This window comes from Drosophila persimilis, unplaced genomic scaffold (genome assembly GCF_003286085.1).
Source record: "Drosophila persimilis strain 14011-0111.01,24,50 unplaced genomic scaffold, DperRS2 tig00000124-arrow-pilon, whole genome shotgun sequence".
Taxonomy (NCBI): Eukaryota; Metazoa; Arthropoda; class Insecta; order Diptera; family Drosophilidae; genus Drosophila; species Drosophila persimilis.
The window spans coordinates 12,385,993-12,507,157 of record NW_020825294.1 but is presented as its reverse complement, the minus strand read 5'-3'; the positions used below and the strand labels follow the sequence as shown (position 1 = coordinate 12,507,157).

At 46.0% G+C, this 121,165-nt stretch overlaps 18 protein-coding genes and 1 long non-coding RNA gene across 30 annotated transcripts; 11 read left to right on the top strand and 8 right to left on the bottom strand.

The window, feature by feature from the left end:
- Window positions 1-8,330: 8,330 nt before the first annotated feature.
- LOC6598057 (parkin coregulated gene protein homolog) lies at window positions 8,331-9,746 on the top strand. Its single transcript, XM_002023114.2, has 4 exons — window positions 8,331-8,556; window positions 8,732-8,802; window positions 8,872-9,251; window positions 9,329-9,746. The coding sequence occupies exons 1-4, from the start codon at window positions 8,470-8,472 to the stop codon at window positions 9,583-9,585; spliced, it is 795 nt and encodes a 264-aa protein (XP_002023150.1). The 5' UTR covers window positions 8,331-8,469; the 3' UTR covers window positions 9,586-9,746.
- Window positions 9,747-12,169: 2,423 nt separating this feature from the next.
- Window positions 12,170-12,730, top strand: LOC6598058 (C-type lectin domain family 4 member D). The gene is made up of 2 exons (XM_002023115.2): window positions 12,170-12,307; window positions 12,380-12,730. Exons 1-2 carry the CDS (start codon window positions 12,170-12,172, stop codon window positions 12,728-12,730), a joined length of 489 nt encoding a protein of 162 aa, XP_002023151.2.
- Window positions 12,731-19,516: 6,786 nt separating this feature from the next.
- Window positions 19,517-21,827, top strand: LOC6598061. The gene is made up of 4 exons (XM_002023118.2): window positions 19,517-19,719; window positions 20,699-20,983; window positions 21,090-21,227; window positions 21,299-21,827. The coding sequence occupies exons 1-4, from the start codon at window positions 19,638-19,640 to the stop codon at window positions 21,757-21,759; spliced, it is 966 nt and encodes a 321-aa protein (XP_002023154.2). The 5' UTR covers window positions 19,517-19,637; the 3' UTR covers window positions 21,760-21,827.
- Window positions 21,828-25,436: 3,609 nt separating this feature from the next.
- On the bottom strand, window positions 25,437-27,832 carry LOC6598062 (nucleoporin NUP145). Its single transcript, XM_002023119.2, has 5 exons — window positions 27,765-27,832; window positions 27,468-27,480; window positions 27,362-27,391; window positions 25,733-27,188; window positions 25,437-25,670 (listed from the first exon to the last, which is right to left on the bottom strand). Exons 1-5 carry the CDS (start codon window positions 27,811-27,813, stop codon window positions 25,518-25,520), a joined length of 1,701 nt encoding a protein of 566 aa, XP_002023155.1. The 5' UTR covers window positions 27,814-27,832; the 3' UTR covers window positions 25,437-25,517.
- A 1,794-nt stretch (window positions 27,833-29,626) lies between these two features.
- On the bottom strand, window positions 29,627-32,557 carry LOC6597953 (heterogeneous nuclear ribonucleoprotein A3). Of its 2 annotated transcripts, XM_002023120.2 has the most exons (6): window positions 32,444-32,556; window positions 30,903-31,015; window positions 30,546-30,822; window positions 30,374-30,448; window positions 30,057-30,264; window positions 29,627-29,973 (listed from the first exon to the last, which is right to left on the bottom strand). In XM_002023120.2, the coding sequence occupies exons 2-6, from the start codon at window positions 30,961-30,963 to the stop codon at window positions 29,800-29,802; spliced, it is 795 nt and encodes a 264-aa protein (XP_002023156.1). In that variant the 5' UTR covers window positions 30,964-31,015; window positions 32,444-32,556; the 3' UTR covers window positions 29,627-29,799. The 2 variants fall into 2 exon arrangements, with proteins under 2 accessions (XP_002023156.1, XP_026842932.1); XM_026987131.1 differs by lacking the exon at window positions 30,374-30,448 and having other exon boundaries at window positions 32,444-32,557.
- A 521-nt stretch (window positions 32,558-33,078) lies between these two features.
- On the bottom strand, window positions 33,079-41,447 carry LOC6597954 (peroxisomal acyl-coenzyme A oxidase 3). Of its 2 annotated transcripts, XM_026987130.1 has the most exons (6): window positions 41,167-41,447; window positions 35,647-35,814; window positions 34,647-35,570; window positions 34,455-34,580; window positions 34,016-34,361; window positions 33,079-33,960 (listed from the first exon to the last, which is right to left on the bottom strand). In XM_026987130.1, exons 2-6 carry the CDS (start codon window positions 35,779-35,781, stop codon window positions 33,398-33,400), a joined length of 2,094 nt encoding a protein of 697 aa, XP_026842931.1. In that variant the 5' UTR covers window positions 35,782-35,814; window positions 41,167-41,447; the 3' UTR covers window positions 33,079-33,397. The 2 variants fall into 2 exon arrangements, with proteins under 2 accessions (XP_026842931.1, XP_002023157.1); XM_002023121.2 differs by lacking the exon at window positions 41,167-41,447 and having other exon boundaries at window positions 35,647-35,880.
- Window positions 36,964-38,706, top strand: LOC6597955. The gene is made up of 3 exons (XM_002023122.2): window positions 36,964-37,803; window positions 37,868-38,063; window positions 38,115-38,706. Exons 1-3 carry the CDS (start codon window positions 37,020-37,022, stop codon window positions 38,602-38,604), a joined length of 1,470 nt encoding a protein of 489 aa, XP_002023158.1. The 5' UTR covers window positions 36,964-37,019; the 3' UTR covers window positions 38,605-38,706.
- Window positions 41,448-42,806: 1,359 nt separating the features above from the next.
- On the bottom strand, window positions 42,807-67,241 carry LOC6597956 (leupaxin). 6 transcript variants are annotated; one of them, XM_026987894.1, is made up of 9 exons: window positions 65,167-65,340; window positions 61,872-62,115; window positions 52,921-53,087; window positions 52,621-52,852; window positions 52,411-52,552; window positions 52,254-52,345; window positions 52,012-52,184; window positions 45,989-46,696; window positions 42,807-43,441 (listed from the first exon to the last, which is right to left on the bottom strand). In XM_026987894.1, the coding sequence occupies exons 2-9, from the start codon at window positions 61,954-61,956 to the stop codon at window positions 43,175-43,177; spliced, it is 1,866 nt and encodes a 621-aa protein (XP_026843695.1). In that variant the 5' UTR covers window positions 61,957-62,115; window positions 65,167-65,340; the 3' UTR covers window positions 42,807-43,174. The 6 variants fall into 6 exon arrangements, with proteins under 6 accessions (XP_026843695.1, XP_026843694.1, XP_026843697.1 ...); XM_026987893.1 differs by lacking the exons at window positions 61,872-62,115; window positions 65,167-65,340 and adding exons at window positions 53,927-54,159; window positions 56,216-56,281; XM_026987898.1 differs by lacking the exons at window positions 42,807-43,441; window positions 61,872-62,115; window positions 65,167-65,340 and adding exons at window positions 45,130-45,855; window positions 53,927-54,159; window positions 56,216-56,277.
- Window positions 60,339-61,104, top strand: LOC6597957 (C-type lectin 37Da). The gene is made up of 2 exons (XM_002023124.2): window positions 60,339-60,467; window positions 60,538-61,104. The coding sequence occupies exons 1-2, from the start codon at window positions 60,377-60,379 to the stop codon at window positions 61,005-61,007; spliced, it is 561 nt and encodes a 186-aa protein (XP_002023160.1). The 5' UTR covers window positions 60,339-60,376; the 3' UTR covers window positions 61,008-61,104.
- On the top strand, window positions 65,625-68,415 carry LOC6597958. Of its 2 annotated transcripts, none has more exons than XM_002023125.2 (2): window positions 65,625-65,754; window positions 67,628-68,415. In XM_002023125.2, exons 1-2 carry the CDS (start codon window positions 65,739-65,741, stop codon window positions 68,359-68,361), a joined length of 750 nt encoding a protein of 249 aa, XP_002023161.2. In that variant the 5' UTR covers window positions 65,625-65,738; the 3' UTR covers window positions 68,362-68,415. The 2 variants fall into 2 exon arrangements, with proteins under 2 accessions (XP_002023161.2, XP_026843700.1); XM_026987899.1 differs by having other exon boundaries at window positions 67,625-68,415.
- Window positions 68,416-69,222: 807 nt separating this feature from the next.
- LOC6597959 (tRNA-splicing ligase RtcB homolog) lies at window positions 69,223-70,910 on the top strand. Its single transcript, XM_002023126.2, has 2 exons — window positions 69,223-70,553; window positions 70,621-70,910. The coding sequence occupies exons 1-2, from the start codon at window positions 69,261-69,263 to the stop codon at window positions 70,846-70,848; spliced, it is 1,521 nt and encodes a 506-aa protein (XP_002023162.1). The 5' UTR covers window positions 69,223-69,260; the 3' UTR covers window positions 70,849-70,910.
- Window positions 70,911-73,473: 2,563 nt separating this feature from the next.
- LOC6597960 (ras-related protein Rab-9B) lies at window positions 73,474-76,874 on the top strand. Its single transcript, XM_002023127.2, has 3 exons — window positions 73,474-73,936; window positions 75,397-75,591; window positions 75,656-76,874. The coding sequence occupies exons 1-3, from the start codon at window positions 73,745-73,747 to the stop codon at window positions 76,046-76,048; spliced, it is 780 nt and encodes a 259-aa protein (XP_002023163.1). The 5' UTR covers window positions 73,474-73,744; the 3' UTR covers window positions 76,049-76,874.
- Window positions 76,871-83,460, bottom strand: LOC6597961 (alpha-tocopherol transfer protein-like). 3 transcript variants are annotated; one of them, XM_026988034.1, is made up of 6 exons: window positions 83,320-83,460; window positions 82,218-82,330; window positions 78,479-78,658; window positions 77,989-78,083; window positions 77,769-77,922; window positions 76,871-77,694 (listed from the first exon to the last, which is right to left on the bottom strand). In XM_026988034.1, exons 3-6 carry the CDS (start codon window positions 78,645-78,647, stop codon window positions 77,207-77,209), a joined length of 906 nt encoding a protein of 301 aa, XP_026843835.1. In that variant the 5' UTR covers window positions 78,648-78,658; window positions 82,218-82,330; window positions 83,320-83,460; the 3' UTR covers window positions 76,871-77,206. The 3 variants fall into 3 exon arrangements, with proteins under 3 accessions (XP_026843835.1, XP_026843834.1, XP_002023164.1); XM_026988033.1 differs by lacking the exons at window positions 82,218-82,330; window positions 83,320-83,460 and adding exons at window positions 78,861-78,976; window positions 79,768-79,841; XM_002023128.2 differs by lacking the exons at window positions 82,218-82,330; window positions 83,320-83,460 and adding an exon at window positions 81,353-81,494.
- Window positions 83,461-83,933: 473 nt separating this feature from the next.
- Window positions 83,934-85,920, bottom strand: LOC6597962 (heparin sulfate O-sulfotransferase). Its single transcript, XM_026988032.1, has 5 exons — window positions 85,702-85,920; window positions 85,299-85,635; window positions 85,108-85,246; window positions 84,822-85,042; window positions 83,934-84,756 (listed from the first exon to the last, which is right to left on the bottom strand). The coding sequence occupies exons 1-5, from the start codon at window positions 85,805-85,807 to the stop codon at window positions 84,513-84,515; spliced, it is 1,047 nt and encodes a 348-aa protein (XP_026843833.1). The 5' UTR covers window positions 85,808-85,920; the 3' UTR covers window positions 83,934-84,512.
- A 1,545-nt stretch (window positions 85,921-87,465) lies between these two features.
- LOC6597963 lies at window positions 87,466-88,189 on the bottom strand. The gene is made up of 3 exons (XR_003408674.1): window positions 88,124-88,189; window positions 87,820-88,064; window positions 87,466-87,759 (listed from the first exon to the last, which is right to left on the bottom strand). It is a non-coding gene; the product is annotated as an uncharacterized LOC6597963 (long non-coding RNA).
- A 2,501-nt stretch (window positions 88,190-90,690) lies between these two features.
- On the top strand, window positions 90,691-92,842 carry LOC6597965 (ran GTPase-activating protein). The gene is made up of 5 exons (XM_002023132.2): window positions 90,691-90,842; window positions 90,906-91,587; window positions 91,658-92,141; window positions 92,204-92,353; window positions 92,431-92,842. The coding sequence occupies exons 1-5, from the start codon at window positions 90,737-90,739 to the stop codon at window positions 92,758-92,760; spliced, it is 1,752 nt and encodes a 583-aa protein (XP_002023168.1). The 5' UTR covers window positions 90,691-90,736; the 3' UTR covers window positions 92,761-92,842.
- Window positions 92,843-93,278: 436 nt separating this feature from the next.
- On the bottom strand, window positions 93,279-99,238 carry LOC6597966 (DNA topoisomerase 2). Its single transcript, XM_002023133.2, has 5 exons — window positions 99,057-99,238; window positions 97,689-98,285; window positions 97,196-97,619; window positions 94,092-97,111; window positions 93,279-94,027 (listed from the first exon to the last, which is right to left on the bottom strand). Exons 2-5 carry the CDS (start codon window positions 98,241-98,243, stop codon window positions 93,671-93,673), a joined length of 4,356 nt encoding a protein of 1,451 aa, XP_002023169.1. The 5' UTR covers window positions 98,244-98,285; window positions 99,057-99,238; the 3' UTR covers window positions 93,279-93,670.
- Window positions 99,239-106,780: 7,542 nt separating this feature from the next.
- LOC6597968 (alpha-tocopherol transfer protein) lies at window positions 106,781-109,447 on the top strand. 2 transcript variants are annotated; one of them, XM_026987434.1, is made up of 6 exons: window positions 106,781-106,833; window positions 108,097-108,256; window positions 108,326-108,420; window positions 108,487-108,831; window positions 108,904-109,082; window positions 109,158-109,447. In XM_026987434.1, the coding sequence occupies exons 2-6, from the start codon at window positions 108,121-108,123 to the stop codon at window positions 109,273-109,275; spliced, it is 873 nt and encodes a 290-aa protein (XP_026843235.1). In that variant the 5' UTR covers window positions 106,781-106,833; window positions 108,097-108,120; the 3' UTR covers window positions 109,276-109,447. The 2 variants fall into 2 exon arrangements, with proteins under 2 accessions (XP_026843235.1, XP_026843234.1); XM_026987433.1 differs by lacking the exon at window positions 106,781-106,833 and adding an exon at window positions 107,653-107,732.
- A 7,239-nt stretch (window positions 109,448-116,686) lies between these two features.
- Window positions 116,687-118,915, top strand: LOC6597937 (transcription factor MafB). The gene has a single exon (XM_002023136.2). It carries the CDS (start codon window positions 117,201-117,203, stop codon window positions 118,698-118,700), a length of 1,500 nt encoding a protein of 499 aa, XP_002023172.2. The 5' UTR covers window positions 116,687-117,200; the 3' UTR covers window positions 118,701-118,915.
- The last annotated feature ends 2,250 nt before the right edge of the window (window positions 118,916-121,165 follow it).

Sequence of the window (121,165 nt, the reverse complement as noted above, 5' to 3'; positions counted from 1 at the left end):
CGTGACGTCGCGCGCTGCGTAGCCACTTCAAAATGATTTCTTGCTTTTGGCTACAAAAATTATCCGATCTGATCCAGATTCAGCAACCGGATAGATATGGTCATTCTCTATGATTCTGCGTTTTTAGTTTAGATTGATATTTCCTGCAGATTAGGACTATCGTTTAAATTGAAAGCGAGGGCTGATATGAGACGCCGTCATACCCGATGCTCAATCAGTTGAATACTAATAGTAGTAAATTTCCGCAAAAAGGGACTTCCCCATACATTCAAGAAAGTCCCCTTCAGCGCCTAATGGTCAAAGACTATAAGAGCTAGAGCAACGATGTTTTGAGCCAGACTTCTGTGATATGTCACTGCTATAAAAATATTTCAAAACTTTGCCCCGCCCACTTCCGCCCCCACAAAGGGCGAAAATCTGTGGCATCCACAATTTTAAAGATACGAGAAAACCAAAAACGCAGAATCGTAGAGAATGACCATATCTTATAGACTGCAGAATCTGATTGAATCGTATTATTATTATAGCCAGCATCAAGAAAACAATTTCATTTTTTCTCGCACTGTCTCTCTCTAACACACACGTAGCATAGGCGGCTTTGCTTAGAGTAAAACATTAGCGCCTAGATCTCAGAGATTATAAAAGCTAGAGCAACCAAATTTGGTATCCACACTCCTAATATATCGGACCGAGACGAGTTTGTTTCAAAATTTCGCCACACCCCCTTCCGCCCCCGTAAAGGATGAAAATCTGGGGATATTCATAAATCTCAGAGACTATTAAGGCTAGAGTAACCAAATTTGGTATCCGCACTTCTGTTAGATCTCACTATAAAACGTATATCTCAAAATTTCGCCCCACCCCCTTCCGCCCACACAAAGGACGAAAATCTGTTGCATCCACAATATTGCAGATTCGAGTATGATTCGCAGAATCATAGAGAATGACCATATCTATCCGGTTGCTGAATCTGGATCAGATCGGATCATTTTTGAAGCCAAAAGCAAGAAATCAATTTGCAGTGGCTACGTAGCGCCCGACGTCTCGCTCAGACTGATTTTCTATCTCTCTCGCACTCTTTGTCGTGTCGTTTAATATTAGCGGCGTCTGCCGGAGGAGAGCCATACTGACTTAGTATCGGGTATAACTGTAGAGTTGCGGTGTCCGCAGCAACTCACAACGTTCCCCCTCGTTTAGTTTTAAATGTTTGATTAAAATTGAAATGTAACATAGTTTATTTGTGTCGAAATCTGTGGTGCTTAGTGATCTGTGCGTGAACAGTGAGCAAGTGAGCAACTGAGCAATCTAAGTGAGCAATGAGCAACTGAGCAATCTAGGTGAACAAGTGAACATGTTCCCCAAAATGAGCTATGTTTACCCAACACTACACTTGACCCGTTTGAAATCTCGTTTTAAGCAAAGTACTCGTATGGTATGTGCTATAGAGCTCGTCGCTATAATATAAAGTTCAGTATAAAAAATCTCGTATATTGTTTACTGGTTATTGAGTAATAACAACTAATTACGATAACCAACTGTTGGATATCTTTGCTCCGAGTCCTACTGAACTACCTCATCATTGCAGATTTATCGACGATCAACTTAGAAGAGCTGTATATAGGTGGTTCTATTAAGTTTATATATTGGTTATAATGTAAATATGTACACATATTATATATACATATTTTGTTATCGCTACGCGTTGCAACTATCAGTAGATTGTGGATGTACTCGTCAATAACATTTACTTACAGCCAGAACAAAGAATGTTTTTATAAGACTATACTCAGCGAAATTCGCCCATATAATATTCTACATAAATGATTGGATCATTGTTGGGAAAGGGTATAGAAACATTGCAATATTAAAACTATTTATATTCGTTTCTTTTCAACCGTTTTCCATAAGAACCGCAAAGCTGAATGAAGATAAGTTTTTAGCAAGAAATAATCAAATTCCCTCTGCACTCAAGCTTGGATGGTGCCGTTGAAAAGTATACGATTGCTAAAGCAGAAGAAATAACAAAAATAATTTAATTGATAGCCGAGTCAACAGCTGAGACCATATAACCAAGTCCATAGTCCCTACATTCGAAGATCTCAAACGATGGATCTGTAAGGGTATGCAAGAAGTTGACACAGAATCTGGACTTTCCTTCTGTTGAGCTGCTGAGTTACTCAGCAGAGTATTTTTGCGATCTATATCTGTATATATTAAAAGTCGATGACTGATCGGTTTAATACGGTTTATACTGAGTGATGGCATATGTATGTATACTGCGATATAGAGTCGGAAGGGATAGCGAAAACTATGACGAGAGCACAACGAGTCTGTTTGATCATTAGCTCGATTCAAAACGGTGTCGGATTTAAGAGCTATTCCCAATAAACGTGAAAGAAGTGAAAGAGTGCTAGGTCCAGACTAAATTTCACTAAAATGTGGTATAGTGGGCAGTGCAAAAATTAAACAATAATAGGGATTTGCTTTACTGCTTCACCACTGGCTACAATCTATGGATCGTTGCTAATATCGAGGTGCGTAACCCAACACCTTCATTATTTATTCGATTAATAGCTGATACATAAGGACTGTTGTTTATTCCAAATATTACCGATGAAACTACATCCTCCAAGTGTCGAATAGTTTTGAGACGCACTGTACTCCACTATTCTTAGTGCTCCAACACCTGTTCGACCAGCACGCTCTTTCCTTTGGAGAAACTTTTGTCGGTTGGACAGAATTTGTGCTATAATCAAACAAGAACTTAATTCAATAATTCAATGTTTCTCACTCTTTGCCTCCGGGCCCCTCCCTCTCCTTGTGGCTATCTCCGCTCTCTATACTTCCTGATTTCTCTGTCGCACGCCTGCAGTGCTGGAAGTGTCTGCCGTTCTGGCTTGTAATACAAATAAATTTCGACTAAACGCTTTTAAACAGTCACAGACAATGCGTCGTCGTGTCGTCTGGGAGCTCCAGGAGGCCGGGACAGGCAAGGCCGTCCCGCCCCAAACCGGAAGTGACGACAACACGACCGGCAATGGAGCCCATTCCGCCCACGATGGCTGCGGCAATTAACTCAAATTGATAATGACAACGAAAAGCTGTAGGCAACCTCTCCAGGAGGGGGTGATGGTGGTGCTTGTGGGGGTGCTGGTCCTGGGAGAAATCGTTGACGTGATTTCATTTTGAGTCCATGCAAAATGGCGACACATTTCGACACGTCCTTTGACAACGCCCTTTGGCATAATTAAAACGAAATAATTTTCGACAAGTTTGGTTTGCCTTTTTTTTCGTTCTCTGTATCCTTCTCCTGGCGGTAGCCTGGCCCTGGCCCTGGGCCTGGCTTACTCATCGACTCGGGGCACGTAGATTGAGTCTGTCATGTGGAGAGCGAAACTTGCTCCTCCGGAAGCTCTCTGGTTCCGGCTCTGCTATTGCTATCAGCGTTCATGTTGGAATTTTTATTTAATTTGCTTTTGCTGTCGTGGGGCTTTAGCTTCTTTTTCTTCCGAGCTCCTGTTTTGTTGTCTTCACAGTTTACTGCATTGTTTGAAATTAATTTCACTTGTCGTACATTGAACCATCACAAGGGTCTTCTCGAACCCCGAGCCGTACTTCTCTTTTGTCAAACGATGTGTGCGTGCCGTTGTCAATGCTGCTTAGCACTGCATACATATGTATGTATGTCTGAAGAGACAAAAGGACAAAAGGACTAAAGGGAGGTGCTTTCGATCTGAGAGAGTTGGCAAGTCAAACGCTGTTGAGGAAGCACAAATTCTGGCTTGGAGCTCCAATCGCTTGGCAATCAACGCGCTAATCATTTTGGCAGCCGACAGTGCACTTCCCGAACTGGCTAACTGACGGACTGAGTGACATTCCGGGATGCCAACAACTCGTCGTCCGGTCCCAGGCTGGGGCTGGGGCTAGGGCCTGTGGCAGTTCTGCCTACTGCACTTTTCTCCATTTTTACACCCAGCCACCGGCGAAGGCAGTTTGGGCCAACTGACAGCAACAGCTAACTTATGTGGCCAGAGCTCGTTTCAGAGCTAGGGATGGCAAAGAAGACGCCGATATTCAGCAGGATACGATGGACAGGACTTCGGTGAACAGACCAGGACCACGAACACATACATATATGAAAATTGTATCCAGTCAAGAGAGTTTTCAAGAAAATGCACTGTTTCCAACGATCAATGTCGTTTCCACTCCATATCAGTTTTTTTTTTACAGATAATACACGAATTTTCATTCGTACTTCTTTACTTGAAGACACTTTAGAGAGCCGCTGATCGCCATGTCTCAGGAACAACCACAATCTTAATTGAGGATAGTTTTAACATGTTTATTGATGTAGACTTTGTGAGCGACATCGGTATCTGATGAATTTTAAAATGGATGTTTCATCACGGATCCCCATCATCCCTGGACAGAGCTCGTGCCGGGTTGCATCCATCTGCGCCTCTCGCGCATTAATCACTGACAATAATGAACTTCCTGGAACTGCTGTTGTCATTAGCGCAATGTTGCAGAATTTATCGTGTGACTTATGAGAGAAACGACGTGGAACCCGGCCTGGTCCAGGCCCGGCCATCGTTCGTTCTGGCACAGTCTAGAGTCTAGACTGACTGACCGCTCTCTCTGGTCGTAAGTATTTGCAGGCTGGGGCTGTTTTTGTGTTAGCTTTTCTTATTTTTTGTGATTTTTATCGCTTCGATTTACGACTCATGAAAATGTTAGAGGAGATACTTTTATATGTCGCCGCCATTCGCCATCCGCCATCCCCCATCAGCCATCCGCCATCCGCCATTCACATGGGATAGATATGCTGCTCCGCTCCTCAATAGTCGCCTCTCTTGCGGCCATTTAATGCTCGACTGCTCCTGCAAGCCAGCTGGCAGGGCTGTAGCTGTATGTCTCAATGTTGTTGATTTTATGGGGTTTTAGCGATGCAGAAATTATTCGTACGCTGCCGGCGGCGCACTTGTACCAAATAAACATAGTGAAAGCCATTATAAATGGTGAAAGAAGCTTGAACTTTGAATGGATGCCCGAGGAGTGACCCTTAGGTTGGATGGCGTATTGGCCTCTATCGTCCCAGCTCCACTATCACTGTATTCTCAGTACAATACATCTTTGACTTTGAGCTGTATATGATTATAATTACAATTGCAATTAGCAACAAATCTCTATCTAAAGTAGCATCTAAGTCATGTTAAAGCCCATGCATATGGGATCTATGAATGTGATAAGCTTAGAAAAACTAAATAATGGAAATATAACCAGCTATGCCAGTCCCCAAGCCCTTTAGCTGAGCCCCCCAGAGGGCTGATCACATCTGAATACAATTTGTTATTCCCTGCACACGAGTTAGTTAGTTAGCAGCAATTTCCCTACCAACATCCTGCATTTGACAGTTATTAGATTAACACCTATCTGCCATAGGGCGGCCTGGGAAAGGACTCTGCTCCTCTCTCTTCAGCGTGGGACTGACAACGGATACTCGATTACTCTCTCTCAGGCTGGGCCAGGCCTGGGCCTGGGCTTGGGCACAGGCGACGTTGCACGAAATTGGACAAACAATAAAGCGCTCAAAATGTATGCGAACATAAAATCTCGGCCCTACTCCTACCCCGGTCCGGGGTCCATCCATCCCATGAGTCGATGGCCGATGAGGAGGAGCAGGTCGAAACAAAAGGCAACTCTGTCGGCCATGTTCAATGATAAAGACCAAAATGGGAGCTCCTGCATGGGATGTCAATTTCAGACAAACAACCCAACGAAGGCGCATCTACATACATATATACATATACATGTATGTATGTATGCACATTGTATATATTGATAGATGACCAGGATATTGATATATACAATATATGTATATGTATATGTGTATGGCTTATATGGCATTCAAGATGGTGGGCCCTGTTCCCGACTGTCGACTGCCGACTGTCCATTTTGAGCAGCACATAAAAAGCTGTTGCCGGTCGGAGTGACTCTGGATGTGGGAGTGAATTTCAGTTGAAAGCTGTCAGTGGCTGTTTAGATTTACGTGCCGCACTGCAGCCATGTCAGATGAATGGACAACACCCACAGACCAGCTGCCCCCAGTCCTGATCCCAGGACCCATTCATACTCATACTCATACCCATACCCGTCCGAACCCCCATCCCACAATTGCACTTTGTAACAATGCAAAAACACACAGACCCGGCCACAGACACAGACACACACGCACACACACTCACACACACACACACACAATCGCCCTGATGGCAGACGCCCGTTGTCATCGCTCTGACTTTTTGTTAATGAAAGTGTCAGCTAGACAAACGCACTCAAACCATCCACTCACCTCACATCACATCACCCCACCTCACCTCACCTTACCTAACCCATGGAACCCTCCCCAGACCCATTATCCTGGCATGGCAAGCCTTTGTGTCGGCTTTCGGCCTATTTTGAGCTGGTGTTCTATAGGCCTTCCATTTCGGACCAATAAATTATGATCTGGCTGATTTGCGCTGTGGCCATTGTAAGCGCTCGGAGCCCCTGTGATATTGTTGTCTGGTTTGTTCAGGGAACATTTCATTTTCCCATTTTGCCCGAGCGCCTAATGGAGAAAATTGTATAATTATTTTCTACATGACATAATGCCAACTATTGGCCGATCTAAAGTTTGTCTTTAAAATTTTCCATGCTACAAGACACTGCCAATGCATCCTAAAAGTATGCACCCAATAGCACGTTTTTCTAGCATTGCATTGCGCCTGATTATGTTGGAAAGACAGGTGTTAAAAGAGCCAAACGACAGGAGTTTTGCCCATGCTGGCTATAATAATTTTAATAATGATCCTACTCGGAGAGAAGACGTGGCCCTATTGTATCGGCTATTGGTGCCGATCAAGAATATGTATGAGTATGCATACTTTATAGAGCTTCCCTCTGGCTGGTACTTAAATTTATACGAATGTTTTGCATTCGTGAAAATTCATGTTTATTCGTATTATATGAAGCTCTCTTTTCAGTTAAAAATTAAAAATTAAAATAAAAGGTATTATTGCCTTTCTATCTATTACTCTCACTAGATTTCTAACCGGCAATCAGTCCACTTTGTTTCATATTTGGCTGTTCAATAAATATTTTCTGGCTTGTGAGAGCATTTTCCAGGGTAATATTATCCGAAAAGCTTTTCAGCAATTAGCGAGGGAGTTGGCAGCTCTTGACTCTTCCAGTCCTTATGCTCCATAATGGTAAATGCTCCCAACTCAATTTACATGCCAGAAAGCTCAAGAAGCTACATAAAAATTGAAATGGAAATGTGGAAACGGGGAAATGGATAGGGAGGTAACAAGTCTTGACTTAGGCCAGGGCACATTATTAAAACGCGGATAAGTCGCGACGTGCAACGATGTGTTGAATGAAAGTGAAAAGCTGTGCGTGGGCAATTAGAGAGCGAAGGAGGGGGAAAAGCCGGAAAAGTCGAGGCTGAAAACTAAGTCGGATAAGGGCGGAGAGATGTAATTCGCATGCTGGATTTTAATTAATTCAGAGCACACGAAACAGAGCCGAGATGGAGGTACTGATAGCACCTCAACCCCAACCCCAGCCCCAACCCCACTCCGCCTTACCTGTTCCAAGTAGGTTAATGCTGTGATGGGTGATGCAGAGATGGAGAGATAGAGAGGCGGTGTCTGGGTCTGAGGGCTAGGGATACGATCCCCACCAGACGCCTTAATTGACGGGCGTTACAAAATATTTACCGGTACGCGTACACTTACCGCTGGCCCACCGCTGACAGGGAAATGGAAAAGATGATAAAGTGCGCAAATGTTTGCACTTTCCCTTTATGACTCTTTAGAGACGCGAACAGTTTTGGGTGTGATGTCGGTGTGTGTGTGGGGGAATCCCCATCCCAAGTGCCCGCACAGCCCCCAACGCATTATTCTGCCCAAATTGTTTGGTTTAGAGCAGGGAATGGGTATAGGTCTGGGGATGCGGATTCGGATGCGAGTGGTGATGGAGGTTTGGGTCGCACCCTCGGCGTGTCGACGTCTTGATAAGAAGGTGTCGCTACATAAATATTTTCATATTTATACGAATAATTTATTTACATTTTCTGGCATGTGTGTCTGCTGCTTGAGGGTGCCCTGAATTTCGGCCCTGTTTGGGGATGTGGATGTGTGCTTCGGGGCCCCAGAGCCGTATCGAGGCAATCCTCCACTCCACTGTCAACCCCAATTTCGATATTCGACTAGTTCGAGCCAGGCTCACTGGCATTCGTATCTAGTAGCCCATTCATATCACATCTTGGCTGTACATTTCCAATATCAAATCTAAAAAACCCAGTCCGAAAATAGTCTTCCAATAATTCAAAACTGAATTTCAGCTCCAAAAGTGTCCAGATTTTTATACTTTTCTACAAAAAAAATCAGATATTTCTATATTTTCTGCTGTTCAGAAGAAAGTGAAATGTGCTCGAATACTCAGGAACGTGCAACGCGTGCCCACGAGCCGGGGCGAGTGTGCCGAGAGTTTCTCTACTTGCGATCGAAGCGGGTGAGTATACTGCATTAGAATAGGTTTGAACCGCTAATCCCACACAAGAAGAGCTCAGAGAAGATGTTCGCACCGCAATATCCTTTTTAGGGAATTCTATTTCTATAAAGTGGGGCCGAACCGGTCTCTTACGTTCCCAGCATTCCCAGATTGATTTCATTTTCTCTTCGAACAGCCCAATCGCGTGGTTCCCGCCTTCACCTATCAGGCTCTGCAGAAGAACACTGTGGTAAAGCCTCCTCCAAAGTGAGTACGAATACACAGCTGAAAGGGAAGTGGGACTATAGAACTCGATCGTTCGACTGCACCCCTTAGGATCGACATTTTCAAGCGACGACCCGTGAAGGAGACAGTTTTTAAGATCTATTTCAGTCGCGGGGACATCCCGTGCGTCCTGGCCGGTCGCAGCAGCAAGCAGGACCCCACCAAAGATCGCTCTGTGCGCTGGACCTGCGTGCCAGAGGAGCTAGACTACTGCTACTATCTGCCGATCTTCGTAGACGGGCTGGCGGACATGAACAGCGACACGCGGCTGCTGGCCATCAACGGAGCCATCGACCTGATCATTCGGTCGCCCAAGAAGGTACTGCCCGTGCTGCCAAAACTGATTCTGCCGCTGAAACGGGCCTTCCAGACCCGCGACAAGCGCATCATCATCTCCGCCCTTCAGGTGGTCCAGCTTATGGTGCGACTGGGTAAGATCTGCTGGTAAACCAATTAAAAAAGATCTATAGCCCTTTTTGGTCCTTGGTCCTTGCTCCTTGCTCCCTAGGTCCCTGTGTTGGAGAGGCCTTGGTGCCGTTCTATCGCCAGCTGCTGGCCGTGTGCAACATTTACAAGAACATCAACGTGAATCTGGGCGAGGGCATCGACCCGGACCGCAGCAAGCGCATTGGCGATGTCATCGAGGACACCCTGAAGCTGCTCGAGTACTGCGGCGGTCCGAACGCCTTTATCAACATCAAGTACATGGTGCCGACCTACGAGAGCAGCGTCTTTCCCCGCTGCGAGATGCCGGCGCCATCGTAATCAATTCGACATCTCGATCTAATCAAGTTTTGGTTTCGATTTTAGTTTATTAAGTTTCGTTTTTCGGCAGGGAATTACTAAAACAAAATCCAACGAAATTGTTAATTTTGTGAATTTTAAAATCAGAGTACATTAAATCCATAGTTACATGCATTCAATAAGCTGAATCCATGAGCTGAGAGGGCTGGGACTAGTCCCAGACTTTCCCGGAAACCCTGTTCTGTACACTCATTTCCATAAGATCTGTGAGGTCTTTCGGGATACATAGATCTCGTCTGGGACGGGACTCCTTGCCTGACAGAGTATTCGTGTTCCGCTCCACTTACCCCGAACAAGTTTCCGCCCCTCCACCAGGAAAGCCGCCATCTGTTAGACAGTCAAGTGATAAATGCCTAATTAATTTTTAATTTTCAGAAAACAAAAGGCAGACGCTGCAATGGATTCCAGTAGGAGTGTGAGTACATGCTTATTTTTTGTAGCCAATTGAAGGAACGTGCCATAAATAAAAAGCTGATTACCATAAATCATAAAGTGAAAATTGTTCAATGCACTGCGGCACTTTTAATGGAATATCCATGTAAAGAGTGTTGACTGTCTGGCAGATACATTTGTCTAACGGGAGGGTGTTCTGGCCTCCGTCTGCCAGCGTTCGAGCCTGCCTGCGTGGCTGTGTCTGTGTCTGCCACCGTGTCTGCCTTCCGTTATCCTGTGCCCTGGTCCCCAGAACCTTATCTCTGGCCAAAATCAAGCAAAGAGCCACACACTTTTGACTTTTGAGTACTCTCCCACTCTCCACCATCTGAAAATCGAAGGATGGGCACACTCCAAATTTAATTTACCTAAATTGCTTGGGGTGGATGTGGTTTAGGCATGGCTATTGCTATTGCTGTTGCTCTCCCATCTCTCCCATCTCGCAGCTCCTGGCTATTGCCATTTGGAAATTGCTCATTGCGCTTTTCAGCGTAATTAAGGACGACCCTCCATAATTTTTGAAAAACAAATCTTGTTATCAACGCGCACCAACACGAAACAGTTGTCCGGAGTCCGTTCTCTGTTCTGCTCCTTGCGGATAGTGGGATGGATGGTCACTCTGGTCACACTGGGCTGCGACCTCTCCCTGGACCCCCCTCCAGACTGGTTGTTCGGCTGCTTGGTTGCTGGGTTGGTCGGTGGGTAGATTGTGGTGCGTAGATAAAAACCTGCCAAGTGTTGCAACTCAATTTGCCCCACACCCGGACGAAACCAGCCACCCCTCTGGGCTGCTGGCTTCGCGTCGTGTCGCGTCGCGTAGCGTCGTTCCAGCACACAAGTTCTTAATTCACTTTTTGGTAGCGTGTTTTTCCCCGCTGCCGATTCTATTTCGTTTTTTTAATCTCCTGTTGACGGTAAATCAAACAGTCCCCCTGGGTGCAGCGTCACTTGACGACCCTCCTGTTTGCTAAATTGCATTTGCTTGCTTCGAGTTTTCCATTTTATTGTTTGGCCGTGGATCGGCTTCAGCTTCAGCTTCAAAATGCTGGTAAAACGTTTTGACATTTTATACGCACTTCTCGAGGAGCGGTTTTTATTGCTTCGAGACCCCAGACACACTGACAGTAGTCGCCATAATGGCAGGGCACGACCGGGGATGGGAATGGGGATGGGGACGGGGATGGTCTGGGAAAGCGGTTCGCTGCAGGGCGCCCAAACTTTGATTTAGATGGTAAATCCTTTCAAAAGATTGCTTTCGAAATGGGTAAATAATAAGATTCGAGGCCCAGTTTTCAGAGTCCAAAATTGAATACTTTGGAGTTACAGAGCCAAAGTGGTTGAGATAGATAACAGGTAGCATCCGAATCAGGGTTCAAGCTGTATGTGAGTTATGTTGAACTCCACAATTCAAGAGACCTGAAGCTGCAGATGGACTGGATACAGGAATCCATTAAGTGACTCCGTCAAATAAGTTTGAGACCGTTCCAGATTTGGGTGAACTTATCCCTGTTAAGAAATCGAAGTAGACCCCTCTCTCTCGCACCATATCCAAATGTGATATCAAATTTTGCGCTGCTGCCATAATGTACTCTAGCCTTACTCTCCTGATGCTCGTCAATTCGCCCACACTTTAGTTACATCGATGCCCAGGAGGGCTTTTCCTTCGCACACACGCACACAGCTCGAACACATCCACATCCATAGAGAGCAGTCATATGCAGGACTCCCCCATTAGGTCGTGCCCATAGCCCATGACAGAGTCGGTGTACTCGTGGCAGTGTGTCCGTGCGCTGTGGCCAGTGGGTTGGAAATTGCTTTAATATACCGGAAATTGCAGGAGAGTTGCATAAATTGACACGAAACGCCCGCGGGCACAATTCGGGCCATCCAATGTAATGAGCATTTCAGACATCAGCGCAGAAAACGAAAGTATTGCCCACTCCACCTCGAGGTCTTATCGATTGGGGACTGCGGACTGGGAGCCGCCCCTAATTTCCATCAGTCGATGCCGCGACTCGAGTAAATATGCAGAACAAAGAAGGCAAAACGTTGGTATTCTATATAAATCAGAAAATTACCTGAGTAGAACATCACTCGATCCACACACTAAGAGATGAAACTATTTGCTTCGGCTTTGGGGCTTCCTCTCAGCCTGGCTGCTATGAGCTTGTCTCGCGTCGAGGGCTTCAACTGCACGCTGCCATTGACCAGAGTAGGGAAGAAGCATTACTTTGTGGAGAGCAAGGATAAGGTGAGTACCCGTTACATAGGCGTCTTTCGTGGAATCTCCCAACCCCTTCCTTCCCTTTCCTTAACTCTCCAGCTCACCTGGTACGATGCCAACGAGCGCTGCATTCGGTCGGGCCTCCAGCTGGCCACCGTTGACTCCGAGTACAAGTTCACTGAGCTGACCGACTTCTTGACGAGCATGGGCTATCGCGCCGACTGGATCTGGATTGGGGGCTTTGGCCGGCAGGGCAGCTGGCTGCAGTTTGGTCCTGCCCGGCCCCTGCCCTATGCCAAATGGTACATCAGCCAGCCGGACAACCTGAACAGCGAGAACTGCATGAACCTATATCGCATCGGGGAGCCCTGGTTCATGAACGATTACTCCTGCCGTGTCAAGCTCTCGTACATCTGTGAACTCGACTCGACAAGAGTGTATATCAACTGATTTGGTAATATACATATATATTCGAGCTAAAAGATTTACTTTGAATTTGATTGAGGGATGCGAGGGGTCCCTAGGTCCTGCAAGTTACCTATTATCTATAAAGGTATCCCGAAATGCAAATCGTTTTGAATTCTTTTAAAGTCGTTGCAAGATCACGTGTGTTTCGTACGATAGCGTTGGTGAAAGCACATGAATAGTGGGTATGATGCATAAATTCATGCATCAGATCTTTCAGAAATGGAGCGTACAACTAGTACGATATATTTTCTTGATGCATTGCTGATGGTCTTTATCGGTATCTGACATATCGAAGAGAATACACACTAAATCGTGAAGAAAGAAAAACGAAACCATGAATTTAGCTCAATGCTTCAGTTTTACGAAGAATTATTCCAATTTGTGGTTTTGGTGTGAGTCGCTAAGCTTCGAAGCTGATATCGATAGGTTCAGAACCGATTATATTTACAACGGCGCGATAGTAAGGAATGTGTCGTAAGCATTCACCAGCACTCAAAACATGACGCATGATACATTCTGCTGGAAAGGCATTGAGCTCATGGTCTCTTTCGGATGTACTAACCGACGAAATTACTACAAGCAATATTGGAGTACGTATGGGGCTGCTTTCAGCGATCAGAAGCATAATCCTTTGTTTTCCAAACCTAATGCTAAAAATAACACAGTTCTGATATAGGAAAAATAAACGAGAGTGATTTAAGTAATTTTAATTTCATTGCAAACAAATTTATTGGAAACTAAGGAAAATTAACGTTGTGGACATGTATGAACACTGTACACATGTATCTATGTACATTCTTGATATGTTACGATTTATCATTTCAAAGATAGTTCTACACTGCCAACTCGTTGTCCTCTGTCTTCTTAGGAATACCCTCGCATAGATATGAGTATTCTTTGAAGCAACTCAGGTCATTCATGAACCAATTACCACTGTTGGCCTTGATGCCCAGACAGTTTTCCGCACTGTACAAGTCATTGGGTTCGGCGGATGCCCACTTAAAGTACGTCTGGATCTTGGAGTTCGCCAGCGAGATCCAGGCTCCGGACTTGATGCCAAAGCCAGAGAACCACACAGCTTCGTCTGGACCGAAACCCAATTGATTGAGGTATTTCTATATGGCATTGAGCTCCTCTTCGCTGTCGATGGTGGCCAGAATTGGAGGCTATCATTGCAGTGATTGTACCATCTGGAGCACGGAGTATGGTAGTACCTTGCCGCGTTCTATTTTATAGGCGCTGTCTCCCAAAGAGACATAGTCTACCGAGCACTTGAGATCCTGAGCTGGGACGAACTTGAGAGCTAGCTGGAGGACGAGTAGCTGAAGAAAGCCCTTCATGGTGACTGAGTACTGATTATCGTCTGTCCATTTGAAGCAATGCAGGCGAATTTATATGCATGGTCTTATCAGCTAATGGGTGATTAGGAAATTCTCTCGGTTCGGGCTTAGTTTTCTTTCGTCGTTCCAGTTCCCCCATTCCGGGAGGGGGGTCGGGCCTAAGTACACTGACAGTACACTGACAGTACACTGTCTGTGATCGGTGTTGTTTGAGCAGACATAAAGAGGCCATTCCATCCATTTGCAATCCCTGTTTAGCCGGTCACGACCAGACATAAAGAGTGCAGGGCGCAGCTGGTCGCATTTTCACGAATCACGTGCGCGCTGCGTTCCGTGGAAGCTGCCCGGAAGCAAATCGAAATTATCACCAATTTGCAGTCATCGAAATCCAATTACGGGGCGGGGCGTGTTGGTGTGGGAGTGGGATTGGAATTGGAAGTGGGCTAGGGCGAGTGTAACCCCGGATTCCACGTCGGACAATGAGTGTAAGTGCCGACCTCCACTATCCATGCACTCCATATGCTGGCAACGAGATACACAAAAGTGCAGCGCGACAGCGGCGGGACCTGGACCTGGACCTGTCCCCCGGATCGGGAGCAATAATCGGATTAGGTTGGCGGCTGCTGCTGGGAAAATATACATAATTTGCGAGAATTGTCACACGACACGGTCCGGGACCCATGCAGCACTGGACGACTTATTTGCAATTTGCGAAATGGAATCGAAACGAGACTCCGGCCAGCGGCAGGGGCAGGGCAGGGCAGGTTCAACAGGACACTAAATCATGCGTGTCAAGTCGACGAGTTCTTGTCTCTATCAAACTCATCATAATCGCCCCTGCGTACGCATCATTATCGACTGCATTCTCGTCCCTATGGGGGTTGAGTCGACTACCCTTGTGTCGGGTTCCTCTGTTGTCGTTTAGTTCCGGCATGCGACAGATGCAACAGACGTGCAGACGGTCCGGGTCTGGGTCTGGGTCTGGGTCTGGGTCTGGGCTTGGGTCTGGGTCTGAATCCTGGGGTTTGGGGTCTGTGGCACGACCGCAAGCGGCTCTCAATAGAACATCCCGGCGGTGGAATCCTATCCGCTCCACCCCTGGTAGCTGTCACTGCTCATTGTCAGCTAAGTGCCGGGGTGTGGAAGGCGCAGGGGTGAAGGCGGATGGTCACCAAGCCGCAGCGGCAGGAGTGGAAGGGGCAGCCCTCGAAACGAGGTTGTCGGCTGCGGCAGAGAACATTTTCATTTTCAAGGACCTTAAACCAACTTTTTTGCACTCCAGCAACCTGCCAGCTCTTGGGGGAAGGTGACCATGGGAGAAACATTGCATGCACAGTGGGACATCGCATGGAGAAACTGGCACTAGAAATGGAAAGATTAGCAAAAGTACTGAATCTGTTCTGAAATTAATTTAAATAGACCCCATGCACTTCTACAGCAAAAGCACAAAACCAAAGCAATCAGGATGTCAGTATGACAGGCATTCTTAAATTATTTCGAGAGACTAGAATCCAAACAGACTCGAAAGGGCAGACCGTAATATTGCTCTCATTATCCACATCGAAGTTTTGAAGATGCCTGGTAGCCTCCTGCCGTTTCCGATCTCCACCAATACGAAAATCGTGATCTCATTGACCGCCGGCATGGGTGTGTTAGGGGTACTCTCGCACTTTATGCTTCGCCGCAGGAAGTACCCGTGCAAAGCTCCTCGTCCTGTAGACATCCACGAACTTGGCGTCATGGGAATGCATGCTCTGGGTACGGCAATCAGTTGCTGGGAGGATGCAGCAAATGTCCACTTCTCGTCAGGACGCCTTGCCCAGCGCCCGGAGTTTTACCTCGAGATTCAGAACCTTCTGGAGATGGCTTACTCGCTGCAGGAGCAGAGTAGGCTGCTCTTTTGCGACGAGGACAGCGCATCAGACATGGACGAATAGTTATGCAAATTCGAATTACTCGTACTCTTTAAACAGCCGTATATTTTGGAACATAATTATAACTTTTTTTCGTTTTGAAACTCGTACCAAATTACCTGTAGTTTTAATTCCATTCAATATCGATATGAAAAGTACCACTGTAAGTATATACAGGAGCCAAATAGGGTTTACATCTTGATTGTTCCTAGCTCAGCCATATGATTACTCACCCTATTTTAAGCCTTCAGTGGATCTTCAGAAACAATAGAGGCTATTAAATAGAGCAATTCGCACCTGATTGAATCCAGGACTTATTATTTTCAGACAGAATATAATATGTGTCTGTGCAGTGGTAATGGGGTCTCGGAGATACTCGTTCTGTGGATAAAACGGAGTTTCAGATAGTACGAGTATTTAAACAAGAGATTGAGGGGTTCTCCAGTACATTTTTGCATATTTGCATTTTTAGAGCAGTTCAAGTTGGCTTGTACCCACTGTGCCTGCCTCCCCCGTCACACGTTCCCGACCGCGACACAACAAAGGAGACGATAAGACGACAGACGCAGCCGACGCTCTTCGGCTTCCGCTGCGCTGCACGGATGATTTCCACTTGGGCAAGGGAGGGTGCCAGCCCGCTGGTTGGCAGCCGACAACAATAAAAGGAAATTCAATGAGTTTTGTGATAATTTCGCACTACACGAGAAGCGATAAACCCGAGCAGACGAATCCAAAGAGCAGGCAGACAGAGAGGGGGAGAGAAAAATCCGTAAACGAGCAAATAATAAAAAGTTTATATATAGAAATAATAATAATAATAACACGTATAGAGCGCGATATAGAAATACACGAGTGTGAATAGGCAATGAGGGAGGGGGCGGACTCGGATGCGGATGCGGAAGCGGATTCGGATTCGGATCGCGGTGAGGTGAGGTCGCCGGGATCGGCCGGGGAGGGTTGTTCCGCCGAGGTGTCGGATGGCCCTTGGTGGGTGATTCGGTTGGTGGGTTGTTGGGTTGCTGGGTTTCGAGTGGTTGCAAATCAAACGGCAACAATGCAATCAAAAAAAAAAAAATAGAAAAGAAAAACTCCATCCCATCGTGAGTGCAAATTTAGTTATTGTCTAGAGGTCCTTCTGGGCCTCTGGGAATACCTTGGCCATAATTTAATTCGCCGGCCCATTATTTCATTAGTTCTGCGATGCCCCTGGAAAATTGCGCAATTTATTCTGGGAGAGCGGGTATAGGGCATAGGGGATGGGGATGGGGATGGGGATGGGATAGGCATATTGTAGAAACTGTAAATGGCAGCTAGACGCATAAATTTGTAAATTTCGATTTTGATTTTGGCATTTTAATTGTTGGCAGTGCAAAGCTAACAAGGCCAACCAACACCGACCGGCGACTGTCTGGTTTAGGTCCTGGCACCATTGTCTTTTGCTGGCCGAACATGTTGTATCTTTGTATCTGCATCAGCATCTGCATCTGCATCTGCTGGATACTGCTACGAGTAGGTGTTGCTGTCGGTGCGGCTCTCAATAGCCATTCAGACTACTGTCTGCTATTAAAATAAATATATGTATATTTGAGTAATTATTATTTATGGGACTAACAAATTTAAATGGCAAGTAATTCCCCAAACCTTTGTTGCATTTGCTCAAACCATACTTTGTGCTATAAGGGGCGCACTGTCCCTCTCCTCCCCGCAATTCCCTCTGTCAAGTAACCAAGTTTTTCTGGTCTTGAAGTACCCATGGAATTATGCAAGCCACTCGCTGGAAACGCACTTGAACTTCTCTGGTATCTGGTATCTGGTCGCTGGTCTCTGGTCTCTGGTCCGCCGAGTGCAGCACAAATGCATAGAGACAATGAAAATTAAGTTGATGTAAGCAGAGGCAGAACTTTATGCAAAACACTGCCAACGAACACACAGAACAAGAAGCTGTCAGTCAGAGCCAGGTCGAGAGCAGATATCAAAGCACATTCAGAACCGATTCAGAGGGGGAGGCAGAGGCAGAGGCAGTGGCAGGACTACAGTCCAGCCAATCCGAGAGTCCACAAAAAGTATATTACAAAAGTTGACAACGAAATCCATCTGTTTAATGGGCTCGGCCACACAACGAGTGTGAGCACCCACTCGCTTCTATCCGCCGCCTCCCACGTCTCCACATACTATATGCTGTGCTGAGCGCCTGTCTAATCCCTAAGATTACAAAAGGTCTCCCATAGAGACCCCACTATTACGCTTGATAAATTCGAGATTAAAGTGCACTTGCAGCCGAACCGCACCGAACTGAACGGAAATGAGACCAGGAGCACCGCACCCACAGTAAGAGCCAGGCCCAAAGGGCATACAATTTATGGTCATACATTTGGCAGGATTTCTTTCGCTCCTTCTATGGGAGGAGTAGAGCCGGGAGGCCTTTTAATTATCACACGTAATGACAGCACCAAATGCAATTGCTAATTAATTGCTCTGGACCTGGACCACTCCTGTTCTTGGGAGGATGATCCCCTGAATGGGGGGATGAATTTATGGCCTATACATTTGCTTTGCCTGACATTATTATTCCAACATGTGCGGTTATGGGGGGTTGGACTGACTTGGCCTGGCAGATCTAGATACTTCTAATGCAATTTCCTTTCTTGAGAAAGTGGTTGATTCGGGGGCGTAGTGACAAATGGGAAAATGCTTCATTAGGCTTGAGGAAACTGTCGAATTACATTGGCGAGGGTAGGATAGTACAATGCAACCCAAGATGCGGATAGGAAAGAACAAAATTAAACCAGATAAACCTTCAGATACAACGCAATTTAGACTCGGACCCAACTTGAACTTGAGACGAGCCGAACTTCATATTCACTTTGGAGGCTGCCGCCGCATCTGTGGCTAATGATGATAATCGTTTTGCGCTGTCAAAATTGCCGCAGAATATAATGACGATACCCATAGATAAACGCACGTCCCATGATTAACGATGAGAGCATTATGAAAAACCCAAAGCACAGAAGCGAAATAAAACTAAGCTCAGAACAAAAAGGTTCACCCGATACACAATGGAATGAAATCTTTAAGATACAACGGAAACTACATCAAAACAATCACAAAAGATGCTAGCCAACCGATTAGAGACAATTACTGGACGGAGCGGCGGGGGCTACAGTCTCCTCCCGCCTTACACCCACACCTACACCTGCACCCCTGCACCCCTGCCGTAGCCTCAGCCTCCAGTGCAACAGCAACAACTCACTTAGAGACCTGCGACCAAGATCAAGTCAAGATCTTATCTGCAAAGCTCAAACAGCAGAAGCAGAGCCAGAAACAGCAAACAGCAAAAGTCCACTGAAATGGAAACACTTAGAATTGGAAGCAAAGGCAACTTTTTTCTACTCCCCAGCTTTGCCAGTTAATTTTAATGAATCTCTGTAGGTATTCGGACTCGGTTTTGTTTTGTTTTGTTTCGTCTCGTCTCGACTCGAGTCTGGTCGTTTTGCTTAGTTGTTTGTCGACGGCTTTCAAGTGTGCACACGGAACGCGCTCAAAGTTCAAGTGTCTATTACGAAACTCCTTAGAAAAACCCCTAATAAAAATACCCCGTGCGCCAGCACTTATTTCGGTTCTCTGCTCCAAGGCGAGATGCTGCCAATACCAAGATCTTTCACCGCCTTCCTCTTGCTGTTGTTCTGCAGCGTTCTGTTAACTCATCGCGGTGTCCAAGGTTGCTACGAGTAATTGGTAGTTAATAATCAATCAAACGACAGGTGGCAGGCAGATCCCTCTGAATCATCTGATCACTTTTAGGGCAACAGTTGCGTGTCTCTTTCAATTGGGGGTAATTCCAGTCGTGGGGGAACTACGACACTGCGAATCGAAAAGATTATTGCTAACAGATGAGTGATTAGACATCGATAAACATCGATCGTATAGGAAAAGAGTCACAAAATCTGGAGCCGAACCCAAAGAACCTCCAGGCTTCCAAAAGGACATTTTAATAGATGCATCCAAAACTATTGCGTCTAATGGGTTGCCTATACTTTGTGATGGCGATTTCTGTATTATTTTTAGACCAAACAGATACCTAGGTTTTTAAAATACCGTACAATTCATGTAAATTATACACGAAAGTATTATTTAGGGAGTCAGTAAGCTCCAAGTAAACGATACCATAAAAAAACTGCTCCTGTAATTTAACTGAGCGAAACTTTAAATTAAAACATAATTGACGTCCCTTCAGTCGTCAGTTTAGAAAGAGGCTGGGAAAGCCGTAAAATATGAAATTCAAGAGCCCAGGGGTTGGCCTCTGGATAGAGGTCTCTCCCCGTCGCTAATCCGATTTTGATTAGGACAAATCCAATAATTATAATTCCGCTTGCGTATACGAGGATTCGAGTGCAGTGGCAAATCGAGGCAGTCGACTCTGCTCTGCTCAGCCGGCCGGATTGGTTACGAGCGATGCATCCATAAATAAGTCAGCGTGTGCTAATTGCACCACTTACGAGTATATGCCACGGACGACCGGGCGGTGGCTGTGGCGGTGGCGGACACGCTCCAATTCACCTGATTAAAGTAGAAGCTGAGGATTGCCAGGGACGGGAGATGGTTGCAAGTGTTTGCATAACTTTAATTAAATTTCTGCTAAATCTAATTTCTATGCTAAACCGAAAACAAACAACGACGACGACGTGGCGTGCAACCAGGTCAGGCGAATAAAGTGTCATCCAAGTTGGATTTCGATGAGAGCGATGGCATCTCCAACAGCAACAACAACCAGACGGGGATGCAACCCGGAATGCAGGGACAGAGTGGAAACGGGAGTGGCAGCTATGACCAGGGCACTGGTCGTGGCTTTGCAGAAGGAGACAGGGGAAATGCCAATGAAAGAGGAGGCGGCGGCGGCGGCGGCGGAAACAGCAGCAATCGCCCCAAGATACACGGCGTGCGGGTAACCGTCGATACGGGCGATGGACAGCAGCAAACGAAAGGTAATTAGATTGGCCCACACCCACACCCACACCCGCACCAAAGCATAAGCTTGAAATGCAAAAAAGAACATGGTAAAAGTAAAAATTGCAATCCCAAAAAATCTAGAGTCCAAAGAGAGCGTGGAAATTACGGACCTCGGCAAGCACAAGAAGCGGGTGGGCATCCACACGGACATCACGTTCGAGATAACCTCCGAAGGGGAGGGCAACGAAACCAGTTCGGCCCAGAGCCATGGGGAGAAAGGTGAGTGAGAAAGTGAGAGTCCTCAGTCACTTTCGCCCTCGTCTAACCCATTTCGCACCTTCGACTTTCAGAGGACGCCAGTGTGCCCATCTACAAGGGCCGCGGGGGCAGCGACTCAAAGCACAAGACCCCAAAGCCCCATGATCCAAAGTCGCAGTGGAACCCGAACTACTCCAGCGAGCACCGCGGCTATGAGGGAGGAAGTCGAGGCGGGTACTACCCGCAGTACTATCCTCAGCATGAATATACCAGTCGAGGATCTGACTCAGGGAGTATTCATCGCACAGGAGAGACCTGGACGCACTACGTTCCTGTTTGGACCACAGAACGCGCCCCCCAGGAGCAGAGCCAGATCTACCGCAGGCCCAGCTGGAAGCCCTGCTACTGCATGTCCTCCACCGATTACCGGCGACGGCGGGACAGCAAGGCCAGTCGGGAACTAGGAATAGGAATAGGAAATGGAGCCAAGAGAGTGATCAACAGTGGGGTGGTCCAGGTGGTCGATGGCAAGCTGGAAAGGCCCTTCTCTTGATAAAGCATTCTGTCACTTTATTCTCTTTTCACCTTTTCCCAGAATAAAAACGCACACTTTTATGTTTATTTCTTTGGCGAGTTATATGAGTAATATGCTCTTTGCGTTTCTGGTATCGAAACTATTAGGTATTTCACTTTTCTGCATCTATATTACGAGCTAGGATCGACGCTTCAAGCCAAGCAACCGAAAATTTGGCATAAATTATCGAAAAATTAGGTTAGAGACTTGAATTTGGGTACAGTTGATTGCATCGATCAATAGAATAGACTCAATGCATTTTTGTGAGTTCAGCTTTCGACGAAATTTTTGTTGTGTTTGTTGGAGCAGTACAGTTGGCAAAAGTGGACCGAGAGTGAAAAAATTGCACAACTATGATTTATTTTAACTCTGCTTTACCCTATGCCGAAAAAGGAGCTTTTAGGCGATCATTAGAATAGACTCAGAGGCTGCGGTTTCAGTTACTGATAAGCTGTACACGGTAAAAGTGGCATTTAAATACCTCTTGCACTTTTCGATTATTTTAATATAGAATGGGTTGTTCATCTGATGAAAAACACTTTATCTTTGATGGACCAGATTGGTTTAATTCTTACTTTCATGGTTTAAGAAAGTTAGGACATCATTTGACCCGTCGTCATAGTCGTGAGGGGGGTATAATGGTTTGTGATGCCATCTCTTATTATAGAACATTTGAAATCCAGTTGGTTTCGAGTAAGATAAAAGCCATTCACTACTCCAAATGTCATTTCCCTACTTTTCCAACATCTTTGAGACATTACATTGGGCTGTTCAGCAGGACAATGCCCCAATCCATACTGCTAGAGTAGTAAAGAAGTGGATTGAAGACCAAAATGTTGCATTAATGGAGTGGCACCCTTACTCTCCTGATCTAAATATAATAGAGAACGATGGCCTTGAAGATGTTGAATCATTGAAACATGCCATCAAAAACGCCAGGAGCGAAATATCCCTGAACTATTTTAAGTCCCTCTATAATTTAATGCCAAAACGAATTTCGAAGTCATTTCTAATTAAGGTGGCTACACCTATTATTAAACAGACTTTAAATATCATAAAAATACACTTTAACATTAAGATTCTGAAAAACTTTTTCATTTACATATATTAATTTTAAGAACTTGAGTCTATTCCATTGATCGATAAAAATGTTAACTTTTTTTAGGTTCAAAAACAAATCAAAATATTAAAAGAAACCTTTTTTATTAGTGCATGAAATCTTGAATATTACAAAAATATTTTTTTTCCAAATTCATTCGTATCTTGATTTCTAAAGGAGTTTTTTCTATAGAATATATATTGAGTCTATTCTCTTGATCGGCAGTGTATATAAGAACTGAGATAAATATCAGACCTATCCGACCGCGCCCACCCCTATCGCCCATATAACGCGCTATAAAGTATTATTGATATTATAATGTGATGAGTATTTATATAATTCTTCTATTAATGGTTATTTAAGACAATAGCCATTCGAAATGCATGTCCTTAAATGTTTGATATTTCAACGGCAACAAACCTTTTTTGTATAAACATTCTACATACCACGGCCTTTCCGATCCATTCACTTGTTCTTTAAATTTAGAACAATTACAAGCTTATAAACTCCAGCTAACGCTTTTTTAACACCAACTCATAGCAGTACGAAAATCTGACTTTGAAGGGCTGCAAGCATTTCAGGGCTTACGTAAAATCAAAAATATAAAGGCAGTTTTCCTAGCCAGGGTATGCATTATGATAACGAATCATTCAAAGGAGGGTTTTTTGTTCATGCCATTTCTTGAATATGGGCCGTCTGGCCCAATGTACAATGCCTCGAATCCATCAAGGGGTCGTATTCCAACAGACTTCAAGTCCTGTGTAGACTGCACTAGAGAGATTTTATGAGACACAACTATAAATATTATATCCTTCGCGGATGATATTGGATCCACTGGGATGTAACAACCGACAATCGTCCATTTTTTGCTATAAATTGAAAATTGCCAATCATTTGCATAATTTGTAAGGTGAACGAAGTCGTTCCTTACCTCTTAGGCGCGAGAAATGCGATCATTGGAATACATATGTACATATGTGCTACTCTGTGCAATCATCTCTCCTCTGAGTTTTTACTAACTCTGATACAAAATCGATTTGAATTGGTTTCTTTTAACAAATTTTAATAACGGTATTTTCTGTTTTTTGCTGTCTCAAAAACCAGCAAGAAGGAGATCACCCATGATCAGCCGAGTGTCACCTGCTGGCTCTGCGATTGCGTAGTGCTAGCAAAATGCACTGTGTTTTCGAGCCTCGTGGGTGATGATTCCTGACCCCACAACGCAAAGGTGGAGGAGTTTAACTTTTCTTACGCTATTCTCATTACGCTCAACAGTTTTGCAGCTTCGTTAACAGTAAGCGTAAACGTCCGCACACCCATCCTTGCTATAATTTCTTAATTCGTCGGCAATTAATGATCAGGCAATCGCCGATCTTTTTTCCCAATTTTTCAAAACCACCTATTCTCAGGGATCCTACTCCGGTCAGCCGTACCCATACGGTTTACCGAGTTGCACTGGCATCATCAGCGCCTTGTAAAAATTACCGCTCTCTGCTTCATAATCTTCGACTAGCTAAGCGGTGTTTTCAGCAGGTCCAGACGGAGTTCCTGGCTATGTATGTTACTTAGGTACTGTGCTGAAGCCCTTGGGTAAACTATTCATTCTATCCATTGATTCTTTATGCTTGCCTCGATCTGGAAGGAATAGTTTACATTTCCTCTTCATAGAACAGGTAGAACTTGACGCACAGAATTAGTGGTATATCTAAGTTATCCGCTATTCATTAAATGTTTGAGAAAATTGTAACTCCGCACATCAACAAAACCTAGTGGTAACCAGAAAGATAGGCCGATATTAGCATGGTATTCTGATAGAGGTCAAGGTGGTTACATAATTCCGGATCATTTATCGGAGGCGTCGTTAATAAAATATGCATTTGGAATGTTAGAGGAGAAATATTCTATGTTGCAACATTCCTTAGTCCAGCATAACGACAACATTCTGCCTGGCTATACCAAATATGAGATGCTAAGCAGGAGTCAACCTTCAAGACCTGGTAGTCTTCCAGAAAACCTGACGTCGATCAGCCACTGGGGCTACGATGGACCTTCTGCGCAAAGTGCATTTAAGAAAACCATAGCCCATGCTTGGTGGGATTTATGTGCACAATTTGGTCCAGGGTGAAGTAGACCTGACTTGTTGAGCCGCATTAACTTCACGATTCCTGCTAAATCCTCTAGCAACTATATATACCGTTGACCCTTCCGTTTTGTAGATCGAATTATTTCCTGCATGAATTGTTTAGGGTCTTATGCTCGGAATATAATAACCTCTACCGTATAATATCTACATATAAATCCCTTCCACTTCTTAAATCACTAATATTAGCATACCTTGCTCGTAGTTCGAATTAGTAGTTCTATTTTGAATTCATGCTTAGCTATTTTAGCAAGTTTCTAGATTTCCTCAAATAATAACCTAACAGCTATCTTTCCTGCATGTTACCTCACGCCATGCGGCAGCGCCCCTCGGTCAGTTGGGCGGAAGGTGGGCTGCTTTTTTCGTGGGATCCGCGTGCCAGACGGGCCACTTTAAGTTTATGTCAGCTGAAGTATGTTAGTTTAAATGTGAGACATTTAATCATTTCGTTATACATTGTCTGATTCACAAAATCATTATTGCCTTAGAGTAAACTGCTTAGGAGTGGACACTGTAGGTGCTGACCTTGCCGTTGTCATCCACAGAGGCGGTGGCCGCGTTGTAGCCAAACTGCTTTCCATTGATGTTGTAGTTCTCGCTCTCGCCAGTGGCCAGGTCCTTGTAGTTCTTCACGTGGCCGGTCGAGTCGAACTGTGGAGACAGAAACGCGTTGATTATAAATGTGCTCAAATCTTCTGTCGAGCACTACTCACCTCAGACTGGGAGGACCATTTGGACTGCTTCTCCCATTGCTTGGTCTGGTAGCCACCGGAACCGGCACCACTAGCCCCAAAGTTACCGGCACCCGACTCCTGCTGCTGCTGTTGGCCGCTGGCAAGACCGCCGGAGACACCGAAGTTGCTCTGACCGCCAAGAAGGGAGCCCTGGCTGCCGCCCAACAGAGAACCACTCAGTAGGGAGCCACTCAGGAGAGAACCGCTGGTTCCGGCATTCAAGGAGCTAGCGGCGTTCAAGGAGCTGGCAGAGTTCAAGGAGCTGGCAGAGTTCAGAGAGCTGGCAGAGTTGAAGCCAAAGCCCGAGTTCGAATTGAATGCGGTGTTGGAGCCGAAACCAGCGTTCGAGCCGTAACCGCTGCCCGTCTGCGTCTGCGCGACTTGGTTGCCACTCGTCAGGCCGCTGTTGAAGCCGCCGGCCGTGGATAGTCCGGAACCAGTGCTCACCGAGCTGGATGCTGCCTGCTGTCTAGCGGTCTGGTGTACCTGGTTGAGTAGCTGCTGCAGCTGCGAGTTGCTGGCTTGCTGGACGTTGAGTCCTGCCGAATGGCCGAAGGAGCTGCCAAGGTTTGAACTGAAGGCTGCGTTGGAGCCAAAGTTGGAGCCATAGTTGGAGCCATAGGATAGGCGGCTGGAGGGCTGCTGCTGCACAAGAACCTGGGGAGCCGATGCGGTGGTGGTGACCTTGCGCTGGTAGTAGTGCTGGGTGCTGGCTGGGGCCTGGACGATCTGCACTGGGGCCTGCTGCTCGACAATGCGCTCCACATGCTGGACATATTTCTCGGTGCCGCCGGAGGGGGCGGTGTAGAAAACCTGCCTGGGGGCCGAGACAATCTTCTCCTGGCGAATGTACTCGACGTTAGCGCCGCTCCTTACGGGGGCTGCCTGGACCGTATGGACAGTCTGTTGGGCTCCATTGACAAGCTGGGACTCGGAGTTCAAAGTGTTCGCGCCGCCAAAGTTGACCTCAGCGCCGGCATTCGAGTTGTCGGCAAACTCCACATTGCTGCCCACGTTGTGGGCGGACGAGGCTCCAAAGTTGGACGAGTGGCTGGTCTTGAAGGCGGCGTTGCTAGCGAACGAAGACCCAAACTGGGCCGTGTTCTGGGAGCCGAAGGAAGCAGCATTCTGGGCGCCGAAGGAAGCAGCGTTCTGAGAACCAAACCCGGCGGAATTGCTACCTGCAAAGTTGACACCAGATTCGTGACCAAAGTTAGAGCCAGCACCAAAAGTCTCGCTGGCACTTCCCTGGCCGGAGGCGCCTTCAGCGGCCTCTACGGCGCCCACGGAATCGTAGGAGCTCTCCAGGTTACCCAGACTGCCGCCTGCTAAAGAGGCATCTCCACCGACGCCTGCCCCTAGTCCGGCCGAACCACTGGATGCATAGGCATTCTTGCGGGCGGTCGCGATGGCTTGGTTGTGGGCAGTGTAGTGGCTAAAGAGTTTGAGCAAAGGATATATTAGATAAATCAAATTGGGGTGCAATACATCTCCTGCCGAATGATTTCTATTTTGGAGTACCATGTTGCTTGCCAATGGGAAAATTGCCATTTTTTTCAAAAGGAAACAAAAGCGTATTTTTCATCAACATTGCCACACGGCACTTACCGACTATGGAAGTCGTCTCGTTTGAGTCGTCTACCCACACGTCATCGTTGTGGAATAAAAGAGAGATCGTAAGTCGAAGCTCAGCAGTAATTATCGCCCAACTTACCCTCCCTGGAAATCTGTAAAGATCGAGACAAAATACCGCATTAGTTGTTTTAGAAAACAAGACGTAAAAGCCTCTTATCGCCACGTGTTTCGAACACTCAAATTACACAGGTCTGAAGGGTGTAGTGTAAATCCTCGTAGTTCATTGAGGGAAAATACGCTATGACAACACTTGGGATCCAGCAGAGATCCAGGGGCAAAGACGAAAAGCGTGCCCAAGGAAGAAAATGCACAACCACAGGATCAGAATGTCACTTTTCCCAACACTCTCATGCCTTCAATATTCAAAGATGTCTACCTGCAGCAGCCACGCCCAGGCAAAGCGCCAGTATAAGCAGCTTATTCATATTTGTAGAATTTGATTTTAGTACGGAAAACGTTCGATGCTCGCGCTTGAAAGTGTACTAATGAATCGAGCGAGTGGAATCGCGCTTTAAAGCCCAGACGGCGAAGACACGGCGCGATCACTGATAAGCTCCATATACCAACTCAGACTTGAACCGATTGATTCTTGACCTAGAGAGGATGCCACTCTGGGCCGCGGCACTGATAATGTGTACTATATTCCTCAAAACGGAGCTCGCAATTGGTGCAGAAAGCTGAATGATGAAAGTTAATTGCGACATCACCTCCCTATATAGATGCTTTACTTTACATTTGTGCCGGTTGGTTTCGCAGAACCTTGGTCAGCCTCCTACATAGTATATAGTTGCCATGTATGATTGTGGAAATGAGCAGATCATTGATTGTCTGTATGCTTGCAAGAGTATACATATGTGGAAGATGATTGCAATTAGCTTGAGCTTGAACTTAGAAAATTGAGAGTAAGGTGAAGAAACATATAAACAACCTTGAGCCCAGTTTGAGGAAGTACTAATTTCGTTCTCAGCGATTTAGATTGCGGCTGTAGTTATTGTTTTGTAAACAAACTTGGATACAGTTTTATAGCTTCCGGTAGGGGTTCGATGAGATAGCGATCAATTCAATCAGATTGGAAGATGCCGCCGCTACCCTGGAAAAAAACTATGGAATAGCTCAAATTTTTCGGCGATGCTCCCGCTCCCATAAGTTAAATATATTCTTGATCAGCACAAAGAGCCGGGCCGATATAGGCTATTTGTTGTGCTTCTACGGAAACTACTCTCACAGTTAAATAGGCAAAAAGGTGTTTCTACACTTGTCTGTTGGATATGTGCTCACACATAATCATGAATACCATTTCGACTAAGCATTATCGCTAGGATCGTATAGATAGCGCAATAAATAGATATATAGTGGAGGTGGACCTCAATAAATATGCAACGGACATTGGAATGCATCCGAAACCCATTGCACACCTCAGTAAACAATTTCAACCATCAAAAATGTATAAAAACAGCACAGTTAAACAAAGAAAAATCAGTCATCATCGAATACTTATTCTCATTCGTCCTGTAATACAGACCTCGTCAAAAGGTGGTGAGAGCTCCCGTAGGCCGCAAGGAAGCCCCCGTGGACTAATGGACATCTTAGTGATGAATACACAATGCACAAATTTGTTTCTTGCTGTTTAGCCATGGCTGCTTTATATGGTTTAATAAGCCCCCTTGGTATTAGATCATTTCCTGTCACCCCTGATAAGGCCCACCAATCCAAAGAAACGGACACAAAAAATCAAGTGAGAGTTTTAGTTGGTCTTTCCGACTGAATGATACCTGTTCATCACACTTGCGTATACTCTTCTGAATTTCATGGCAAAGTAAATTATTAGCTCCAACATAAAAGACTTGTCTACGGATGTACAGATCCCGGTGGACTTCCAAGCGCAAGGAGCGGGTCCAAATTCTCTTGCTAGTCGCATAAAGCGAAGCAATCACCATACGAGCATACCCTTGGGCTAAACGAGAACCACTTTGAATATAATCAGAAGAACGAAACAATCTAGTTTATATATATAAACAAATACGACAACTCGAATAGGTGTAAAGCATAGTACACAAGACTCTTTCCAGCCGCTGAGTCAAAATCAAGGTCATCTCAAAATTTGCATTTGTATGAATTTTGAATTTGTATGTGAATGTGTTACGTATGAGTGTGCCATGCCTATAGAAAGAGAGGGAGCAACTTTCTAATAAAAGAAAGCTCCATATTGGAAACCCCACAGATAAGAAAGTCCGCGAATATAATCGTATTTATAATAAAATACACATAATATATATTTTCTGTCATACAAATAAAACGGCCATTGGTTAGCTTTTGTTAGACTGGATTCGAGGCTAGCCAAGGCCCAGCTGCCGTCTGCCAGCTTCCAATAGGAGTCGGGAAGACTCTCGACTCTCGACTCTCGAATCCCTCTAAGAGTGCGTTGAGTACGAGGTGACTTTGCCATTGTCGTTGACAGTGGTCTGGGCGCCACGACGGCTGGTCCCATCGCCATTGCTGTGGCTGTAGGAGGAGACGGAGACACCTTTGTAGCCGCCACCTGAGGACGAGCCGCCTCCGAACCGATTCACAATGTTGGGCGAGGCCTTTAGAGGAAGGGAGGAAGGTATATTCATTAGTAAATGGTTAAAGGAAAACTGCTGCTCTGGAAGGTCCGCTGTCCACTCACCGGATTAGCGGGGCTGATGTAGGCCGTTTGGCGGTGCCCGTTGGGTCCAATGGAGCCCGAGGCAGCGGCGTAGCTGGGGGCATAGCGATGCGAGTTGTAGGAGCCGCTGGAGGATCCCGATCCCGATCCCGATCCTCCCCTGTATCGGTTCTGACGCACTAGATTGTCGTGGTAGGCCTGCTGTGCGGCAATCTGCTGCTGGATGCGACTGGTAAAAACAATATGGAAACCTATATTAGTATTCTGCTTAAGTGTCAGTGGAGATCTGGAGCTCTGGTTAGGTGGTAGATTGGTTAGGATTAGCTAGAAGTAATTACGTGTCGTCGTCGTCGACTAGAGAGGCATCCGCAGATGCGAAAGCATTGCCAGCCGTGGCCAGACCCGTTATAGCTCTACAAGAATAGATGAACAAGCGGTTAAGTTGACCCTCATCCCTCACTACAGACTACCAAAAATAACATCATCCCCCAAGACGGGATCAGTGCTCACTGTTGGTTCGCGTAGTTCTGGGCCAGGATGTGGTTGGTCAGCTGCTGGTGGAACAGGTACGGGTCGATGATGCCAAAGTTCGGCGAGTTGCCGTCGTAGTCATCGTAGTCGTAGTAGCCCCCACTGCCACCGCCGGTTCCCACATAGCTGCTGTGGCCCACGCCTCCGCCGCCGCTGTTGTAGGTGCCCGTATAGCCACCGGCTCCTCCTCCGCTGCTGGCAAAGCCCCCGGCATACCCGCCGGCGTATCCACGACGTCTCCGGGGCTGCTGGCCAGCTGTGGGGATTGCAGAAGGAGGACAAGAAGAGTTAGTTGCCCGCCCTGCTAGGACTGCTGGGACTGTACTTCTGACTTACCCGCCGACGATTCCCCGTTGAGGGCACTCATCACCACACAAATCAACAGATACTTCCACATTCTATTGAACTCGCATTGGCATTGGCGCACGGAAATTCGGTTTGGGTCTGATCTGAAGGGAAAAAAGAGAAAAAGAGAGACGAGTCGTGAAAAACTGGTTCGACAATTAGTGTAAACGAACCGGTTTACACTCTTAGATGCATATTTTTAAGATGGATTCTGCGTGTGTAAAACGCAAATGCGACATTGATCTAAGCGGAAGCTTATGTAAGCAGAAAAACACATCTGAAAAAGGCTGGGACGGGCTCATTGTTTCCCGACACTCTCTCACCCATCATTATCATTAGCAGCCCTCAAGGCGGACGCTATAGATCTGCTTGCACAAGTGTAATGGAAAGGGAAGGGGTCTACAGGGGCTTAAGGGGCTTAAGGGGGATTCTTGAAAGGGCATTGGCTTCCCAGTGCATTCCCGGTCCATCCATCCGGAGACAAGCCCAGCCCCGATGCCTATTCGTAACCAATAATTAACTATTTGCAGCAGCCAAATCGCATTTAATTGCCCTTACACGATTTTCCAATAATGAAATTGCAAAAATCACCGACACTCTGTGCCTGGGAAGGGGGGAAGAGACAGAGAATGGAGAGACAGTCCCACCAAATTGAAAACGGAAATCCCCAAAATGTAAATTAATGGATCTCCATATGACTATGTATATTATTGACTCAATTTGTTTGTCCGGCCGCAGAGAGAGGACCGAACCGGTTCTCAATAATTTGTTCAGCGTTTATAAATTGATACCGAATGTATTTCTTGTTGATTGTTTTGGGGGCCTTAGGCGGAATTTATATTCCAATTTGTTTATGTTCTTATTGGTGTTTTTTACAGAAGATCTTCCTACAAGTTGTCTTGAGAACGGGGATTTCTATCCGTATCTCTTTTTTGGTACTCCAAGTGCTCTGTTCTAATTGAATGGCTTTTGGAGTAGGCAACAACCGGTCGCGCAAGATGATTTATAATTTGGTTTTTCTAATTTCGGACATTAAGTGCTGCATATGAATTGTAATTAACAACTTTTTGCACAACTTGAGCTGTTTTGCCGGGAGCACAGTCGGAACAAAGGAACGGCACTGAGTCGCGTCGCACTTTAGAAGAACACGTTCTGCTACTTTGGCCTTTACAATGCCATGACATTGATGCTCAGTGAACTGTTTGATTGGGACACTCGCAGAGCATCATGTCAATCGCTCTGCTGATAAAGCACCGATCGCCCGCCCCACCCATGCACCCAGGCACCCAGGCACCGGAACACTCTACGAGTACCAACCACACCACATACATACTGAATCGACACTGGCCAACTACAAAACAAAAACTGCGCCACAAATTGGCAAAACCAACAACATTACGAGTGTACTATAGAGATCGCTGGAAGAGACGAGTCGGCTCGACTGTCCGATTCGGGGAGCGTTACTTCTGTACAGTTCTATTCTCAGCCCCGAAACGCTGCGAGCACCGACACTCCGATTCGCCTCCACTCACTTAATGATGTGCTTATGATTCGGTTCTTGACCAGTTTTCTGTCGGGTTCAGTTTGGATTTCGGTGGCGGATTCTCTCGACCGCTCTCTCGCGCTTCTTCACTGTGCCGCAACCGTGGAACGTCTGAGCCGGATCGGGGACCAGGTCCTCTTATAACCAGGCCGACACCTGTGGCTGCGCTGGCGGTGATGACGACGGCGATGACACTGTCGTTCGGCGACTGCCTAGAAAAACACTCGGTTTCTCGTTCGCTTGGAAGCATCAATGCGAGAGGGGAACTTCACTCCGATTCCACGGCTGACTAATTATAATACAAAAAAAAAAAAAACGTTTCGTCTGTTTTGCTTGTCTTTGATCCAAAGGGTTACATTTGGCAAAAAGCTTATAGCAATTTATGGTCAGTAGCTAGCAATACTTTAAAGAAAACATTTTAGAATTTTGTATCTATTTGGTGGCTTACTATCCTTCCGTATACAGACTTGTACCGTGGTGTATCCTAGCTAAAATTTAAATTTATTTATATTTTATGTTGCTTTTGCATTGTTTACCAATTTAAACATTGTCAGACCGCTCCGACCAAAATCCTCCAAATGGAACGATGGCCACATCTTTGATTCAAAAAAGGGGAGTAACGAGTGTACTTTTCAGTTTACATATATGTATTTGATGCATCATCGATTAATACAAACAGTGGATGATAAATAATATTTTTTGAAGGTGGTTCAACAGAGGCAGATCTTTCCCCATTGCCCTCACGGGATATCATTTAATGTTTATTTAACTTGCTGAATCTTACGATTCGATTAGTAACAGATTTGATCTTAAAATACTCGAATGTACGGCGTAGTGTATGTGGATTATACATGATTTCCAAAGAGCCAATAACAATAACTACTACAACCACCAGGCACTTGGTTTCGGTCTTGACCTCGACCTCGACCTCGATCGATTTTCTTCAGAGCTTGGACTTCTCCTGGGGCTGGGGCTGGGGTATGATGACATCGCGCCACCAAGATGAGCGCTGGAAGGCACCCTCGTTGGTCATAAATTCGTTTTGCAGATTCTCATACAGCAGGCCGTCGGCTCGGGCAATCACCGAGTTGAGGGCAAAGTCGGGGGGGGCAATGGCGTCGGCTACGCTCACGGCCACGTCCTTCAGCTGTAAACAGCTATCCAGCAGGAGCCTGCGCACAGCCGCGGAAAAGTCCTTTCCTTCGGCAAATCCGCCCACATAGAAGGTGGTCATGTGCTTCTCCAGCAGCCACATGGCGTACACGTCGAAGAGCAGGCGCAACACCTTGCAATACGCAGGCTCCACCTGCAGCCGACGCACGTGCTCCACATACCGGGTCAGGGCAAAGTACTCGGCGTAGGCGAGAGAAAGCTCGCGAGCTCCTGCCACCTGGGAGTTGTTCCGGGCGTCGAACTTGGTCCCTCCAGCCGCCAGCTCCCCCTCGATGTGGGCCGTGGTGTGGGCCATCAGGTGGCACAGCAGCCACTCATAGCACCTGAGCGAGACTGCAAGGAAACAAAGAATTAGTCAGCACACCCGACTAGGCGATCTTCCACTCACACTCCCAGCTGGAAAGCGGACTCTGAGCCACCAGTTGAGCGTATCTGAGACTCATGAGATGCTCCCGTCGCTCCAGGAACCTTACGCTGCCAATTGGCGTCTCCAGATCCTTGGCCGCCCACTGACGGAGCAGCCAGTTCGACGCCTGCTGGCCCAGCACGTTGTTGTCGCCCTCGTAGGTGCACAGGGGATCGTGATCGGTCCGCATCTGACCAAGCTTGGCAGCCGCCAAATAGCCGTGGCCACCGCAGGCTTCACGCGCCTCCTGAATGGCATCCCGTGCTGCCCAAGTTATGCGCGGCTTGGAGGCCGAGATCAGGGCATGAATCTCCGCAGCGTTCTGGGTCTGCAAGGAAAGCAGAGTTAAATTCGTTATTACAGCGGGCTGACTATCGTACATAGGGGATGAGGATGAGGGATAAGGGATTAAGTTACTCACCAGTATATCAAAGCCATTGGAATCCGCCTGGGAGCGGGCTATGATCTCCAGATATGTGATGGTCAGCTCTTCGACGGCAATCTTCTGCACACAGGCGGCAGCCAGGTAGGGGAATATACGGTATTGCTAAGGTCATAGAGAGGATAAACAGATGAGACACGCCTCCCAGGACACATGTAGGGCTCCACTCACGTGCAACTGGTACTCCAGGATGGCCATTTCTGCGCCCTGACGCTCCGGGCCGAACTGCTTGCGGACCGCAGCATAGCGGACGGCGATGACAGCGGCACTGCACAGGGTGTTGGCCGATTCCTGCATAATGCCGATGCGACCGGCGGAGAAGCTCTCAAGGGCGGCTCCAAGGGCCTTGCCTGGCTCTGCGAAGACGCTCTCGTAGACGCCCTCGGGAGTGACGTCGCCGGTGCGGTTGAGAAGGTTGTCGCGTGGAATGCGGTAGTTACTGAAGACCATAAAGCCGTTGTCGATGCCGTTTAGGCCGCACTTCTCGCCGATGTCGCCTACCAGGACGCCTGGATAGGAGAGAAGTGTCTTAGGATCGCGCACGGGGATGAGGAAGCCGTGCAGTCCGTGGTTCTGGCCATCGGCCGTATACAGGTTGGCGAAGGTCATGGCTACCGTAGCCGTCTTTCCTAGGTTTCCCACCCAACACTTGGCCGCCTCAAAGTCAGGCGTGTTGATCACAAACTCCTGTGTGCTCGGATCGTAGGTGGCCGTGGTACGGATGCTCTTCGTGTTGCTGCCGTGCGAGAGCTCTGTGATAGCCAGGCAGGTGATCACCTCGCGGTTCCAGGCCGCCTCGATGTACTTGGTGTGCTTCTCCGTTCCCATCGCCCGAATCGCGTTGTTGAACAGTCCCACGCCCAGAGCGATCTTCACGGAGAGACTGGGAGAGTAGCTGGCTAGTGCCTCGTTTATGTACATGAGGTACTTGGTCTTTGCGGAGAAGCTCAGGCTCTCGATCTCCCTGGGCACCAGGTCCAGCTGCTTCATGCGGTTCACCTGCATGGCGCACAGCCGCTTCTGCTCGTCCATGGGGAGCGTGCGCGAGGAATGTGCGAAGAGGGGGTCGCTCTCCAAGCGACGCCATACCTTGTACTGTATTTCAGGGGATAATGCAGGGGAATGTGCTTAGTCAGGGGTTCGCTCTGAGCGGAATCAGCGCCGCACTCACCTTGATGCGCAGTCCCTGCTCCTTCTCGAAGATCAGACGCAATCGTTTCCAGTCAAAGTTGGCCCGCTTGCGGTAGACCGATAGAGGTCCGCCCGGTGGCAGATCGGGAATAAAGCTGGTGTCCTCGTTGGCCATTCTGTGGTTTGGTTGCTGTGGTTGCTTTGTTTGCTGGAAGAAAGCGAAATCTGTCTGAGTTGAGTCGAGTTGAACTTTGGACAGCTGCCCGTTCACTGAGCAAGTGCGCCCTCACCGGCTCTACGAGCACGAGTGGCTTTAATAATTGCCCAACGCCGCTAGACATCTGTCTGTCTATCTTTCTAACTATCGACGACCCGCCCGCAAGTGGAAGCACTCCAGTCGAGCATTATCTGCAAGCGTGCAGTGGGCCGAAGCCATAGTAAGCCCCAACCTCAAGAGCAGTGTCTTTCCGTTGCAACAATTGCAAGTGCTTTCCGTTGCAACAATTGGAACGGCAATAGTCTAGGCTTTACTGGGGCTTTCCAGCAAATATGACCCTTGCGGACATTAGCCCTTTTCCGACTCCCATTCAGTCACTTTTCCTATGATATTTGGCTTTTAAGGAGAATCTTTCGGTAAAAAAGATTAGGAAATCTGCAATGTGAGCAGTAATACACCACATTGAAAGGGAACACTCAATAAATTACGGATATATATTGTTATTTATCTGTGTCACACAGTGCTGCCAGAATCTTCTAAGCTAAAATTGCTAGATTTGGGAAGAAAACTTCCTACAAAATGTTGTGAAAATTGCCAAAAAATTGCTAAACCATTAAAATTTTCATTTTCAACAAATATACATATGTATAATGGATTGTGAAACTAAAAATAATAATATTTACTCTGCATATTTGAAATGAACGTTGGGCGCGCGAACTCTTTTGAAAATTTGTTGCTATCTGTTTCATGGCGGCCAGCTTGCGTCAGGTAACATATCGATATTCTATTCGATACTACTACATCCGATTGGTAGCATATTTTTGGGCGTACGCGTAAAAGTCCAGTAGACGGTGAGCGCGAAATTCAAAGGTGTCGATGGTGCTGCCAGCACTTGGTTGTTGTTACGGCTCTATGGATTTAACTGGAACGCGGATAGGATATAATGCATATAACAACGAGTAAACAAAAGTTCAGGTTAAAAATGGAAAGAACCAGTTTTTTACATTTTTCCAAGAAAATCGATGCCCATAAAAGTGAGTTTTATGTAAGGGTTCGACTTTGCATAGTTTTATTGTATTTAGATAGGTATATAGTAGTAGTCTGTTTACCTGCTATAAAGCAATCAAGGAACAGAGCAGAGCTACAACAGAAATACCTAGTCAAACAATTTGCAGGTGCATTACTCCACCATCATCATGGCGCAACGACATAAGGAAATGATGCTCCTTTCGCGGCAAATAAAATCTAAATTCCCGCATCGCGCCTTCCGCGAAATCACCTTCGACCGGGAGGTCATCCGCGAGAGCATCAATCCACTGACATACGAAGCGGCTCGCCGCGTGAAGGGTCCGATCTACGAGGCTCTCGAGGATGAGCTGCGCTGCGCAGGTTGCCGTATGCTGCCGGAGTTCTTGCGCTGCCTGGCCACGAAGGAGCAGAGCCTCTTCGACAGCCTTAACATCCGGGAGCGAATCACCGACGACCGCCCGCTGCTCTACGCATTGATTGAAAATCTGAAGCAGGCCGAGCTGGCAGTGCTCCAGCGCAAGCTGAAGGGCCTCAAGGAGTGCTTCTCACTGTTCTACCAGACGATGGTGTTGCTGGAGCCCTACCGCCAGAAGTACAGCTACGCCCTGACCGCGGTGCTGGAGCACATTGTGGGGCTGTGCCACAACATCGACGGCCAGGAGCGGGACGCCGCCGAAATGATCGCCCGCATTTACCACACCTATGCCATGTACCTGGTCCGCCTGGGCCAGCGCACCTCAGCGATCAGCTACTTCCAGATCGCCATGAATCTTGTGCGGGGCCACGTGTGGACCGCCCAGGTGGACATGCGCGCCGGCAGTCAGACGCTCCACGAGCTGGTGGCACAGGACCTGGCGCGCCAGCTCCTCATCCACGGCAAGCAGATTGTTCGCCAGCAGCCGCAGGAGGCCATAGCCATAGCCCGCAAGGCCACAGTCCTCATTGCGGAAAGTAAGTTGTTCTGCGACCCTGGTCCGTGACTATCCCCACCCCCATCCCATCCCAACCCGTTTAGTTGGCAGGGAAAAGAACCTGGACATCTTCTGCGACACCTTCCTGGAGCGGGCCTTCTTTCTGATGGAGAGCGGCAACTACAACGCCGCCCAGCAGTGCCTGGAGCAGATCAGACCCCAGATCATAGCCTGCACAGACTACAAGTTCGTCAAGCTGAACATCAAGTACTACCTCTTCCACGGACAGTGCGCCGAGATGTGAGTAAATCACTCCAAAGTGGGCTGTGACGATTTCTCGCCTCTATTCAGATTCGAGAACCCGGACAAGGCCATATCCAGCTACAAGAAAGCTCTCCGTCTATCCCGCCTGTACTCACACAAGGACACTGAGGCTGAGATCCTGCTCTACCTGGGCAAAATATTCGCCAAGGACACGCAGAAGACGAGCATTGCCAAAAAGTGCTACGAGCAGGCCAGGCGCATCTACGTCGACTTCAACGACGTCCACAGCCTGAAGATGGCAAACTACCTTCTGGCCAAGCTGATGGCCGACGAGATCACTCCCCTGTACATGGCCATGCTCAAGTCCTCCACCTCGCAGTACTGCGCCTTCTTCAACCTGCGCCAATGGAAGAACCGCTGCCGTCCTTTCTGGAAGAAGCTCGGGGGCGAGATCATCAAGCAGGAGACCGACGACATCTACTGCCTGCTCGACGAGGAAAAGGAGGATCCCGCCAGCGACAGCTCCTACACCGGCCTGGACCGCAAGGTCTTCAAGGTGGAAGAGGGCGATGTGTGAGCTCCCCTACTCTCTTCGACTTCTCTGACATGACATGAAAATTCTATTTGTTATTGGTTTTTCCTAAGCGTAATGATTAAAGGCTTCGGCAATCATTCGCGGGGCTGCTGTTTTTCACGGCCTGAGCAGACGGCTAGCCATGGAATGTTCTAGGGGCTTCCCACTGAAGTGCCTTCAATTGGGGTCGTAAATGTTGAATGTATCGAAGCTAATCAAGGCGATGATTGAATATTCCCCACATCCGCATATCATATTTTTATTAACTGAAAAACAACGGCTTTGAAGTGCTTTTATGTACTGATAATGCACGGCTGCATGCTTTGATAATGCCACAATTTTAACTAATCGATCTGGATCAGGATATTTATATAGATGTGCATTCACTCCGTCAGTGGGCTGCAAACTTCTGGCCAAAACTGTATAACTCTGTGCAAAGTCTAAAAACATTGAGGGTCAAGGCCAGATAGGGGGGGAAATCGATGGAGAGACCGAAACTGCTCAGCGAAATTGATAAGATGGGCCTCTGTATGGGATTGGTGGATAGCTGGTCCCGAAGCAATCTCAGCTGTAAGAATCGTCAAGTGAGTTTGTAAGGTATTCCAGAAGCGGATTCCAAGAAACGGGCTAAATAGTATGATAAGGCGCGTGAGATAAGTGAGTGCAAAGAAGTGTGCAAAAATAGTACTATGATCACAGTTTGCCGAGCCAATCTTATAATTTTTCCTTTAACTTACTCTTACGGGCTCAATCTTTGTACTTTGACAATATGGCAATAAAAATATGTCTGTTGTACACACAAACTTACACACAAAGAATTGGGCGAGAATAGCTTGGCGACAGATCAGGCAGGGTATGACGCTCCTAAAAATATGAAAAATCTAGTTTGGGGGACCGACTCACCAGCTGGGTGGAACAAAAGCCAACCGATTGATCGACAATTAGCCGTAATTATGCCAATTATGATATGCAACACTAACAGATATGATATGGCCCAATGAATGGGGACGGGCACTCGCTCGGAGCTAAGCCATGGCCGTGATAACAGCACATTGTCTAGGTTCGGGCCCCGAGCGAGAAGACTGTCAAGTAACCATCCATAAGTCGTTAAGGTTTATGGGTTTCTGGGAATGTTTACTGGTTCATTTAAATTTCTCGACGCGGTTCGTAATCTCAGATATGCACTCGGGGACCGGCAACGCGCAGTCTTGAGTACATTGGAAAGACGCTCGAATCACTCGAGTCGCTCGATTGTTTGCCTTTACCCGATGCGATGGGGAGTCATGGCGGAAATATTTTCCAGCAAACTCGGATTGGTTTTTGAATTAATTGAAATAGAAAACCCAAGATAGGGGCGGGAATTGGTACAAACGAGAAGCAAGCAAATAAATATGTAAACAACAACGAAAGCTCTGGAGCTGAGCGAGCACTTTGTAGAGTCTGAAATGGTTACTTCTCCACCAAGGGCGATTCGATCGTTGCTTGCAAACATCTGCAGAAAGAACCGAAAATAACTGATAAGCTCCGGAAAGCGTTGCTCTCGGCAGCCCCCAGACCCCAACTACCAGCTAAACTGCTGCCTTACGTGACACTCTGGGAGGAGGGGCCCCGGCCACGGGCCACGGGAAACTCTGACATGCGCGACTCTAAAGCGCCGGCCAGGTGGAGATTGCATGTAAAATAATGAACAAAATAGTGTACACCAGACCTCGGACCCCTTCCGCTGGCCCACTTGAGGAGCGAAGCTGTTGCGTGCCGTTGGAAATTGTCACAAATCGTTGGACCCTCCCCTCCCCTCCTGGGGAGGGGTGGAGGGGGTGGCCATTAGCCTTGAACATGAAAATAAGTGAAAAACTTATTTTTACTCGTTCGCCCCGTTAATTGAGAGGCGGGACCCGACTCCGAGTGCGAGTCCGAGTCCGAGTCCGAACCCGAACTCGAACCCGAAACGAACGCTGAAGGCCCGTTAAACGAATTATAATGCAATTTGGCGTCCAACTGGCGACAATAACTACTGCACTGCTAATTTCACTTTTATTTACACACCACACCGCTGACAAATTAGCACACAATCACCACCCTCTCACACAGATTCAGATACAGATACAGATATGGGGAGAGGAGCAGGGCCATCTATTGGGAGCACAATACACCCAATTGCCAATTGCCGTCGCTGCTCCCCATTGTCCAGCAATGATTCAGGGCTTGGCCAGACCAGACCAGGTCAGGTGTAGTGATATCATGAGGACAACGATGACTACTACATGTTTGGTTAAGGACTCGGATTATCAAGGGCTCCTATTCCTACTGCTATTACATCACTGCGAAAACAACAAGTAGGTAGCAAACGAAACGCCTTGGCGAGCAGTAAGAGCAACAGAGAGAGAGTGTGGGAGAGGGAGAGAGGCTGAGGAAAATATTCCCAATAATCGCACAGATGTGTCTGTGAGTATCTGTGTTTATTCTTTTAGGCCTGAGGAGTACAGGTCACACCAACACCAACACACACACACACACACACACACACACACACACACAAGCACAAACACTACCACTACCACCAACCTGTAGCGCTTCTTCTTCTTCCGGAGTCACTTGATGCTGGCTGCCCGCTCTTTTCCGATGGAGCTGTCTCTGCCGGCACCGGCTGAGCTCACGACACACTGGGCTGGCTGGCTGACGGCTAATTAAACAAACGATGCGACGTCGAGTACGCACGTTCGTACGAGCTCACAGAACACGCCCACGCGGAATTAAAAAAGGCACAAAAATAACTAAAATACAACTAGAAGGCGGCACACGACCGACGGACGACGAGCGATGGGCGAAGAGTGACGCTGGAAACTGGCAACCGACCCGGACGATGGATTCTTTCCGAATGACTGCTGATTCATAACAAACGGACGTGCTGGGAACCCTACAGCGCTACAGCGTTTTATAGGGGCGCACCTCACGCACACATGCTCGTGGGGAACCACGCTTCATTCTGCCCCAATGTCAAGTGGCTGGTGCGAGAGCGAGAGCGAGGCGGCAAACAAACCGGCCGGCGTCGAGCAGCGTCAGTGTGTGTGAGTTAACGTGCAAAGATACAGATACAAAGATACACAAAACCACAGAGCTGAACCGACGTGCTGAGCATGCAGGGGATTCATGAAACTGATTATGGTTAAATTTAGATTTGTTTCGTGGGTCAGGTGCTCCACGCACAGGGTTGCACCCGGCTCTATTTAAGTATAATCTAAATAGACCCAAAGAGTGATTTCATGCAGAAAAGTTAATGGTTTGGCGTGTCGGACGTGTGCGCTTCAAATATACTATATTATTATTTGTTGTCGCAGAACACAGAACAGTCCCTTTCATTGGGATGCAGTATCCACACATATGTACACACAAAAAAACTCATAGAGCAGTAAAGCCCTTAAATGGTGGATTAGTTTATGGACTTCTCTTGCAGAACAAAGTTCGTTTGGCCTAATCTCCATGCCATTTATAAGAATGATGTCGGTTCGCTTATGGGAAATTTGTTCAGGGGATTCGCATTAGCAAAACACCGCTGTTACAGAAATCCGGCATTAACTTTTCGGGTGTACTCGTAGTTTGATGCCCGTTTGGCCGGATACAACCAACAACCTGAAAACTGCTTTGTTCGGATATGTTCATTGCATTCGGTTACTTTTATTCTTCTACTAGTGCATAAATTAAATTTAACAGCAAGTTCTGAGAGTTGAGTCTGTGGTTTGTTGGTGGGGTGATGGGGCGTAGCTGTGCCTCCTTAATCCTCCGACACTTTCCTTTCCCCTCTCTGCTCTCCGTAGCTCCCGCATTATAGTGACGGCGATATGTAATTGCATATGTGTGGAAAATCATTAGATTATTTAACTTATATGATATATGGAAGAGACGGAAGAAAGTCTGCGGGTACTATACAACGGACTCTAAAAAGATTTTCCGATAGGTAGAGATTATGTCGCATGGACCGTCCAGGGACTTTCTAAGGTAAGATCCAGGACTAGCCGCTTGACTTAGCTTTTTAAACACTTCTGGAATTGAGTATTCCTCTCTTTCCCGAGCAGTCGATCGGCATATCGCGAAGGCAATCGAGATCGAGATCGAGAAAGCTCCATGATGATGTCCTGTTTCAGGAAAAGAAACCACTATGATCCCAACTAGAGATGTGGAAGTGAGCAAATAAAATAGACCGAGACTTTCTTAGTTTTCTCATTTGTTTATTATCATTCTGTGGTCATTCTGTATGTTTGTTGAAAGAGTAGAAATATCTAAGTGACCGACATAATTGATTGGGATTAGTGTCCGCGCTAATTGATCACGATTGCAGGGCGATTCCATCGTTTCGTCCCTCCATCTCGGTCTGCGTTAATTAAATTACTAATTTGACTCGGTTATACAAAGCACTTCTAGATGCACTGCAAGTTTGTGTGTGGGTAGTGCGTGGGTTGGGTTGGGTTTGGGTTGGGTGTGGGTCGGGGTCGGGGTCGTAAATCGTATAAAAACAGTATTATGTGTGTATATCCATAGCTATTGTATAGTTTGGCAGCTGCGGTCCGACCGACTATCAACCGAATATCTTATCGAAACAGACATGGCAGTAGGGCTTGTCCTTCTGCTCCTTGAACGTGCCCTTGTTCAGCTGCTTGAGGCAGAAGGCGCAGACGAAGTGCTCCGGGTGGAACTTCTTGAACATGGCCGTGATGCAGCGTCCGGTGATGGGCTTCGAGCAGCCGGCGCAGAGCGATCCCCTCTTGGCGTGGTAGTGCGTCTCGCAGTAGGGCAGGCCCTCGTGGTCGAAGAACGATCCGCCCTGGAAGGGTTGCCGACAGTCCTGCAAGAGAATGCAAGCAAATTTCAGTAAGTCTTCCGCTTCGGACAAATTGAAATGGTTACTGCGTCATAAAAACGAAACTACAATCTAATGGCACTTGATGAGATGAGAGGATGAGCACATGAGGATTATGATGGGGTTGGGCGAGAAGGAGAGCCTTTTTGGATGATCTATTGTGGGCCAAGTGGCGGTGCAGCCGCCGTGCGAGGCTAATTACGACCATAAATTAGTTGGCATAATGCATGACCGACCACCACCAGCAAACCGATCGAGCTGTACATATAATATTTTCGGCACTTTTTACGCCTGGCATGAAAAACCTAATTACAATTTATTCAGACAAGAAATGTGCCAAAGTAAAATATTCTCGAATGGACAGCACTCGTACCCAGCCTGGCTCCTGCCCTGCCCCTGGCCCTGGCACCACTGTCCCCAGTGGATGGCTAATTGGCAACACAAAAGTGAACAGAACGAGAAAACAAGACAGCATGAACTTTAAATATGATAAATATACAAATCTCATACACACATAGTATGGGATCTCTGAGTCCGGCATTTGTTTAATTTTCTTTGGCTTTTGGAAAAACATTTCAGCAACAGCAACAACAACAGGAGTCTTAAGACAATAACATTTTGCGCACGCTTTTGGCCAACTTCCAAAGAAAAAGAAATGGGAAGAGTGAGAACAAAAGAACCTGTTCTTTTGTCGGCCGAGTCCGATTCAGCCGGATGGATGGGAGGGCATTGGAGAGCGCTTCGGTAGCTATTTTCGGGTTCCACTGCCCTCTCCCTCTCTCTCTCTCTCTCTCTACAATCAATCAAATTTCCATAAACAACAGGTGCAACAGTTTCCTTTGAGGCATCTCATAAAAGTGCTCTGTGGATTATTCGAAAGTGGGCCACAGAGCGAAACAAACAATCAATACCGAATACACCGAATATACAGCAGAAATATACCAAAGTGTGGGAGAGTCAATGGGGGATTTCTACAATATGATATCTGTGATATCCTAACGATTGCACTTCTGAATGGCTATTTTTGGAAAATATTTTGAGAATCTTTTGCACTCCAGCGGCCAAGAATGGACGAATCCGTCCGATTTTAGTCTGGCCAATCAATTCGATCAACACCCCGAGATCCCCATTATATCGGGGCCATAAGCAGTGCGAATCCCATCGCCTACACTTATAGTAGACAGGGATGGGGTCTCGGATGGGATGGGATCCGGCCGAGGGCCGAGCACCAGAGGCTAGAGCGTATGATTCTCGGAACGATACTCGTACGTAAGCAGCGAAAATAGTTTCCACAAGTAATTTATTCCCCCGGGCTTCCGCTGGGAGGTCGAGATCGCTGACCAGAAGATCCAAATCTACGAATATATAGTACATATACGGCATACAATATTGTAATTTGTTTAACAAGAGCAGCAGAGCAACAGAGCAACAACTGAGGCGACAAGCGACAGACGACAGACGACTGGCAGACACACATGTCAAGGTCAGCACACGCTGACCCTGACCTTGGCACGAAGTCCGTCCGCCTGTCGTCTGTCGTCTGTGGGGGAGGAGGAAGGTGGGCGTCGAAGCCTCCGCCTTGAAAAACAGAAAAGGCTTTTCCACTTTTCCCTGCTCTCCCCTTTTAACCACTCTTTGGTGTTGTTTCTGTGCCTTTTTTATGTTTTAATATGTAATTATTTAAATTTTATTTACAAAAACAAATTACAATATTGTTGCTCATCTTCATAAACGATTAAATTTAAAAAGTACCTAAAGACTTAAGCCTACCAAAGTTTCATAGAAAAGTTCAACAAGTCAAGAGGGGGACAGGGTCAGGGGCAATCAGAGACCATCATGGAGGGTGGCTACTGTATCCATGTGTATACGTTCCTCCAGCGGCACCTGCTGTGGCAGCGGGCCAGCTTGGAGATGGATACAGATACAGATAAGGGCAGGTAAGGGCTTGCTCGGTCGCAGTTGGTTCTTGCATGCTGGATGTTGCCAATACTGCGGTGCTGTGGTGCTGTGGTGCTGCGGTGCTGTGGTTCTGGTTGTGGTTGCAGTTGCTCCTAGACCCGCAACCCGAAAATAGCCAGAGACGGACGGCGGGCAGCTGCTGCCCCAGCGGGGATGGTGGTGATAGTAAAAAGCGAGCGGCCACAAAAAGTGGCACGCAGCTCGCGCATACTCGTACAAAAATGTGTCTGACTGTATCGTATCTGTATCTGGCTCTGGGTCTATTTTTGTTGGCTGCTGAACTTCATCAACAGTATCTTGCTTCTTGCTTCTTGTTGATGTGTGTGTGCGTGTGTGTATCTGGCTCCCTATTCCTCCTCATCCACGCCCACGCACTGTGGACACACGGGCTTGCCCTCCATGGCATAGAAGGACTTGCCGCGCACAGCCTTCTTGCAGTCCTGGATAATGGATAATGGATGCATGACGGATGACGGATGATCGTGCGAATGCGGAATAATTACATTAATATGTTCTCGTAAATATGTGGACATCTTGATATAGACATCAAGGGTTTATGACTGCAGCACTTACCCGGCAGACAAAGCAGTCCGGATGCCACTGCGAGTTCAGGGCGGAGATGTAGTTCTCCATGATGGCCCGGTTGCAGCCGTTGCACTTGGGGGCAAACATCTCGAAGTAGTCGTTGCGGCAGTAGGGCTTGCCGTCGCGCTCGTGGAAGCCCTCCTCGCCGAACTGCTGGCCACACTGGGCGCAGAAGAAGTGCTCCGTGTGCCAGGTCTTGTCCAGGGCGGTGACGCACTTGTCCAGGATGGCGCCGTTGCAGTAGGCGCAGCGCGGGCTGAACAGGTTGTGGTAGTCCGTCTCGCAGTAGGGGAAGCCGTCGCGCTCGAAGAAGTTGCGGGTGCCCAGCTCCTGGCTGCAGTGGTTGCACGTGAAGTGCTCCGGGTGCCAGGTCTTGCCCAGGGCGGTGATCACCTGGCCGACGATCGGCTTCTCGCACGCGTTGCAGCAGCCCTTCTGCACTGTGTTGACTCCTTGGCGACTCATGTTGGCCTGTAGGTTCCCTAGCATAGAATCGAGCTGGTCCTCGCGACTGTCCTCGACGATGGTCGTCTCCTCGATGGTCTGCGTGAGATGTGCCTGCTGGCTGCCCTTGTTCGGTCTGGCGTAGTCCGTTACCGTCTGGTGCTGCACCGTCGAAGAGTGCTGCTGCTGGCTCGAGTTCGGGTAGTGTCCGCTAGCGCCGTTCGTTCCGTTGCTTCCTCCGTTGACGCTGACCTGTGGGGGGCGGGAAGGGTGGACAAATTAGTACTATCTTCCCCTGAACGACTGAAATGACTGAAACGACATGGATGGACAGACGGTATCCTGGACCCATCCGTCGCCGTGCTGCGCTCTTACTCGTGCGTCGATGTGCCTGCCTCGACTGAATCAAATCTTGTGCGAGCGCTAACACAAAAACTTTTGCTTTTAGCCGCAGCCACAAAAAATATCAAAAATAATTCTTCTCTTCCTCTTTCCATAGATTCTCCTGCCTGATTTCTTTACATGAGTATGTGTATCTGTATCTGTATCTGTATCTGTGTATTCGTGTAACTCTGTCTGTGTTTGTGTGTGGATCTCGTTGCGCACGACGCTCTCCTCATATGAAAAGCATTTTTCTTGCACGTTGACGTAGTTTTCATTCTGTTCATTGCCAAAAATACGAACACTTTGTGGTGGGGGCGGGGACGGGGTTGGTCTTGGGTGGGTGGCGGGGAGGTGCCTTCTTCCATCTGTATATCTGTGTTTCTGTCTGTACATGTTTGTGTGTGTGTGTGTGTGTGTATAAGTGGATCTTGTCTGTCGTTGTGCGAGTTTCCATTTCAATGTTCATTTTTCTTTCATAAACTTTGCATTTTCATTTAGTGTGCTGTTGGTGTCGCCTCTTTTTAACAACATAAGTAGACGCCTAATTGAGCGTATGCTGCTTCCGACAGGTGCGGAACAGGCCCCGAAGGGCAGTTGGGCGCTCGCGAAGGGATTAGGTTTGATCAATTTCACAAATGCCCCTCTCCTCACTGCTGTTGATTCCACTGGGATGTTGCATCCGCGCTTAAACGGGGCAGGCGATTGTCCGTTTAATCAACTGATTTTCTATTGGCAAACAAAAAATCCCTCGCTCCTTCTACTACGTATAGTTGCATTTTCGTATATTCGTTGGAACAATTTGGAAACTATTTCTCTTTTTCTAACTCAACATCGGTGCATTTCGGGATTTCACCTTTTAAAATCTGAAATCGCTCGTGGCGAATTGTCCCCTTTCGCTTATGGGAAATTTGTCCAGCGAATAGATTGCAGTTTCCCTAGTGGAACGGAATAGAATACAGGTAATTGGAGAAGAGCTCATCAACGATAATATCCACAATGGCATCCACCGTGTAGGCAGATGTCTTGTTGTCTCATTTTTGGGGCCCAACCCGCAAACGGGCTCGCCCCGCTCCTGTACCGTCGCCAAAGCAATTGCCATTGGGTTGGGCGATAGCGATGGCGATGGCGATGGCGTTGGCGGGTTGTTCGTTTTTCAATATTTCGTTGTGCTATTTTAAAGCCCAAATCGTATACAAAATAGACAAAAGTAGAAGCCGAAATCGTCGCTTGGCGCGGACAATAAAAATGAACGCCGACCGGCTGGCCAACAGGATTTCCCCATAAAAAGCGCATGGGCGTGTGCCAGAGCCAAACACGATGGAAGCGGTAAACAATCGCTAGCGAGTGGTGGGTAGAGGGTGGATGGTGGATGGTGGAAGGGCGGAAGGATGGCAGGAAGGAGCCGAAGAGGAAATCTCGATCAATGCGAAAGCAGAGAGCAGAGCAGATGGGGAAATGCAAATTCGGGCACTCTGGCAGTGCTGATGATGATTACGATGATGGCAATGAAAAGCCAACTAAAATATAGAAAAATCTATACATATATTTTCGTATACAAACACACACACGCACACGAACACACAGGTACGTGTGCATGTGTATGTAGATCGCATAATTATATGGATATTTGGTTATAGAAAAAGAGAGACCTATTCAAAAATAGCCATGCAAATGATTTGCAATGAAAAACTAAAGCAAAGCGGCGCTGTGGAAAATCTCTGTGTTGACAGCGGCCAGGAAGGAGCAGGGTGGTGGCAGGGGTGGTGGCAGGGGGGGTGGCAGGGGGGACAGGCGGAGGCAGGAGGAAGTGCGGCCGACTAACTGTCCGTTTGTGTCTGACCAAAGTTGTGTGTGGGCGACCCCTCACCCCTCCACCCAGCACTCCGCCGGGGAACCAAACGGACCACGAGAATATCCAATGCGGAAAATGTACACGGGCCGTGTGCAATATTGTTTATATCCGAATATATTTTTATGTTTTTCTTGTTCTTTTTTGCGCTTTCCACACACACACCCACACACACACGCACACATAGAGAGAGAGAGATGGAGGGAGAGCCTATTTCGTTTTCATATTTATCATATCAACAAAAGTCACGGACACGCCTTGCCTTGCCTTGTCCTTCCCGCACCCACCAGTCCCGTGGGGCCGTGTGGCAGAAAATTGAAAATGATATTAAATAATTAACAGACACGACCTCCTCTACATATACACATGTACATATATATGTATATATATGTATATATATGTATATATATATATACATATATGTACATACATGTCTTCTCTCGTCAATGACATTGAATTGCAATTTACTCGGATCCACAGATCACAGATCCCCCTGCCCCCCATTCCACATCAGACACATTCACTCGCCCCAATCGGTGTCTGCTTGATTGCAGCCAAGATTCTGCTAATTCTGTTGCTGCGCGGCATCGCATCGATTGCCAAAAGAATGAGGAATATATACATTTCACTTGCTAATTAATTATTAATGAATGCGATTCGAATAACTAAGCGACAGAGCGATAATACCTTCTGCATACCTCTCGCTAAGTGCTTGGAAGGAACACACGAGTGCGAAGGCCGTCGGAAGAGGGATTTACCCTTCCCAGAAGGGCTCTCGCCATCCAGAATACTGAGAACTGTCTTCAAGCGTTAATAAGAGTGCGGACTATAAGAGTGGATACTCTTCAGAATCCTTTAAATGGGATACCCTGGAAGAGAGCCAGGGCCTCTCAGGTTCGGAGACGCCTGACATTTGTCGAAAACGAGTGCCAATCCTATCCTGAAGCTCCTTCCATTCGACGTTAACTGGTTCAGTCTCGAGAGCTATCACTTCTAAGAGCAGCTTGGAATCGAAGAATTTAGAGGTTTGCTTGTTCCAATCCTATTTAGCACTTCAAAGGTCGACCGGTTTGAAAGGAACAAAATAACAAACATAATCGATCGAAAATATGTACACATTTATACTTTTCAGCATCGAAGATACTTATGTACTTCCTTCTGTGGGATGCAAACATCTGCTCCAGATCATTATACCCTCTGAAAGGGGATCGCTATCTAGTTCTATTAAAAGACAGCCACCACTTTGAGTGTCAAATAAACCACAAGCCATTTGACATTTTAAATATTATCAAAACCAACATAAAATAAAACATTTTTCATAAATCAAATGGTCCTCTGCGGCGGATCAAAATCTTTCAAATATGTGCGTTTGATATGGCAATTTGGCTATAAAGATACAGATGCAGGAAGAATCGATCTGCTATGGAGTTGGGAATTAAAATCTCTGGACTTCGACGTGCCAGGGCTACGAGTATGTTAAGGGCATACAAATCTCCAACCCCATAAAGTACATACATTTATATATACATATATAAAATACGTACTATATCCACGCTAAGGACGCCTCCCTCCAGCCCTGACCCAAAAACTGCACCATTTCAAGAGGAAGAGGAAAGGAGCAAGCGGGCAGCAGTAAAAAAAAATATATTTTTAAAAATGTCCGAATAAAATTCGGAAGACATCTGTTAAGATACATCATCTTCAAGATGTTGTGTACACGTTGTGTTCTACAAACGAACGTCGAAGTACAAAAAGAAAATATTCTAATCCGCGTGAAGGCTGTGTATCTTTTGGATACACATATTTGAAGATGTGCAACGCAGAAATAATAAAGCGAATGGTTTGTTTACTCGAATTGATTGATGGCTTAATTAAAATTGCAGATACACTGTATAAACAAGCAAGAACGATGGGATCTATGGGGTACCCCTACACAGATTCCCATTGGAGCGGGCACAAGCTATTCAAACTAAACCCCTGTCGATACATGGCCACCTGTGGCCCTTACTGTCCAATCAGGACGTGGATTTACTGTGGATGGATGGTGAGGATATTTCTCAGCTTCTGGGAATCAAGAATATAGTGAACAAGCCTGCCATCATAGTAATCGGACCTCATTAGCTAGATCAATTTATGTATTCCATAAAAAGATCATATCCACCTTCTGTGGATGTCAAAGTCAAGAACCATCTGCCCATGGCACGAGGACGATGTGGACGAGGTGGCATCCGACTAAGGGCGCTTGACTGCGATGGGGTGGGGTGGAATTGGATTGGGTCGGGGAACCGGCCCGCGGTGTCCATTGGGTTCGCTTGGTTGGCCTGCGTCACACGAGTTGCGATGATAAATCTGTTCGTTTTATGGTTTTTATTACCGCCAACAGAGCATTGGGCGTGTTGTTGTGGGCTAAAAATATCTAATATCCACCTATTTGAGGGCGAGAGAAAGAGTCGATTGAAGAGGAGCAGAGACTCCGCCTCCCTCTCCCTCTCCGGCCATATGCAATTTGTTTTGACGCTGTTCAAAGTGAGCGGAACACCCCTCCGACAGGTGAGAAAAGTGAAAACATTTGTTCGGATTGCAACAAACTAACAGCAAATTTCATTAGACAATTTTTGGGCTTCAGGGAGAATGGAAGGAATATTTCTTTGGGATACTAATTCGTTTATTTAAATGCACTCCAATAAACTACCTCTAGATCGGTATCTCTAGATGCCACAATGAACTTTGGATACTGAGAGTAAAGGATGATTGATAAGAGTGATCCTATCTACTGGATACTCAAAAAACGCTGCGATCGGATCGGATTGCATAGCCAAAACTCTCTCCCAGTGTGACTTAGCAGTAAAGTGTGCGCTTTGTGGTCTCTCCCTCCACCTACCGGTGGACATCGGGCGTGGGTTTGCTCCGACTGGTTTATACGTATTTTGTGATCGGTAAGCTTCGTTAAATTTAATGAAGGGCATTGCCCAGTGGAATCTATGTTCTAGAATTCTTAAATGGGAGACTACTATTCCATTTCAACTAGACTGGTATCTGAGATCAAGTTAATCGCATTCCACGCTTCTTCCTGGCCATCTTGCGTCTATCCGATGCCACATTCCTCCGAGTAACTTTTTGTTTGTTCTTATCTTAATCTTATCTCCTCGTGCTATGCTAATATAGAACCATTGTCTCAATGGTATTCCTCATTATCTTTTACTGTGGAGTGCGTGTGCGTGCTTTTCTTTCTTGCATTTAGGTTCTTTTCTGATCAAACATAATTCCGCACTAAAGTTCTACTCCTGCAACAATCACGCGTCCTCTGGCTGGTCTCTAGTCGCCGGTCACTCACCTTAAAGTCGGATAGCGATGCCATCAGGTCGTCCAGTTCCTTGGTGGCCTGCGATGTGTATTCCTGGTGCTGCTGCTGCTGCTGGTGCTGGTGCTGGTGCTGAGGTCGCGGTGCGACACTGTTCTGTGTGTACGAATCTTTCTGCTGCACAATCTGCTCCTCCAGCGAGCCAACTGCAAACATGAGAGAACACACATTAGCAGGGTTAAGACTGAACGGCTGTGGGATTACAAGGTAAATACCTGGACCGTCGGGTCCTGTCAGCTTCTCCGTCTTTGTTTCGCGCACTGTGATGGTGACATGGCGTCCGGGCGTTGGGGACTTGTGTCCAGATCTGCGTGCGAATAGAGAACAATTGACTTAGTGGCCGTTCGTTCTGCTCTGGTCTGATCTGCTTACCCATTGGGCACGGCGTAGATGTGGGCGTTGTCCAGCTCGTTGAGCAGGCTGTCCATGGTGGGGCGCTCCTCGACTGTGGCATAGCTGTTGAACGTGTTGTACTTAGAGACTGGCGTGCTGTAGTTGGCTGGCACATCGATTTCTGCGAGGAATAGAAGGATACGAGTCATATATTGCCTTCGATGGAGTCTAAGTTGTGTCGGGCCTCACCCTTCAGTCCCTTGTCCGCTCCTCCGTTGTTGTAGCGGGCATTCTGCAGATCCTGCAGCAGCGAGTCCAGCTCCGACAACCCCGAGTTGTTCTGCCCCACCGCCGAGGCTGCGGGCTTGCGTGGCAGGGAGCCCACGCCCTGGCTCGGGTAGCCGTTGCTCGGAATGGAGGAGGAGCCATTGAAGTCGCCTACCGTTGGGGAGCGCGTCTCTGCGCTATAGTGCTCCTGGTACTGAAGGGAGATCGGTTAGAGACGTGGCTTTAGGCGAAGGTAGCGCGGGTCTCCTCCGCTGTACTCACCACCTGCGGTTGGGCCTTGCCCCTGAGGCTGCCATAGCCTGGTGTATTGTCGACGAACTGCTGCTGCTGCTGCTGCTGATGCTGCTTCGGTTGCACGGTTCCATACTGGGGCTGAGGCTGTTGGGGTTGACCCGGAACACTGTTCTGCAGGTCGGCTAGAAGGGCATCTGCAAAGAGGGAAATCACTTCGTAAGTAGTTGGTCTTGGCAATAGAAAGAAAGATCTTAGGGGCTACCAAGATTGTCGTAATCGCCATAGTTGGCCATGGCCCATATGAAACTGTGAATTCACTCTTTCCGGGAACTCTGGTAGCTTCTGCTTAACTCCCCAATTCCAAGCACCTGGCACTGCGCCTCTGACGCATAGCTCTTTGATAACTGAACGGAGAATCCATTCACTCGACTGTTGTTGCTGCCTGGCAGTATCTTCGGACAAAAGTTGCTTATCGGCAACGTTCCGTTTGTTTGTTTTCTCTCTTCTTTCCAACTAGCGCTAAGAACTTGGGACCTTTCCACAGCTCTCGCCTGTGGTGTGTGTCTTGGCTAATGGCGAGGGCGGGAACTGAAAGCTTGCCCCATAAGTGCGGCAGATGACCAGAGATGGTCGCAGATAGGATCACTCGAGCATCACTGTGCCGCGTCTTATAGGAGCGACGAGGGCGATTAGAGCTGCTGGGAGAAAGGACGTGCCAACCGTGCCAATCAATGGATTGCATTTTGGTTTGTCAAGAATCCTAGGCAAACTGCAGTTGCAATAAAGCTTCAATTTGATAGGAACTAACTTGTTTTGTAATACAGTATTTGTTGGAGTCTTAAGCTACAGCTAATCATTCGTGCTTGCTGCAGACGTAGGCCTGTTTGTCGAACTTGACCCCACGGCCACTGAGCGGGTTGGCCCCCGCAAAAGGGCATGAATGGCTTTATCATTAGCCCCACATTAACACCCACAGCATCGAATCGAACAAACAGTCACGTCACGAGCGACGAGCGACGAGCGACGAACTTACCCAAACGTCTCTCAAACGCGCCCACTTTGAAGCAGTCGTTGAGGGGCGTACTGTGGAACGACGATGATATCAGTTTGGCAGGCATCGCGGGCGGGCCAGGAGGTACACAGAAACACAGTTAACAGCTAACGAATATGGCCAGAAGCGAAGATGTTGAAATATTCCTCTTATTCGATTCGCACTTTGTTGCCTTTGCCGTATGCTAAATTCCGCTTCGGACTTCCACTGGACCACTATAAACGGTATGCGTTTAGTCGCAGCACAACAGCAACAGAAACAGCAACAAAATCAGACACAGACACAGAAACAGAAACGGCAGCAACAACCGAAAGTTCAGTTGCCATCCGAGCAAATTTGATCACTGAAAACTCAATCAACTCGAAGAGTTGGTCCAGAGCTGGACCAAGCCAAACAAAGTCAAGCCGAAAAGACACCCACACTGCAGCCACACCGAAAACTGGCCAACGACGGAGACAGCAAGAGAGGGACACGGGACACGGGACACGGGACACCGACGGCTGTCTACACACAATATTTGTTTGATTCAGTTTTCGTGGGTCGAACTTGTCGAGCGGGCTAAAAGTCGCACCAAGTCTAGAAATATCGCGAAATCTACGCGATGCCGTAATACTACGAGCTTGTGTGTTGGTTGATGCGTATGGGTACTGGCACTGGTGTGGCTGTGAATATGTGGATTCCTTATGGACGCTATACACATATTTGATCAAATTAATGTTGTTTGCATTCTTTTCGCTTATAATTTGTCTGAGAAGGGGCAAATGGCCGAGGAAATGGCGGCAAATGGCTATGAAACATGAACATGTTGTTTTCGGATGGGGTTGGGGCTCCATCATACTTGTAGAACAGGATAGGGTATACCCTTTCAACGCAATGCAGAGCAAAAAAACATCGATGACTCTATGAAAGCTCTACAGAAATATCTCCGTTGGCTGTATGTTTATAGTCGCTCTCACGAACTCTCAGGGGTAGCCGTCACCTTGAAGCAGCTGTCATCTCATCGCACTCCCACACATCCAATCCGTTACTATCCACCAGCAGGGGGAAAGAGGGGAAAGCGGGGAAACATGACAGCAGGCGCTTAGGGCATCAAATAAATCTTGGATAAATCTAACAAAATTCTTAAGGTTCAAAAGTTGATGGTCCGACTCTAGAGGGAGCACACAGCATCACACCTGTAGGCCAAACAGAGAGCGAGAGCGAACGGATGGGATCCCAAGAGTAAACATATTTCCCACTCGCTCAATTGAATGAAACGATTTTGAGTTATATAAAGGAAAATAAGGTGTGACGCGATTTATATTATTTTTTGGCAGCCACATCTATAACGGATATAATAAAAGCATCCGAAGTGGGGGAGCAGGGGGCCTCTGGGAGGGAGGGCGCGAGGGGGAATATTGGGAAGCGAGATCGAGCAATTTATTTCGCAATATGCTTATAAATAGTATCAAATGGAAGATCGAACATGTGGTTGACGGGGAAATCATTCATTCCGCCATATGTGGGTATGGTCTGTACGTCGGGAGGTCGGGCGGTCGGGCGGTCGGGCGGTCGGGTCCCAGATGGCTTTCGATTTTCTGGGATGTGTCTGGGTCTGGGAAGGGGGTCTAAAAATAGGACAGGGCAGGGTTATCAGAACGTCACGCAACAGTGGGTCACCGTCGAATATGAAGACGGGGACACACACGTACATACATGTACACAACATTTATGTACATTTGTATGAATATTGTATGCGGTGGAGACGGGCCAATGTAACTGAATTTAAAAGACACTCGGAATATTATTTATATGGAATGCAATGGAACGATTGCAATTAAAATCAATTGAAAGCGATGGCTGGGCAGAGTTTCACTCAATCAAGGCGTCGGAGAGGAGAGGAGGGGAGAGGCAGAGCACATGACATACAGCAGCTGTTGAGATGGCAATGACAGCTTGCTTGCACAATGCTGCAGTAAGAGAGAGGGCACCACTACATGCACAATATGCTGTGCACTGAGGGAGAGAGAGGAAGAGAGCGAGAGAGACGTGGATGCAGGGAGAGAGCGTGGGTGAGCAGGTGAAGCAATGTTGTTGTTCTGCCTCTTCTCGCTTCCACACACTTTACACACGCCCCGACCCCGACCACGACTCTTCTCTGTATTTCTGCATTGGTGTGTTTTATGCGGCTCCTTTTTTTGGCACTTTCGTTTTCATTTGCTTTCTGTTTCGATTTCGGTTTCGGTTTGTTGCCGTTGTTGTTGTTGTTTTAATTGCTGATCGATTGCGTACGGTTTAATTAAACTCCCACACTCTCAGACACACGCACACTCATGCACTCGCGGGACTCATTCGCGGACTCTCGAGTCAAAGCAAAGTCGCTCGGCAAAATCTTGAAAGCAACTGAACAAACTGTAAAAACGACGACCGACAACAAACGGCGCCGATGCTGAATAACTCAAAGCATAGCCAACTCAAACGGAAAACTCACTCGCCTCGCGTGGCTATGTTGTCGAGTGTCTCGACCCGCGGGATATCTCGCACTCAGTGGAGTACCCATTGTGGGTACTCTATGTATGCACTTTCTGCAAGCACAGTGTTCGGTGGCCAACCACCTTTTGAATAGTTATCCAGGCTCTAGGAGAGCGGGAGTGCCAGCCTCGCCAGGGAGCCTAATTCTGACTGCATTAATTACACGATAGCGATGACAGCACTATTTATGAGTCCACAAGCTCGAGTCCCCCTATAGTGGCTGTAGCTCCACAGCTCTCTGGGAAACTCTTCATTCTGGGTATTACACTGATAGGTATCAACACCATATACCCTTGATCTCTACGAGTCCCGGGTATGAGCAGTTTACAGTTTCCACAGCAATGGACAACATAAGACACAGAGATCTCTCTCACTCTCTTTCTCTGTGTCTCATTTTCACTCTGATCTTTTGGTGTTTTGAGTGATTTTTTTTTCGGTAGATGAATCACTTGACTTTGAAACGAAAACTAAAATTAGTAAAACAACAAAAGCAGAACACAGAAAACAGAAAATGAGCAAATAGCAACAAATTGAAATTGCTTTTATTCCTTCTGTTTTGTTTTGATCGCGATTTGGCTCAATTGATCTTGTGGATCAAAGGTTAACAGCGTACATAGATTCCACAGCTCGGATTCCACAATGGGCGCGAGATTATCAAAAAGAAGAGCCCGAAGGCCCTCCTACCCGTGTCAACCATGAGAACTGGTTCTGCATTACCGATAAGCTCTTGACGTGTTTTTTTAACTCATTGTTTTCTGAGCTTTTATCCAAGTCGACTTCCGCACTGGGACTGTCAGACCTCTAATTTATGGGATCATATCACCCATCAATATCAATGTAATCAATCAATTGCGGCTCAGATACCGGTGCCCGGAGGCGATCACCACAGCAATTATTGTAGAATATCTTCGGTAATCCCCCTACACAGGTGCACAATACTCGTATATACTGAATCAGTATACAGTGCGTTACAAGACCATCCGACCAAATGCGCGGGGATTGTAATTAAAGGAGAGCTTGCTTTGCAATTCATTTACTCAGTAATAATTAGGGACATAAACTGGAACCAGACGGAATATTGTCGACAGAAAACACGTGCTAAGCCACTTTGGGAGAGATAAATAGATTGACAGGGAGGAGGGGTAATTCTACCTGTCAATCTTCATTTCGGATAAATCTTTCAAATTATGGATGCCACTAGATTACGCGATATCCAGGAGGGACAAGATGGTTTCTCTTGCTCTAAAAGCTTCAGAAAACTTCAAAAACAGAAAAGATAAATATTTAAATTCATACTAAATTCTCAGTGTATTTTTAACATCATTTCACTAATGCCTTATATTGTTTCGGGGGATTTGCCTGTCTGATACTTTTGAAACGCGCTACCTATACACTACAGGCATATGGATGTCCATACAATACATACAGACAATGTGTGCGAACAGAGTGTCGTGCCTGGCAATAAATAGAACAGTGTTCGAATGAAAACCACTAACGCCCACTGCCAAGAATTGGTTTTGCTGTCGCCTCAATGGGAACAATGATCCAATGATCTAATGAATGAGTCGCGTAGTAAGGTCGTCGACTACCAGATACCAGATAGTAATGCGAGTGAGCCCCACACCTCCACAGCCCACAGCAGACTCCGCTTACCGATTCTCATTTCAATTGATTCACTTTTCTGACTGTTTCTGCTGCAATTGAGAGACCCGACGAGACAGACGATGCGATGAGGACTGCACGGCGACGCAGTGCAAACTGAATTGGAAGTATTCAAATGAAGCTCCGACAGCTGGAGAATTCACTTGGCAAGCAGTCGAGGGGCTGCTCGTCTTTGGGTAATTAACAGTACTCCCAGCGTGTGGGCCAACAGTATAGCAGTCGCACAGGCAGCATTCCATGGCCAAGCCTCTCAGAGGCGGCAAACTTCAGGTAGCCGAAAGGTATTTACCCTTCTAGTTGAGGTGATCCTAGGGACTCGATAAAACGTGGATGCGTCGAACAAATTTGCCATAAGCAAACTGGCACATTCGCATAGAGAGTAGAACAATAATAATGTCGTCCGAGAACGTAAATGTGCTACCAATGGAGCTTTCTCGCACTCGGAAACATCAAGGAGCCCGCTCTTTCGACTCTCTTTGAGCGAGTCTTTCAAATGGAAAGAAGGGTATAAAGTAAATGGTATAAATGCAAATGGTTTATAAGGTATAAAGTAAAGAATGGCCACAGTACACTGAGAACAACCGAAACAGACACTAAGAAGAGTCCTACGATCCAACAAACACATACCTTATCATAGACCTTTAGGAACAACACAGGAAGGTAGACCACGGACAGGCAATTCAAGGGAAAAGAGGGGCGGACGATGTGCATCGTTTGTGTTACAATTACGTCACCCCCTATGTGTGTGCGAGTTTTGTTTACATAGCCGACGTGTCGGCTGATGTTAACTTGAATGCCTCTCTCTCGCTCTGTCCCGACTAACGATTTACTCCGTAGATTTGCGACATTCCGGCTGCAAGTACGTTGAGCAGCGCTAGAACGGAAAATACCATTCCTTTGCGGACTAATGTCTGATGTCTAATCTCATCACCCTCTTCAGAGTCTAATTTCGGGAATTTTATTATGATAATGCCAATGCCTGATGAAAATTCGACAGTTTGCTACATTTATTCCCTACAATTATCTACATCCCAACTACATGTCTCCTTCTTTACACGACTACGATTTTGCATCAAAACTGTCCTCTTTTTGTTGCGAGACCGCATTTTGGTGGAGATCAGGAGTACGTACGTTTATGTGCTTGGGACACTCCCCAAAATGTGAATTGCACACGATTTTCACATGAATTCTACACCGAAATGGTTTCTGCTTAAAGCCCCAAAAGTATGCCCCACATACTTGAACAAGCACTGCAATTCATTTTGTTTTCATTTAAACTTATCTCACTCGGGAAATTTTATACGAGCCTTGGTCCTTGTGCCCGCAGCCTCGCCCAATCTAATAAGCTGGATTTCAAGGCACACATGGTCCAGGAAACTTACCTTTCAAGAACTTTATTGACCTCATAGACCCTTGCTTCTCGCATTTTTTTAAACGACCTGCCTTCGGTGAAACAAATTCCCGAATACTCATGTATGTGTCTAGCAAACGAATGTAATGTCCGATCTCAATAATTTCGCGACCCTCGTAACTCTCTTAAGAGAACTATCCAGAATAATGTGTTGTGCGATTTTATCCACTACTAACTACCCTCCTCTCCTTAAAATACTAACACAATTAGGCGGCTCCTAGTCAGAAACATCCCGACCGAGGGGCTCTGCCGGATGACGCGATGCACATATGAATACAAAAAGTCCCTGGCTTGCAGGAAAACCAAAACCTGAAGCTTTGCAAAAAGAGCCCAAATACAAATTAAAGAGTTCCCCCTGTGGAATGTGATGCTTGGATGTCTAGAATCTGCTCGGCTGCAGAGTCGAGTCCCATCTCTTCTTCGTCCTGCCATTCTGTTCAGCTATTTCTGATATTTGAGTGGATGTGTGCACACGTATTCCGAGTGCTCTCTTTAGTGTCCATGCTTTCCGTGTGTCCATCTACTTTAATCCGAATTCCAACAGATGCGAGGACAGCTGGAAGCGAGAGGTTGCAGCTGGATAGAACATCCTTTCGGCTCTCATTAACAAAAAACAAATAGAAAATAACGATGAATAACGATCTTTCCCAATACATTCGATTGCTTTATTTCTAGAGAACCTTTCTGAACTTTCTTTGTTTTAAAATCGCATCGAGCAAAAGGAACACAATCAGTATTTCAGTGAAATGACTACGAAATGTAATTAAAACGAAAGAAAAGTGAAATACAACAGAAATTCGTGCACGTAGTGCCTCGAGTCGCAGTCAAAGCAGTCAGTGGGCAAAGAAATGCTGAAGTATACGGTTCTGTTCCTCGCGTTGGTGTCCAGCGCAAAGGAAGGCTGGGGCCGCGAAAGGTTCACCATTGAAACACATGATGGTAAGGCTCAAAAGTGAAGATTTGTACTTCAAATAACGGAAGAGGAAATAACGAATTTCTGCGGGAACAGGCAATCACATTGGAGCTGTCCTGAAATCGGCACCATTCATCAAGATCGACGATGGATACTACTTCTTTGGGAGGGAGTCAGTGAACTGGTACGTGGCCTACGAGAAATGCCGGGAGCTGGAAGCCGAGCTGGTTACCTTCGAGACAGACGAGGAGTTCGACGCCATTGCCAGGTATCTAAAGGCAAATGCAGATCGGGGCAACTACTGGAGCTCTGGGAACGATCTGGGCAAGACGGGAATCCACAAGTGGTTCTCCAATGGCCAGCGGATCAACAGTCTGAGATGGGCTCACGGACAACCCGACAACGCGGGCGACAAAGAGCATTGCATTCACTTGGGCTACATATATAAGGACTCCCAAGGATTCGAACTGAACGATCGTCCCTGCGCCTACGATGGAAACAGTCTGTTCAGGTTTATATGCGAGGCGCCGAAGCTGGAGACAATATCGATTGTTGTGTGGAAGTAGATCGGTGGAGTATCGGTCGAATTCGATAATAGTGTGAAGAATTTCGTATACAATTATTGTACGGGTGAAATATGGTTTTGGATTAAACTTTTTATTAGAAACCAAACATTCACTTTTGTTAACAAAAGTTAGCTTTTGACAACAAAAGTGTCTGGTGTCTTGCTGGACATCTGGTAGTTATTGGTATTGGCGTGGTGGGAACTAGAGGTCTTCTAGAATGGCTAAAAACCGGCATTCAAAATAACAGCTCTTAAAATATAACGCTGCGCTGATAGAGTTTGAATGAATGAGTGCGCTCACATAAGACTCGGACGCACAACATTTAAAAGAAGTAGCACGAATTGAATGTGTGAGAATTACGATTGCTTTTCGAATGCATTTTCTTACATATTTGCAGCAAAAAACACAAGGATCTTTTCCCTGGTCTAGTTTAGAAAAGCAATGCAAGTGGCGCCCATATGAGATTTCTTTCATTTCGGTTTCCGATCTTCATTCTAGCGCATATAACCGAATGCCCTATCCCATTTACATAAACTCGTTTAATCGTATGCCTTCGAATTCGATTCGAGTGCATTCTATTGGAATTACGAGTATGTTGCGAGTGAAACCATGCCGCGCAGATCTCTGATCTGCACAACTGGGTGGCTTCTTAATCCTCCATCTCAATGGAAGATGAGCAAAGCAGAAAGATTGGAAAGAATTGAATATCAATTTCACTTTTATTTAAACCGGGAGATATGTACATCTGTTACGTGGATAGATCGTGTCCTCCATCGTCATCTACATCTTTCGCTTCCGTCCACCTAGACAACAGATCTATCCTGCCAGAGGACTTGAATTGGGAATACTTTTGTGGATACTTACAGCCAGGCAGAATGCCCTTGCTCCGAGCTGTACGATATGGCTGTCGTGCTCCTGGGTCGATTTTTCCGTACATTGTTCTATCCATTGCTCCGATGGAGGGATTCGCTTTCAGCTCACTGGTTCTTTTTTGCGGGGAAGTCAATAAATAACCAAGGAACTGTCTAATGACATTTTTATTTTGTATCTGAGGTTTGTGTTTCTTTTATTTTGCCTGCTTTTGTGGCTGGCTCTCATCTACCGGCAGCTAAAAGTTTCATTTGAATTATTTATAAGCGCATTTTTATTTTTGGCCTTTCGGGGCTCGACGACGGATTTGTCGTTTTGTTTGCATTGAGTTCTGCCTGTCAGTGTGGATTTTGTGGATTTCGTCGATGGGTCGTTGTTGTCGTTGTCGTTGTCGTTGTCGTTGTCGTTGTCGACAGAGCTTTGCCCCCGAGCATACATGAAGAAACTATTGTAGGCGCCCCATTCCCTGCTCCAACAAATGGTTGTCTAGGGAGTGTGCCTTCGGAGTGCATTTGAGAGAATGAAGCGACGAAAGGTATATTTTGGATGGAAAATCACTGCAGCTGATTGACCATTAATCCCCAGTGAGCGTTTGAGATCAGAAGTAATCAATCAGTGAATGATTTGAGATGAAAGGAATATCTCTTCAGCCTAAGAAATGCTCCCCAGACAATCTGCAGACAGAAGATTACATGGGGATCCCTTAGACCAATAAACTGAACCTGGAGGAGTGAGGTGAGGTCTCTTAATCTATGTGATCACCAGATCAAAAGCCATATAGCACGATCTATAAATCAGCTAAGGAAGGTGCGTGCGTGGGTGGGTGGGTGAGTCTCAATAGATGATCTATGGATCCAACAGTATTTACGATCAACTGCGGATACATAGTACATATACTAGATCTATGCGCAGATCAAGTTGAGCGCCAAACGATCCATAAAGACAGATTTATGGAATCATAAAAATACCCAAACGAACATCCCGGCCACACATTTTGTTTCGTTTCGCGTTTGTTTCAAACAAAACACGCAGCGACGACACATTGGAAAAGGTAAAAAATAATAAATATAAATTCTGAAACTAAAAACAAAGCGATACCAAAAATACCCGTCAACGGGATGGGATAGAAAGGGAAAGAAAAGGAAAGGAAAGGCAGGGGAGGGGGGGAATCAAGGTTGCCAAATTACGTCAACACCAATGATTGGCAACTAAAAATACAACCAAAGCCAAAAAACAACTACAATTTCTGGCAAATCAAAGGCGACGTCTCGGTCGTCGTCTTTGGATCTCCTCTCTGGCATGAGAACGAGCCCGTGACTAACGAAGGGAGACCCAAACTGGGGAGAATGGGGAGAATTAATTGAAAATGCGGCAATAGATTTCCGCAGAGCCTTGCCAAAAAAAAAAAGAAGAAAGATAGAAAGGTGAAAGAAACCTGCGAAACTCACTATCCACGTTCCAGGCTATTTTATAAACACATAAGTTTCCCTCCGACCGACAGAAACACCTATGGGGAGTGGTGGGGAGGGGAGGGGAGGGGAGGCATTACATTACTCCGTGCGGATGGATGATGGGCAATGACGTTCGTTGGCAATTGTTTCGGCCAACGGTCTGAGGTCTGGGGTCTGGGGTCTGGGGTCTGCCTTCTACTACGAGTCTCCGTGTCTAAAAGTCAAAGGCACGAAAGGAAATTCCATGAGATCGGTGCGATCTCAATATAAATATTTTATTAGCGAGTAGATAAAATGTGTGCGTGAATGCGGGTTGCGAGTGTTGACCTTGCTGAAGGCGCAAGAAGGTGAAAAGAACAGAGAGCGGGCCCAACAAAAGCAGGAGGGAGAACACACCGCGAGACTCGTGATCTTCGGGCAGATATATTAACCGATCTCTGGGCATATCTTTCGGCCTTTCTGCCGATAAACCAGCCCAATTTATGGCGTACATTCCCCAACGGATTGTCCATGGAGTACCCTTCTGGAATCTGGCGTGGTGATAAGATAAGTGGGGCTTTTGCGTTACAGAAGTGGATGGTGGTGTGGATTGCAACAGAAAGTACACAAGTATTTAACAAGGGATTTTCCTGGAGTTTTCCCTGCTTTGAATGGTCTTTAAAGTGAGCTACGAGTGAGCTACAAGGAAAATACATAAGGAATGTGCCAACAAGTCCCCCCCCTAAAGCAACAGAAACAAACACTAATTGAAATTTAATGGCTTAGAGATAAGAATCATTGTGTTAAATGTGCCGGAGAGCGATCGGCAGAGATGGAGGGAATAGGAATAGGAACCTGCTGAGCAGCAATCGAAATTCGACATTCGAACAGCGATGAACTCATTGCACTAAGAATAAGCTGAGGAGAGGTGCTAAGTAGTGGCAGATTAGGCGTGGACTGAGCCGAGAGAGGAGCTTCAAACGGAAGTTATCGACAGATCTTGCTTCAGGCCAGACAGTGGCATCAGCTCTGCTTCGGTCGCATCCGAGAGATCCGGGAGATTCGAGAGATACAGCAGGGCCAAAGAAAGTGCTTTATGTGGGTGGGCAGGGGCAGGGGCAGGGGCAGGCCAGGGCAGTCCGAAAGGGGATTCTCATGAGTGCATTCGATTGAACACCACAACAACAACGAAATGTTTATTTGTGAGCACTTTGTCAGGCGTTTGCGTTTACATCATTCTCCAGCGTTTCCATTTGCTTTCGTAACCCGAGATACTTTTGTAATTTTTCCCCTAGGAAACGCTACGCTCCCTTCGCTCCCTCCCCACTGCTCTCTGCATTTCGAGTGCTTAAAATATGTGAAATATGTCATAATTTTAATAGATTAAGTGGGCACAATTTAATTGGTTTTGTGTTTTGTGTTTGGTATTTTGTATTTCTTTTCAAGCATTTCCCCTCCAGAAATACCCAAAACAAATTTCCATCTCAACGCCTACGATCTAATCCGTTCAGTCGGTCGGTCCCCCACAAAATTAATGACGGCCACCAAATCTCTATGCGCTGCCACAAGGGGGCAAATGCCTCATCTATCTGGATGTCTTGTAGCTTTCTAATTGGATCCATAATTAGTGCAAATTAAGATGTTTGAAGGAAAGCAAAACATTGTCCGTTAATCTGAGTAGATCCCAAATCCCCAATGCGATTTTTAGCTACTGGCGACATTCCTCGCCTATCTTTTATCTTTTATCACTTCTTTTCGCATTTTTTTATCTGCTATTTGTCTATCTTTGCTACTCTGATGTTTTCCTCCGAGCAAAGTAAACAATTTCCCACGCTACCACCTGCCGCAATATCACCAACCGAGTTCCAATGATTTTTCATCAATTTGTGTTGACTTTTTTGTTGCTTCGTTACGCGTCTGCGAGCATTGAACACTTGACTGATGGATGGCTTTTGCTGGTTTTTATTGTTTTCCCTCACGATTGCACTTTTCCGCACTTTTCAATGCACTTTGACAGTTTGTTGTCTCTAATATTTTGTTAGAACCGATGATACGCGCGCGCACCGCGCTCTCTATTGAGTTAAAGGCGTCGCGAGCGACTAAAACCGAAATGGAACCGACCCCATCAAATGGGGGCTCCATTAGAAATAGTCCGCTCTCTGAGAGCCCCTTCAGACAGAGAGAGAGAGAGAGGTTAACAATCTTCTAGCGCTCTGAGAGCCAGCCGATTTTCATTTTGCCTTCGGAGTCAGTCGCTTTTCATTTTGTTTCGTGGGGCCTGCGGCTGCCGAAGCATCGACTCGACCAGACCGCAAGTGGGAGGCACACGGAAAAGGAAACCAAAGCGGAGGCAAAGATTGTCGTACGGTTGTTGTTTGTGCGTGTGCACAGTGTGCCAACAGTTATTTGGAAAGGAAGCCACAGTCCGTAAATGGATAGAGGAAATCGTAAGTCAATTCATTTGCATTGGCGGGGTATGAGGAGTACTGCGGTTATAGTGGTTGATTACAAAACAATCATTCGTTCATTCTCGTTGTCTCTTGATGAACCACCCTGTAGGTCTCCATGACCTGTGGGGTAGACAAAGACGGTATTTAGGGGTCTAGGGTTCCATTTTATATCGCGTTTTGTACCAGTGTGCGGCTGCTGGGCTCCCAAGCTAGAGAGTGGCACTCGCTAACCAACGCCAGCGACCCTTAAAGCCAGACAAACCCGATCTCAAAAGATCATACCAGACAGCTGCACAGTCAACAGCTCTTACAGTGCGCACACGCAACACGAACAGATCTGGACTGGGCAGACATTGCGTGTCGAGTGGGTAGACGGCTCCATCAATGAAGTGGGCGCGCGCTCACTAATGGCTGCGAAATTGATGCAAGTGTGGCACAATGCGGAGAAGACGAGGAGCAGAAGCATCAGTTTCCTGTACGCGATCTGGTGATGGCACTCTGCAATTTTCAATTGTATGCGACCCACTGTGCGTAGGTGGATTGTCAGTCAGCTGGAATTTTGGAGCTGCATGCGCGTGCTTGTGTGTGCGTGTGTGTGACCTGGCCTTTCTTTACTTTACTCATTTCTCAAGAATGTCTGATCAGCCAGAAACAAGCTCACACACACACAAACACACAGAGGAACTGGAAAACAGCAAAGAATTGTGTCATAATGAAAATAAAGTAAGCTTCCAGATACACTTATGAGACGACAACTTTTTTTGCTGATGATGACTAAAAGTGTGCGCGGAGTGTCGGTCGTTCCAGAGAATCGAAATGGAAGGAGGGAAAAAACGAAAAACAAATAAGAACACATTAAGTCGGATGTTCGTCCAGATCATTAACAAATCAAGGGTTCGTTCGCGTTCGCGTTCGTGTTCGGCAATCGGGAAGAACCACACCCTCGCACGACGATATCGTTTTGTGTGCAATTTCCAGGAATGAACAGAGCCCGGAATGCAAATGTAAATAGGCACTCCGGCTAGTAAATGTGAATAAGAAAAGTAGGCTGATTGGTTATCACTTGGCTTGATTAACACGATAAGAATCCATTGTCCAAAATTATTCATTCGCCACTTGGCGGCCGTTGTCGGGCCCGCACGGAATGCTAATTAACTGTTGACCTTGAGCCGCAGCATAAGTTTGTGGCTTGCACTGCTGGAATGTTGCAGGAAGTTTTGTTTCACTCACCTAAGTCATCCATTGTGTTTGCTAGTGTATGTGTGTGGATAGCGCTTTCTGCTCCAATTTCGCCGCACAGTCAACCCAGGGAATTCGGTACCTAATTGATTTTGATTGATGGTAAAAGCTAAGCCAAAACGAAAATTTTAATCCACGCAAACACTTTTTATTTGCACTCCGCCGCCGCGATTCGTGGAGTTTGACTCTGCTCTTGGAATCGAAACAAATTTCTGTCGAGGCAGAGCGACTATACGTGATACGTGAGTTTCGCCGCGAGTTGGAGACGAGTTTTATATGAATCACTAATTTTGGAGCGGCGCGGCCATAAACAATACAACATCAACACTCGCACACACTCACATACATGGGGGAGAGTAACAGCTGCTTTCGCGAACCGAACTACTGACTCGTTCGCGCCACTAACCATACGTATGTGCCAGTTCAGAAAACGCAAAGGTACCAAGCTGCGACAGCTCCCAGAGCCGAAGACCTCTAAAAGCTCTCGATTAAATTTCTGTTGGTCTTAGATTTTGGCAATGTTTTATGATTAGTTTTGTTTGTTGGCTTAATTTATATCTTCATGCATCCCACTCTCAGCGCATGCGTTTCCCATACCATTATTACTAATAGTCCTGCTCCATTTCAGAAGAACCTAAGATGAACTTCTTGGAACTCCACGACGACTGTCTGGACAATATTTTATTTCATTTTGGCTTCGACGAGATACTGCCGCTGTTTAATGAACTCCATACACGTTTCGATGAGGCCATTGAACGTCAGCTGCACCGGTTTCGCGACTTGCAGTTCAGTATGCGGCATCCTCCTCCCTTTCATGAGGGCTTGATGCTGTTGCTGGGTCGCCATTTGAACAGCCTGCACATAACGGTAGGTTACTCGACCAGCGACAAAGATTTCCTTCGATATCTGAATCCCCTGTGCCAAGGGGCGTCGGAGAGCCTGCGCCTTCGGGCCCTCAAATTGGATCATGCCAAGTGGTCGCCTGACATCGTGAATGCTGTCTGTAAGGTGGCACGTTCCCTGCTCTTCTTGGACATGCGTCACTGCGATGTGCGGGATTATCAGATAACACGGCTCTTGGAATCGACGGATAAGATGGAGGCTCTGGCTCTGCTGCATGTGCACAATCAGACGGGAGACTCTTATCTGCAACACAATGTACTCAACAGGGTGCCAGCTCTAAAACTCATCCATATAACAATCCTCGGAATCTTGCCGTTTTCACCTGAAGAGCTGTCCCAGCAGTGTCCACATCTTAGCTTCCTGATTAGCGACTTGATCAACAGAGAATTCAAAATCTACGGACCACCAGCTTACTTACAAGACTACTATAAATATTACCATGAATATTTTAAGACCCCCTGAGGGTTACTAAGTAACATTTTAAATGATCTCAAAATAAAACAGTTCACGCTGAAACAGTTCGATTGTGCTTGGTGGTTTTTTTTGTTTATAATTCGCAATATCGAGTATTTCAAATCACCCAATAGTCCTGGCTAGCTCGTAAAATTAAACCGAATATTAAAAACGAGGAATATGACTTCTAGTCATGGACAGAGAACAATTGACCCGATTTCTCGATCAGTGGTTATTCAAATCTTGAATCTTCAAGAATTTAAGCTCAGTTCAGGTGAAAGATTTCTTGGCTTCTTTTATTTTTTAAGTAAAGAGAAAGGATACAGGAAGAATTTCCGCCACTTACCTCAAGTCGTTGAACTGTTTAAATAGGGGGGGCTTAAGTGGGTTAAATTCGTTTTTCATCATAGGAGACGCCATATCTTTGTTGAAGAACAAAAATTTAGGCAAAAACTATCAAAGTCAAGTATTTAAAATAAGCCAGTCAATTAGAAAATAGGTTTATTAATTGGATAAAATTATGTGGACATAACTAAATGTTCTATCTAGCTAATAATATTCGACGGAAAATCAAAATTGAACAATATGATTTCCAATCCGTAACGGAGAACGATTAACCTATTATAAGCCAAAGGGGTATTGCAATTTTAAACCGCATATAATGAAAATTTAATGTTAGCGCAGTTCAGGTGAAAGATATAGTGTTTTTTTTAGGTTCAGTGGAAAGATGGCCTGAATCTACAAGAAGAATTAACCATTGTTAATATTTTCCGCAATTTACCTCAAGTCGTTGAACTGCTTAAATAGAGGGGGCTGAAGTGGGCTAAGTTCGGTTTTTCATCATATTGTTGTTGAGGGAGAACTAAATAAAAACAACGTCCAGTAAAGTCAAATTAAGTGATTTCACAATGGTGGTTCGCTCTTACAATGATGAGCTCGGGTATCTTGAGAAGATCAACGACCACTGCTGGAAGATCAAAAAGGGCTTCCAGCCGAACATGAACGTCGAGGGATGCTTCTATGTGAACAGCCGGCTGGAGCGGCTCATGCTGGAGGAACTGAAGAATTCGTGCCGTCCCGGAGCAGTCGGTGGTTTCCTGCCCGGCGTCAAGCAAATCGCAAATGTGGCCGCCCTGCCCGGTATTGTGGGTCGCTCAATTGGCCTGCCCGACATACACTCAGGCTATGGATTCGCCATCGGCAATATGGCCGCATTCGACATGGATAACCCGCTGTCGATAGTGAGCCCTGGTGGCGTGGGCTTCGACATCAATTGCGGGGTTCGCCTGCTGCGCACCAATCTGTTCGAGAAGGACGTGCAGCCGGTGAAGGAGCAGCTGGCCCAGTCTCTGTTCGACCACATACCCGTCGGCGTGGGCTCAAAAGGCATCATTCCGATGAACGCCCGCGACCTGGAGGAGGCCCTGGAAATGGGAATGGACTGGTCGCTGCGCGAGGGCTACGTCTGGGCCGAGGACAAGGAGCACTGCGAGGAGTACGGCCGCATGTTGAACGCCGATCCCGCCAAGGTGAGCATGCGGGCCAAGAAGCGTGGGCTGCCGCAGCTTGGAACACTGGGCGCGGGCAACCACTACGCCGAAATCCAGGTGGTGGACGAAATCTACGACAAGTGGAGCGCCTCCAAGATGGGCATCGAGGAGAAGGGCCAGGTGGTCGTCATGATACACTCTGGAAGCCGCGGCTTTGGTCACCAGGTCGCCACCGACGCGCTGGTGCAAATGGAAAAGGCCATGAAACGGGACAAGATTGAGACCAACGATCGGCAGCTGGCCTGCGCCCGCATCAACTCTGTTGAGGGACAGGACTACCTGAAGGCCATGGCGGCGGCGGCCAACTTCGCCTGGGTCAATCGCAGCTCCATGACCTTCCTCACCCGCCAGGCGTTCGCCAAGATGTTCAACACCACTCCGGACGATCTCGACATGCACGTCATCTACGATGTTTCGCACAACATCGCCAAAGTGGAGAACCACATTGTGGACGGCAAGGAGCGCAAGCTGCTCGTGCACCGCAAGGGTTCCACGCGCGCCTTTCCTCCCCACCATCCACTGATCCCAGTGGACTATCAGCTGACTGGCCAGCCCGTACTCGTGGGCGGCACCATGGGCACCTGCAGCTACGTGCTGACTGGCACAGAGCAGGGCATGCAGGAGACCTTCGGCAGCACCTGCCACGGAGCTGTAAGTTATCTTTCAATCTCAAAGATTTTTGTTCCTTCTCATCTCATCCCTTTCCGACTTCTGCTAGGGTCGCGCCTTGTCACGTGCCAAATCTCGGCGTAATCTCGACTACAAGGAGGTGCTGGACAAGCTGGAGCAAATCGGCATTGCCATACGCGTAGCCTCACCCAAGCTAGTCATGGAGGAGGCTCCAGAGTCGTACAAGGATGTAACCGATGTTGTTGACACCTGTCACGCGGCGGGTATTAGCAAGAAGTGCATCAAAATGCGACCAATAGCAGTCATTAAGGGCTGACAGCGTCTGTACTCGTAAGATATTTATGTTTGTGATTAAATCGAGGATGATTTAAATTTAAAGGAGAAAGAACCCTATTAGCTTCAATGTTGAATATTCCCAGAACTGGAGCACTGTCTGCTCACTTTGAAGACCAAATGCGGCAAAAATTTGTGAATTAAGAGGGAATTCTGGACTTTTTATTATTGTGCTTGGCTTTTTATACCCGATACTCAAAATGAGTATTGGGGTATATTAGATTTGTGGTAAAAGTGGATGTGTGTAACGTCCAGAAGGAATCGTTTCCGACCCCATAAAGTATATATATTCTTGATCAGCATCAATAGCCGAGTCGATTGAGCCATGTCTGTCTGTCCGTCCGTCCGTCTGTCCGTCCCCTTCAGCGCCTAATGCTCAAAGACTATAAGAGCTAGAGCAACGATGTTTTGGATCCAGACTTCTGTGATATGTCACTGCTCCAAAAATATTTCAAAACTTTGCCCCGCCCACTTCCGCCCCCACAAAGGGCGAAAATCTGTGGCATCCACAATTTCGACGATACGAGAAAACTAAAAACGCAGAATCGTAGAAGATGACTAAATCTTCTAAAGTGCAAAATCTGAACCAGATCGTACAATTATTACAGCCAGAATCACGAAAACAATTTCACTCTTTCTCGCTCTGTCTCACTCTAACACACAGGTTTCATAGTCGGTTTTGCCAATTGCCAAATATGAGTTCAAGGATCTCAGAACCTATAAGAGCCAGAGCAACCAAATTTGGTATCCACACTCCTGTGATATCGGACCTTGACCGTTTCCTGTCCAAATTTCGCCACACCCCCTTCCGCCCCCGCAAAGGACGAAAATCTGAGGCAACCACAAATCTCAGAGACTATTAAGGCTAGAGTAACCAAATTTGGTACACACACTCCTTTAAAATGTCACTATAAAACGTATATCTCAGAATTTCGCCCCATCCCCATCCGCCCCCACAAAGGACGAAAATCTGTTGCATCCACAATATTGCAGATTCGAGAAAACTAAAAACGCAGAATCATAGAGAATGACTATATCTATCCAGTTGCTGAATTTGGATCAGATCAGATAATTTTTGTAGCCAAAAGGAACAAATCAATTTGCATTGGCTACGCAGCGCCCGACGTCACGCTCAGACTGATTTTCTGTCTCTCTCGCACGCACTCTTTGTCGTGTCGTTTAATATTAGCGGCCTCTGCCGGAGGAGAGCCATACTGACTTAGTATCGGGTATAACCGTAGAGTTGCGGTGTCCGCAGCAACTCACAACGTTCCCCCTCGTTTTCTGTTGCCCCCGGTTACATAAAAAGTGGAAACAAATTTTGCCGGTTCATCATTATGTTCAGATAATTTAGAAATTCTAAAACAGGTTGACTTTTTTCCGTCAACAAAATCTTGTGTGCTTAGAAAATTGGAGTTAGCAAAATTTCTGAGTAAAGTTAAAAATTGAATGCGAATATAGCTACATATATTCATTAATTAAAGAGAGAAGATATCAGCTAGGTTTTGAAGTGAGACCTACTTCTGTAAAGATTCTGGTGAAAACCACAGATTTATTGACCTGACAGTTTATGCGCTGCAAATGCTATCATTGCCGTGGTCAAACGCGGAAATTAAGCGGGCACTAATCTGGGTAGGACAAAACTAATGAATTCCATGAAACTAAGCAAGGCCAATTCTGAGTTCTGTGCTTAAGGTAAGGTTTTATTGTCAGTGCAAGGATATTACTATTGGTACGACCATGTCGTACGAATGCAAAACAGAAACTAGCCCCACAGAGCTGGATGAGTTAATGAATATTCTCTAAAATACATATTAAATATCACTTTAATACAAAATTGTTAACACCATTATTTACGCTTTTTCTTGGATTTTGATTGAAAACGTTCAGCTTTTTTCGCTTTTTTAAATTAGAAACAGTTTTCTTTTTATAAAAAGTTGGCAGCACGGCTGCTGGCCCACTCACGCATGGTAGGATAATCTAAAGGTGCTAACCACTAAGCCAGCGGACTCTTCATTGAGTATCTGAGATACATTAAATTTTTTGTTCGTTTTGCCTCCAGTCTGTCCGTCCGCATTGATCGTAGAGTCGTAGAGAATGGCCATATCTCGCAGAAACACGTCTTGTTAACGAGAATTCAACAAAAAATGCACATTGGATGGCTCCCCTATATCAGTTTCTCGTACAGTGTCACCCCCTATCGGAGTGAGGAAGGGAGTATGGAAACAGATCAGAGAGAATATTGCTCATTGATGGAAAGAGGTAAAGAGGTAGACGAAGTGCGTAAGAGAGTATACGATAATATATATGACAGGAATGAGTTACTTAAATCATAAGATTACATATGTATGGATCGCGGCACGTGTGGCTGCGAATCAAACGTTTGTTCCCTTAATTATCTAAAACGATTTCAATTAAATCGCTACTGGCTTCATTTTAATATTAGTGGAAGTGGCATTTGTGGGCAATGGAGACAGAGCCAGAAAAAGAGGGTGGAAAACAACTTAGGCTACCAAGGTACCTTTCGAGCAATTCGACCATGCTGCCACGCTCTTTCGTGCTTCCCGCTCTGTTAGTTGTCAGCTGACAGCCCCATTGCCCACCGCCCGCCACAACCGAATTTGAGTTGTCCCACAGCGCGGTTTTCGGTTTCGCATTTGTTTCATTTAAATTTGACTCGATTCACGTAACTTTGTATTTGGCAAAGTGCAGATTCGATGCATCTGGCCAAGTGATAGAAAATCGATGCGAAATCGTGAGTTAATCGAACAAATTGCAAAGTCAGACCGGAGGGCTTTGCTAGCTGCGCAATTGTAAAAAAGTTCGACCAAATCCTACGCACCGTTGCCGGGCTTAAGTGTGGAAGAAAAACAAACAAAATGGCAAATATGCGCCCACCGCAGAAATCCAAGCTGCTGAAGGTCGTCATACTGGGCGATGGGGGCGTGGGCAAGTCTGCACTGCTCACCCGCTTCGTATCGAACCGCTACGAGGAGAACAATTTCCATACGATTGGTGTCGAGTTCATGAACAAGGATATTGTGGTCGACGGGGAGCAATACACCCTGCAGGTGGGTCTGGTTGTGGGGCTGGTCTGGTCTCTCTGCCCTAGAATATTTCGTAATCTGCGCCACAGTTGAGTGGTTGCAGGCTGAAGAAATCGCTAAGCTAAGCCAAGTATATCCCTTCTAGTTTCCGAACGATACAACGCACACCATACATATATACATATGTATACATACATATTTCGTTCACTTGAAGCTATTTGTTTCGATCCATCATGATGTAACAACAGTTAAGATATTCCCTTCGGAAGTAGTATATACAGCTTCCAGTGGAGAGACTGTAACGTAACTATTACACACATAGTCAACGTTTTCGTTGGTCAGCGCAAGCGTTTAAAAGTTGAACAACGATCGAGCATTGTTTTCCCCTCTGTGCCATCCACAGTACTTGTGTTTGTAGTTGTATCTGTTTCATCTGCCCCCATACACACACACACACGCAAACACACATCAACTTCGTAGTCAATTAACGTACAGTTTAGCATTGCAAAAAAAGAATGAGAAATAATGGAAACAGTTCCTTTGCTCGACATCAGAGTATTTCATCATTCGTCGCACCCGCCACCTTTCCTGCTCCGAGTTCGTTTTTCCCTTATGCTGTCATGGATACATCGAAATTAGAAGAACCAAAACACACAACACAGACCGTCAAGCTCTGGAAACTTATGAATATTGAGTGCGTCTCAGTGAGTAAGCAAAGTGCTGCAAATGGCATCGGAATGGAATAATGATTATTATAATGGATGCAATCGATGCCCGACCCGACCAAGCGCTTTGGAAAGCATAAGAATGTCAGCTCGTATGAGTAATGCTCGGGAAATGTCACATATTTGAGGTGTTTTTTGTGGTAAGCTCTAGAAAATGATGCCGGTTCACGGTTCGCTTATTCTGGACCCCGACAAGAACCGGGAATCCGACGATTCTCATGTCAGAGGGAAACTACCAAAGAGGAAATCCTCTCCGACTATGGGTGGAATGGGTTCCCCCCTATGACGTTTCGGGCTGTACTTGCTTAACGAGTGTTTTTTCTAAGAACCGACAGAACCTTCCATGACGTGTTAGTTAATGTAGATTCCGCTCTCGAACTGCATAAGACATATGCTCAGAAAAATCATTTTTTGTTGTCGTTTGGAACCACACTACAGGCTGAATTTGCTTCAAGTTATTTTGTTTGGTTTATTTGCTTATCACTGAAGCTTCGTTATCAGTCCTTTGGGTTGGATTTGGTGGCACTGACTACCTCTGAGACTGAATATTTGTAGAGCAAATAATATGGCATGATATGAGTCACTAGAGACTCTGATATCTGGCAAGGTACATACTCGTAGTTCTTGAATGCCTTGGGAATTGGGAGCACATTCAGAACACTGAATGCCGCACGAGTTACGGAACAATGATGCAAATATCAATAGAATGCCCACTGAAGGTACAACAATTGACGAATTTCTTTGTTTCGAACAATCTAGATTTGGGACACGGCTGGTCAGGAACGATTCCGGGCCCTACGCACGCCCTTCTATCGGGGATCGGACATTTGCCTGCTCTGCTATGCCCTGGACGACCGGGACAGTTTGAGGGGACTGGGTCTCTGGCGGAACGAGTTTCTGACCTATGCCGACGTGGAGGCGGATAAGTTTCCTTTCATTGTGGTGGGCAACAAGGTGAGTGGAAGAGGCCAAATACGATCTTAAACAATAACCCCCAGTAATGTCTTCTCACGTGCAGAACGACATCCTGCCGCAAAAGCGCCAGGTCAGCTACGAGAGTGTCCAGCAGTGGTGCGCGGAGCAGAAGATTGTCTCCCACATCGAGACCTCCTCGAAGGCGGCGACGAATGTGAGCGACGCTTTTGTGCTCGGCCTGCGCCAGTGGAAGCACATGGAGTGCGTGGCCGAGGCCGAGCTCCGCCACAACGGCGACACCATCGACTTGACACGACCCATACGGCTCGTGCAGCGGCGGCTCTGCTGCACAGGAGGTGGTGGCGCCGGGGACCTCGATAAGGACGGGAATGGGGATGGGGATGGGTATGACGCCGCCATGCGCACCCCATCCAAGAAACTGTTCGGACAGAAGCGCAGTGCACCGAAGGCGCCAGCGACCAATTACCGGCTATGAGCACTGAAGCTGTCAGTGAATTTACGCTTAATTTAACCACTAGGGTGGCTAGGGTCGGCTCCTATACACGCTATTCATTCCAACCGCAGGAGACGGAGGAGACAAGGAGTCGTCAAAGCACAGACCAAAAAGTAAATCGATATAACGTACAATTGTATGAAATGTACGGAAAAAATCGATTGATATTCTAAATGAAGCTAAGGCATAAATGTTAGGTTTAAGCTGACCGCCTCTACAATGCAAACATAAGAGATGCAGATTGCTTGTATTGATTGATTCACATGTGGTGTACGCACAATGTTTGGTATAACAAAAACAATCTGATATTATTTTTGATACTATTAAATTTAATGTAAGAGAAGACAACAGACTGGACTGCGGAACAGTCCAATCATATGTTACAATGCATGTATCTATTAGATACCATAGCAGACATTTGTTATCCAATATAGCGGTTTGAGAAAAAACTATGACTGTCCATTAGTTGTCGTCTATAACTTCAACCTCGGAAATGGTTGAACTACTATTTTGCATTTTGTATTCCGCTGATACAAAAACCATTCGAATAACGACTAAGAAACCAGTCATTTATTATAAATAGATGAAAATTAATTCGTACAAAAATCCACTTGAAGGAAAAGCCACTTACAACAAGGAAAATAGATTTTGTATTTATTTTAAGTGCCTTAAACAGGAGCATGACAGAGTGTATTTTTTTGTTATATGCACGGTCTCTGTCCAGGACATGTACACTGTACCAAAGTGTACGGATGGTACATTGAATCCCTTTGATTCCATAAACAGTATACAAAAAAAAAATGCTTTATATGGATGTGTGTTTATATTTCAACGATTTGTTTAACATGTATAATAAGTATTAACACAATATAAATACGCTTACCCCGGATTAAATATAATATGTACGAGCATGTATAACACTTCGCTGGATTGGAATCGGATCGATTAAGACTACGGCAAACTCTAGGCGCTGTCGCTAACGGGACAAGCGTAAAACAGACTGAGTGCTTAACTATTATATGCCTAACTTGCGTGACTTTGAGTGTGCAGTGGAGTGGAGCGGGCATTGTGGGGCATATTGGGGAAAGAAAAGGAAATTATCACTTGCTGCAGACCCGGAAGGCACACCGAGCAATCACGTTACTTTTTTTTGTAGCCATACGAGTTAATGGCATCGAACTCGGTGTCGCACTTAAGAAGGAGCTGGTACCACTGATCGCTTTCCACGCGCTTGAGTTCCAGAATGCCGCCGTAGGCAGGGGGCAGGCACTTGGGCGACATATACTTGTGCAGGGAGTCGCGATCAGTGCCGTGGAAGATGATGCGGCCGCGCAGCTTCTCGCGAAGGAATGGTTTGAAGAGGGCGAAGACCACGTTGAACATCTTCGGCTGGTTTACGATGTGGATGGCCTTGATGCGTAGCGGCACCGAATCCTGCAACCAGTCGACTATGCGCTTGGCGAAGGGCGGCGTGAACTGCCACGTCTGCTGCAGACTCAGGCCATCCATGTCGAAGATAACGACGGCACCGTGAATCTGCGTCTCTGGCTCCAGCATGGCCGCCTCCAGGAAGATGACCGCTCCCTTGAATACCTCATCGAGTGACACCTGCTTGTGCTTCCAGCGTTCTGTCAAGGACAACGAGAGATTATAATCTACATAGCCGAGGTCCACGAAGGCTGGGGAGCCTCGTGCCACTTACTGCCCAGCTCCAGTACCAGGATGCGGCGTCCACACTGGTCGCGATTGGGAAAAACGGTCAGTATGTTGTTCTTGAAGATGTTGGCCTCGCCCGAGGGCTTCAGGTTGTTGTACACGTCCGAGTGCTTTACCTTGAAGGAGTAGTAGCGTTTGATCTGCCAAAAGAGTCAAAGTTCATTGAGGATCGTTCATTTAGCTATTCATTATTTATTTATTCCTACCAGATCGCGTGCACTCTCTGGATAATACTTGCACGGACGCAGGAATCGTATTAGCCATTCCTCGTTGTCCTTGGGATAGTGCAGATCGGTCTCCGCTGCAATGAATGCTCAGATTAGTATTTCAGGAGATACATTATCACTAGGTCTACAGTCTACAAACTACAGCGCCACTTAGCACCCCTGAACTTTGAACTCTAAGGTAACAAAAATATAAAATTCCAAAACTAACATTAAGCTGATTAAGTTCTCGATGTACATATATAATTATGAAGATCTAACGATCGTCGATCACTGATCGTAGAACTTATCATTACATGACAGCAACCGCTAGACAACAATACTATAACCTTCGAATATATAACCTGTGATTAGTGGCATGAGATTGTCAGGCAATGAGGTTTCGAAAATATTATTATTACTCCTATCATCCCAGAAATCACAGAAACCCCAGAATAAGATAGATCAGATTGAACTCCTGAGCAGCACTCACCCTCCAACAAACGAGCGAGTTCCTTGACGGCCTCCTTCTGGCGCTCTGGACTCTCGCGCAGCTCCTTGATGGCCACCTCCTTGCCCATGGCCGTGGGCTCGCCCAGCTCGAACTGGAGCGTGTACTCTCCCAGCTGGATCGAGGGCAGCTGATCGATATCCGACAGCATTGTGGGCACTCCTGGAAGAACATCGCACCAGTTGCAAGGGAGAATAAATTCTGTTAGTATGCAACAAGCGAAAGCTTCTGTACTTTGAGCTCTGAAGTGTGTGTTTAGGGTCTAAGCCCCTCTGAAACTTCAAGCTACCAAGTAAGTGACTATTTATTAGCAACGTTGGCAATTAGTTAGCCATATTTGTGTAATGACGCTTCAATTACTTACTCATTTTGCAATTTGCTCTCTACTTTTCTCTGCTAAAATTCTTTTGTAATAATATTCAATAGCTGTGCTGTGTCGAACACAATAATCTCTGTTTGCCTTGTGACAAATTGTGCACTCTATTTATAGGTAGGAGGAGAGAGAATTTGTATTCATTAATTAGACAATCGAATCGGAACCGGCTTGGAAACTGCATCGAAGACTTCCCCACTTATTGATCGCGTTATTGATCACCTGGCCAGCCACCTTCACCTTCACCTTCACCTTGACATTCGCATGGGTATCGGAAGCTGAATTGAAGCAAAGCAAAGCGGATCAAAGATTTTGCAGCATCGGAAGCCATGGACTCCCGTTGAGGGTTATATCCGCAATGCAATTCTTGCTAATCTCCGACTCAGGCTCGGCCTCAGGTGATCTTTGATCAGACGAAATGCGAAACACCTTGAACGGAATTCAAAGCTGAATCTCTTGACAAGTTCTACTTGGGTAGATTCTGGTGGAACAAGTTTTAAATTACGAGTGCAAGCAAGTACTCGATTAAGTATACATAAGTATCTATCTGTATGGTATGGTGTATACCATAGTATGTATATATTTCAAATGAATTGGAACCATTGGAACAAACACCATAATCTGTTCAGCTTGTGGCGCAGATCCAACATCTTCATGAACCAAAACAAAAGACTTGGAAATTAGCATCAGAGGCATGTGCCTGCGCCTGTGCCTGACATTGAATCACTTTGATTAGATGGGCCGCCAGGTGATACCTTCGAGATCTTTCATACGGAGGTGGAGCTTGGCGAATCAAAACAATTCGCAGATATCACATAATTATGCATAGCTTATGGGTGCATGGGTGTCTGGGGCTGGGAAATACAGAGTTTAGTCGAATAATTTAAGTAGTACGCACAGAGCACAACACAAATGGAAACTTGTTTGGTAAGCGACTTCGACAACCGCGATTTTGGCCAAAGGCGGCCACAAAAAGGGGGCTAGGAGAAACGCGTGCAACGGGGCCGAAAGCGCAGATGAAACTGTTGTGGCCAAAAGCGCGCTGCGGAGATTTTATGCCAGGCCAAGAATCGAAACTGGATTCGGAAGAGAGTCGCAGCCGGAGCTACAGCTGGAGCTGGGAGAGCGAAGCTCGGTCTGGCCTGAACTTGAGCATGACATTCACGTGTGCCAGTCAGAAAGAGAGACAGACGGGGCTAAGTTGGGTGCATCACCATTGGGAAATATTGCCAGCAAAAGCCGGTTTCGATTTCAGTTTCAAAGTTTTCTCAGCTGCTGATGCTGTGCTGCTGCTGGCATATTTCATGGACCTACCACTATTCGTACTCGTATTCGGTTTTCTTCGAGTGTAATTGTGGAGCACAGCAGAGCAGTCTGTAGTCAGTAGTCTGTAGTGGCTGGTAGGCCTTTCCCATGAATTGACGTTGACCCTGAACACGTTGTACTATCCGGTTTCAATGCTGATGCGCTACGCTCTATGCCAATTAGTGCTTACACCTGTCCAGCAATCATATTCGAGGCATATTTTGTATAATTAGCACGTCTCCAAGCCGCAGCCTAGACCATCACCTCACGCCGTAGACATGATCTCTGGGCGCCTCGCCTGCTTTTGGGCAAGTCGGTCAATCGCTCAATCGCACAATCGCACGATCGCACGTGCAGAGACTTGAGTCCCATTCATGGTTTCACGCTTCGTTATACTCTCGTTTTCGTTTTTGGTCTATTTTTGGTTTATCTGAGCTGTGCTGGCGACGGAGAGACGGCCACAAGCTGGCTGCCATAAAACCGAGAACAGTGTGACTGACGTAAAGAGTTCCCAAAGCACCAGAGAGACGCTGGACTGGGGTTAAGACCGAATGCAATGCCCTTCGTTGAAGTGGCAAAAACAAAAGACATAAAATAAAGGAAGATACTGGAGTTTTAAGACCTGACAATGGCAAGGGCAGTTCCAATGTAAAAAGTGCTTTGACCTTACTCTGCAAAAAACTGTCAAAAGGTACATACATATGTACATATTAATGTATGTACATATGTACAAGTACGAGTTTTTTTGGCTGTGAAATTCACAATAACCTGTTAAAGGTACTGCCGACTATGGAATACCCGCTAGTCGGGCGCATTTCTTGAGCACTGACTCACGTCACCGTCCCGTCACTTTACCCGATGGAAATGCCATTCGAGTATAATGAGTACTCGTTCTGAGAACTGTGTATAGTACATATGTATGTATTTTAATGGAAAGTCGGGAAATCGGGAAATCGGAAACCAAGTAGTACACGAGTAGCGTAGCGGGTGTTGTTAACCAAAAAATAAAATCAATAGAGCAGGAATGCGGTAACAGTACACATACACATGCAAGTAGGAAGGTGTATAGAAGCAGCGTACACATGCAAATATACATATGTATGTGCACATAGTAAAGATGCATAAGATATATAGGTAGTATCAATTTGTACGCCATGCGAGGCTTCACTGTTTCTCACCCGAATCGAAAGCCGCCACACGAGACAGAGCCACCGCCGCTGACGTTTGCTGTTGGGGCAGGCCGCGGACTGCGGCTGCAGTGCTCAGCATTGTCATGCTGATGCCAGTCAAATGCGATATGCTCGTCGGCTATAGGACCACTCACGAACACGCGATGCTCCAGCAACTTACGATATTAGGAATGCAAATAAATTAAATATTTTAAGCAGTACAAGTCGCTGCACCGCTGCGCCGGTCTTCGAGCTCGAGCACACTCGAAATGGGTCAATGCCAGTAAGTTACTGAACCTTACATGAGATTCTCGAGCGGACAGCGAACCAGTCGCCAGCGACCAGCCACCATCTACCAGCACAGCACCGGCTGGGGGATGGAGGAATGCTCGCAAAAAAACGAAATGAAAAAGGAAAGGAGAACGAATGCACGAATGCACGAAAGCTGAAGCACCGACGTTTATACGATACGATACCCGTGCACTTCGCGGACCACCAAAAGTTAATGTACCCGAATTGGTGTACTAATATTAGTTTTTCTTAAAGGAGCTCTGTGAGATAGTACTTTGAAAGCTTCACTTTGAGATACTCTTACTATGTTACACTGTTTAGATATACATACATATGTACATATGTACATATCTCATTGCTGTTCGTTACAAACATCTGGCTTGAGCTGTGATACCCTGTAGAGGGGCTTAGCGGACAAAGCTCAAGTGAGGGATGAGTATCGTTATGTTATTCTCAGACGGACATTGAATTTCTAATTGTTCAAGCTCAAAGAGCAGCAAAACAGCCCGAAGCGAACAAAAGAAACCACAGAGAGAGGTAATGAAAGCGTGAGATATGTGCATAAGTTGAGACTCAAACTCACCGAAAGGTAATTAAGGCTCAGCTAATCCAAATGTAGGGGATCCAAGTGTTTGTACAGAGATCCTTCTTGGGCTCGGTGCAGATTGTATATCTAGCTCGGATCGCGTTTATAGACTGGAAATATAAAGCAGCTTGTCAAATCATTTTATACCCCACCGGCCTATGAATAACGCTCATTACACGTACTCGTACATACATATATGTATGTATGTATGTTATATCAAAATTATCAAGAAACGAGCGCCAGTCCAGTCAGAATAGTCTGTCATATTAAGCCTCATTTAATAGGCCATTAAAAGTAGCCGGAGGGAGAGGAAAGTGGCAGTGGCAAAGAGCACGGTTACGAACTACCGATTGCCTTGTCTTGGGTTTTCTTTTCATAAATCAAGTTCAAAAGTCGCGCGTGTGCTTGGGTCGGAAAGCACTGAACAAGCATTTTATATATACATATACATATACATGTTACACGCACTTTTTTCTCATTTCTTATTTCGAAAAATGGTTGAACGACATAAAAGGCATACAGAAAAGTCCAACATTTTAAGTATTTCAAAGCAATTTCTAGTCTTGAAATAATAAGATCTGTGCCACAACTACACGTTATATCATTGATATTTGATTTGATCGTGAGAAATGTATTCAATCAATCTTCTTTTTGGTCACTTTTCCTAATCGAAGATAGCTTAAATATGCAATAGAAGAAGTGGGGTATTTTCTTACACGTTCCATATAATAGATATATATATGTATATATATGTACAAAGTACTACAATTTCCGTAGTCTGATATGCACTTCACTTAACATTTTGCTGTTAACATTCTAGGCTGTTATATGCACATAATATATATGACATAATATAATTTAATGGCAGTTTCTCGCAGTGTTGTTCATCTTCTACTGGTGGCTTTTTACATAACATACGCGACATAAACGCAATTAGACTTGAACTTTTGAACGCGCTCAGAAAACAGAACGAGTTTAGAGACTAATCACCAGTAAGTACGGCTGCCATATATGAGTACTTGTACTCCTACTCTTATACATACATAGATGTGGTATATGTACGGGTATCTTTGTAAAACTTGTTATAAATCTCTCTTACGGGTCGCTTAAACGGTCGGTCGGTCAGCTGTAGTGTAGTTAATACTTTAGTAATCAAAGGCCAGCGCGCGATTAATTTCAACTACTGGGATTGCTGGTTCAAGACCTCCAGATCTCTCAAGTCTTGGATATAGTAAGCGAGACGTGCCGAAGTCTAGTGGCGATCAGATGTAGACCTGCGTGCCCGCGATCCACGATGAAATGAACAACTGACGGGTGACGAGCAACGCAAACTCATTTGCCTTTGGTTTCAAGCTCGAGCAATTAATTAAGTATTTCGCTGTGTTGTTGTGTTGTTTCCAAATGTATTTCAATTTCATTTTCTTGCACTTGCCTGAGCTGAGCCTATTCTGTACTGTCCGACCCACCTGAGCCACCGCCAGTCCGTCTTATTGTCAGTCAGTCAGTCACCTTCATTCGGGAGGTACAGCTACGTCAGCTCTTAAAGTCCAGCGGGATTTTGCCAGGCAACCAATTGCAATTAGCTTATGCAAAGTACAACATGTTGCTGAAAGTTGAAAGTAACCCAATGATGGCATTAATCAATTAACAAACACGCGATCTGGCCGACAGCTGCTGATACGCAGAGCAGAACAATAGACATTCAATTGTTATCAATTATTTACATGCATTTAATTTGAAAGTCAAATTCGATGAGAGAGAGAGAGACCCTCAAATAATCTTTAGCTTAAGTTAGATTACAGAGAGAGTTACAATTAATGAGAGAGTTGCTTACGTTACGGCCAAGTCCAATATCAATAAATATCGTTACACTTATGGAAAACTACGGAAAATCGATACACTGTAGATCAATGGTTCCAACTACGAATTATCTTTGTATTGTCGAGTATAAAAGAGTACATTTTACTAAACAAAGGATATTGTGCATTCAATTGTTGCTAGATATTGCTTACGATCAACTAGAAAAGCGCTCTGCTCTCGAGTGTTACACAGCGGGGTTTTGAGGCTTAGACTACATACATACAAAATGTTCGATTTATATGCCAACGATATTCAATGCTTAAGTCTTTAGTGTCTTTCACAAAGTCGTTTCACTTGCTATTAAGTACAGATCAAATCTAATTTGGATATTTACAGCAAAAGCATCGGAGAGTGGAGGGGAGTGGACACAACGCAACTCTACACAACGGAAGTCGGCTTGATTCGCCTGCGACTCCTGCTGCGCCTACGCAATCATTTTGGTCGAATCTTCTCGTACATGAACTTCTGCAGATGCTTGTTGTCCGGCTGCATCAGTTTCTTCTTGTTGAACTCGAACTGAGCCAGCGCGAACTCGTAGAGGTCGTTCTCCATTTGCCAGATCTTGGTCTTCTGTATGCTTTTGATCGTGGATTCGCTGGGCGGAAGCTTTGAGGACGTCACGCGTAAATGAGATTTATTAGAGGTTTGATAATGCTCACGAAAGCCATGGAAGATTCTTGAAGTCAGAGAGTTGCATTTACAATGTGATTTGGATTCAAAGCGATAAAAGGGCAGCGTTACCTGGGTAGCGATCTCTCCAGCAGATCTACAAATTCATACATTTGCTCTGTGACTCCGACTAGAAAGTATTCGTTGACCAGATTGCGCTTGGCCTGGTCGAGGGCCCAATCGCTGCCGGGTTCCCAGCACTCGGCAGCGTGGCCACAAAAGAAGGGAATCTGCAGCCACATGTTCTTGGGATCACAGTCGGGTTGCTTCTGCACTACGCACTCGTCGAACGTCTATGTACAGAATCGAGAGAAGTAATGTGGATGTGATTGTTGATGGATGCCCGCTAAGTACTCACAATTTTATTGCCCGCCTTCTTCCGCACTAAATTCGGTCGATAGTTGTCGCCAAAACGTAGGAAGTAGTAGTAGGAGACAAGTCTGTCAAGGGGCTTGCGCACTAGGTTTATATAGATGGGTTTGTGGGCTATTTGGAATCTGAAAAATTACACTTAAGTAGAGGTTTCATGACATATGATACTGATCCTACTTGGAGAAATCCAAAAACGCCATGTGGCCGTGGTAGAGCGCCGGCTTCATCTCATGCCACTTGGAGACATTTCGCACAAAGGCGATTTGGTTTGGAAGCGACAGAACGTGCATATTGGCAGTTACGTTAATGTGCAAAACATGGTATTTGTTGAGCTTGCACAGATCGTAAGCTATGTTGACGAAGCTGGTCGAGCCCGTCTTTGGCACACGGTTATAGAGCACCACCAGCTGTTCCTCGTAGTCGAAGCTGTCCACAGCGGCGGTCGCCACAGGAGCAGACAATGATTGTTCCAGCGCACTGCCACCCTCCGTCACCTTGGTCAACGGCTTGAAGGCTGCTCAAACAATCAATTTAGTAAGATGAAGATCGCAGATAAGGGGGAAACAGAACCACAACGAACCATTTTCCAGGCGTATTTCAGACCAGAGCAACCAATAGCCAGCACAGGTCAGAATGCAAAGGGCGATGAGTACTAGCCAGTGTGTAGGACGCAGAAGAATCAACATATTGAGCACTTTCCTAGATAAGCCGCCGGCCGAATTTCTCTAATGGGTGTCGCTGCAGCACATTTTCAGCCTGTATTTCAGCTTAATTCTATGCTGTTTTGCATGTTTTGTTTGACTTTTTTATTTAAACATTTGGCGTGTGACCGCGGATTTCTTGTGAAACTTAGAAATATACCAAAATATACCGTCTCATTTTAAAAGTATACCGTAAATATACTAACGAATTCAAGCTCTATTTTACATATTCCTTGATTTTGATATTCCGTCGAATATTACTAGCTAGAAAGAATATTTAGCCATGCCCACATAATTTTATCCGATTAATGAATCAATTTTCTACTTAACTGGCACATTAAATACTTGGCTTTGCTTGTTTTTGCCTCAATTTTGGTTTCTGAACAACAATATAGCGACTCGTATGATGGAAAACCGAGCTTAGCCCACTTAAGCCCCCTATATTTAAATAGTTCAACTACACGAGGTAAATGGCGGAATATATTAACGATTGTAAATTCTTATAGATCCATCCTATACTTCCCTTTAAGTTGCCAAACCCCACGAATCTTTCATCTGAACTGCGCTAAAATGATTACCCCCTTGGCTTATAATAGGTTAATAGTTCTCCGTTACGGATTGGAAATCATATTGTTCAATTTTGATATTCCGTCGAATATTATTAGCTACATAGAACATTTAGCCATGCCCACATAATTTTATCCCATTGATGAATAAATTTTCTACAAGATTGGATAAATTTTAATCCTTGCTTTTATTGTATTTATTGTAAATAGTTCAACAAAAAAAACAGTCGCTATGTTGCGACTTTGTATACCCTAATAATACCCCAATAATAGTTATTCAATAAAAATCAAGAATAACAATTATAATAATAGTTATTCGATAAAAATCCAGAATAACAAGAAAAAGTCTTCTTTGGAGCCTGGGATGAAAAAGCTTTTTGTGGGATTTCCCCCATCTAGATAGGATTTTTTACAACAGCAAAAAAGCGCCCTTCTCCGATATCATTCTTAGAAATTTATACAATTCGAGCTTCACGCCAACGAATTGGAGGGACGTCTTTGATAATTTGCCAGATTATCACCCAATAGTCCCCACGGAGTATCATGATTATTATACAACAGAGCTATTCAACATCAGAATGATGGTTGACAAATTTTTTTTGGTTCCGCGCGCAACCCCATTGGAGCTAAGGGACATAAATTCCAATAAGCTCGAAGCAATGGGTTTCATCATTAAAAGGCTTGCGGCGGACATTGTAGATTATGCATCCCACATTAGCCAGCCTAATGAATTTCAAGAGGATGCTCTCTATTTTATAGTTCGCTTAGTCGGCACTCTAGCTCTATTAGCTCAAGGAACCGCGTAGAAAATCTCTTTTTCAAAGTTTTACTTAATTTGCAAGTTGGCTGGAAGCCCTAGGTCCTGTCGAAGTACAAATTCGACGATTAATATTACATTTATTGTTAATAACTTGATACTTTCAGACACCCCGACGATCGATGCCCCGTCCTAAAAGTAAATATAGTGGATTAGGCCTATTGGGGATACCACTTTAAAAAAAAAGGGGCCAAAAACTCGACCTCTTGGGTGGTGTGGAATGAGTTTATTACCATAAATAAATAAATCCGGTCCAGCAAGATTGCTGAAAGCGTTGGCCAGCTCAACCTTTAACTGAGCTCCGACGTAGCTCTATCTGGTCCGACGTACACGGATCCCTATGCCTCTCCGACCATACTCCGCTAAAAACTTGACTGCTGTTTCGTTAACGGGATAGCCAGATGCTAGCAACTTCGCCATAAAAGCAGGATTTGCCTCAGGGAATATATGTAGAAGGCTTGACTTCTTCCGTGCTTATTTGTTTCGGTTTTGTTTCCTTGTCCGCGTACTTTGCAAAGGCGTAGAAGGTTACCGGAGAAAATAACTTTCCCAATCTGTCAATGGTCGAGAATTAGCCAAAAATGTGTCATACAATTGGTGGTACTTATACTTACTTTGCCTATTCATGCTGAAACTCTTCGGGCGAATCATCCTCTTCCGCTTTTGGCATACTGAGCAACTTGTCCTTCGTTCGTTGGGGACAAGCGCGTACCTTAAACTGGTGTCGCCTTCGGACCTTGGGTCCTTGTAGAAGGCATTGTGGTAGTAGTAGCCTGGCATACTCATCCATAGTCTTTCGCTCCATCTTCATCCGCAGCTTGGTCGCGTTGCACCTCATATGGCATAGCCGGCAGGTTCTCTATTGCATTTTTAAAGTCTTTAATTTCTAAGCGGTCTAGCGGTCTTAAGTCTAGTTACTTAATTTCTTCGATGGAGCCATTAAAGCTCGATTTTTGGTTCGGTGCGCGAAAATATCCGAGGCACGGCCATCGCAGAGCAGGGTGGCCGATGCAAAGCTGTGGGAAGGTGGAGTAGAATATTGTTAGTTTAAGAATTTGGGCAGATATCGTGTCTTTCCACTCACCAGGTTGATGGGACACTGAAACTCTCAGGTCGCTTGCAGCAGTCGGCCTCATCGTGGACATTGTTACAGTTGTCACTGGTGGTACCATCGCAGATCAGAGTCTTGTCTCTGCCCTCGGTTGACTGTCAGCTGAACTGCTCCGCCGGGCAGTCCTTTCGTCACAGCGCCAGAAGGCGGATATACAGTCGTTCTTTATGTCACTACTCCCGCCACTTAAAATTATCTGTCCGGATAGACGCCGTAGTTCTCCTTGCCCTCCAGTAGCATCAGAGCATCAGAATCTGGCACGAGCATACGTCGTGAATACTGCGTGTCATACCCCGCTGGCCATGCAGATGTGGAAACACTTTGTGCGACTGTGCAGACAGGTGTGATTGCGCTCCTCTCCAGTCCGGTCTTATCGTCCGACACAAATCTCCCGAAGGCAGAGACCTGCGAGATGTGCATGGAAGCACGGATTTTTCTGTAAAGGGGGAACAGGAGATTACAAGTGTCCAAAGGTGTCCAATATTGGTTGCTTACTAACATCGATACGCATGGGATATCGGACTGTTGGCCTAAGGCCAGAGTCGTGACTTCTTCCAGGTCCACATGCTCATTGCCATCGACTCGGGCCCGAATGATGGCCTGATGGCTGCTGACATCTGTCCAGAAGAGCAGACGCTTCGAGGCTTCGGCGAGTTCGCCCAGGAAGCTATAAGAGGCAACGTTTTAGAACACAGCTGAATAGGGAGAGAGAGCTCCACCTGGGCACGGATAATCTTGCCGGACACCGGCAGCAGCTAATTCGGGCAGTCTGTCGTAGCTGGGAGGGATGCAGGCCACGTCCTTAGCGAGGCTGCGGCTCTGGCCAGTCTTGATCAAAGTCCCCGGTGCTCCAGTCGCTCCAGAGCTCCCGGTTATGGTTGCAGCTCGGATTCGTCCATCGTGGCGCGGCTTATGGAGTCCGAGGCGACTCTGTTCAAGTACATGCACCCGCGACGCGTCTCGAGGACGAGGGAACGCGGCTTCTCCACCCCCCTTCCACAAAGCACGACGGCTGCCATCCACGCGGGTGATCTCGATGAGATGAGCCTCCGCATCGGACCGACGCGAGAACAGGCCCCATTCCCCACGTCTTTCCATCGCACCAGACGCCAGAATCCTGAAGAACCCGGTGTCCAGATGCCGTCCAGGGTCTGTTCTTTTTCCTCCTTTTTCAATTGTTTTCCTATGAAATTCGTCTTCTGGTGGCTGAGGCAGGGAGTAGTGGGCCACAACTGCGCCAAAGGGCGCCGCTGGTCGTTTCGGCATCGCTGCAGACTCTGTGGCTCGACTTTAACTGTAAATGCGAAGAAGGTGGAAAGCACGGAATAGCCGTGGAACAGCGGCTGTTTTTGGGAGTGCCCTGTGACATCAGGACTTACTGTCATTTGAAGCCACTGTAGGCAGACGCACAAGGCACTTATGTTCATACAACAGTAGCATAAACAAACGAGTATCATTCCAATTGCTCAATTCTTTATTCCGTCGAATATTCCCAGCTATATAGAACATTTAGCCATGCGCACATAATTTTATACGATTGATGAATCAATTTTCTATTTAACTGGTGTATTCTTAATCCTTGCTTTTATTGTATTTATTGTAAAAAAAGGTTTAAACGAAAAAGTTCAACAAAAAAGAGTCGCAATGTTGCTGGTATTTAAAGACGTGATGCGTGTATAGCCCTTTGTACACCCTATTTCGCTAATTTTATATGAAGATCAAACGAAATTTATTAAGACCTTTTCTCAAATTGATATTCTTTAGACATATTCAAGTACATTATTAGTATCCTGTGTATACTTATGTCGATCCTGATACCTACGGAGCCTTGGAAGACAAACGTATTCACAATTCTATAACATCCATTTGCCCCAGGGTATGTGTGCATGGAATTAGCAACATGTTTGTGTATGGAATGGGACTCATTGTTGCAATAGCGAAACTGCGGCGAATCGGGTATTGCCTATATTTCAAGCTATATAGATTTGCCCACTTAGCATTATTCCATAGATAAATGCATTTTCTACAAGATTGCTTCTTTTAATTACCTTTATGTATTTTATTTTGACCAAAAAACGGTTTTCAAGTAAATGTTGCCGCAACTTTTGTGTATGGAATGCGCAACATTTGTGTATGGAATGAGACTCATTGTTGCCAAAGCGAATTGCGGCGAACTGAAAAATACCGGAAAATACCGGAAAAGCGTTATTTTTTAGTACGTACTTTTAGTACGGTATTTTTAGTACTTTTAGGTATTTTTTAGGTCAAATTTGAAGCGACGGTATATTTACGGTATATCCGTATATAATGCCAATTCTAGCGCCTATTTTTTGCGAGGTTAAAACGAATTTTGCAGCCGGCGTCCCAAGCGTCCATTAAGTACAGTGTCATTAAATTAGTAATATTAAAATTGTTAAATCATGTCGATGTCTACCTTCAACTTTGCGAGCATGGCGGCCCAAATTACCGAAGAACAGGGCATATCATTCCAGGACAAGGGCAAAACCTGGAACTCTGCATCGGATGGTGAGTGGCGAACGACGCCAAACATTGCAGACTGAAATTTACGCTCTTTATGCTGTTGCACAGTTCAGGACGTGGTGGATGCTCTCAACAACCAAGCCAAGGTTCATTTCCTGATCCTTGATGGCAACACGCTGGGAGTGGAGGCAGCCATTGCCATTGGGGAGGCCCTGAAGCGTCATCCGGAGTTCCGCAAGGCGCTGTGGAAGAATATGTTTACGAGCCGTCTTAAAAATGAAATTCCAGACGCGTTAAAGCACCTTGGAGCTGGTCTCATTGAAGCAAAAGCAAAACTGACGGTTTTGGATCTGAGCGACAATGCCCTCGGCCCCAATGGCATGCGTGGACTGGAAGCGTTTCTGCGCTCGCCAGTCTGTTACTCGCTTCAGGAGCTGCACCTCTACAACTGTGGCCTTGGCTCCGAGGGCGGTGCCATGTTGTCCAGGGCTCTCATCGATCTTCATGCTAATGCGAAAAAGGCGGGAACGCCGCTCCAGCTCCGTCTCTTTATGGGCGGACGTAATCGCCTAGAGGATGCCGGCGCGAAGGCAATGGCCAACGCCTTTGCCACTCTGAAAACGTTCCAGGAGATTGTCCTGCTACAGAACTCTATATACTTGGAAGGGGTTAAAGCTCTGGCTGATTCCTTTAAGGCGAATCCACACCTGCGAGTGCTTAATATGTACGACAACACCCTGAAGTCCAAGGGAGCTGATGAGATCGCCGAAGTTATTAAAAGCCTAACAATGTAAGTATAGTACTGTATGGAATCCTCGCTAATGAAATTACTTATTCCCCCTGCAACTTATGCCACACAGGCTTCGGGAGATCAACTTTGGCGACTGCCTTATAGGCACGAATGGCGCCTACCAAATCGCCGAGGCCTTGGAGAACTCGAATTATGATTTGGAGGTGATTGACCTAAGCTCCAATGAGATCAACTCTGATGGCGGTCTGGTGCTGGTTACGGCCATCCAGAACAAGCCCAAGCTGCGTGTGCTCAACATTGATAGCAATTGCTTCGGAGAGGAGGGCTGCGCGCAGATCATCGAGCAGATGTCCATGTATCCGAATGCTGTTGCTCTGCAACCTTTAGAGAATGACGAGGGTGAGATGGAGGGCGAAGAGTCTATTGAGGAGGAGGAGGAGGAAGAGGAGGAAAATGGCGACGAGTACGATGAAGGAAACGACGAGTACGACGAGCACGAGCACGCCAATGACACGACCGAAGAGGCAGACGAAGATGACGAGGAGTACGCCGAAGAGACCGCCTATGTGACCACCACTGCATACACCACAAAGGTTTGTTACCGCGACAATGCACCGAAGCGAATGATTCTCCTGTAACCCATCTATCTATTCAGTTGTTCAACGAGTCGATAAACTCCAAAGCCAGCGACAGCAAGAGCTGTAACCCCGAACAGTTCTGCCTGAGCCAGACGCCCTGCTCCCTTCAACAGTTCGAGTCCCTCGACGACGAGAATAAGCTGCAGGCCCTACAGGCGATTATAAATGTGAGTTGGCCTTTGTCCCACATGCCTCACCACACCGCTGACACGCCTTTCTTTCACTTCTCTATTTTCTTGCACAGCAATTCACCGATGACAACCATTTGCTGCTCCTCGTCTTCACCACCCTGAAGTGCGCGCATTTGTCGCAGTTATCTCAGCCGGCTCTAGAGCTCGCCGCTTCGCTCTTCCAGGCCACCTTCGACTATGCCGTAAAAACCAAGCAGGAGACTCGTGTCGTGAACTATGTCCTGAAGCAGTTGGGCCTGTTGCGCTGCGAAGAGGCCTTCAAGACAGAGTACGATGTGAAAAGTTGCCGCTACGCCCTTCGCGAGGCTCTGAAAAAACCGCAGTTCGCCAATGACAACATCAAAAATACATTTAAGCTATTTCTGGATAAAGTCGATGCATAAACTGGTCCCAAATTATGACTCAAAATCAGTTTAAATTTGATCAAATTCCCCTTTGTTGGAGAAAATACATGCGTATGACTTATTTATAGTTATTTTAATTTCGGCACCCGATAGTTTGAATAAAACCATGCTCTGCCCAAAGGAAAACACTGAAAACCGCACTTTCCGGCCAATACTACACTAGATCAAACAACGCTCCGACATGAACCTTTTGAATCACACGCCACAATTAAATTACCCAATCCAATCCCCGGAAAGTATCTTCAATCGTCAAAAATGCGACTACTCTTTTTGTTTTCCCTTTAATGTGGTCATAATCTTTTGATATGGTTAGCACTTTGTTTTTACCTAGAGAAATAACCAAATCCATCAGCGCGAGATCGATCAACTAGCGACTAGGAGAACTCAATTAGTTCTAATGAGATTTGCTGCGATGAACGGCTTGCGCTTGGCCGTTCACGCAGTCCTCAGACGTGCCATCATGGCTTTGGCTGATGGAAAGAGAGGAGTCGCGCTCGAATTGGGTAAAATTATTTATTTACATGAAAAAATTGTACGACTCTAAAAACTATGTTTATAAAACATGTTAATACATCGATAGTATGTGTATGCGTATTTCTGCTGGTGGATTATTCGCTGCTATCCGACTGAGAACAGCTACAGTAGACGAATGTAATGAAGTGGTTTCCTAAAATACAAATTAAAACACCAAAAATAAACACTGATTGATGATCGGGGGGTAGCAGGAGCAGGAGACTCAGCGGACAATGGGTAGTATAAACAATCAAGCCATCGGATTGTTGCCAATGGGACAGGACAGGACAGTCTCCGAGATGCTTGCCAAATACTTTTCATAGAATTATGCGAAACAGGAGACCTTGAAACGATTTTCTTGTGCGTTTCGTTTCCCTCAGAAATCGAAATCGGAATCATCATCATCATCATCATTTACATCGTCCTCATCGCTCTCGATAACGGCGCGCTTCTTCTTTGGCTGGGATTTCTTCTTGGATCCGCTACTGCTGTCCTCGTCGCGTGTGCGCTTGACCGGTCGTTTAATGGGAGAATCGCCGTCATCATCCTCGCCGCCGCTTGTCTTCCCATCAGATGCCGCGGCAGCGGATTCCTCTTCATCGGAGATGAGAGCGCTGTAATCGATTTTCTTGCTTGCCGCCCTGCGACCAGGACGCACTGCTCGCGGCTCCACTTCCGCGACTTCCACGCATTCGACATCGTCCGAGCTGTCATTGCCATGTCCTTTCTTGGCCTAGGAGCGATATAACATTTAATTAATTAATAAATAAGAATTATATTCGATGTCCTATGCTCACCTTGGCCTTGCTGAAATCAAGCTTTCCCTGCTTCAAGGCGCCACCATTCTCCTTCTTCTGGCGCGGCTTCTTCTCGGCCGGTTCCTTCTTGGCGGCCGGCTCCTTTTTGACGGCTGGTGCCTTTTTGGCCTTTGGAGATATTTTTGGTCCAGCCTCGACCAAAGCATCGAACTCGTCCACCTCCTCGACCTTAGTTTCACCCGGTTCAGATTTGACTGCTTTGCCCGTTGGCTCCTTCTTGGCTCTGGTGGCTAGCTTGGCCGCCGCTGCTGTCTTCTTGACAATTTCATCGGTTACCTTGAACTCGACACGCTCGCCATCTGGGTCGGGGAATACGTCCCCGGTGGGAGCCGCCGCCGCGCCTTTGACCTTCCTACCTTTGGCCGTGGTAGTCTTTTGGCCCTTCATGGCCTTGGCTGTCTTCAGATTGACGCCCTGCTCTTCGAGTCGCTCCTTCTCCTCAACCTCGTTCAACTTCTGCTCCAGGGCATCGAGATCATCCAGCCAGAGCTGGTGGGGAGTCCGCTTGCGCAGGTTGTCCAGCTCGCTCAGCTTATAGTCGCGCTGCTTGAGCAACTCGTTCTTCTTCTCCTCGGTCAGCATCCACATGGACATGCCTAAGAGGTAGTCGAACTTCTTAACGTCCGTTAGCTTCTTAAAGGCTTTGTCGGGGTCGACCTCCTTTTTGACATCCTTCTTGCTGCTGCTCGGAGCCGCCTGTTCGCCCTCTTCGTCCTCCTCCTCCTCGTTCTCCGGCTCGGCATCCTCCATCTTGATGCGGCGCTGCCACTCCTTGACTGGGTCCGGGCGATACCCGCGCTTCGTCAGCTCGTCGCACATGGCCTTGCGCTGCTTGTTCTCCACCACCAGCGTCTTTTCGCACTTTTCCAGAATAAAGCGAGCCTGATCGCTCAGTCGGTCCGCCAATGCCGTCAGCTGGCCCACCAAATACTCCTTCCTGCGGCCGTAGTACTCCACGCGCAGCTGGTAGAACTCCTTCAGCACGTCCGTGGACGAGGCGTACCGCCTCAGGCAATTGTTCTGATCGAAGGCGTGCATCTGATTGATCGACAGGGTGGAGCTCAGCTTGAACACGCGATAGAATCCGCCGTCCTCGGACTGAATGCGTCTGAACTCGCCCGGGGCAAAGCTGATCACGAATCGGACTGTGGTGTCCGTGTGGTATTCACGATATTCCGACACAATGGCCTTGACCTTTTCCGTGCCATTCGAGAGCGCTTCGAGGACGTTTTCCTTGTAGTTCTGCGTCCATACACCGATGGGCAGTTCCGTGATCTCGACTCGTTCGCCGGGCAAGATCTGAATGTTGCCAGTATGCACGTAGCGTCCGTCTGAGATGTACTCCATGCGTCCGGTGAAGTTTTTGTACCACGGATGCATCGGCAAGGGCTCCTCCTCGTTGATCATGCGCCTCAGATTCCTGGTAATCTCGCGGGGATTGTAGTTTGCTATCTTGGTGGACCATCCAGTGCCGATGCCCTCGGCTCCGTTCACCAGAACCATCGGTATGATGGGCAGATACCACAATGGCTCGATCCTCTGGCCATCGTCGGTCTGGTACTCCAGCAGCGGATCGTCCAGGGGGTGGTAGATGAGGCGCGTCAGCGGCGACATCAGTGTGAAAATGTAACGAGCGCTGGCACAGTCCTTTCCGCCCGTCAGCCGAGTACCGAACTGACCGCGCGGCTCCAGCAAGTTTATGTTGTTCGAACCAACGTAGTTCTGGGCCAGATTCACGATAGTCATCTGGAGGGAGACCTCGCCGTGGTGGTAGGCCGACATCTCCGCCACGGAGCCAGACAGCTGGGCCACCTTTACCTCGCGCTTGTCGTTGCGCTTGAAGCAAGTGAACATGACCTTGCGCTGGCCCGGCTTCAGGCCATCCACCAGGCTGGGGATGGAGCGCTCGTTGTCGGCGTTGGAGAAGAGTACCAGCTCGAGATTGATGAAGTCCGAGTAGCTGATGTGCTTGGTGCCCTTGGTGTAGAGGTAGCGCTCGGGTAGACCCAGCTCCCTGCGGCGCTTCACCTCGTCCATGTGGTTGGTGAGCCAGACCTTTCGCGATTCGATATGCTTGCGGGAGAAGGCCATCATTATGTTGTCGTCATCCACCTGTCCGTCGTACTTGAAGAGGATGCGATGGCGCTCCATGTCCTGGAAGTACTCCTTTGCCTCCTTAGAGGTCGAAGTACCCAGACCCTTGTAGTACTTGACGTTGTACGTGTGGTGATTGGGCGTGTCCATCTTCCACTCCTCGAATTCGGGCAGCGAGTAGAAAGAGAGCTCCTCGTTCTTCTTGGTGACCTTCACAATGGGCGTGATAAACTCCTCGAGGAAGGGCAGGCGCAACAGCTCCGGCCAGTTGGTGTGCACAAAGTTGATCAGCAGACCCTTGATGTGGGAGCCGTCCTGATCCTGATCCGTCATGATCATCACCTTGCCGTAGCGCAGCGTCTTCAGATCGTCCTCGGTCAGATACTTTTTCTTATACTGGAGGCCGATGATCTTGCACAGATTGTTGATCTCGGCGTTCTCAGACAGCTGTTTGAAGTTGGCCTCGCGCACATTGAGCAGCTTGCCGCGCAGTGGGAACACCCCGTAGTAGTTGCGCCCAATCACGCCCAGGCCAGAGACGGCCAGCGACTTGGCCGAGTCTCCCTCGGTCAGGATGAGGGTGCAATTGATCGAGTTCTTGCCGCCGGCCTCGTTGGCATCCTCCAGCTTGGGTATGCCCTTGATCTTGCTCGACTTCCTGCCCCCCGTCTTGGCTATGTCGTTCTGGGCCTTGAATTTGGCCCATGCCAGCACAGACTCCACAATGCCCGACTTGGACAAGCTGGATATAAACTTTTCGGACAGAGTGCACTTCGAGCCGAAGCCCTTCGCCTGCAGGGTCATGTTCTCCTTCGTTTGCGAGTCGAAGGTGGGGTTCTCGATCAGACAGTTCACGAAGATCCACAGATGGTTGCGCACCTGGAACGGTTTGATGTTGATTCCGCCTAACCGAGGGAAATAACGGGGGAAACGCAACCATTAGATAATTTAGTTCGATAGCATCCTAGTGCTTAGTAGGCGGGCATTACCTTTATTTTTCTTCTTCAGAACCTCGATGAGCTGCTTGATTACATTGTCGACAACATGGTCGACATGTCTGCCGCCCTTTGTGGTGGCTATGGAGTTCACAAACGACACCTGCTGGAAGCCGCGGTCGGAGGGACAGCAGGCCACCTCCCATCGCTCGTTGGCCACCTCGTGTACTATCTTTATCGGCTGGCCGCAATCATCGTCCTGGTTCTTTACGTGTAGATCGATGTAGTCCTTGAAATTCTTCACCGTCAGTTTATTGCCATTGAGGAAGACGGAGACGCCCTTCGAGGAGGCAGCCACATCGAAAGCACGACGCGACATTAGGGCCACGATGTCCTCGTCCAGCCTCTCCATCTTGAACTTGGCCAGATCCGGGCTGAATGTGATGCGGGTAAAGTCGGTCCCATTGAAGTCCTTAATCTGTATGGCGGGCGGGAGGAGAAGGTTATAGAATATATGTATAAAGGATAAGCGGCTGGGGGAGTTTACCGTCACATCGGAAGCCTTGGACATGTTGGATCCCCAGGTCTGCTTAAAGTTCTTTTTGTACTGCTTGGTGGCTGTTTCCACAGTGAAGCTGGTGGAGAATATGTTGCAGAGCTTCGCTCCGTAGCCGTTGCGGCCGCCGGTGACCTTCTTCTCGTCATCGTTGTAATTGGACGAAGTCAGCAGGTGGCCAAAGATCATGGTCGGCACATACATCTTCTGCTCCTTGTGCATGGTTACTGGAATGCCCTGGCCGTTGTTCCAGATGGACACGACATTTTTCTCGGCATCAATGTCAATCTTAATGGTGTTCATTGACTTGTCGCGCTGCTTGTTGTCGGCGGCGTTGACCAGGATCTCGTCGAAGATCTTGTACAGGCCCGGAACGAACGCGATCTCCCGCTGGATCATGCGCGCCTTCTCAAAGTCGTAGACCCACATCAGCTCCTTGGTGAACTCCACGGAGCCGATGTACGAGTCGGGCCGCAGCAGAATGTGCTCCAGCTGCGACTTCTTCTGGTACATCTGCTCGATGGACAAAGCGTTTCCGTTCTCCATGATTCTGCTCTTGCTCGTGCTGCTGCTTCTGGTGTGGTTGAGCTGTTTGTATTAAAATAAATTGTTCATTATGAATTGTTGAGTTGAGTGCCGTCTATAATCTAACATCTAACCAACGTTACTGTACCCAGTAGAAGTCCTACGCTCCGCTAAACAGCTATTAATCACGCGTGGATTGGGACAATGCCGAACATTCTTGCCCAGACGAGCTCGCGCTCGGGTTCCTACGAGTCTGCGACTGCACCAGACTTAAGCACGATACGGTGCGCAGTCGAAAGTTTGGAAACTATAATATCACAATGCATGAAAATAAAATCCAAGGCATATATAATATGCACATGAATGCATATCTGAATAAAAGATTGTTGCTACTGTACTGGCGGGCGTCTAACGCGTCTAACAACCCTGGCTTTGGCGGCATTTGTGTGTGTTCGTGGAAAAGTGCCGCCGTGCCTGTGCTGTGTGTAAATCGGTCTTTGCCGGCATTCGCCGAATTAAGCAGAACTTAGTTATACCGAATCGATTGACACCCATTTATTTATTTTTTTCAATAAAAAGCACTAGACAGCAAGCGTGCATACATTTACTTGTATTGCGGTGAGTGGGGACGGGGACATTTTTGTACAGCGCAATGCAGTTCTTGATGTCTATACCGGCAGCGCCATTTTTAATTTGCGAGCAAAAAACAAACGACGCGCAGGGAAAAATTTAATTCTACACGAATAATGTGAATCACATAGGGAAATATCTGCCTGTTTTCGCTATACAAATTTAATCGCAGCTATATATTCAACTATCTATGACCCGGCTTACCTTATTAATTGGTTGCGAGGTTTTAAGTATATTCAGTTGCTGCCGTCGAAAAAAAATTCTCGTCGAAATCGCCTCTTTTACACAAAGTAGAAGACGACGCGCTACAATTTTCGTTTTCCGTGCGCGGCCTAGCCTCTACTGCCCTGGAAGCTATTTTCAGATCGAACTTATTAATTATATTAAAACATTTAAAAGCCTTTAAACACTCCAAACACACAACCAGACGACGAGATGCAGGGAAAAAAAACACCGTGTAACCGCGGATTTATCTATAAAACATACCTCCGATCCTCAGAAATATACCAAAATATACCGTCTCATTTTAAAAATATACCGTATATATACTGACGAATTCAAGCTCTATATTCGATTTTGTGTGTATATTCTGTGGAATATTACTAGCTATCTAGATATCTTAGCCCTGCCCAGCCCTACTTGACTGGATTATTTTAGATACTTGATTTTGATATTTTTGTTTCAATTTTGGTTCCTTAACAACAATATAGCGTCTCGTATGATGACAAACCGTACTTAGCCCACTTAAGCCCCCTCTATTTAAGCAGTTCAACGACTTGAGGTAAATTGCGGAAAATATTAACGATTGTTAATATTGTTCTTGTAGATTCAGGCCATCTTTCCACCGAACTTAAAAAAAAAATCAACTATATGTTTCACCTGAACTGCGCTAACATTATTAAAATTTCATTATATGCGGCTTAAAATTTAAATACCCCCTTGGCATATACCAAACCATATTGCTCAATTTTGATGTTCCGTCAAATATTATTAGCTATATAGAGCATTTAGCCATGCCCACATAGTTTTATACGATTGATGAAACAAAACAAACAAAGAGGATAGTCGTTCATATTGCTATATTTTGATATTCCGTCGAATATTACTAGCTAGAAAGAACGCCCAGCTATGCCCACATAATTTATATAGTTAATGAATTTATTTTCCACTTGACTGGTTTATTTTAACTCTTGCTTTTCTTGGATTTGGTCTAAAAAACGGTTTTAGCGAAGAAGGTCAAATAAATAGAAACTTAATAAGATGTAAGAGAAAATCCATACTATTGGTCAATTTTGATATTCTGTTGAATAATTCTGAGTAACTAAGACTGTCAGCCCTGCCCACATAATTTTATCCGATTAATCAATCAATTTCCTAACAGATTGGCTTATTTTAGTGCTCCGTTTTATTTGAGGTCAACAACAATTTCCACTAAATTAATTATTGTACTGCCGTGTAACCTCATATTTTCTACATATTTAGAAATAGTACTGTAACATTGCGCGTCATAAGTCAGAGGCACCGATTTTTTTTTAAATAATCTGTTTTATTCACCTTTGGCATGCATTATTTGTTGAAAAATTTAGAAAGAAGAAAAGGAAACACTAACTGCAACAATTGAACATGCTTGGAGCGAGATTTCCCCGAGCTACCTGGACACCCTGTATCGTTCTATGAAGGACCGGATATATGTATGAAGTTGAGGCAGTACTCATTCCTGAAATTGTTTTTTTTTTTCTTTTTCTAATAAATCTAAGATTTACAATATCTAAAAATTAAATTTTAATATAAGTTACTTTTATCTGAAAAATTAGTTTTAGTACGTTATTTAACACAGCTTTAAGAAACTTTCTAAAAAAAATATTTTGCCAAATTACCCTACTTTTTTGAATAATTTAGTTAAACAATCATAAAATAACCAAAGTTCTTTAAAAATAAAAAGTTATAATTAAAATTTTAATACAAGGATGCGTCTAAACTATTGACGAGCAGTAAATACATAGATCGAACATAGAAAACTGAATCCTAGGGTCTTCGGCATCCATAGCCAGCCAGAAATATATAGTGTATGCCTTTTTCGTTTTCAGAGTTTTCATGCTGGTTTGAATTCTGTTTTCTGTTGTGTCACCAGTATATTTAAATGTATGGGTGCACACGCGTTCACGGTGGAACCAAAATTTGATTTTGGTTTTGGTTTGAGTCTTCAACTGATAAACAGATCTGACCGCCAAAAAATAAATGAAGAATGGGCAGGGTCGACGACATAGTGAATTTAATAAACGCTCTCAAGCAAAGCGGAATTTAATAGATAAAAGACGTGTTTTGATGCAATTTTTGTTTCGCAAGAATGGATTGTCGTCCTTCAGAGCTACAATCCTTGTTACACTTTGCCCCTAGCGAAATATATTTCACGTTTTGCAGGGAAAACTGTTTTCGGATCTGAGTCCTATGCTAAAATGGTATTTTTATACCCGATACTCAGAAGGAATCGTTTCCGACCCCATAAAGTATATATATTCTCGATCAGCATCAATAGCCGAGTCGATTGAGCCATGTCTGTCTGTCCGTCCGTCCGTCTGTCCGTCCCCTTCAGCGCCTAATGCTCAAAGACTATAAGAGCTAGAGCAACGATGTTTTGGATCCAGACTTCTGTGATATGTCACTGCTACAAAAATATTTCAAAACTTCGCCCCGCCCACTTCCGCCACAACAAAGGACGAAAATCTGTGGCATCCACAATTTTAAAGATACGATTATCGCAGAATCGTAGAGAAAGACCATATCTTTTAGACTGCAGAATCTGAATTGGATCGTATTATTATTATAGCCAGCATCAAGAAAACAATTTCATTTTTTCACACACGTAGCATAGCTGGCTTTGCTTAGAGTAAAACATTAGCGCCTAGATCTCAGAGACTATAAAAGCTAGAGCAACCAAATTTGGTATTCACACTCCTAATATATCGGACCGAGACGAGTTTATTTCAAAATTTCGCCACACCCCCTTCCGCCCCCGCAAAGGATGCAAATCTGGGGATATTGACAAATCTCAGAGACTATTAAGGCTAGAGTAACCATAATTGTGGCGTCTGCCGGAGGAGACTCATACTGACCTAAGTCAGTAGAGTTGCGGTGTCCGCAGCAACTCACAACGTTCCCCCTCGTTTTTACTTCTTTAACCTCTTGTGCTATCCGCCCCTGCACATCTTTATGTACCGGTGGGTACACAAAGTTCTGCCAATTTGGCCAGGGGTCCCAGCACTCTGTCCATGAATCGATGGGATTGCGCCAGATTACTCCGGAGATGATTCACGTCCCAGAGCACTGGGAACTCCTGGGCAGCAGTCAGAGATGACGGCCATCAGGTTACGATCCAACCGGCGTCGGTGGATCTCGGCGATCACCTGCGATAAACTATCGTTCATCGCATCGCTTCCCATCACCTGATGCGTTCCCAAGGCCTGTAAAATAAATGTTAATAAATTATATGACATATTTATTATTATATTATATTTATAAACTTACCACTTTCATGTGGAGAAAGCTGAAATTAGAGCCATCCAGATTGAATCCTGCGATGGCCAGCACTTTCCACTTGTTGGTTTTTGTTTATTCCAAATGGCGTATGCAAGTCCGATGGGGCAACAGAATGGACAACCCGGACATGCCCAAATGGCGTATGCAAGTCCGAAGAGCCAACAGAATGGACAACCCGGACATGCATTTGCGTACGAAGCTGGGAATAGTGTGGGACAACCCATAGATCTCTCGCTGCATCCTCCACCGGCGCACCAGTGGATGCCTCCGCAATGGCCACATAGTTCTCTATGACAATGTAAGTAATCCACAAATAATCTCTTTTATTCAACTTTCTAATCCACTTGCAACATCCATCCAGCTCCTTGCAACGCCATCACCATCATCGGCCCAATCACATGGATGGCCCATCGCCGAAGCGGAGATCAACGATTAACCAACCCGTGCAACTGGTGGTTTCCTCCTCTGCTGCCTCTCATGGCAATGACAAAGTAAGTAATCTTTTTAGGTTGATCTTTTATTCATCTTTCTAATCTTTCTTTCAACAGCTACAACAACAGTGTGACGGCGCTTCGGCCGGGGTATTGCTCGTCGCGCCGGGTTCCACAGAAATTTGTTTGATCTCTGGGTGTGGTAGCTGAAAGAGAGTCTCGTGGTTCAAGAATAAGGCGGGGCTTGAGCGGTAACAAAAGAGATAGAGTTATTTTTATTGTTCTTAAAAGGTAGAAAGTTTGGTAGGTGCGCGGGTTTTTCTTCTGGCTCTTCCTTCAGGGTCGTCCTTCGGGTTGGCCGCCCGTGGCGGATGGTTGCGTGCCGTCCTGGTAGCCGTCCAATGCGCTCTCCAACCAGACGATTGAGTTTTTTTTTCTTCCAAAAACCACTCAACTCTCGCTAGCGTGTCGTTGGTGCCCGGGTACTTGGGCTGCTCCTCTGGACCCTTTTGCGTCCCTCGGCCGCTCGATCTCCTCGACGCCTCGGCGTCTTTGGATCCGTGAAGCTGAACCGGGCCGGTTTTGAAATAAAAATAAGGCGTCACGGCGGTCCTCTTTTGCCGTATCCACTGCGCCAATAGCCGGTCCTATGCGGATGAAATTATCCCCCTTCTCCATCTTACCTAGCTTGGAAAAACTAACGCCGGATTAACTCAAGACTTTCTCGTTTCTGAAGCACTTAGATTAAAATATATATTTTTTTCTGATAAAAGAAAACGAATGCTCGGGTCGAGCGCCAAAACGGGAAGAGACCGAAGCCAAGCCCCTTCAACATGCTAGAACCTCCGGGCCCTCTCATAGAACAAGGGAAATGCCAGAGAAAGTTGACAATCTAGGCTGTTAAATCTATCACCCTTTCCTATGCCCCTTTTCGTGACCTCCCAAACCCAGCCCATAGAGGGTGTATGCTCTGCCACGGCCATTACGGTGCCGACCACTAGATGGCGCTGCGAACTAGCTCTCTCGGCTGATTCAAGCGTTACACACTATCACTGCATGATTTTTTCCAAAAGGTGCATAGTGCTGGTCTCAGAGCATGCAGAATCTGTCCTGTAATTAATGAAGAATGTTTTAATTACCCTTCAGACATGATTTAGTCGTAGTTCACAGCCAAGTCTTCACTCTCCTCAACGAATGGAATGATCGTCCCACAGCACATTGGGCCAGGCAGCCGAAATAAATAAATACGAAAAATTAGGTTGGAGACTTGAAACTAGGTACTGTTGATTGTGTTGATATACATATGTATGTATGTATGTATATAAGAACTGAGATATCCTACCTCGCCCACCCCTACCGCCGATATAACGTGCAATTTTTACTAGTTTTTTTGTTGGGTAATACAGTTCTATTAATTTATTAATAGTTATGTAAGACATTCAAAATGCATGTCATTAAATTGTTATATTTCTACATCATTTTGGCACACTCCTTTCGATTTAAAATTCGAAGTTCATTATTCTTTTTTACTTGTTTCTTCGTCTTTCTCCGTGACTGAGTTAAATGCAGTTGCTAAAATATCAAGCTCACAACTGTGGAAGCATTTCTATTGATATACATCCAAGTATCGAGCAGGGTTTTTTTTTTCAAATTCAGCCATACGGACACCTTGAGTCCTTAAGTCCATGGCTTCTAAATTTGAATAAAAAGCAACCACGGAGTTGGTATTCAATAAAAAAAATTTCTTTTTGCAGGCATTTGCCACGGTAAATTAAGTAGCGAATGTACCGACTATAAAAATTGTATCGGCTTATTTAATAGCATTAGCCGTATGGAGATTTTAATCATTTATCAACTTTTTAAGAAAGAGAAGCGCTAGAAACAGTAAAGGCTTACCAAGTGACCGAACAAAATTATCAAATGTATTATCAAAATTGCCAAGCAATTCCATATTAGGAAAGACAGGATTTACAGAGCAAGCAACCTGGAAAAACCCCTGGAAAATGAAAAACATGGAATTTAGATCAATTGGCTGCCAATTGAGCTCATTTTGATTACACGTAAATCAAAATCTTAGGGGAAAAAGGGTCACCTGAAACCTCACGCCTTAAGGCAGGTGATCATAGAGTAGTGTAAAACTTTCGCTGCAATAAGACAAGCTATTGTACTCTTTATTTATTATTTCACTTTGGGCAGTTCCATTCTCCATTATAATGTAGCTCTCTTGATAAGCTCTACAATTGGTGCTAAGGTCGATTTTGAACAACTATTCGCGGCGATAATTCAGACTCAGATATCAGCAAAAGTTGAGGCAGTATATGTCTGAAAAATGTTGTGCATTGATGTCTCTTTAAATTGGTTATCATTTTAGGCAAATGTGATTTGTTTATATATTTTTATATATTTAATTTAGGTCTCTCTCTAATAAAACTCAAACAATTTACCGTTAACCGACATTCAGAAAATTTTCTGGGATCTTTTTATACCCGATACTCAAAATGAGTATTGGGGTATATTAGATTTGTGGTAAAAGTGGATGTGTGTAACGTCCAGAAGGAATCGTTTCCGACCCCATAAAGTATATATATTCTTGATCAGCATCAATAGCCGAGTCGATTGAGCCATGTCTGTCTGTCCGTCTGTCCGTCCGTCCGTCTGTCCGTCTGTCCGTCCCCTTCAGCGCCTAATGCTCAAAGACTATAAGAGCTAGAGCAACGATGTTTTGGATCCAGACTTCTGTGATATGTCACTGCTACAAAAATATTTCAAAACTTCGCCCCGCCCACTTCCGCCCCCACAAAGGACGAAAATCTGTGGCATCCACAATTTTAAAGAAAGAGAAAACAGAAAACGCAGAATCGTAGAGGATGTCTATATCTTTTAGAGTGCATCTGAACCAGATCGTATAATTATTATAGCCAGAATCAAGAAAACAATTTCATTCGTCGGTTTGGTCGGTTTTGCCAATTGCAAAATATGAGTTCAAGGATCTCAGAACCTATAAAAGCTAGAGCAACCTAATTTGGTATCCACACTCCTGTGATATCGGACCTTGACCGTTTTGTGTCCAAATTTCGCCACACCCCCTTCCGCCCCCGCAAAGGATGAAAATCTGGGGCATCCACAAATCTCAGAGACTATTAAGGCTAGAGTAACCAAATTTGGTATCCGCACTTCTGTTAGATCTCACTATGAAACGTATATCTTAGAATTTGAGAATAATTGTCCTTCAATTGACCACCTGCGAATTGCATTTATATAGACTGTAATCAATGGCAATTAAAGCCAACTTCGTCGAAGGTAACAGCCAAAGCCATGGCCGATCGAACAGGTTTGGTTTAGCACTGACCTTGCCCAACAAGACAAGACGTCATCAACGTAATTTCGCGTGCTCCTGGTGCAATTTTCTCTGTTATCTGAAACCAGTTTAGCTGCAAAAGCAAAGAACATTCTGTAGCTTTGAATTCCCCCTCTGTGACGTCACCGCAGCTCATTGAACTTATCCAGCAGAAGATCTCGCGAAAAGTGCATGTGGTCTCGCTCACTCTCTCTTTCTCTCTCTCCATCCGCTGAGAGGGAACCTTTAACTGCATAGCATCGCTCTCCTCTCTCTGTATAAGCACAACCTTAAAACCGAAATGGACTTTATTATTCACCCTCCTAGAGGAACGGAACGTCATCTCATGGAAGATTCCCATGCCAAGGGTCTGGCAGCTTCGTTTTCTTGTTCAGCTCCACACTCGTACATACAGGTTCTTAATTTTAATATATATTTTTTTTTTTTGTATCGAGAGTTCTGTTCAGAGGGGCATAAAACGTTTTGTTCTGAACGATCTTTTGGTCAGTTTCCACTTGGAACTTGGCTTGAGCTCACTAGAAGCAAGCGTGATAAGCGGCAATACCAGAAGTACAATACAAGTACAAATATACATACGTGCATGCCATATATGTATGCATAGTACATATATGTACATACATAATAACAAAAAGTGTATCAGATATTCCATTACCTGGTAATGAAAGTGGAGATTCCACACCGTGTGGTTATAAATCGGGTGTTGACTCTGAGGCCATTATAAATAGAGTCTAGTGATTATTTACAATTATGTATAAGTGTATATTATCCAGCACTCTGTTGAGTTGAGCATTTGCTGTAATCAATTGCCAGTGCGGGGCCAATTACCGACTCCAACTAAAGGAGTTCATTAACACTTGAGCCGCGGATCTGTGAGATGGGGGCGACTGCATACGGGCTGTCGTTGGTGGGAGTGGGTTAAGTGTCACTGGGGCATTTTAGTGTTAATGTTAGTAGACGTCTTGAAATGCATGTGAGCCATGTAATTAGTTGCAATTTGTTGATGATCTTTTAAATATTGGCACGGATACTTTGCACATCTCCAGATATTCACATACATACATATAAATATGTATGTGTGTGCACTTTGAGATTTCTGTGGTGTGGCATCATCACCTGTGGGGTACGTGCTGGGGTCGGTCGCATCGCTGTCATCGGCGTGTTGACGTTGCACCGACCCCACCGACCTGATTAGCAAACACAGCGGTGGGCTGGCCGGCTTATCAGGGCCTGGTCGAATATATTGGGGAAAACGTAATCGTTCGGTTCGAGGTTCAGTTCCAGGGGACAGGGGCATCAGAGCAACGGAGCAGCTCCATCCGGCGATAATCGCTCGTTTGACAGTCGCTCTGCTGTCTCTTTTCCGCTATCGCAGCTCTGGGGTGTTCTTTGTTGTTCTGTTCGGCTCTGTGTACTGTTTATACTTAATATTCAATGGAATGGTCCCCATACATGTGTAACGACAAACAACACTTTGCATGAGACTGGGAACATTTGGCCTGATTCAAGTTTCCAACTTGAAGTCGAGCGGATCGCGGTAGAACAAACGTTTAAATGGTAAAGGAAAAGCCCACCCCACGCCCATAATTCTTACAAAATAATGAATCATAATTGGAAAGTTGAAGTTGGGAGCTCGGAGTTCGGAGTTCGGAGTTCGGATGGGGTATGAGGGAGAGCTGAAATGTCAAAGTTGATTGAAAATTCCCATATGTGGCTAACCATGAGACACGTGAGGCTAATTGCATTCAAATACAATGTTATGTGGCCTAAGCCAGAGCTTGACGTTTGTATAATTTTTGTTTCTGTTGCTGGTGTTGTGACTCCCGTGTGGAAACTGCTTGTAGAGGTTTCGAGACCTTGAGACAATTTAATAGCTAAATTAGAATTAAGCTTTACGCTTTGCCGCTTTCTTATTTTTTAGACGAGCAGTACTAGAACCCGAGCCATGCCTGCCGTCGAGCACAAACTAAACGTCTCCGAGGAAGAGGTTCCTGAGCACATCCGTCGCATTGCCAACGAACAGGGCGAGTGCCCAAAGACCAAGAAACAAACCATCGAACAGTTTCGTAGCTATATTTTGGGTGGGTCGACGCCCAGATTCCTCAGATTCCTCAGATTCCTCCTCTAGACTAAGATCAATTTTCCTTCAGAGCGGAACGAATGCCAGCCACATCGTAACGATGACCAATATCTGGAGAAGTTTTTACGTGCACGGTACTGGAAGATCGAAAATAGCTATCGATTGGTAAGTTGTTTAACTGTTAAGTAAAAATCTAACGAATGATTATCTAAGCCAAATTATATTTTACAGCTCTGCAGCTATTATAAATTTCGTGAACACAACAAAGGCTACTACGAGAAGGTTCGTCCCCTAGATCTGCGTCATTTGGGCGATTCAGACATCCTGACAGTGACGCCATATCGCGATCAGCACGGCCACCGCATACTCATCTATCGATTCGGAATTTGGCGACCCAATCGCGTCACGGTCGATGATATTTTTAGGGCCACCATTGTCCTGCAGGAGCTGGGTAGCCTAGAGCCAATCTCTCAGATTATGGGAGGAGTGGGAATCTTTGATCTCAAGGATCTAGGCCTGGAACATATACTCCATCTGAGTCCCAGTGTAGCACAGAAGATGATTGCTCTGTTGGTGGTAAGAACCAGATCAGGACCATAAATGGGGCCATAAATGATGGATATGAAATTATTTTCGTTGTTATTGAAGACCTCCATGCCAATTCGTACTTCTGCCCTGCATATTGTGAACCAGAATTGGGTCTTCAATGCGGGGTTCAAGATGTTCAAGCCCTTCCTTAATTCTGCCATGAGAGAGCGGCTCTACATCCATGGCAGTGATATGAGATCCCTGCACAAGCACATCGCTCCCGAGCATCTGCCCAAGCGGTAAGTCTACCTAAATTTCTTTAACTCGTGATACTCTTGGCTATAGCTCTTACGTCTCTTTCGTGTGCCCCTTAGATATGGTGGATTGCATGAGGATTACTCTTACACGCTCTGGTTGGACATGCTGAAAGATCAATGCACTGGTAGCAGTGTCCAAAAGGATATGGAGCAGTTGGGCTTTATTTTCGACTAGGACGCGATGATGATGGTTTCCTTATTAATATTATTACAGCTGGAGTCTGTACCTATACAGAAAATTGAAGCATGGATATTGAAAATAAGGATAATGTAGGCTTTCCCAGTTCTCAGTCCTTCCTGTAGTTTAAGAATGAAAACTCGAAATAAAATCTCCTAGCTCTTTCATAGCTCGTTTGAGGTTATGTGGAGGACACAACAATTTGAGGTCGGAGCTGACATAAATTTTAATGCTTCGCACATTTGCCGGCCTCACAAACGCAAGAATACACCCGGCCACATCGTAGAGTGGTCACATCAAAGGCCGATGACAATAACAATCTGGCCCGGCATAACCAAATCAAATGAGCAAACGAGCCCACAAGCTGAATTTGTTCCGGTCAAGGAAGCTCCAACTCCAGCTACAGCTCCAGTTCCCGCCACGCCACGCCATACAACGCCTCGCCACGCCACAGATGACATGTTCGTTTTATGTGTTTTCTATGCAAAATCACTGTAGGTGCGGGAAGGAGACAGCTGGCTGGCGTGGACTGTTCCCGTTATGGTAATTGAGTGTTGGACAACGCATAAAATGCAGTCGGCGACCATAAATATGTTTGCACTCGTAGCCAGGACCCGCGGCATGCTGTGGGTGTGTGAGGGGGACGGGATGGGCAGAAGGGAAAGTATGTGTGATTCCTCTGACCGTTACAAATATGTTTGATATTTTTTATTGAATCCCGTTGTCTTGCCCTACCCCTGCTGACACCCACACACCCCCACAGGAAGTTGTTGCCGTCTGTGTCTGTGCCAGGGCTCACAAACAAACAGTAAAAAAGTTTCGCTCTCCCTCACTCGTTCAGACCTGCCCTTTGGTCAATGATAGTGAAATTGATTTTGCTGCTAACGCGGAGAGAGGCCTGAGGGGGCTGAGGGGTCCATAATCTGTATGTGTGTGTGGGTGTGTGTTTGTGCGTATAAAAGGCAGCGACATTTGTGCGATTAAAGCGACAAGATTAAAAAATTTATTGCGCAAATATTTATGGGGGGACAGTAGCAGTCGGAAGAAAAAAAAACGACCACCCACACACACACAGACACACAGAAAAAGCACATATCCCATAGCCTACATTTTGGGAGGCACGACCAATGTCCCGTTATTAGTTGGCTTCTGGTAACACGTGTGAGTGTGTGTGCGTATCTCCCTCCGTGTCTCGCCTTACATGTGAGTCAGGACTGAACTGGACATAATTTATGGCTTGCAAACTGAATTTATTCGAATTTTATTGAAAAATAAAGAAAGTGGAGAAGGACGGAGCCCTAAGGAAATCCTCAACTCCAACATATGGCACACAGAACTGTCACTATACGATGCACCACACCACAGACGGATGTGGACGGACACACTCTGGTTGGCAGTGATGGACGCCGATAAATGTGTACATATTTCCGAAGGACTTTCGACAGTGCACTCTGAAGGGACACTGCACATACACTTTTCGCATGCAGATAATTAGGTATACTTCTGCATATGGCCATATCTCCAAGAGTGCTAATCATTACATATCTCGTATACGAGTCGCTAACAACGTCATAACAAAGAAATATCTTTCGCTGATGGTCAACCTGCTCACCACTAAAGATGATGACCAGCAGACAGGCAGGCCTTATGCAGGTGCTTTCATTATCTATGACTTAATTGCCCAATAAATGATAATTCAATAGATGCATGTACCGATTGAGAAAAGATCTCCAAACCCTATAGGCGAAGGTCAATTATTATTCTGTTGTCGTATATCCGAAAACGACAGACCGACATCTTTGTCGTATGTACATATATGTGTATATATTAATAATGGACGTTTAAATAGCATAGGTTTATGTTTTATGTTCTATAATAAACAACGAGATTCGTTCCCTTTAAGAACTTGCCAATTACAATTTACACTTCCCTTCCGAAATTAACCATATTATTCAGACAACACATTTGTGGGCGTTGCCGCAGCTGTCAACAGCCCACTGCACTGTCGCACTCACATTCGTTGACATCTGACAGAACGTACGCGTACCTGACCTTCAATTCTTCCCGAAGAGTGTCCAAGAGAGTGACAGAGAGAGAGAGATAGGGCGAATAGAGGGGTGTAACGCAACCCTAAACATATAATTGCTTCCTAATGATCTGGCAAGGGCAGCAACCCCTCGCTCACACCCCTGAGTCCCCAGATGCCTTGGGTTGCCTTGGGTAGCCTTGGGTCGTGGTATCGTGGCTTATCACCAAAAGCAGTTTATCATTCAGCGATTGGCAGGCACGAAGCCGGACCAAAACAATGGGGGCAAATAAATTATGTCCAACGATTTGTAAACAGACATAAACTGGTCCTTTTGATTTCATAAATAAAGTCCGGAGCAGAATAATTGAAATATTTGCTGTCAATTTGTTGACTCCGTGCGTCTTTCCGCCTGAGGTGAAGGTGTAAACAGAATAAATGGTGGCTCGTTATGACCCTGGTTACCGCAGACACCACGGATACTACCACAGATCACAGGACACCCACGACCTCGAACGCTGCCTGTTTGCTCAGAGAAGGACTGGCCCGACCTCCCAAGTTGATAAATGGATGGCAAATTTATTTTCCTCTTGCTGCCATTGACCCGTGTGTGACCAAGAAAATCATTGTGGATTGTGGATTATCCAAAATTGAGACATTAAGAGGGATAGACATCTGGATATGTTGACAAATAAGAGATAGAAAATCCTTTGAGATTCTCTATCAATGGTTAAAAACAAGGAGCTACTGGAGAAAGATTTAACTTTAATTCGTGGAGTAAATCGATGGACCAATATGAATGCTTTGCTTTTCCAACGATAAAAAGTCATCACATGTTCATTTCACTTTTCGAAATTTGTAGGATCTACATCAATATTCAACAGTTGTTATTACACGGTTCCATCAGGCTGTTCAGAACCCGTACTGCACAGTTAGAAATATATAATAAATAATATTGAAGGAAATACCATCCTTTAGGACGTAGACAGCATGTTTTAGCAGGCATAGGCCTCAAACACTTGTATCCCATAGAGACAAGGTCTGTTCTGCGCGGCTCTGATCCTTCTGCTCTTGCACATGTCATTAAACCCGAGCGAAGACCGTTGAAGAGGAAATTTTTCATTGCCTGGCACCGACCCCCAGGGCGGGCTGCACTCACGCAGAGATGTGCAGTGCAACGAAAGGGGGCATCGATATGGGTATGCGGCGAGGGATATTAAGAGTGGTGAGAAAGAGAAGTGCGGCAAGGCACATGTCAACGCTTTGCCCATTTGTGTTGTACGGTGTTTTATTTCCAATCGATTTTCTGTTGATTTACCGGAAATTATTTGTGATAAAACACGACTTTACTTCATGCTTAAAGTGCACTGCACTCCAAGCGATGATCTAAAACCGCAGCCGCCACACACTGGGAGAAAATATCGTCTTTATATCGTATGAAGTAGATTATAAATGTGGATGCATGGAATGTAATTTCTATGAATAGGAATATTGCGGTTGTACAAGACGGAGGAGCCCCCAAAGTGCAGGACGAGGTCAAAAAACCAATGTGTACCAATATCATCAAAGATATTGTATTCAATTTCCTCAGTGCAGTGGGCAGGGCAGACATGCTGCATGGTGGCAGGGTGGCAGGGACAACCAGACCGCCTGGCACAGTCAATCACATCAGGACCAAGAATAAGCGTCTTTTTTCTGTAAGTCGTACGAGTAATGCTGCCTAATCCGCCGTAATAAACATTGTCAATTGCGTTCCTGGTGCTGGGACTCATGTGAGCGGGCCACGAGATGCGGGAGTCCGCATAATCATCATCAACAATTGAAATGCAATTGAAAGGAATCAAATATTTGCACTTGGATTTGAATTCCAGGGACCGACAACGCCGCAACACGAATCGGCGGAATCGAATCGATTGCAAATGAGCAGAGATGGAAATATATCATTGCATACTTTCCCGCATGAGGGTTAAAGGCAAATAGTGGCGGGAGATGGAGATTGGAAAGTGGAGATTGGAGAAAACTTGGCTAGCACGTGGCTGACTCCGTCCGCGCACTGCTCTGACTCGCTCCGAGTTGGTTATTAAAAGTATTTTTAATTGGCCTCAGATAAATATTTGCACACCTTTAACCCTTTTTAATATGCCCAAGTGCTGCCACAGAGCAGGAGCAGGAGCAGGAGCAAGAGTAGTCCTAGCCGCCTTTTTCTCCTTCTCTCCCTCTGAAAAAATCTCTTCTTATATGAATATGTATATGTATGGTCTGTCTTCCTCGTGGTCCTGCTCATACGTACCCCAGTTTTCGTCAGAAATCAGCGCAGACAGCCAAATGGAGCATTCAGAGGATAATTCGATTGTGTTCAATTTAATTTTGACAAGCTTCAGTGAAGACTAGTACTCAACCACCTCCCACCCACCAAACTTGATTTGATTTTGTTTTATGTTTTTCCTGCTGGCAGAAGAGAAGCATGTTTTATGCCTCCTTGCCCTCCCACTCGCACTCCCACTCCTACTTCCTTTCCCATCCGCCCTTTCCCAATTTTTTCTCGACACAACAATTGCGTGGAGAATGGGTGTGATAGGGGGGAATAAGAAGCTGCGGGTCTGATGGTCTGATGGTCTGATGGTCCGAAGGGGGAAGATAACCCAGTTACAGAAGCAGCCAAATGAAAGTTTTTGTGGTCACTTTTGTGGCTTACAAGTTAACCAAATACGAGAATAGTTCTCAAGCTTTTGGCCCGTTTGGGGAAATGAGTTTCGGTTATTGAAAATTCGTATGCGAGAAAAAGAAAAATCAAATAAAGTGAGGATTTCTGAAATGTTTTTATTAAATGTATACATTTTGTTGTACGGAAAGACTTAACCAAATACATGCAGTCTCAAGCATTTCTCTATAATGCAATGTTTACAGCAAATTGTATGTTTATTTATGTTGCAAAAAGAGTTAACAAGTGCGGGGTTAACAAGTCTCATAAATAATAACCGGTTACATTTTGTATAAAGGTTTTCAGTTGAACATTTGATTTATGAAAATCATGCGCCGGTATTTCGAGTCCAGTATATGGAGAAATTCGAATCACGATAGAGGCGAAATCGCCTAGTCCCTTAAGAAAGGGAGATTTTCGATGCTTCCCCAAATCCCAAATGTGTAAATTGATGGGAAATGGTTTTATATCGATATTTTAACTAAGTTTCGTACATCCGTTCGAGGTAATAATAAGTTCACATCTGCCTGATACTTAAATAAATCGTATATATTTATAATAATAAAATAACGTTTCGAAAATGTATCGTGACTTAAATAGCCACCATTTTTGAAAGTCCACTCTTTCTGCTCCTTCCGGGCGGCCCTTCAAGCAAAATTGAACTTGTTGCACAAACAAAAGAGAATCCCAGCTCGCAATCCCAGCTCATATCTCACAACAATATTATATCACGGAAATCTGTTTGGCCAACGTAGACAAAACATTTGCACAAAACAAAAAAAAACAGGTCCAAATTAAAATAAAACATGAAAAACTCATGTCCAAGATGGGAGGATGGGACGATGGGGATGGAGGTGCGGATGCGGATGCGCAGGGCGGAGGGCGGAGGAGGACAGAAGAAGGCTGGTAAGGTATCCGGGGCCATTTCTGCTGGCTCAGCAAGTAAATGCACCTGTGCACTCTGAAATCCTTTACACAGAGCAAACAGATATACAAACACACAGATACTCTCACACACACACAACATTACGTGTATCCATGGAGAAAGAGAGAGAGAGAGAGAGAGAGAGACGCGTATTATATACGAGCCAAAACAAATCGAGCGACTTATCAGGGCTAAAACATCTCGCATTGACTTATGCACTGGAAAATGGAACAATGGATGGGACCACAGCCCCTCGGCTCTTCCAGTCCGGACCAATTGAGCGCCAACCAAACGATGGCCAGCCAAATGGGACTGGAAACGATGACGCTCCGCTCCGTCGCGGCGACGGCCAGCGGAAGCGGCTATGTAGGAATGTGTGTGTAGAGAGAGGGCCATAAGTATGTATGTACATAGATACTCGTAGATATGGCCAAGTGGGCGGAGCCGAGGCAGCATAATGTGTATATGTATCTATGTAAGCTCGACTGTATATGTGTGTGTGCCATTTTTTATGCGCTCCATGGCAATTCAAAAACGCCTACTTCAGAGAACAGACCCACAACAGCGCAGCTATTCCACCACCAAAATTGACCCCAGCCAGAGGCATCGGCAGGGCAGCAGCAGGGGAGAATGCGGATGGAGTCGCTGAAGGGAGGCGGGACGGGGGACACACGAAACCAAACCCAAATGAGAGAAAGAGAGCAAGCCGAACTTTATTCTCCTGCACAGTGGGCCGAATGTTGGATTCAAAGTTCAAGCTTCGATTCTAAGGCAAAGGCATCCTCCCCAACAAAATGAATATTTTTGATACCCTATGCATCATCGGGAACGTTTAATTTCCTGTTGAACCGCCAAAATGTCCACCATGCGAAAAAATATTTAAAGTCAATAAAAGCACATTTCCATATATGTACTTTTGTCGCGAACTTATTTTATAAATTTATTGAGAGCTAACTGATTAATCGACGGGCATATAATTGGATGAACTTTAAGACTTCACTTTTTCGGTATAGTCTATTTATTTCTTTACTATTATCTTCTAAAATAACATTTATTCTTGATGAAGGTGTTTCCTCAAATCTGTCTAGTATATTGAACTATAACACCCATAACCGGACCTATAACAAACAATAGCAAAGGCTTTTATATTTAATAACTTGGAAAATTGACACTGAATATTTCATATAAAAATTTACACGAATAGTCCTAACCAATTTGCCGAGTTTTGTAATTATGTACCCCAACATCAAAAACCGCATTCGTTCTTGGAAAAGTAACGTCAGGTCGCGTTTTGGCTTATATCTTTAAAACCGTACTTTTGTGTTGTTGTCATTATTTGTTCTTGGTAAGTATAGCTCTAATTGGTATTCAAATAAACCATTATTTTTTTACGTTTTGTCGTACGAATGAAACGTAACGCCAGAATAGAAGTGCCCATTTGCAGTGACTGGAGAATAGTGTCCCATAGAGTCAATTTTCTGCGATGCGAAAGCAGTTTTCTGCGCTTCTGTCCCCACTGTGCACAGCACCGAGATGCGGAGCTTTCTCAGTTTGCTTTTCTTTCTCTCCGCTTGGTTGGTGCTCTGGCTCTCGTGGATTTCTGGTTGTTGGTGTTGTTTCTGCTGCTGCTGTCGACAAGTGTGCGGTGGCGGCAGGGCGAGCTTTTCGCCACACGTTCCGTACCATTTCCAATTCCAGTTCCAGCAGGAGTCAAACGAGCCACCAGCGAATGGCGTTCGAGCTGCCGATGTAGCTGTTGTCGTGGTCGTCGCATTCGGTTTTTGCATTTCGTGTCTCTTAGCTTTACCGTTACACACTACACTCGTACATGTATATAAAATTGAGGCGCTGCGCGCGTCGCGGCCATTCCTCGGCCCAGGGCCACCCTTCAGTCATCAGCCAGACCGAGAGCCAGAGCCAGACTCATTCGCCACCGTTAACTCTTTGAAATTGGACGCAGTGGGCGGCAGAACGCGTTCGCGAAAAAATCCAAAATAAATTCCAAGTGAGCAATAGAAAGAGAAAGTAAGAGAGAGAGCGAGAGAGAGAGCAGGCAGACAGATAATGCCAAAAAGATAGTGCCCAAAGTGATCAACACTCGAAAAGCGAGGAAAATTTAAGGAAGAAGAAAGATTAAAGAAAAACTTCGGCCCGACACGGTACGAGTATCCGAGTGCTAAGTGCGAGTGGCCCCCGAAAGCCCCGATAGTTGTCCTAGTTGACCCTGCCCCGACCCTCGCATGTGAGACCGGCCGGTCGCGGTCGATCCAATGAAAATGGAAGATCCCACTATAGCCGATACGTACGTGCAGGAGTTCGATCTGCACCACCTGGAGGTGCCGGTTGCCGGCAGCAGCAGCAGCAGCAGCAACGCCAACGGCAACGGCAACGCGAACAACAGCGCGGCTGTGGCCGCCGCCATCGGGCACGTGAAACGGGAGGATCACAGTCCGCCGCAGCCTGTGGCGGTCAAGTGGACCACTGTGCATGGGGAGCCACCGGTCCCCGACGAGGTGGTGCCGGAGCCCCTGGCCCTGGCTGTCCCAGAGCCAGCCGTTGCCGAGGAGCTGTCACCATCGCCGCACATCAAGCTCCGCTCCTTCTCGGGCCACCAGTGGCACATAGATGAGCGGCGGCTGCAACCCCTCTCGCCACCCCCAGAGCAGTACGGCCCGATGCCCGGCCAGGCGATATTGGTCAACACATCCTCCTCTTCGGCTGCCGGAGTGCCAGGCGGCGTGCCCTCCACCCCGCCGGAGACTCCGCCCGTTGTGGGCTCGCCGACGGGCAGCAGTAGCTGTAGGAAGGAGGCTGCGCCAGTGGTCAGTGCCGGACTGAGCCACGAAATGATGTGGCTGACCAACTCCATACGTGCTGACCAGCAGCCCCTCGATCTGCGGCCGCTGCCCTATCCCGGCTCCCAGGAAGAGGCCGAGGAGTGGGATCGCCAGCGGGACTACGCCCTGCAGGCGGCCGCCGCCCACCATCACCACCACGGACAGCCGCTGATGCAGAGCCAACACCATCCGCACTCCCATCCGCACCCATATCCGCACGGCCATCCCCACGCGCATCCTCACCCGCTCCCGCACCCGCACCCGCACCAGGTCGTGCTCCAGCAGGCCAAGTATCCGCATCACCACTTCCACAACCTCGACCTGGCCCCCATCAACATGCACTCGAACCCACACGCCCACTCCCACACGGCAACGTACGCGGCAGCCTCCGGCTCGGTCACGCCCACCTGCCTGCCCCAGGTTCCGAGCAACATCAGCAGCGGCAGCAGCAGCGTGGGAGGGGGTTGCGTGCTCACCCGAGCGGCCCTCCAGCCCTGCCGACCCATGTCGGCCAGCTCGACGAGATCCTCGAACAACATGTCGCCCAGGACCTGCTCGGGAGCGTACAGCACCGCCACGCTGGAGGACTGCATCAACGACGACATGCTGACCACGCTGACGGTGCGGGAGCTGAACAAGCGACTTCACGGCTGCCCCCGCGAGGAGGTGGTGCGTCTGAAGCAGAAGCGGCGCACCCTGAAGAACCGCGGCTACGCCCAGAACTGCCGCTCCAAGCGCCTCCACCAACGCCACGAGCTGGAGAAGGCCAACCGCCAGCTCAACCAGGACCTGCACCGTCTCAAGCATGAGTACTCGCGCGTGTGCCAGGAGCGGGACGCGCTCATGCAGCGTCTCCAAAGGATCGGTGCTGCCGGAGGAGGTGGTCCGCCTGCAGCTGGCGACAGCCAGAGCTCGCCAGAGTTCTACCTATGACGCCAGCTGGCGGCAGCCACCTCGTCCTCCTCAACAACCTCGCATCGCGGCCACCAGTGGGCCGCCCAGCAGCTGGCCAACTGAATGGCTAAATGGAACTGATTCCAAAAGGTATTTTCCCCCAGGAGTTTTCTTCTATCTAGTTTTTGTGGCCATAAGCCTAACCCAATTCCCTCTTTTTTAGGATTGTGACAATAAATTCCGTTACCATTTAAGTTTGAGATCTTTTAAAGCTATAGATAGAGAAAGAGAGAGAGGTCAGGGAGAGTGGGCATGTTTGGACGGTTGCTGATTATCAGCCTGACTATAGGCAAAAATTGATTATTGAATTTGAAAAAAAAAAACGCATTTGTATAGAGAACAAACATTGTATAAAGACGAAAAGCAAAATCAAAATCAAATAGAAATCGAAAAAGGGAAGAGTAGAGAATCATTTGCAGGTTCTGATTACCGATCGCTACATTGTATTACGATTAAAAATTACAATTACAAATTACGAGTTAGGAACACACGCTTATTTGTTGATTAGTTCTAGCCTTAGTTTCCCCCCTAATATTAAGCGAGCAGGAGCGAATAGATATCATAACTGATGAAATAAGGGTAGCTGTAATGTTGATCTTAAAGGCCGCGATTCTGTTTTTTCTTTCCTCTTCGTTCCACCGCCCTGAGCCATACACATACTAAACAAAGGTTGTATTACGGTTAAATACTTCAAGTACTTGTACTGACAAATTACCACACTCGAAGCCGAATCTGTAAAAAGTGAAACTGAAGCAAAACGAAACAAATCAAAACTAAACTGAACTAAACTGAACTAAACTGAACAAACAAGTCCTATACGATGTAATAATGAAAACGGAGAAAGAGCTCATTGCAGACGATAATGTAAATACACACCCACACACCGATTTAAATAAAACGAAGATACAACGCCAATTCTGTACATTTAAGTTTTTTTGGGAAACATTCGAGTGTCTCTCTTTGTGAAATGTCAAGAACAGGACGAATACTGAATACCGAATACCGAATACTGAATGCAAGAAATTATAAATAAATTAAAATTAAAGAAACATTGTGAGTAGTCGATAAGTGTGCATAAATCAAGTTAGTAATAAATCTAATTTAAAAAAATTACAATCCCAAGTGTACTTTTCCTGGGTACATAGTACATATGTATGTACTCACATAGGTACTCACAATTCATAGTGAGTAAGCCTAATAGGAGCAGGTCGCAATTGATTGAATTTATGGCAGGGTTCCTAAATTCTGGAAACGGGGAGCCGGGTCTAGTCAGAATGAAGAGGTGGGCCTCCACTAAATCTATTTGGATATGATACGAAAAGCAATAAAGGATGGACAGTCATACGCAAAACTTCTAATTATATGGTAAAGTTCCGAACAAAGCACGCTTCGATCAGCCATAATGTACACACTTGAAACATCCGGATAGACGGGGGTAGACAGCCGTAGCCGTCTCTTATCATGTACGTATGTACAAGTGTACAATTTAGTGACACCATGCTTACTTGTTCGGCATCAAATTTGAATAGTTGTTCCTTTCATGTTCCATTTGATTTAAAAAGCAAACTAGACTCTAGTCAGGTGGAATCTTACTATATTCTAACAACAGTAAAAAACGTGGTTGCTGAGTTTAACCAGGACCCCGCCCCTGATGAATCATCTTTGATCATTAATTTCAGTACCAACTATACTTAAAAGAACAGTACGGAACACAATTTGTGGATACTAATTCTTATCACAGTTTTACTTGGGTACAATATCACAGTGCAACGTCAGCCCAAGTAAAAATAGATCAGTCCGAATCTTTATAAATATACGCATATCTGTCTTTACTGAACAGATGTCTTGTGTCTTTGACAGTACTGGAATCGTAAGTGTCCGCCCCACAAACGGCTTTCGCCGGATCCGAAATCGTACGACTTACTTATTTACCAGTATAATAAAGTGCTCGTTACATGATACATAACTTGTCCGATCTTCATTTATTGCCCCACATCGGGCTTTTTTCTTTTTCTGCTGAAAAACCCTTTGGCTCGATCTCAGCTTGCACCCTTAGTAGAGGCGATCGCGAACACCCTCTCATTTTCACAGAACTGCATACGCTGTGTGGTCTGTCGGCATTGATAAAGCGGGCCAGAATCAACATAAACAAATCCAGTCCAATCCAATCTCCGGAGTCCGGAGTGGCCCAAGCTACGAGTACTATCAACAAACAGGGGTCGCGTAACGGCGCATGCAGGAGCAGAAGGAGGCGATGCCGATGCCGATGCCGATGCAGATGCCTATGTTTATGCCGATGGAGCTGCAGCATCGAATTACAATCATCAACATGAAGATCAACAACATCAGAAGCGGTCCCAAAGAGGGGACCGAGACCACCGCCTTTGACTCTGACTCTGGCTCTGGTCCTAGCTCTGGTTCTGGTTCTGGTTCTGGTTCTGGCT

What these genes read in the sequence shown, in the direction of transcription:
- LOC6597956 (XM_026987894.1), bottom strand. Translation starts at nt 61,956, where the DNA reads ATGGATAGAACAATGTACGGAAAAATCGACCCAGGAGCACGACAGCCA. An exon ending in AGCGGACAAGGGACTGAAGG is followed by an intron (nt 52,553 to 52,620) that starts GTGAGGCCCGAC and finishes TATTCCTCGCAG; the next exon opens with AAATCGATGTGCCAGCCAAC. An exon ending in GACAGGACCCGACGGTCCAG is followed by an intron (nt 52,185 to 52,253) that starts GTATTTACCTTG and finishes TCATGTTTGCAG; the next exon opens with TTGGCTCGCTGGAGGAGCAG.
- LOC6597965 (XM_002023132.2), top strand. Translation starts at nt 90,737, where the DNA reads ATGTCGATGTCTACCTTCAACTTTGCGAGCATGGCGGCCCAAATTACC. An exon ending in CTGGAACTCTGCATCGGATG is followed by an intron (nt 90,843 to 90,905) that starts GTGAGTGGCGAA and finishes GCTGTTGCACAG; the next exon opens with TTCAGGACGTGGTGGATGCT. An exon ending in CCCTACAGGCGATTATAAAT is followed by an intron (nt 92,354 to 92,430) that starts GTGAGTTGGCCT and finishes TTTCTTGCACAG; the next exon opens with CAATTCACCGATGACAACCA.
- LOC6598057 (XM_002023114.2), top strand. Translation starts at nt 8,470, where the DNA reads ATGTGCTCGAATACTCAGGAACGTGCAACGCGTGCCCACGAGCCGGGG. An exon ending in GTGGTAAAGCCTCCTCCAAA is followed by an intron (nt 8,803 to 8,871) that starts GTGAGTACGAAT and finishes TGCACCCCTTAG; the next exon opens with GATCGACATTTTCAAGCGAC. An exon ending in CCAGCTTATGGTGCGACTGG is followed by an intron (nt 9,252 to 9,328) that starts GTAAGATCTGCT and finishes CTTGCTCCCTAG; the next exon opens with GTCCCTGTGTTGGAGAGGCC.
- LOC6597968 (XM_026987433.1), top strand. An exon ending in GTTTCGTAGCTATATTTTGG is followed by an intron (nt 108,257 to 108,325) that starts GTGGGTCGACGC and finishes ATTTTCCTTCAG; the next exon opens with AGCGGAACGAATGCCAGCCA. An exon ending in CCCGAGCATCTGCCCAAGCG is followed by an intron (nt 109,083 to 109,157) that starts GTAAGTCTACCT and finishes TGTGCCCCTTAG; the next exon opens with ATATGGTGGATTGCATGAGG.
- LOC6597955 (XM_002023122.2), top strand. Translation starts at nt 37,020, where the DNA reads ATGGCGCAACGACATAAGGAAATGATGCTCCTTTCGCGGCAAATAAAA. An exon ending in CACAGTCCTCATTGCGGAAA is followed by an intron (nt 37,804 to 37,867) that starts GTAAGTTGTTCT and finishes CAACCCGTTTAG; the next exon opens with TTGGCAGGGAAAAGAACCTG. An exon ending in CACGGACAGTGCGCCGAGAT is followed by an intron (nt 38,064 to 38,114) that starts GTGAGTAAATCA and finishes GCCTCTATTCAG; the next exon opens with ATTCGAGAACCCGGACAAGG.
- LOC6598062 (XM_002023119.2), bottom strand. Translation starts at nt 27,813, where the DNA reads ATGAATAAGCTGCTTATACTGGCGCTTTGCCTGGGCGTGGCTGCTGCA. An exon ending in CGAGACGACTTCCATAGTCG is followed by an intron (nt 27,189 to 27,361) that starts GTAAGTGCCGTG and finishes CAAACTCTTTAG; the next exon opens with CCACTACACTGCCCACAACC. An exon ending in AATGGTCCTCCCAGTCTGAG is followed by an intron (nt 25,671 to 25,732) that starts GTGAGTAGTGCT and finishes CTGTCTCCACAG; the next exon opens with TTCGACTCGACCGGCCACGT.
- LOC6597953 (XM_002023120.2), bottom strand. Translation starts at nt 30,963, where the DNA reads ATGTGGAAGTATCTGTTGATTTGTGTGGTGATGAGTGCCCTCAACGGG. An exon ending in CAGAACTACGCGAACCAACA is followed by an intron (nt 30,449 to 30,545) that starts GTGAGCACTGAT and finishes CTATTCTTGTAG; the next exon opens with AGCTATAACGGGTCTGGCCA. An exon ending in CTAGTCGACGACGACGACAC is followed by an intron (nt 30,265 to 30,373) that starts GTAATTACTTCT and finishes TGTTTTTACCAG; the next exon opens with TCGCATCCAGCAGCAGATTG.
- LOC6597957 (XM_002023124.2), top strand. Translation starts at nt 60,377, where the DNA reads ATGCTGAAGTATACGGTTCTGTTCCTCGCGTTGGTGTCCAGCGCAAAG. An exon ending in CACCATTGAAACACATGATG is followed by an intron (nt 60,468 to 60,537) that starts GTAAGGCTCAAA and finishes CTGCGGGAACAG; the next exon opens with GCAATCACATTGGAGCTGTC.
- LOC6597960 (XM_002023127.2), top strand. Translation starts at nt 73,745, where the DNA reads ATGGCAAATATGCGCCCACCGCAGAAATCCAAGCTGCTGAAGGTCGTC. An exon ending in GGGAGCAATACACCCTGCAG is followed by an intron (nt 73,937 to 75,396) that starts GTGGGTCTGGTT and finishes CGAACAATCTAG; the next exon opens with ATTTGGGACACGGCTGGTCA. An exon ending in TCATTGTGGTGGGCAACAAG is followed by an intron (nt 75,592 to 75,655) that starts GTGAGTGGAAGA and finishes TCTCACGTGCAG; the next exon opens with AACGACATCCTGCCGCAAAA.
- LOC6597961 (XM_002023128.2), bottom strand. Translation starts at nt 81,449, where the DNA reads ATGACAATGCTGAGCACTGCAGCCGCAGTCCGCGGCCTGCCCCAACAG. An exon ending in TGTGGCGGCTTTCGATTCGG is followed by an intron (nt 78,659 to 81,352) that starts GTGAGAAACAGT and finishes ATGTTCTTCCAG; the next exon opens with GAGTGCCCACAATGCTGTCG. An exon ending in ACTCGCTCGTTTGTTGGAGG is followed by an intron (nt 78,084 to 78,478) that starts GTGAGTGCTGCT and finishes CATTCATTGCAG; the next exon opens with CGGAGACCGATCTGCACTAT.
- LOC6598061 (XM_002023118.2), top strand. Translation starts at nt 19,638, where the DNA reads ATGCTGCCAATACCAAGATCTTTCACCGCCTTCCTCTTGCTGTTGTTC. An exon ending in AACTCATCGCGGTGTCCAAG is followed by an intron (nt 19,720 to 20,698) that starts GTTGCTACGAGT and finishes GCGTGCAACCAG; the next exon opens with GTCAGGCGAATAAAGTGTCA. An exon ending in TGGACAGCAGCAAACGAAAG is followed by an intron (nt 20,984 to 21,089) that starts GTAATTAGATTG and finishes CAAAAAATCTAG; the next exon opens with AGTCCAAAGAGAGCGTGGAA.
- LOC6597966 (XM_002023133.2), bottom strand. Translation starts at nt 98,243, where the DNA reads ATGGAGAACGGAAACGCTTTGTCCATCGAGCAGATGTACCAGAAGAAG. An exon ending in TCTGAAGAAGAAAAATAAAG is followed by an intron (nt 97,112 to 97,195) that starts GTAATGCCCGCC and finishes TCCCTCGGTTAG; the next exon opens with GCGGAATCAACATCAAACCG. An exon ending in TTGATTTCAGCAAGGCCAAG is followed by an intron (nt 94,028 to 94,091) that starts GTGAGCATAGGA and finishes TATCGCTCCTAG; the next exon opens with GCCAAGAAAGGACATGGCAA.
- LOC6597954 (XM_026987130.1), bottom strand. Translation starts at nt 35,781, where the DNA reads ATGGCCAACGAGGACACCAGCTTTATTCCCGATCTGCCACCGGGCGGA. An exon ending in AGCAGGGACTGCGCATCAAG is followed by an intron (nt 35,571 to 35,646) that starts GTGAGTGCGGCG and finishes CCTGAAATACAG; the next exon opens with TACAAGGTATGGCGTCGCTT. An exon ending in TCCTGGAGTACCAGTTGCAC is followed by an intron (nt 34,581 to 34,646) that starts GTGAGTGGAGCC and finishes CTATGACCTTAG; the next exon opens with CAATACCGTATATTCCCCTA.
- LOC6597937 (XM_002023136.2), top strand. Translation starts at nt 117,201, where the DNA reads ATGAAAATGGAAGATCCCACTATAGCCGATACGTACGTGCAGGAGTTC.
- LOC6597959 (XM_002023126.2), top strand. Translation starts at nt 69,261, where the DNA reads ATGGTGGTTCGCTCTTACAATGATGAGCTCGGGTATCTTGAGAAGATC. An exon ending in GCAGCACCTGCCACGGAGCT is followed by an intron (nt 70,554 to 70,620) that starts GTAAGTTATCTT and finishes GACTTCTGCTAG; the next exon opens with GGTCGCGCCTTGTCACGTGC.
- LOC6598058 (XM_002023115.2), top strand. Translation starts at nt 12,170, where the DNA reads ATGAAACTATTTGCTTCGGCTTTGGGGCTTCCTCTCAGCCTGGCTGCT. An exon ending in TTGTGGAGAGCAAGGATAAG is followed by an intron (nt 12,308 to 12,379) that starts GTGAGTACCCGT and finishes TTAACTCTCCAG; the next exon opens with CTCACCTGGTACGATGCCAA.
- LOC6597962 (XM_026988032.1), bottom strand. Translation starts at nt 85,807, where the DNA reads ATGTTGATTCTTCTGCGTCCTACACACTGGCTAGTACTCATCGCCCTT. An exon ending in TGAAATACGCCTGGAAAATG is followed by an intron (nt 85,636 to 85,701) that starts GTTCGTTGTGGT and finishes TTGTTTGAGCAG; the next exon opens with CCTTCAAGCCGTTGACCAAG. An exon ending in CTGGAGAGATCGCTACCCAG is followed by an intron (nt 84,757 to 84,821) that starts GTAACGCTGCCC and finishes TCTGACTTCAAG; the next exon opens with AATCTTCCATGGCTTTCGTG.